The 144,179-nt window shown below is 37.7% G+C and overlaps 3 protein-coding genes and 2 pseudogenes across 4 annotated transcripts; 3 read left to right on the top strand and 2 right to left on the bottom strand.

Moving 5' to 3' along the window:
- The first annotated feature begins 9,031 nt into the window (after window positions 1-9,031).
- On the top strand, window positions 9,032-21,449 carry LOC119770368 (annotated as a pseudogene).
- A 55,277-nt stretch (window positions 21,450-76,726) lies between these two features.
- LOC6034497 lies at window positions 76,727-77,867 on the bottom strand. The gene is made up of 2 exons (XM_038265102.1): window positions 77,544-77,867; window positions 76,727-77,482 (listed from the first exon to the last, which is right to left on the bottom strand). The coding sequence occupies exons 1-2, from the start codon at window positions 77,865-77,867 to the stop codon at window positions 76,727-76,729; spliced, it is 1,080 nt and encodes a 359-aa protein (XP_038121030.1).
- Window positions 76,927-137,870, top strand: LOC6034495. The gene is given in 6 exon segments (XM_038255327.1): window positions 76,927-77,051; window positions 88,892-89,352; window positions 107,255-108,578; window positions 108,581-108,607; window positions 108,610-108,812; window positions 134,750-137,870. Coding segments are annotated over 4 exon segments (3,945 nt in total). The 5' UTR covers window positions 76,927-77,051; window positions 88,892-89,352; window positions 107,255-107,518; the 3' UTR covers window positions 137,405-137,870.
- A 2,953-nt stretch (window positions 137,871-140,823) lies between these two features.
- LOC119767221 lies at window positions 140,824-142,012 on the bottom strand. 2 transcript variants are annotated; one of them, XR_005277399.1, is made up of 4 exons: window positions 141,658-142,012; window positions 141,480-141,596; window positions 141,013-141,422; window positions 140,828-140,976 (listed from the first exon to the last, which is right to left on the bottom strand). XR_005277399.1 is itself a non-coding variant. In XM_038255316.1 (3 exons), exons 1-3 carry the CDS (start codon window positions 141,731-141,733, stop codon window positions 141,073-141,075), a joined length of 543 nt encoding a protein of 180 aa, XP_038111244.1. In that variant the 5' UTR covers window positions 141,734-142,012; the 3' UTR covers window positions 140,824-141,072. The 2 variants fall into 2 exon arrangements, 1 of the variants encoding a protein (XP_038111244.1); XM_038255316.1 differs by having other exon boundaries at window positions 140,824-141,422.
- Window positions 142,013-142,090: 78 nt separating this feature from the next.
- On the top strand, window positions 142,091-144,006 carry LOC119767218 (annotated as a pseudogene).
- The last annotated feature ends 173 nt before the right edge of the window (window positions 144,007-144,179 follow it).

Below are 144,179 nucleotides of genomic sequence, written 5' to 3'. Positions count from 1 at the left end.
TCGTGGAAATCTGGAAAAAATATACAAAATAAGTAAATATTGCTCAGCGTTTGTTCCGGATGTTGATTGAAGGGGCTGCTGTGTGTTTTTTGGAAAAAGCGTACAAGAACTTAAAAACCAACTGAGAACCGAGAATCTTCTTCTTTACCTGAGCGCCTCCGGGGCGAGGTGGCGATCGGACAAAATAACCCGACAGCACCTGTTCCGTTCCGTCCTCTTCCTTCGGAATCTTTTCCCAGCCAGGTGTTGATTGCGGCTGCTGGTGCGCTCCGCCGAATTCTACGGTCAAAAAATCGGAGGAAACGGAAGATTTATCTCCGCCAAAAGGGGAACTGTCAGCATATTCTGTAGGCGCGGTCACAGGCTCGTCGGCGTTCAATTGTTGGAAATCCTGTCATCAAAAAGAAGGAAAAATAAACGTTCTATTTTTCATGATAAATTATATGTTTTACCAAGGTCACTCAATTGTCCGCTCGTTCCGCAATCTTTGCCAATCCGTGTTGGACCAAGATTTCAAAAATTTTATCCGGATTATCGGGGTCAACCTGAGCATCTGTGGACACAGAAGACTTTTAGTAAACTGCATTTCATTGCAAACAATTTAAACTATATTTACCAAGGAGAAAATTAACAACACTCACTCAAAATCAAATCAAGTCAAAGTAACGTGCTTTACACATGAACTTCATTGTATAGGACAGTTGGGGTGAATCCAAGAGCAATTCACTTGAATCAAACATGAAAATCCAATGAAAAAAGAGTGGATAAAAATTGATGAAACGAATGCGGTTTTCACATGCATTCATTATGAAAGTCTTATCAAAACCAAAGGAAAAGCACGTGAATTTATTGTGTTGATGTTTGGAGACTCTCACGTGAAAAAACACTTGAGATTGCTATGTTGGTTTCTTTCAGTGTATATTAACCACAGGCAATCAATTGAAATAACTATTTTTGTCACTTTTCTAGCAAATTAAAATCGGGTGCATGACCTGTGGACGAAAATGTCCGGCGTCACAAAAAAAATATCACCGGCCTTTGAAGGCACAAGGCTGTTCAGTGACCAGGAATCTATGCGATTAATCCGACGGTTGGAGCGGTGCCGGAAGCGATCGCGGTGGAATTTTGAGGATTGTCAGTCAGAACTCATCGTCATTGCCGTCGAAAACCTCGGTTCAAAAAGTGTGTGATTTAAAAAAAATGTGCAAAATTCATTTTATTTTAAAGAGATTTTCTGAATAATATTTTTGACGTAGACTTACGTCTTTGTCGAAGGTACTGGGGTGTCATTCCAAAAAACCCGGGCCGAAGGCCCTGGATTACTGCGTCATCCGTCAAACGCTTATATCTTCCTTCCCTCTAATCGAATCGACACGATTTATGCTCCATTCGATTCGAAAATTATTCAGGAATTTGCTATAAAACTTTCATTGTTGGCAAAATAGTTTAACTATTGAAACAATTGAATCTTTTAAAATGTTTCCAAAATGCACAGATTTTGCAAGCAAAATGAGCGCTTCCCACTCACGGACGGGAATGTCAAGTACCTATTTTGAGGGGAAAATCATCCGAGCAACGCGACCGAGTGTCGGTCGCGAAAAAGGAGGGGAAGTAGCGGGCCGAAAGGCTATATAAGAACGCGCGCCAGAGCCCATTCTATCATTCACGTCTCAGACGTCGGACCGGCAGCAGCAGCAGCAGCAGGAAAGCTCAGCCCAGAGCAGCAGCAGCAGGAGAGAGGGACCAGAACTGGAAAAGAAGCGCGCATCGCCTTCTCGTCCTCACCGTCAGCCAGTTGCCTCTCGATGGCCGGACCATTTGGATCTTTCGTGGTAGGGGGTGAGGATTTCCCAACTCTTCAGAGTTGCCTCAACCCCCGTCCCTCGTCCCACCCGGAGCTGCCTTCTCGCCGAACAGTTGCCTCTCGTGGGTCAAGCCGTGGTTGTGAAACAACAACTAGCTCGTCGCATTCGCGGCGAGCGCTTCTGAAAGAATTGCGTCGTGTCCAATTCCAAACTGTTTGCCTAACTCCCCGTCTCTCGTCCCACCCGTGATGAGTCGGCGAAATGCCTTTCAGGAACTAGTGTTGGTCTTCGGGGGTGACGGATTGCACAGCTTTCTGAACCCCTCTCTCCCCCACATTATGGTACCAAATTTTCATTCGATTCGCGAAAAAAATCGTTTTTTGTTTTTCTCTCCTCCATTCAATGTTTCCATTGTTTAAATAAGGCTTTCTAGTCAAAGATTTACCAACACATTCAAAGTATGGTTACATGACAGTTGAGTTGACTGGAGTGTTAAGTTCTGTTTAGTCGGGGGGTCCATCTCCCATTTACGATCTTATTCCGTTAATGTATTTCAAGTATCTAGCTAATTCTTCAAAATTAAGATATGGAAAACTCAATGTCCACATCTCAAAACTTTACGTAGTCTACGCCATTCCGGTTATGTATGTGACATAACTACTTTGACTTTTTTACAGAATGAAAGAAAGAAATTCATTGAAATCATACGTGCAATCCATTTTATTCTTATGAAAAATCAACGTGATAGTCATGTGTGATGACATGTGAAGGTGCAGTGTTTTTCACTTCAGTTTGATGGGAATTTCACTTGAATTTACTACTTCGCAGATTGAACTTTTTTGATGTGATTTGCACATGATATTCGCATGCTAAGCCGTATGGGGCGGATTCATGTGTAAAACATGTGATGTTGCTATGCGCCATTCTTTCAGTGATGTGTATGATTAGGCCCTGTCATGGAAGGTGAAAAGTCAAATTTAGAAACGGCAGTTCACAGTTGTCCATCAAATGGGGAATCTCTCAAGCTGTAATAAAGACACTTTAAGTTGCAAGTGAAAGAAAAATTCCATTTGCTCGAATTGCTATCGCCACGCTATTCATCACTTCCGAAGAACTGTATGTTCCACCCCCAAATTAGACCAGCTCACTGGAACGTTTATTACTCCCGTGAGTGATCACGTGTCCATTTGTGATTCAGCACCTTGGCAGCAGCAGGCCATGAAATACCAACCATTCGAGGCCAAGTGTGTCGGCAAACGCGGGACGTGTGGGCCAAAATCACCCCCGTAAATGCTTGCCAGCTGCCCTCAATCTGGCCGAAGTAGGCAGCGATGATAGATGTGTTCCTCTATCGTGGCGCGCTCGGATGTCCACATGGCTTACTTTGTGAGGGTGGTTTTTCTTGTCTTCTTTTGGGTTTGGAATGACTTTCTTGGATTTTGGGTTGGGCGTTCTGGACTATGAGTGCGCCGATAAGAAAACGACCTCTGAGATTGGCAAATTGAAATGGTTTTCCTAGGGATGCTTCCGCTTTTCCTCGGCCCTCTCTGTCGTTTCCAATGTTTATTTTCACATCATCATCGCTGGTGTGCACGAGATTAAAGGGAGAAAATTTCCCCAAAAAAACGAAGAAGGAATGATATGTGGATGCGGGAGTCCCAGGGGCTTGACTTTTATCTGTTTAGCCCACGCTGCTGTTGCTGGTGCAGGTTCCGGCCTCGATACAACCAAGCCAAAATATTTGGCTAAGAAGAATCAGATTTATTCTGGCTGAATTTTTCCATGATGTCCTTCCTTCCGTTACATAGCGATTTTTTTTCTTTTTCGTTCTCGTGATAAACCATGATGTATGGGAACCTAAGATGAAGGAAATCATTTTTACATGATTGATCACAGGGCTCGTGTTCTATTTCCTCTAGATCCTCTATCGTTGCAATATCGGATTAAATGCCCGGTATTTGCTTACGAATCGAATCACTTGTGGCATAGAGATACATCAAAGCGGAACGATGAAAACAAACTGGAAAAGGAGGTTAAACGAGTTTCTTTCAATAATTTTGAGGGATGGAGGGGGGGCTTGAATACTACTGTTGTGTGTTAAGAACGTTACTGTTACGTTACGTTACGTGAACTGTTTTGTAAACAATTGACATAAGAGCGAGTCCACGAACAAAGCATACCCATCGCGCAACGACCTCGCCAATCTGCCTGTCCGTTTCCAAGGATACTAGATGCCACCAGAAAAAGGCAGCTTCATTTATTTTTTTAAATTATTTTTTCATAGGGTTTAAATTTGGTTTAAATGGATGAATAAACGTTTTTATGCATGTTTATATTGTGAAATTGTTTCAGGAACACGAATACTATAATAGGATCTAAGGGGACCCCCGAGCAAAAATTTTCAACCAAAAAAATCACTAAAAGTAAAATTGTCTATTTTATGTGTTAAACTGCCAAAGCGTTTTCAGTCTCAGATGGTAGCTCCAGTTTGTATCGAGTTGATATCTGGATGGAACAGTTTTTTATTTGAGTTTGAAAATTGTGTTTTTTTTTACTAAAATCCAACAACTCGCTTTAGATTTAACCAATTGGGATGCTTCACGCTGCATTTTGAATTTTGAAATTAAGTTACAGCATTTTTAAGATTTTTGACGTTTTTGAATATTCAAACTTTGTGTCCCGATTTGCCCCACTTCTCGTTGACCTATAGTGCTCATATTTTGGCCAGATGCTAGTTTTATATGTACAAACAACGCCTGAAAATTTCAGGCCGATTGGCGCCTTTGCCATATCGGCCACCACGGTCCGGTGAATAAGAGGCGGTCATTTGTCCATATAAGCCACTCCATGGAATGAACTGTTTCAATGAACGAATGAACACGATTTGTTGTTGTTGTAAACAAAATAAATATTTATTTTTGGAATTTCGTAAAAATTCAAAACGTTTTCAAACAAGCCCAAACATGCTAAATATGATTATCAATGCAGAAAAATGCATTTTAGATTGTTTTCCGTTGATTAGACTTCTATTTTCATGAAAATTTTGAAGGTTTTTGCCCTCCGATTTTTGATAATTTTTCAAAGGTTGACATAAACTTACAACGGCCTAAGTTGGAAATACAGAAACATCGAAATCCGGACACTTTTGCTTCGAATTCCGGCCACTCAATTTTGCTTATGAATCGCACAAATTTGCACAGAAATGTTCATCAAATAACACAGTTAAGACATTCATAATGCAAACTTATATCCAAATAATTGATAAAACAAGATGGGGTGTCCGGGTTTCAAAGCGTCCGGGAATTCGAATCATGACGTTACTACCTTCATCCGTTGATGATCCAGATTGGTTTTCCCTCGGATGCTGACTGAAGCCTGGAGGTGTTGTATACTCTGCAATTTTTTGCCGCTGATTCAATGGCAATGGCTGCAGAAATGGAAACACTCGAACAGATCCCCCTCCAGGTGACGCCAAAGCAGGAAAATCCACGTCTGTGAAAGTTGGTGGTGTTTTGCGACGATTTGGTTGGTGCCTCGTCGTCGCTTGCTGCCGAATTTTTACAAACTCAGCTCGTTTTGGGCAGCTTTGATTCTTGGTCGAATGGTCGCCGCCGCAATTGAAGCATTTCATTTCGATGTTCTCGTTGATTGTTTCGCAAGCTTGAGTTTTGTGCTCACCTCCGCAGATTGCACAACGACTCTTGATGCAGTTCCTTCCACCATGTCCAAACTGCAAGCAGTTCGAACATTGTGTCACGTCTCGGTGCACTGGACGATAACGTTCCCAAGTCACGATGATGTTGAAAATTGCCCGAACTGCTTTCAGCTCAAACGGCGTTGTCGATCCTTTTTCGAGATGAACCAGGTACAGTTGATCACGATTCTTGATGTCCTTGTTGTGTCTCGTCATCTTGAAGACTTCGATTACGTTTAACTTAAGAGTTTTGAGCTCTTCTTTCAGCACACTCACATCCATGTCGTACAAGCCTCAAAAAAAAATCAAACCATCCACATTAACGACCCCCGGGTCTTTTGTGGTCTCTATTGCAAGTTTCTGCTCGAACCTAGGAGTCCGAAGGCTTGAATGGGGAGAGCACCCAAACCTCTTTTTACTCCAAGGAACCTTCCACCCCAGTGTTTGAACTGACGACCTTTGGATTGCGAGTCCAACCGCCGCCAGCGATTCCACCGGAGTAGGCTTGGTTTGGTGTGTTGTTTGTACTTATGGCATGGAGACGACTCCTACACCTGGAATGACTTAACGGCCTAACAACCAAGGCCGGGACCGACATTTTACTTCCTCATCCGATGGAAGGTTGCAGCAGATGGGAATCGAACCCAGAAACATCCGCTTACAAATCGGACAGCGTAACCATTCGGCCACGCACTGTCGTACAAGCCTCGGAGGACCTGTTTCATGGGGCGTTTACCTGGATCGTCATGGCTGTAGTATTCAATCTTTGTGTTGTTCAGGAAATCCCGAACGAAGTTGTAATCCTTTCTGGTAGGTAGCAGAACTTTGAGTCCATCAGCACACAAGCGAATGGAAGCTCGTAAAGCACCAGATTTGATAAACCCGGTCAGCCACTTGCGCACCGAATCCGATGACGATGTTTTCACAAAAATGGGTGGCACCTTTTCCCGTCGTTCAAATTCTTCCTTCTCGCTCACGTCCACAGGGAGGGTAGCAAACTGGTTTCCAGACGAATTTTGAGTGTCCTTGCTCAAATTGCCTGGCTTTGCAGGTAGCGCTTCGGCATTCTTTAGCTTCTTCAAATCTGCCGATCCTGCTGGTGAGGACCGCCTCTTTTTCTTGCCGTGAGGCATTTTTTGCACTTTTAGCACTGGTGTGTGAGGGACGCACGTCTGACTCGCTTCTCTGCTAATCGCAGACTATCTACTCCTCTCGTTTCTTTTCCGAAAGACTATCCGCTTGGTCCTTAACTTTGGGTGCATACAACTTTCGTTCGATATTTTTACGTGTTCAGGATGCTAATGTTTTATGCTCTGCACTTTCTGTAAGTTTTTGAAAACTTTTTCTTACTCTTGTCTATTCCATAGTTATAAGTAATAATTTTTCGATTGAATTACGATGTAAAACACAGCTGAAAGGAAAACCAAAACTCTGTTGTGTACCTAAATGAACTCATTGTAACTTGATTATTCACAAATAAAACAGAATTGAAATTGAAATGTTTTATGCTCTATTGTAAACATACAGAGTAAAAGTTAACAATGTTAAAAGTATGTTATAGAAAAATTTAACAATTTTGGAAAAAAAATCTTCCATTGACCAAAAAGTTAATACCATGAATTTGCATTGCACAATATTACCTCAAATTTTTCCTAAGGAAGTATGGTGAGAGATGTTGCAGAAAAATACTGTGGTTTTGAAAAAAAATTAACATTATTAATGATGTAACATTCGGATTTTTTTGTAAAAAAAATACTCTTTCTTAAACTGAAAGCGGAGTTAAACAATGAATCAAAAATGATCAGTGGGAGCCAACCATCCGTTCACTGTTTAACCTCTGAAGATCCCTACTTTATTAGTCAAAACCGGCGCCCTCCCAAGAAGCCTGCAGTTCAACGAAAAGAAGGAATGTTAGTCCGATAGTTGAAGTTGCAGACTCATCAATCACAGAGTTTTTCGCTATATACTTGTTGATACCGTTTGAGACCGTTGAATCCACAGCATCTCCTTCAAGCATCACGTGATTAATATTTTTTGGGTTAGTAGGATAAGGTATTGGCTTTTCGATGCCTCCCGAGCTACGATGCTATGGGGAGGACTTTCATAACAGACCCGTCGGCGAGCCTTCCGAGCAACGAAGCTATCGGAAGGTCTTTCTGGTTAACACACAAAATCACTCACACACAATTATTTTGCTCCACTATTAACTAGACGATCCAAAATGTCAGTGCGTCTTTCGATCACTATATAGAAAAGGCTTTTTCAACATAAAAAATAAAACCATATTCGAAAAAAATAATACACAATTTATCCGACGCCGTGCCTTCCGATCAACGATGATATAGGAAGGGCTTTCAAAATCACAAACAAAGATTACTAAAGCACAAAAAACACCAATTACTCAACGAAAATGACGCTCAAGACACAAATAATTCAGTAAGGCAAGCGCGTGGCCTCGCCACCCGCAATCAACACACACAATTCACGACAAAAGGAACAAACAAAAAAATCACTTTTCACTCCGAATATTTTTATGACCACGTGCTCCCTTTACAAATTATGCACTCACCCCATACGAAAAGCGATACAAAAGCACACAAAAAATTAACCTGAATAATCACGACTTCGCGTCCCCACTTCCAGCGCACCAATCAGCGGAGTCTAGGTGCGAGTTTGGGATATAAACGGTTGAATGTTATAGGGTAGGGTAGTCATCAATGATACACTTTTGGTTGTTAACTTTCGACGATTTTTGTATTTTTTACCAACATGTTTTAATGTCGAGATAATCGAGTGACAATTTTTTTGATCAACATCCCACCACACACACAGACATTTGCTCAGAATTTGATTCTGAGTCGATAGGTATACATGAAGGTGGGTCTTGGAGGTCTAATTTAGAAGTTCATTTTTCGAGTAATTTTATAGCCTTTCCTCAGTAACGTGAGGAAGGCAAAAAATTGTAATTGGCATATAATACTGTGGCGTTATTAAGTTTTCACAATCCACGTGATAACGTTTAAGGGTAGAGATATATGTCGATAGTCATAAAGAGAAAATTGTTGATTGCTGTTAAATTTCGAGGTATACTTGAGTTCATCAAATCAAAATATCATAGTCCCTCATTTCACACTTACAATCGTCGAATCGATCGGTGTCGACACAGTCTTTAACATCATTCTGCTCTCAGTTCATTGTGTCCTCCTAGTCGCCCTAGTTCACCCACAAAACTGAACCGAACTAGCAAAGACTCCCCTTCATTTATTGACAATTCTTCCCCCTCTTCAGCATCATCACTACAGCTTCCCCCTCTGTCTACCATCGAGGTATAGCTTCCTGACCCAATTTTGTTTTGGCACGAAAAAGCAACGTAAATTTAGACATTTAAAGTGTGCGCCCAACAAATTCGACTTTCTGGATCCACCACCCTCCTCACCAGGGAAGAAGCCGGAATGACTCGGTGTTGTCGTTGTCATCGTCATGCTTTTACGATTTGCGGTTCGAGCTGTCTCCGTGATGGCCAGGATAAGCCATGTGGGGGACGACCGGTGGCAATGATGACGAGGACGGGAGAGTGCAAGGATCCGTGAAAAGATGTCATCCTAACCAAACTCCTTGTCAACGAAGGCAAACCAAAGGGGGGAAAACATTCCGTCGCTCGCCTTCAGTTTCGTTTTCGGGATCCACCCGGACGTTGCTCAACGTTGAAACGGGATTACAATTTATTCTAATTAAATAAGCACAGTTTTAATGAGCGAGATGGTAGCGTTCTGTAATCCTTTAATTTAAATTAAAATGAGTAGCTCTTCTCGAGAGTCGTACGAGTGGAATAATAATTCCGTTTGTGACTTTTAAGGGTACCTAGTTGTGCTAAACAAATTCGTCATTGTCAATCCAAATTAAGGCAAAAAAAAAACAGCGTTGAGCCCCTACCGAGAGTACGTCCTAAAAAGAAGGAACGGATCAGGTTCCATACTCATTAGAGGAGCAACAGGGCCTTAAAGCTTGAATTAAATTTTAAAATACAGCATGCCAGAGAATAATGTATGGTCCTTCTCCATAATCTCATGGGAAATAAAAAATAAACTCAAGTTCAATGAACTGTTGCCCAACAAAATACGTTCTGCAAAAAAAAAAAAAACAAAAATGGAACTAAAGTTTCAGCGCTCATATAAAAAAATCGATTTTATACTTCTTGTTTGCAAAACAAAATTCAGTACCAAACAGTGTTTTTGAGCTCAGAAAAATAAGCTCATTTGAGAACCTTAAATTAAACATCCAATTCTCTGAGACTTCGAGCAACGATATTTTTAACATTTTTTATTTGGAATACTACAAATCAATATCTTGGGAATGAGTGTTCTGATTGATTTGGTGTCTTCCGCAAAGCAGATAGAAAAATTGTTACAAATAGTTCAATAGTTAAATTCAATGTCGGGACCATTCATAAACCACGTGGACACTTTTTTGGGAATCTATTACCCCCTCCCCGCCCGTGTGGATCAATCGGACCGCGCACTGGACTCATAATCCAGAGGTCGCCGGTTCGAATCCCGCGGCGGGCGCTCTAAAATTCTTTGTGTAAATATGGGTATTCGGCGCCGTCGCTCCGTGCCATACTTTCATACACTTAGGAGCCCAGGGCGGCGAAGTCCTTGTAGATAAAAGGAAGACACTAGTGGTTGGTACTAGCAATGGTGGCCGACAGCTATAAAGTCAACTTCGTTTTTACCCCCTCCCTCGTGGACAATTGTTCATACAAAAAAAAAGTGTCCACGTGGTTTATGGATGGTCCCGTCTCGAGAAGAACCAATAATGTATTAAATGAAATTTGAAAATTTTCTTAAGGAACATGAAAATTAGGTCAGCTGTCCATACAAAAATGATGTATGAAAATTCAAAAATCTGTACAAGTACCCAGAGGTGCATCGGCACGGCACGGCACGGGTGCTGCTCTTGTTCTTCTAAGACAAAGTTTTGCCTTCCTCACTGAGGTAAGGCTATAATCCTGCTCTAAAAATGAACTTTGTATAAAAACGTCGTAGAACCACCTTCATGTATACATATCGACTCAGAATCGAAAACTGAACAAATGTCTGTGTGTGTGTATGTATGTCTGTGACCAACAAACTAGCTCACGTTTCTCGGCACTGCCTGAACCGATTTGACCCGAACTTGTTGCATTTGACTTGGTTTAGGGTTCCATAGATCGAGTTTTATACAGATTGAAGTTTCGATAAGTAGTTCAAAAGTTATGTATAAAAATGTGTTTTCACACATATCCGGATCTCACTTAAAAGTATGTAAACTATGTCCGGGTCCATCATCCGACCCATCTTTGGTTAGATTATCAAAAGACCTTTCCAACGAGTTCAAAACATTGAAGATCTGGCAACCCTGTCTCGAGATATGCCCACTTAAGTGATATTGATGTACTTTTTGGAAGCCGGATCTCACTTAAATGTATGTAAACTATGTTCGGATCCATCATCCCACCCATCGTTAGTTAGTTTATCAAAAAACCTTTCCAACGAGTTCAAAACATTGAAGATCTGGCAACTCTGTATCGAGATATGTTCACTTAAGTGACATTTATGTACTTTTTTGAAGCTGGATCTCATTTAAATGTATGTAAACTATGTCCGGATCCATCGTTGATTAGGTTATCAAAAAACCTTTTCGAGTTCAAAACATTGAAGATCTGGCAACCCTGTCTCAAGATATGCCCACTTAAGTGATATTGATGTACTTTTGACAAAGAACTTTGTCCTAAGGTTTCTATACGTGGTGTCAATCCAAAATTTTCGCGAAGCGAAAACGTTACGTGACGAATTCCCCTCTCGGCACGAATTTCCCCTCTTTTTGGTGCACGCTGGTTGGATGAACGAACGTTTCCCAATCAGTCGATCGAGAGACGTGAGATTGATGTATCTAAAATCTCCCCCACTCCACCTCATAATTTTCGGATCGTTGACGAGCCAACAAAACTCGGCTCGGTCGGTCCCGAAAATTCATTCTATTGCTGGACGACGACGAGGATACATCAGAAGCAGATGGCCTGGTGGCCCGGTAGCAGACGGCCTGGAGGTCCGGGAGCAGATGGCTTGGAGGCAAGGACCAGCTAAGACATGCCGGTCGCGTGAGTCGATCATTGGAACTGGCCACCACCTAGAGTGGCCGGAGGCCCCGCGGATGTTCCGATGGGGGGACATTTTCCGGACCGTAAGAGTTGTGGCAATATGGGTATCAAACTTTATGGTTTTTGATACTGGACATGAAATTTGACATTTCGGCAGTAGTGGTCACAATCCGGAGTGGCCGGAGTCCCCGCGGATGTTCCGATGGGGGGACATTTGCTGGACCGTAAGAGTTGGGGCAATATGGGTATCAAACTTTATGGTTTTTGATACTGGACATGAAATTTGACATTTCGGCAGTAGTGGCCACCACCTGGAGTGGCCGGAGGCTCCGGGGATGTTCCGATAAGGGGACATTTGCGGAACCATAAGAGTTGGGGCAATATGGGTATCAAACTTTAGGGATTTTGATACTGGACATGAAATTTGATGTTTCGGCAGTAGTGACCACAATCCGGAGTAGCCGGAGGCCCCGGGGATGTTCCGATGGGGGGACATTTGCCGAACCGTAAGAGTTGGGGCAATATGGGTATCAAACTTTAGGGATTTTGATACTGGACATGAAATTTGACATTTTGGCAGTAGTGGCCACCACCTGGAGTGGCCGGAGGCCCCGGGGATGTTCCGATAAGGGGACATTTGCCGGACCGTAAGAGTTGGTGTAATATGGGTACCAAACTTTATGGTTTTTGATACCGGACATGAAATTCGACATTTTGGCAGTAGTGGCCATAATCCGGAGTGGCCGGAGGCCCCGCGGATGTTCCGATGGGGGGACATTTGCCGGACCGTAAGAGTTGGGGCAATATGGGTATCAAACTTTATGGTTTTTGATACTGGATATGAAATTTGACATTTCGGCAGTAGTGGTCACAATCTGGTGGGTCTCGTGGCGCAGGGGTAGCGGCTTCGGCTGCCGATCCCGATGATGCAATGAGACGCGGGTTCGATTCCTGCCTTATCCACTGAGCTTCTATCGGATGGTGAAGTAAAACGTCGGTCCCGGTTTCTCCTGTCTCGTCAGAGGCGCTGGAGCAGAAATCCCACGTTAGAGGAAGGCCATGCCCCGGGGGGCGTAGTGCCAATAGTTTCGTTTCGTTTTTTCGGTCACAATCCGGAGTGGCCAGAGGCCCCGCGGATGTTCCGATTGGGGGACATTTGCCGGACCGTAAGAGTTGGGGCAATATGGGTATCAAACTTTATGGTTTTGATACTGGATATGAAATTTGACATTTCGGCAGTAGTGGTCACAATCCGGAGTGGCCAGAGGCCCCGCGGATGTTCCGATGGGGGGACATTTGCCGGACCGTAAGAGTTGGAGCAATATGGGTATCAAACTTTATGGTTTTTGATACTGGACATGAAATTTGACATTTTGGCAGTAGTGGCCGCCACCTGGAGTGCATATGGGTATCAAACTTTATGGTACATTTCGGCAGTAGTGGCCACAATCCGGAGTGGCCGGAGGCCCCGCGGATGTTCCGATGGGGGGACATTTGCTGGACCGTAAGAGTTGGGGCAATATGGGTATCAAACCTAATGGTTTTTGATACCGGACATGAAATTTGACATTTTGGCAGTAAGGGCCACAATCCGAAGTGGCCGGAGGCCCCGGGGATGTTCCGATGAGGGGACATTTGCCGGACCGTAAGAGTTGGGGCAATATGGGCATCAAACTTAATGATTTTTGATACTGGACATAAAAAGTTGCATTTGGCCATTATCTGAAATTAAGCAGTTAAAATATGCTAATGCTAAGCAGTTAAAATATATTGCTTATTAGGCAGGAAGTAATAAATGGACTACTGCAATGCACATTTTTTTGTGCCACTGTGAAAATCTGTTTCTGGAAATTTAGAATAACTATCTCGTAATCATTAAGAGCCCTGTAAAGGGTAGTTTTTAATGTCTGCTGTTCAAATTTCCTTTACTGCCGCCGATTGCTTGCAACAGCCTTGCAAAAACATTCCCGCATCTTGGTAACTTTCGAGTGGTGAAGGAAAGTAAATTGATTTCACTTCGATTTCTATTTCAGCTCCACTTGCAATTTCCGTCCCCTTAGTTCGATAGGACGGTTATTATAAGGGGGGAATTTGGACCGGACATTCTAATCGAAAATTTCAACAATCATCTTGCAAAGTTCTTTGTCATACTGGTCATGTGTAACATAACCACCTGCACCTTTTTTGAAGCTGGATCTCATTTAAATGTATGTAAACTATGTCTGGATCCACCATCCGACCCATCGTTTGTTAGGTTATCAAAAGACATTTCCAACGAGTCCAAAACATTGACGATCTGGCAACACTGTCTCGAGGTATGACCACTTAAGTGATATTTATGTACTTTTGTATTCCGGATCTAAAAAAATAGATGAAATTTTTGTACAATTCCATCATATCAGCCATTGTTGGTTATAGGTGAGGAAGGCTCCAACCACATGGGTGGATTGAGTTAGTTTTTAATCAAAGTACGCGCACGGGCACTGTGTCAGAATTTTGGCTGTACGTGCAAATGTCATTTTTTCTGGTTTCAATTTTGTGCAGTGAAAAAATGTGGAAAATGAGGCTTAATTAAACCGTACAGTAAAAAATTCATGAGTTATCCGTGTGTGGAACAAATATAAAATATCCGGAATAGCTGCCATGTGAGCTAAGTTAAGAAATTCGGATGTTTGAGGACCATTTTTATGGAAACCCGTTTTTTGCATAGTCTTTGGCCTTTTTAACCTGTGCTGTGGGATTTCCATATTAGGAAACAACCAATCGAAGATCTTAGATAAGCTTCAGCGCTACACCAGTTCGGGAAAAGAACCGACCTAGCTCAAAATATAAGTGAAGAATAGTAGAAAATGAAAAAAAACATGTACAATTTTTCAAAGAGTCGCTAAGAGTTCGGCACGTTTTCTCGTAAGGTGGTAAAAACACCATGTTCTGTGCCTCCTAGATGTGCATATAAGAACGGAAAGTGCAAGTACAGTTCGTTCAAATGCATGTCTGTGTACCTGATTTTTTTGATCGATTTGGTATCTTCGCAAAGTTGTAGGTATGGGTACGGACGACACTTGAAAAAATGATACACGGTAAAAAATTTTTTGGTGATTTTTTACTAAACTTTTTGTCACTGAAACCTGATTTGCAAAAACACTATTTTTAATTTCTTTCATTTTCTGATATTTTTTAGAGGACAACTTTTCAGAAATGTCCAGGTTGTGCAAAAAATCTTTGACCAAGTTGCCGAGCTACCGTGGCCGTGAGGTTACGGGTTTCGCCGTGTAAGCGGAAGGTGACGGGTTCGATTCCTGTCCGGCTCGGCAAAGTCAGATCCCTTCAAAGAGTTATTCTACTCACTGGGAATACTGACCGGTAGGTGATGGGTTTCGACAAGCGGCGTGCTGGATTTCCAATCCAGAGGTCGTGAGTTCGATTCTCGTACCGGGATGATGAAAATTTAAAAAAGTTATGATTTTTTAATCAATACTATTTTTTTCAAAAAATTGAAATATTGGTCGCAAACATTTTTCAACTTCTTTTTTCGATGTAAAATCGAATTTGCAATCAAAAAGTACTTTAGTGAAATTTTGATAAAGTGCACCGTTTTCAAGTTATAGTCATTTTTAGGTAACTTTTTCGAAAATAGTCGCAGTTTTTCATTTTTTTAAATTAGTGCACATGTTTGCACACTATTGGAAAAAATATTTTGAAAAGCTGAGAAAATTCTCCATATTTTGCTTTTTTGAACTTTGTTGATACGACCCTTAGTTGCTGAGATATTGCCATGCAAAGGTTTAGTATTGATGCAAATATGTAGTGATTAAAAAATCATAACTCGGTCAAAGATTTTTTGAACAACCTGGGAATTTCTGAAAAATTGTCATTTGATGTCCTCTAAAACATATTAGAAAATGAATTAAATTAAAAATAGTGTTTTTCTCAAATCAAGTCATTTTTGTATGGACAGCTGCCAAATTTGTATGGAAAATTATATGGACAAACTAATGATGCGATGGGCATACCGAAGGCACCAAAAAAGTTTCAGCCGGATTAAAAAATACAAAAATTAAAATTGAAGAAAAAAAAACCGATTTCGTAGCCTAAAAGTCAAATATTGGGGTGGTGTCAATGAGGAGGAACGAAAATTAAATCTTGTTTGTTCTAGTGGTATCAACGGCTCTACCAAATTTAAGCTTGATCTGAAAATGATGATTTCGAGGGATGTGTACGTTTGAGGCGGAATGACCCTAACAATAAAATAAACTAATGTAATCTGGTAACCTTGATATGAGATATCCAGTTTTGGAAACACGGTCAAATTATACCCATATATTTTTGGATGCATAAGCCCTGATATCATAGATATCTTACGCATGGATATTAAGAATTCGCTTAAGTTTCAACTTATATCATTCATTAGAATGGGTTTGAATTAGTGTCGGTGACAATCAACGTTTTAATTCCTAACTAAATAACAGAAATTTACCAGTTTGTTTGCAGCCCTCTTATTTTTTTCATAAACTTTGAAGTAAAAATATATCGAACATTTATTTTCCATTCGTTCTGCATCCATATCAAGAAATTTACCAAAGGAGAGACCCTACTAAAGCTTCTATTAAACTTGCACTACGACCGAGTCTTCCCCCATGCTGACTCCAAGAACAACGAACGGAATCTGGTCCCTGCTGGCTGGCTGGATGGGACAGGAAAGCAAAAGTTTTCCAGAGCTATGCTCTGATGCGGTTTCATCACTGATGCGAGACGGGCCACCAAGAACAGCCGGCAGTCGATATTGGCCACTCTGCGATCGGTCTAAGGAAGAAGGGAAGTAAAGCCGGGAACTGCTGCTGCTATTACTGCTGATGCTGGTCCTGAATGACATCGGTGATGGGAACGAAAGGAAAACTCCACCACCAGGCAGCTGTCCCGTGGTTGGTGGCCAAACAAAACCAAGCAGCAGGAAAGAGAATTGTGGAACGATGGCAGATTTATTTTCGGACCTGAGGTTTTTCCCAACCATGCTCCTTTCGCTCTCCCTTTAGGGAAGTGGGCGCAAAAAAGGGAAAAGCGCGCTGAAAAGCCTCCTGCCTGCCGCTGATGGAGGCAGAACTTTAACCCTAACAACGATGTTGGCTGGGGCGCTTTTGGAAAACTGGAAGCTTCAGGGGATTTTAAAAGCATTCGAACGGACACACTTCGAAGCTGGAATACGAAATGAGGGCAAACAAAAGGGGGTCGAAAGTGTGGATGTGTGTGTGTGTATGAGGATTATTGTAAACGCTTCATAATGGGATTTGTATAATTTCGTTATCGTGGTTTATGGGTCGAAAGAGGATAACTAATTTAAGGCTTTTGCTGCCGTTTTCCATTACGAAAACGGGGGAGATTGAATTGTTGTTGTGTTGCTGGTTATTTGGAACAAGACAGGCTGTGGTTGTGGAGCAGTATGCATTAGAAAAGGACTGCTGGCAGAAAAAAATAGCTGCTTAATCCAGCATTGGGTGGTTAGTGTCTTGCTCATAATTTGATCCTAAAGCCCTATGTTAATTTTAGCATACAGCCATCTCGAGCTGGTGGAATCTGGAAAAGTTCATGTTCTATTATTGTTTGAGTGGACCTTGGACTGGGCCGACGGGACTCGAGACCGGAGGAGAATTAAAGACGACCGCGTACTAAACTAAACGTGTACACGCAAAACGGACACTAGGTATAAATTCCTAATTTTTAGGTATAATCGAACCTGACTGCAATAAGTTATTTTATTACTAATCGGCTATTAGTAATAAAATTACTAGTCGCGTTTTAGTACGAGAATTCCTAAATTTTAGGTATAATTGAAGAACCAATATACCTAAATTTTAGGCATTTTCTGGAAAAGTTTGGGATCCAAAATTACTTATTTTTAGGTATAATCCAAGATGGCGGACCATGATTATTACTAAATTCTAGGCATAAAAACCTAAAATTCAGGTATTTTCTAGAAAAGTCAGGAATCCAAAATAACTTATTTTTAGGTATAATCCAAGATGGCGGACCATGATTATTACTAAATTCTAGGCATAAAAACCTAAAATTCAGGTATTTTCTAGAAAAGTCAGGGATCCAAAATAACTTATTTTTAGGTATAATCCAAGATGGCGGACCATGATTATTACTAAATTCTAGGCATAAAAACCTAAAATTCAGGTATTTTCTGGAAAAGTCAGGGATCCAAAATAACTTATTTTTAGGTATAATCCAAGATGGCGGACCATGATTATTACTAAATTCTAGGCATAAAAACCTAAAATTTAGGTATTTTCTGGAAAAGTCAGGGATCCAAAATAACTTATTTTTAGGTATAATCCAAGATGGCGGACCATGATTATTACTAAATTCTAGGCATAAAAACCTAAAATTCAGGTATTTTCTGGAAAAGTCAGGGATCCAAAATAACTTATTTTTAGGTATAATTCAAGATGGCGGACCATGATTATTACTAAATTCTAGGCATAAAAACCTAAAATTCAGGTATTTTCTGGAACAGTCAGGGATCCAAAATAACTTATTTTTAGGTATAATCCAAGATGACGGACCATGATTATTACTAAATTCTAGGCATAAAAACCTAAAATTCAGGTATTTTCTGGAAAAGTCAGGGATCCAAAATAACTTATTTTTAGGTATAATCCAAGATGGCGGACCATGATTATTACTAAATTCTAGGCATAAAAACCTAAAATTCAGGTATTTTCTGGAAAAGTCAGGGATCCAAAATAACTTATTTTTAGGTATAATCCAAGATGGCGGACCATGATTATTACTAAATTCTAGGCATAAAAACCTAAAATTCAGGTATTTTCTAGAAAAGTGAGAGATCAAAATTACTTATATTCAGGAAGAATCCAAGATGGTGGACCACGATTATTCCTAATTTCTAGGCATAAATACCTAAATTTGAAGTATTTTCTGGAAAAGTGAGGGATCCAAAATTACTGATATTAAGGTATAATCCAAGATGGCGGACCACGAATATTCCTTATTTCTAAGAATAAATACCTAAATTTGAGGTATTTTCTGGAAAAAGTAAGGGATCCAAAATTACTGATATTCAGGTATAATTCAAGATGGCGGACCATGATTATTACTAAATTCTAGGCATAAATGCCTAAATTTCAGATATTTTCTGGAAAAGTAAGGAATCCAAAATAACTTATATTTAGGAATAATCAAAGATCAAATTAGATATTATTCAAGAGATATGTAGGCAGAAGAAAACAATGGTTTAAATGATATAATAATATTTTTATTTACATAAAACTCAACTTTTTTATAAATGCTCTTATCTAAAAATAATTGTTTTAAGATTTGAATATTTTAAAATTATAATATTTAAATATTTTAATATTTAAATATTTAAATATTTAAATATTTAAATATATTAATATATTAATATTTTAATATTTTAATATTTGTATATTTAAATATTTTAATATTTAAATATTTTAATATTTAAAAATTGTATTATCTTAATATTTTAATATTTGATTATTTTATTATTTTAATATTTTAATATTTTAATATTTTAATATTTTAATATTTTAATATTTTAATATTTTAATATTTTAATATTTTAATATTTTAATATTTTAATATTTTAATATTTTAATATTTTAATATTTTAATATTTTAATATTTTAATATTTTAATATTTTAATATTTTAATATTTTAATATTTTAATATTTTAATATTTTAATATTTTAATATTTTAATATTTTAATATTTTAATATTTTAATATTTTAATATTTTAATATTTTAATATTTTAATATTTTAATATTTTAATATTTTAATATTTTAATATTTTAATATTTTAATATTTTAATATTTTAATATTTTAATATTTTAATATTTTAATATTTTAATATTTTAATATTTTAATATTTTAATATTTTAATATTTTAATATTTTAATATTTTAATATTTTAATATTTTAATATTTTAATATTTTAATATTTTAATATTTTAATATTTTAATATTTTAATATTTTAATATTTTAATATTTTAATATTTTAATATTTTAATATTTTAATATTTTAATATTTTAATATTTTAATATTTTAATATTTTAATATTTTAATATTTTAATATTTTAATATTTTAATATTTTAATATTTTAATATTTTAATATTTTAATATTTTAATATTTTAATATTTTAATATTTTAATATTTTAATATTTTAATATTTAAATATTTTAATATTTTAATATTTTAATAATTAAATATTTTAATTTTTTAATTTTTTAATATTTGAATATTTTAATATTTTAATATTTTAAAATTTTAATATTTTAATATTTTAATATTTTAATATTTTAATATTTTAATATTTTAATATTTTAATATTTTAATAGTTTAATATTTTAATATTTTAATATTTTAATATTTTAATATTTTAATATTATATATATTTCAATATTAAAATCTTTAAATATTTTTAATTTCATAATATTAGATTTTTTGGCTTGAGAATGTTTGAAATATAAGATTTTTAAAAATTCCCCCCCCCCCTTCTATCTTTCTCTCTTCCTCTTCCTCTCTTTATCTCGCTTGCTTTCTCTTCTCTTCTCTATACAACTTTTACTCTCTCGCTCACACCCTCTCTCTTCCTCTCCCCTCGCTCTTCCCTCTCTCTCTCCAGCTACCACATATTCTCTCCTTCTCTCTTCCCCCCCCCCCTCTCTTTCTCTTCTTCTATCTCTATCTATCTCTATCTATCTCTATCTCTCTCTCTCTCTCTCTCTCTCTCTCTCTCTCTCTCTCTCTCTCTCTCTCTCTCTCTCTCTTTCTTCCTCTACCCTCACCCTATCTCTCCCTCTCTCTCTCCCACATTTTCTGTCCATCTTCCCTCCCATTTTCTCTCTTCCTCTCATTCTTTCTCTCTCCTTCTCTCCCTTTCCCACTTTCTGTCTCTTTACCTCCTTTTTCTCTCCCTCTCCTCTTCTCTCTCCCATTTTCTCTGTCTTTCTCTTCCTCTACCCTACCACTCTCTCATACACACACGAGCACAAGCGCACTTTCACACACGCATACATACCCTCACGCACAGACACACACCCGCAACGCCCAACCAAACCGCCAACCTCAAACTGGATACAATTTTGGGTCGCACAATTCCCGGTTGGGGTTCCTTTATACTTCCCCTTTCCAGCTCTTCCGCAAACATCCGTCCTCTAGGGCACGAGAGGGAAAACGCGGCTTTTTTAATCCCGCCGGGAGTTGAAGGTTCCGTCCTCCTTCTCCTCTTCCACAAACACGCGAGCCACACTTCCTCTAATTAAGATGCTCCGGGTTCCGTTCTCTTTGGCACTCGAAAAGTGATTCCCTTAAACAAAAATAAAAGCTACATAACTAAATCCAGCGATGCCCCGGCGGAACCTCTGTCCCATCCTGGGAGAAATGTGCCGCGTCGGATTTTGAAGAGCCGAACCTGTTCTGCAAGGGGAGCGTCCAGTTCGGGTCCAGCACACTTCGAGGGACAGAGTGTCGCCAACACGGCCCGCGTCGATCCTCGGCGGTCCCACTTTGGAACTCCGCTCGATTTGCATCTGGCCTGCCGCGGTTCGACTTGTTTGAACTTGTTCGACAACTTTTGGCCGGTCGGGTACGGCTTTGCGTTTCTGCCGACCCAGCCGGGGCTGCACCGGATCCGGGTGGCCACGTGGAAAGTTTCGTCGGCCAACTCAAAATGCATTCCCGATCGGTTCCCAGCACAAAACTTACCTTGCCACTTCCCATAATTTGAAAATTAACAGCAGCACTATGGAACACAAACTTACAGCCGCGAAATTATTTTGACATTGACGTGTCAATTCGTGAATCACAATTCTTGAACTAAAAAAATCCTAAAGTTTAGGAATTTTGAAGAAGTACTTCAGTGTTCTAAAAAAATACTAAATTTTAGGAAGAAAAAAATACTAATTTTTAGGTATAATTTGACAAGCTAGAACATAAGTTCAAAAAATACTAAAAATTAGGAATTTATACCTAATGTCCGTTTTGCGTGTATTTGCTTCTGATCGCATCGAGTTGTGAAAGAAGAATGACAACAAAGCATGTGTTCTCTTTTGCTTGTCATCGCAAGCATGATTTGACAGTTGAGCAGGGTTGCCAATTCACCGGTGGGGAGCCACCGGAACAATTATCGTCAGAAGATCAGGATTTGTTATTGAAAGAACCAGATAAGCTGTTATAATAACAGAAAATAAAAACAGAGATTTGTTCTTAAGTACTTGTAATATTTGATAGGGTAATCAGAACTTCGATGTTTTCAATCCAACTAACGATGGGTCGCATGATGGACCCGAAAATCAGTTTCATCGAAATATCTTAGATCCGGCCTCCAAAAAGTGTACAAAAAACACTTAAGGCGTCAAGTATGTCACGCAAAAATCGGCGAAAGTTAACCTTGACCTTGTTAACCTTTGTCACACAAGGTTGAACCCCCACCATTCAAAAAGTACGTCATTTTGCCAGACCCCTCCCCTTGTTTTCGATGGGTTTTTTTTCTTTTAACTCTCATAATTTTGGTAAGTTGTCTAATTATTATTTTTTTCAGAATAAACATTGCGATATAAAAAAACAGTTTTGTATCTTTTAAAAATTAAGAGACCTGGTATAACATTCAAGTTTTCAAAAATCTTGAAAAATGTTTTTCATAGCTTTGCATCAAATAAGTTTAAACCATTTATAGCAGTTTTCTTATGAACACCCTGCTTTCAAAGCATTTATTTTTATCAAGCAAGAATTTGCGAAATATTGTAGTTCCAGCTGAAAAAAATGTGACTATATAATAAATTATAATGTGATACCGTTATCAGTGGTGACATTTGGTCTATGGAAACTGCCTCCACGAAATTTTTGACGATTTTTTTTTACACTCAAAAAAAAAGTTGGAACGATGTTTTTGATCGCAAAAAATACAGATTTGATCAAATTAAGTTCTGCAAAGTTCTAGAATCATCTAGACATCCAAACAAATCACTGAAAAGAAGAATCATCTTGATTGGTTGAGTTACCGTTCCAACTTTTTTGGAGCCTTGGGCGTTGGAATGTTAATATTATGCAATCATAAAAAACCTAGCGTGTCGTCACAGTCTCGCAAACCCCCCGCCTAAGAGCGTACGTGCTTTATGGATGACGCCTAATTGCTAATAACTTTTAATAGGGTTTCCAGATCTTCGATGTTTTATGCTCATTGGAAAGGTCTTTCAAATACCTTTCTAAAAATATATAATGTTTATTTACAAAAACCAATCTTCCGGACATTTCTCAATTCTTTTTAGCATAACTTTTGAAGTACTTTACTAAACTTCTAAATTACTAAACTACTAAACTGTGCGCTTGTTTGGACGTTTTAAATTTTTCGCGCTGTCATTTTGTGAAAATTCTAGAATTTGAAAAAAGGTGCAATGTAGTGGAATTCGAAGACAAATTACGGGATGGCCATGAATACCAGCAACAGTGCCATTGAAAATACGGTTTCCGCGATTCGTCGGGGCGATTGCTATCCCAGAAGGTGCCCGAAACTGCGAGATCTCATCATTACCAGTGAGCTGTTAGATTTGGACCAAGGACCGATTGCTGAAGAAATTCATCAAGGCTTGCAGCAGCACATCAACACCCCAGCAGTATCTGTTCAGACGAGATTTGTATCTATGCTGGAAGCTGAAAGACGCGTGGTGAATCGGTCGGAAAGGACCAACCCCTGAAGTTTTTCTTATTTGGTGAGATCTTTCCTATATAAAAATCAAAATACTCTTTCACTTATACTGACATTCATTCAGATCAATAAAGACAAACCACGCCAATTTGACTATATACGCGGTAGGGTGTCCCCTTAGTCGTTCGCTGTGAGTTGTGGATTGCCTGCTTCTCTAATGAAGGTTCGGCTGAGGGGGCATGCTTATTAATTTCTCGTCGCTTCATACCCTCAGTGACGTGATGGGAACAAGGGCGTCTATCCAAAGTGTCCCTACACCCGCTGCAAATTTCCGGCGCTTAGGGAGGGATGGGGGAAACCATTTTATTTTATGCGCCGGTATTTGTAGGACTAAAATTCGTGCAAAAAAACTTATGCACGTGGGTGTACAGATTACGGAGTAAAAGATGATCGAATTGTTCACCTAGCGCTCACATGTGTTTCGGGACCAAGTTGCCTGCGGGTATGGGGATCATACATACATACATACATACATCTAAATCCCCCTAACCCCCAAAACTATGTCTTAAGCATTAGTTTTGTTAATCTTTGCTTCAAAGTTTCGTTTGCAAAATTGTCTCATATGAATTTTCATCTCTTTTGAGTTGATTAAACACTTATACAGTTAGGTTGAAAATCATGTACACCGTGAAAACTTAACAAGTAGTCTTAGGGCCTATCTACAATCAGCCTACGTAGCTGTTAATTACAGTATGTAAAAAAGTATTTACACCCCTCGGGCACTATGCACATTTTGTGATGAATCATGTAAACAATTTTAAGTTTGAAAGAAACCTAGTACTACGTTTTGTTCAGGAACTCATGCCGAACATTTTGCTACAAAAAGCTCAAGAAAAGATGATTTCTATAAAAAGTTTTAAAACTTATACTTTACAAAAATAAAAAAAGGCGCAAAAAAAGTTTGCACAGCTTTCGAAAAATTAACAAAAATAAAGTTATTTGTTGACAAATCACTTTAAATATAGTCTTCCAACTCCAAATAGGCATACTTGACTGATTAAAAAAATAATGTGAATTGAATATAAAGTTTACTAACTACTTAGTATAAATGTTTATATAACTTTGGAAATTCTATATAAAACTTAGCTTACCTTAATTTTGCTAAATTTATGTCAATATATTACCATAAAATTGCTAAATGAACATTCTGAAGTGGGTATAACACCGTCTTGGGGGTCTTTGTATCGATAAAAAAGATTTTTCTTTGGAATTTCGTATCAACGTCGTCGGAAAATCCGTCTGCATCCGAACCGGCCACGATTCACAAGTCAACCTATGTGGCATCAGAAAGGGCTTAAAATTTCCGATCTTTTAATACCCAAACATCTAGCCTACGTTTTTAAAACTTAGGTAAAAACGTTGTTATGGTTTCGTTTGAGCAACCTACCAAAAATGTATGGACCTTTGTAATTTTTGTTCTCGTGGATCATACTTACTTTTTGCTCAGGTATTTTAAAACATGGGTTTAATAAAACACCTAGATGTTTGGGTATCAAAAGATCGGAAATTTTATGCCCTTTCCGATGCCACTCAGGTTGACTTGTGAATCGTGGACCGTTTCGGATGCCGGCGTATTTTCGATGACATAATTCCGGGTTGGTACTTTATTCCAATGAAAAACCTAATCTATCGATACAATGGGTTTTATACCCACTCCAAAATGGTTATTTTGCACTTCTATGGTAATGTATTGACATTTAGTTGAAATAAAAGTTTGCAGAATTAAGTTTAGCTAAGTTTTATATTGCATTTCGAGAGTTATATAATCTTTTACTAGGTTTCTGTCAATATTATATTTTTAAGATGTTTCATCACAATAACAGATAATATGTTGTTGTCAGAACATCGTAGCAAACTGGGTCTGATGTTTGAGTGACATCCCACAACCTTGTTGACTGCTTCCATAGAAGTCTAAGTATTTTTCAGCTTACTATTTTTGCATATGGGATATTTATGCAAACAACACATAAAAAAACACACACACAAACTATCAAAATTTTGAACAGCTTCAAACATCATGATATTGAAATGAAATCTTGAATTAATCCACGCAACTTTATTGTGTTACCTCAACCGTTTTTTTAAATCAAATAAATTGAAAAAATTTTCACACAAATCAAAATATCCAATCACAGCAACTGAGAAGAACAACATTTTTTCAAAAATTTTGGCACCAAAAATATTTCTACTGTTCTTTTTCAAAGCGAATGGAAAACAATGAAACCAATGAGCTTTCATTCAAAATTCTACCCAATAAACCCAACAAAACGCTTCCTATTAGCAAACGTTCATCAGCGCATAATTTCCTCTGATTGCTAATCGAAACTATTGAATAGCAAATTTAATTGAATCTATTTCGATGAAACTGTGCTAACCCTTCCCCTACCTTCAAACCTTGCATGTAGGACCCAAAAATGGTGGCAACTTTTCCAGCCGAGCGGAATCAATATTAGAGTTTATACTCACGTAGCAGCAGTAGCATCAGCTTTTGTGGTGCTCCGATCCGCATTTATTCGAGTTGAGAGCATAGTTTTCGGATTTAGCAAAATGTTTCCGCAGAAGGTGAGGGGTTGAAACGAATCGGGGCAACTGTTTGCACCTGTCGCTTCTAATATACGCTGGAAATCCTCGCCACCAGTCAATTTCAGCTAAACCGGTTTATCTGGCCCCGATAAATGGAGGTTTTGATTGAGTTTGGATTTTAGATGACGCTTTTTGTGTGGCCAAACCCGATGAACTAATTCGTGAGAACTCTTCTGGCTTCAGGTCCACGTGACCGACAAAAAAAACTCTTTCAGTAGATTGCAACGTCGAGTTGGATCGGCAAGTTGCATTGCATATTTTATTTCAGCAGTCGGAAACTTTCACCTCCATGAGGATGAATAGCCAGAGTATTTCGGCCAAATCGTATATTCCACAGCGAAACCACTTGGGAATCACACACATTGTGTCCTTCGTGTGTAAAAAGGACTCATCTGTTCTGTTCTCATTTAATGACTGTCACTCCCGGGGTGTGTTTGAAACAATTGGCCAGGTCAGGCCACCATCCGGCAAATGTGCTGCAGAATCAGACTGATCCGTCAAACGATGAGAATCAAAATTTGACTGCTGCACAATGAAGATGACCGAGCAGAGAAAGGTACTTTCCATGCCATCCAGAAGCTTCAGCCAGCGGCAGAGTGCACTTAACTCCAATCCCGAATGGCCGTCGTTGGACAATGCACAATGATGCAGTTCAAATATTGGCCGAAAGTTCGTTGGATTGTCTCACCACCGCGGTTGGCTGCCATGGCTGGTGGTAGACCGAGAGTCTGTCATTTTTGCCCACGTGTGTGCATCCATGCTGATGATCCAGTGGCACTGGTTCACCAGCAGTTGCAGTAGTGTGCTAGTTGTCGTAACTGGTTTCTATTCAAACGTGCCCTTATCAGCGCATCTGACATGTACACAGTTGGTAAATCGACAGGTTCAATTTAGCTTGCGGTGGGTTTACTATGGATAAAAAATTTAAAATGTATTAATAGTTTAAAAACTTACATTCTATTACGGACACCAACTAATGAATGTGACAGCTATGTCAAAAAAATAAATTTTCCTTCTAAATAAAGTTCTAAACAACGATCCAATTGATACAAACATTTTTCAAAGCGGGGCAGTTCAGTTCAGCTGAGGTACCTCACGCATGACTGGTTTTGCGTAGATTTTTTTTTAACTAGAGATGTTCATTAGGGTGGTCCAAATCCGGGCTTTCTCGGGCTACCTCCTGAAATCATAGATAGGCGCATCACTATAGTTCCTAATTCCAAATTTGAGCTCATTCTGACCACGGGAACCCCTCCTCTAATCGCTTGAAGTTTGTATGGGAAAAATTTCCAAAAGATTGGATGACTTTTGCGCCCTCCGCTGGTTAAAACTGAAACAATTACTTTTCTCCATACATTTTGACGATTTTCCCATACAAACTTCAAGCGATTAAAGGGAGGGGTTGCCGTGGTCAGAATGAGCTCAAATTTGGAATTTAGCCTAGTGATGGGATCATCTATGATTTTATAGGGTAGCCCCGAGAAAGCCCGGATTCGGATCACCCTAATGTTCATACATATGTTTAAGTGTATAATTTTCAAAGGAACAAAACCCCATTAAAATTTAAAAATGCCAACATACATTTTTCCATACATTATTTTGCCCGTTGAATTCAAAATTGAGTCAAAGTGTCAACAAATCGTTTTTACAAACTAATGAAAAAAAAACTGTAAGTCTGATATTTGGCTCTTTCCCGAAATTTTGCAGGGTATACCGAAATATTTCGTCGGGAGGTCTAGAGCAACATTTTTTTTGAAGATTATTTTTCGATTTTATGGGATATTTTTAAAAAAATCACAGAAAATCGGTGCATTCTTGTTGATATTACTTAAATTTCTTATGAATATGCCTTGGGGACTCTAACCAACTATATTTGACATATATTTGTCCTCCACTAAAAAAAAAGAAACAAATTTACCAGATTTCTAGCTTTCTTTGAAATTAGCCTAAAATCCAAGCTGGAAACTCCAATACGACCGATTTTTTTATCTTTGTACAATTTGTCATGAAAATACAGCAACACATAGCCCGGATACGAATTTGAGTATTAAAATGCAAAACATGAATTATTTAATAAATAAGCTGTTTATTACTCCATAGGTTCCAAACATTATTTTTTCTACTTCTGCCACATTACACGATCACATTATAAAACATTTTAGAATCAATCACATTGTTGAGAACAGTTTTCTGAACAAGTTCAAAAAAAAAGTTTCAGTTTTGGTTCAATATAAGCAGAGATAAGCCCAATTTCCAAAAAAAATAATAATAGTGACTTTCTCCAAAATTTCTTAATTTAATTCTCTTTCTCATGATGGGCACTGCCTACTATGTTTTTTTTTTAAATGAATGCTATAGAATATTTTTCTTGAATATCGTCAAAAAAATATGTTTCAATAAAATATTATCATCATAAAAATTATCTGAGTAGGCAGTGTTCATAATGTGAAAGAGAATTTCTAAATCAAGAAATTGTAGCGATAGTCACTATTTATTTCAGGAAATTCGGCATATCTCTGCGTATATTGAACCAAAACTGATATTTTCTATGGAACTTGTTCAGAAAACTGTGTTCGTTAATTTTTTTTTTTAAATGAGATGGTGTAATAATGTGGCAGAGGATTGAAAGTAATAATTTTCGGAGCCTATCGGATAATAAACAGCTTATTTATTAAATAATCCATGCTTTGCATTGTTTATTGCTCAAATTCGTATCCGGGCAATGTGTTGCTGTATTTTCATGACAAACTGTACAAAGAAAAGATTTATTTTCGGTCGTATCGGAGATTTCATCTTGGATTTTCGGGTAATTTAAAAGAAAGCAAGAAATCTAGAAATTTAGTTCGATTTTGTTTAATTGAAGATCAAATAGTGGTCAAATACAGTTGGTAAGAGTCCCCAAGGCATATTCTAAAGAAATTTGAGTGGTATCAACATGAATGCACCGATTATCTGTGATTTGAAGAAATATCCCATGAAATCGTATTTTATTTAAATAGTTGCCGGGAAATAGCCTTTCATTCATGGTGCCATATCAGACGTACCGAATGTTTTAACTTTAAGGTCTCGAAAAAATACACCGTGACTAATTTGATATAAGCAGTTCAGTGGGGGTTCTGCTCAAGCAACATTTATTAAGTTTATGTAAGGTTTTATGTTAAAGACCTGCATATAGCCTTATTAGAGTTTTATAACCTACTTAATACTAAGGCGGGTCCTCCAAAGAATCATGGAATGCAGATCTCAGTGTCTTCTACCAAGATTTCGGTGAAGTTTTATAATCAGTTATTTCTCTGGGACCCATTGGAATCACTTACAACTATATGGAACCTTGGAAAACTTGAGGGATGTTTTGGGACTTCCACAGCGTCCTGTAATACAGATGGAGGATTAAGAGCTTATCGGTGAGTTTTATGCAAATTTTAACAAAATTTAAAATAAAAAACTTTTATTATAATGAGAGTGATTTGCCTTCGATCGCCTCAGACTCAGATCGTTCACTGTACCATCTTCAACTTAAGAACTCTTTTCCTTCAGATGGGTGCAGCTTAAACTTCTATGTGCACCCAAACACTTGGCCCACTTGAGTTAAAAAAACCTGCAAAAACACACCGTTTAAGTCGCCAATTCACAGATATCCGATGGATGAAATTGTACTATCGAACTGCGCACTGCCTGCACCGCATCTAGAATGATTTTCCTGCTCTCCACCACATTCATACAACTATGCTGCAATTTGGTGGGCTCTGGTTAGTGTCTATCGGATGGCCACGGAAACCAGGAAGGTAGGAGTTGAGGATGGGCACTCGACAATAATGGCTTCAGCAGACATGGCCAGCACGCCAGCCATCCAGCATCAGCAGAGTCAAAACGGTAACACTTTGCATGTTGGCTTTGGGACCGACGCCACTCACAAAAACTGACGCATATGTCGGAATAAATGGATAATTCAATTTTGAATGAGCCAATATTTGATTGGTTGTGTAAGCTTATTTCAGGCACTCTGCAGAACGGTTTTGGCGAGTGCGTGAGAGTGTATGTGTGTGCCGGATTGATTGCAAAAGGTGAAAGCTAATTGGAACTAAAAAGCTTTTATTGTTGCAAGTTGTGTTGAGAGCATTCTGGTTCGTGAGGGCGATTCAAAATAGGTTTGAGTAACAAGTTGATTGTTCGCTTTGCTTGTGAATTGATTACAATTATTTTGATAGAAATTAACTAAACATCAATAATAATAAAAAAAATGAGGAGTGGCTCCATTTTACCTACAAGCATTTTTATTTTCAAACGATCCCCTAAACTGTGATACATATTTGGGACCATCCATAAACTAAGTGGAAACTTTTTTAACACTGGAAAGCCCACCGCATGTCCAACTTACACAGACGCCCAAGCCTCCTAAAAAAGATGGATCGGTAACTTCAACTCGCTGGTTCTCGGGCATTACTCAACCAATCGGGACGATTCTTGTTTCCAGTGATTTGTAAGAATGTCTAGATGATCCTAAAATTTTGCAGAACTTGATTTGAACAAATCTGTAATTTCTGCGACCGAAAACTTCGTTCCACCTTTTTTTTAAAACGACTGCCTCCGTGGAATTTTTGGCGAATTTTTTTTGCACGCAAAAAAAAAAGTTGGAACGATGTTTTTGATCGCAAAAATTACAGATTTGATCAAATTAAATTCTGCAAAGTTCTAGAATCATCTAGACATCCTAACAAATCACTGGAAAGAAGAATTATCTTGATTGGTTGAGTTATGCCCGAGAACCATTGAGTTGAAGTTACCGTTCCAACTTTTTTGGAGCCTTGGTGGGCGTTGGAATGTTAAGAAACTGTTCCCTCCCCCCTGGACAATTGTCCATACAAAAAAAACTTTTTTGTTTGTTTTTACTAAGACTAGAGGGACAGCATGCAATTCCATCGTGCACCTAATGTTGGCATATCAGCACTTTTAAATTCAATTACAGCCCCCTCTCCCCTAGGGAGGGGGAGATTTGGTAAAAAAAATTAAAATTGCTGTTCTGGTAAAAACAATAATTATTAAAAAAATAAATGAAAAAAAAAATAAAAAAAAATTAAACAAAATTTAATAAAAAAAACTTTTAAATTAATTTGTAAACACAACCTAAAATATAACATGAATGTAAGGAAGGCACTTATTCATCATTTTGAGATTTACTTCATCAACGTGGCACAAAAGCAAACGCAAATACAAATAAAGCAATGAATAATATGCATAATCTCTTATAACTAATTCATATTAATGCAAACATTATTACTAATAACAATTAAACTAGAGAAGTAAGGTTTTCCGTTGATAAAAGTAGGTCAACCAGACCTCTTGAACACAATAATTTAAACAAATATGATTAAGCAGTACAGATTTAAGGTTTCTGGAATAAAAAACGAGTCTACTTTTTTCATCCAAGTAACCCTTGAGGGGTACAACTTATTTGTAAAACTGTTTATAAAAACTGGCTTGATCTCTTCTTATTGAGCTATTTATCATTTCAGTTGAAAACGCTTGTTTGAGCTGAAGTTGAACGTCAAAGTGCTGATACGGCAACATTAGAGGCACGATGGGGTTAAATGCTGTTTCCCCAAATCGAAGCACTTTTGATTTTGAACTTCCAAATCACTTACCCCATTCAACTCTATACAGGTCAAAACTCGATGCCTAAATTTTCCACAACCGATTGCGGAACCATCGTGTTCCTTGAACCCTCTTTAACTCCAGACCAATTAATATTTCATAACCTTGCTCGGGCTGCGTGCCATAGAAACTTCTGTCAAAAGTTTGATAAAGGGGAATTGGGGAAGGTTGCATTGATTGGAAAATCCTCAGCGTTCTCTCTCTCTCTCTCTCTCATGATATGCAGATCGAACTCCCTCGACGTTGCATCATAGTAGACGTCGTCTCGTCGAAGATGATGATGATGCTGCGACGCAGCATCCCGTTGTTTGTATCCTTGCCATGTCACACGCGTGATGAGAGTGTTCTTGGGGCGCTTGGATTGCGCATGTACAGAACTCAGAATTGTGGAGAGATTGAAGAGAGATCCGGAACGCATGGTAGCCGAAGGCGCCCAGCATCCACCACAGCCGTTGAGTTTAGAGTCATCAGGATGCTCGACCTTTCGCAGCAGATCCCAGTCAACGGTTGAGTGTCAAGTCGAGCGGACGTGAAATCCTGGAGGTCGATAGGAGCTTCTCTAGTCCTCCGGACTATCTCCGGATCTGTGCTATCTTGTCGTGTGTGTGGAGATTTTCCAAGTTCTGAGAACATTGCCAGACATTTAAAGTGGTCGCCGGAGTCGGTGCCGGGCATGTTCGACGTTGGTGGAGGAAAATTATCAACGTTCCGGTCACATCTCAAGTGAGCCCTTCCGTACGTGGAGTTGCACGTGTGTGAGTATGTGCGTGGGTGGTGGGTGCTCATGATGTGCTCCAGGATTCGTGCATAAGAGGACGGAAAAAGTTCTAAACTTTAATGGATGTTTGGGAAAGTTGTTCTTCTGGTGCAGTATTTGGAGCAAACTACGGGTAGAGAGTTGGACGGTGGCAGCACTCGAGACACGGCGGCATCTAGCGCCAGGAACAAACAAAACCAAAGCCAAGTAAACAATTGTTCTTTTGCATAATCGCGGCGTACTCCCCTCGAGGGACGAACGTCAGCACAGCACGAGAAGACACAACCCGGAAGTAGTAGTTCGAAAGACGAGGACCCCACACTGGGAAATTGGCGTGTGAAAGTTGGGCCACAGAACAGGAACCTAAAGAAAAAAAAACAAGTAGAGAAAAAAGTTTGTGCGGTGCTGACCATTTTTTTGACACTCTCGGCACAATGATTGGATGTACGTGCTGAAGAGTAGTGAAGGAACATCTTTGTTGCGTCGCGTTGAGAGTGAATATAAATAGATGAAAACCGGAACGTGTCCCAAATTGGGTTGGTGCCAAATGTGAAGAGCAAATAAAGTTACCGGGAAGTTTTACATTGAATTTGTGGTGACGTAACTGGAAATAAAATATTTGAATTGAAAACTACAATGGTGATGGGGAAGAGAGAAGATTGAAGGCAATAACCGTGTTTAAAAACTTAAATAATGTGGATCAATGAGTGAAAAAAGTGACTATTAATGCAGATCAGCTGAGTTTCGAAGATGTATCAGCTATGTCAAGTTTTCAACTCATAGAAGGTAAGCAAAAATTATTGGAATTGTATTGCAGCTACTGACTTTTTTGAGTTGCAATTAAAGGACGTAGAAAGTGTCATTCACTCTTGGAGTAACGACTGTCAATGATGGTTTTGGATGCTAAGTCCAGAAAAGTTTTAATGAAAATGAATGACGAAATGTAACATGCTTCTAAAAACTAGATTTTCATTTTCAGTTTCACAAACACAAACACTAAATTGAAATAGATAATAGCATTGTAATCAATTCTACTTTTTTCTTTGTATTCAAGAAACCAAGGAACGAATAATATTTTTTAAATAGTTAAAAGCATCAAAATCAATTGTACAATTGTTGTTTCATTTATATTGAAGAAACTAAGGTTTGCGAAACACTTTTTTTCTTTTTGTGAGCAATAAACAATAATCAAATTGACCTTCTCTTTTTAAAACATTGGCCGATTTTTCAATCGTTTTCTCCATAACCTATCTTGCTCGATTCCTTTGTAACTCCAATGGTCTCTTCGATTTATTTTGTACCGGAATCACCCACTTTGTGTCGATATTTTAACATTTTAATTAATTGGCGGCCTTTACAAAAATGATTTTGTGACACGATGCCCAGTTGTGTTGATCCGAGCCGGGAATTTAAACTATTGATCTACCGCTTATGAGGCCGCAGCGTTAGGGCTAGGCTACATGGCATAGATCAGGGATGCTCGACCTACGGCCCACTGGGTGGATCCGGCCCGTCGTGCCTTTTAATTTGGCCCACGATTGTCTTAAACTATTTTCCAAGTAACGATAATGAGTAGAAGCTTGAAAATCGATCTGCGAATATCATCGATTTTTGTCTGTCCTTACTGAAATCAATTGAAAATATCCTTATTTTGTAATTTTTTTTGGATTCTTTTGATTTTTTTAATAAAATTTTATTTATAATTTCATTTTGTTTTAGTATTGTTTATGTCAATCCATTTTTTGTAAACAGCACACATATATTCTATAACTGATCTAACGATCAAATTTAAGTTTATTTCTCTGATTAAGAATCATCAAACTGTTATGAGCGTGAATTTAAATCTTAGTTGTTGTTTTGTTCTAGAATTTACGCAATCTGCACGTATTTTATATTGTTGTAAATACGTCCAAATTAAGTTAGATTGTTTATCGATAAAGTACTGATGAATCAACATTAGGTGCATGATGGAAATATATGCCGTTTCCCTATCCCTCAGTTAGTTTGTACGAGCGTTGTTCAAGTGGCAAAAATTGCATGGCAACTAGGACTGAACTTGCTAATTGGTCTAATTAGATAAGGATCTAAAAGCTTTTTTATGACGTTGTGTGGTCAAAGCACTCAACCCAAGTTGAGGGTTACACCAATTACCAGTCACCATAGTAAAACCACAAACAACCTCTATTTTTTTGGTAAATTGCCCAACTCCCCCACTTTCGCCTGAAATGCTTCGTTTCAACCTGTTAAATCTTAAATTGAATATACATTAGTTGGATTCCCCTGGCCCCTCAACGTAATCTTCTCCACGATTTCCCCCTTTTTCATCATCAAATCGATGTTATAACTTTGTACGACCAACCAACCCATCCTGAGGAGGGTGCCTTTTCTTTTGGTCCTTCATGTAAATGGCTCTTATCTGCCAGCTATCCCTCCGAAAGCTTACCTGTTTTATGGCTTGAACTGAAGGAGGGTTTCGCTTTTTTCAAGTTTGAGGACCGAACGAAACATTTCCATACCACCTTCTCCTCTTTTCACTACATCCAACCTCTCACATTCAGAGAGCTGATGGTCGTTGTCACGATTTTCTTCATTTTTTTTTTGTTGTAGTCGGTGATTTCATGATGTTTTCAAAAGGGTACACAGAATCCGATGGTGTGTATAGAAAAAGGACAGCCGAGTGCTTTAAATTTTAATGCGGTTCGGTTGTTTTTTTCTTTTTTGTGTTGGCACAGATTTTTTCAAAAGAAATCAGGTGATCGCTGAGGCTTGAGGATTTTTCTTTCCAATCGTTTGCTCCAAACATCGCCGTGCTACCTCTCCTGTGAAAGTGGAAATATCAAAATAAGATCGGTTCAACATTGTAGTAAATAATAAAAAACAAAATATCGCCAATAACTCTAAAAATGTCATTTGCAAATTGATCAAATTCCTATTAATTTATTTAAGATTAGAACCAAGCAGATATTTTCCAATTCTGTGAGATACACTCTGTTGCGGGAGGGGGGGGGAGAAGATTCCGTCTTTTGAGCAAAAAGTCACCGTGGTTCAGGTGAAAATATGTGCTAAAAGCTAATTTAATTCATTATTGTATGATTACGAGCTAATTACAGTTTGCTTACATAAGTGGTTTCTCCTAGTTCAATTTTCTCCAGACAACCAATTTCCCTTATTTGGCCTGGCGTAAGAATAACTGTCCGCAGGAGTTGCAAATGTGAGGATTGTTTAGGTTACATTTTGAGTTGTTTAAACATGAAATTGTTGAAATTTACAGTTCTTACGCCAGGCCAAATAAGAGAAATTGGTTGTCTGGAGAAAATTGAACTAGGAGAAACCACTTATGTAAGTAAACTGTAATTAGCTCGTAATCATACAATAATGAATTAAATCAGCTCTTAGCACATATTTTCACCTGAACCACGGTGTCTTTTTGCTCAAAAGATGGAATCTTCTCCCACCTCCCGCAACACACTTTCTACATAAATCAAGAAATTTGTAATGCCATTACTTTAAAATTACATCGCTTTGCAGCTATTCTCATTTCTGTCAAAGTAACGTGATTTAAACGTGAACATCAAATTATAAAAAAAATTAAGAATGTAGTGTACCAGTTTAATTACAGAACGCATGAAAATCAGAATCAAATAGTTAGGTCTCAATGAAAAAAAATACCGTCAGTGGGGGTGACTATGGGTAAAAAAACGATACACCACTCGTAATTTCTTTAAATCAAAAACAAATTGAATAAAATCTAAAATCTTTTAACGTAGAATAATTCTTAGATAGTTTACTAACTTTTACCAAAATATGGTGGAATTTGATGGACTCTAGGGACCATCCATAAACCACGTGGACACTTTTTGATAATCTCGAACCTCCCCCTCGTGGACTATTTTCCTTACAAAAAAATCTTTTTGTATGGATCGTGGACAATCGCCATAACCCCCTCCCAAAATTGTCCACGTGGTTTATGGATGGTCCCCTACCTTAAATGCCAATCGTTTGAAAATAGACCCCATCTCACCCCTTATAGTTGGTGACATTGAGTTAAATTAAAATTAAATTAAGCTCAAATGCAACGTTACTTTAAAACAAGTCATCCAACAGTGTTTCTTGTTCGAGGGTATCGAATTGATAGGCTACAATTTTTGAAATAGAGATTTTCAAACATTTAGGTACTTTTCGAGCAATCCCAGCAAAAATATTAAAAAGTTGATTTTTCGAGACGAAATGTTTGGCCAAAAACGTACCTCAACTCAACTCAACTACTCAGTTTGAAAAAATGACAGGATTTGTTTTATGAACGATTTTTTTTCAGCTAAGTTATCTTAAGATGTCCCATACACAACAATTTTAACAGAATTTAATTTCATTGAGAAGAACCAAATCCGTAAAAAATCACTTTGACCCAATCTCACCCCTCCAGACCCAATGTCATCCCCACTGACGGTTTTTTTTTAAAGGACCTATGGGATTTTTAATTTTTATATGACCTTTCCAAATTAAATTCTAGAGTTTTCTAATTAGACTCTAGAGTCTAATATAATATCAATGCCATGATAAGTTTGATTTCTGTGTGATTGAGAATACTTTTTTGAGAAATTGTAGAAATTATAGTTTTTTTTTTTTGTTATTTTCTCCTACTCGAGACTGCTTAACCAGAGCAGCCTCCAAGCAGTTGAGATGATAGGAAGATGGTGGACCAACCGGTGAGATTTTAGTGTATTTGGGAAGCGGGAGTGGAGACGAAAATCTAAAGCAAACACGCTTTGGATCCTCGCCGCGCGGACAGTCCGGATTAGGGCCTTCGGATACACCTTTCCGTTTTTATGCCACAACCTTGTTATGAAGGGATATCGCTCGGAAGATGGCATCCTTGAGTTGGGGATTGGAAAGTGCTGTACACAAAAAAAAATGTCGAAAAAGTACCCACTTGGAAAACACGGCTATCAGGCGGGGGGTTTTTCCAAATGAGTTTTTAATTGTTTGTAAAACGATAAGCGTTGGATTAGGAACCTTTGGTGGTGGGGTTCATAGTGAGTGAGTGAGACACAATTTTAAATATTCAACATATTTGGGACGCAAAATAGCCCAGCCCAAGGGGACCTTTATAAATCTTCGTAATTGAAAACTCGGTTTAGAATGTGGACGTAGCGTCCGGTTGAGGCAAAAAATAAGCACAAAACCATTGCTGAGTGGGTGGTATCTCGATGAGCACAAAAGGTTTCATCTACGTAGTGGGTGGTTCATGAAATCTATTATTCACCAGGTGTGGTAAATTGGCACGAACGGAAAGCTATACAAATTTTATGATTCTTCTTGCATGATTTATGTAGAATGTGTTTCTCACAGAATTGAAAAATAACTGCTTGGTTCTTATCTTAAATAATAGAATAAAAACGTAATCTTTCTGCCAATTTAATTTATTGTTATTTGAATTGAATTTGATCTTGCTTCACTGATTTTTTTGTTTTTATATGTGCAATAACAAAAAAATCCCATTTGCTCAAAATAATCTTCGCACCAAATTCTAGGTAGTTACCTCATATCTCACATAAAATTTACATTTCCCAGACTTTCCACCACCTGCACGTAACACCAAAGGAAGCTTTTGCGTTGTATTCGTCAAAGCAATGTTTTATTTATTCTATTTGGTGCAAATTACTCACAGAACTCGCATCGCTTTCCATAATGGTGCAATTTGTATCCAAGACGGCCAAGGTTCCCCTACTCATCACTTCATTCCAGACAGCAAAGCCACGTGCGAATGCATCTCGTGCGAAAAAGTGTCTGATTTGATCCTTTTGCCTACACGTTCAAGTTCGGGATATCGAATTGTTTCTGAGAGTGGGATTTCATTTTCTGGGAAGGTTTTTTCGGATGCTGCTAACTATAGCCTATGTTTTCTGTATATTTTGAAGAGGAAATAAAGTAGAAAGACATGATAGACATTCCGAGACCGACTGACGCCAAACTTTCGCCAGTTTTTTTCAGGCTGATTTTCTTTTAACCCTGTACTGCACATTACTCCAAAAAATCTTTATAAACATTATTAAATCTTAAGGCATAAAAATTCAAATACAGAAGTTTTCCAAAAACTTAAAAGTTTACACAATTCATGTCATAATAGTCTTGATTCTTGACGATATTATCCATAAAAAGTTGAGGGTTAATCTGTCTAGGAACGTCACCGCCGACATCTTGCCTGTCGTCTTTGGTTGGCAAAGTGAATTGAATTTAATAAAAAAAAAGTATAAATGAAAGCAGGTGTGTCAAGCTCAAGCTCATCACAAACCATTTCCCGATACCTCTTGCAGCCACCAAGCAGCCACAGTCTGTCTGTCCGTTCCTTCCCGAAAAAGAAACCTCAAGGAAGAAAAAGTGAGCGGAAAAACCCCGTCGCCGAAACGTTATCTCACGACAGAGAATTGATGGGTATTTATAGGAACAAAAATGGAATTCCGTTCGGCAAAAGCTCTCCGGTCTCCGGAGGTGGCTTCTGCTGCTGCAATTGAAAAGAAGTGAAAAAGAAAAATTGATCGAAACTTTTTTCATTATCTCGAAATTGTGTAATAAAAAGATTGTTTTGCCAACTTTTCTGCAGTTTTAGCTTTCCTCCGGCTGCCTCAGCATCTTGCCGCCTGCCGGATAATGCCATCCCGCGACGAATGTCGTTTGCAGCGCACCGAAAGAATGGAATCCGCCAATTTTTGAAGGTTGTTGAAGTTTGGTGGAGGGTGATTGAACCACCTGTGATTTTTATTCAAATAAATTGGAAAAAAATGGCACATGAAATAAAATATTTTCAAAGTTTAAAAAGACGATAGAATTTGCATAATCAATTTTCTAAAAAATGATTTTGACTTAAAACATTTTTTTTATATTGTAATTATGCTGTAAATTTTCAATTTTTAATCGAAGCACAACAGTTTTTATTCAACACATCGTCGCTGTCGTGCTAACTTGTCGTACGTGCATTTTGGGCCAAATTGAATTAAAAACGCTATTTTGTGCAGCCGCAATGCCTCACCTTTTGACCTTCACAGATCCCAAAATTCGATTTCAATCCTGAGATATTCACTAAAAAACCGACAAAACTTCGTGCATTTGGTCACTTTTCATATGAAAGAAGTTTCAATCTTGTCGTGCTATCTTGACACAACTTGAAAATTGGTGTAAGTGCGACAAAGGGCAAAGGGATTTCAGGTCAGAACGCGTTAGACACAGGAACCATCTCGACTACCGTAAACATTTTCAGTTATAACTCGGGACTCCAGCAACCAAATTCAACCAAACTTCATGACGGTGCACACAATGATCAACCACACTAAAGGTGTTTGTTATTGTTTACATTGCGTGTTCTCGTTTTTGTTTATTCAAGATCAAACATTAAAACGCGTTTTTCTCGGAACGTCAAAAGCGACGTACGACAAATTAGCACGAAGGCGTCGACATAATCAAAAAAATACAATATTAGAACGTTGCAAATTTAGTTGAGTTAATTCATCTAAAATAATGTGTAAAAAATGAAATTTAACAGAAACTGTTGAAAATGTCACCAATTCCTGATGCAAAATTTAATATTTTTAGAAACAAATTCTATCACCATTCCTAAATGAAATATTACCTATCTTTTTTAACTATGCATGTTAAGCGCTGGTTTTTTTTTAATTTGTTTGCGACATTTTTATGACAACTCTTTGTGTTGTAACATAAAAAAAAAAAAACGTTACTTAATCCACCGGAAGGTGGTTGCTGCCTTCCTCCTAAAAGCCTTGCAACCACACACTACGAAAGCTTTGGCTAACGCTTACTTAGTGAAGACACTATACATCTGAGTGCTGCCATCTAGGTATGATAAATTTAATGAACCATTTGAAAGCACTGCAGTGTTTGTGTGCGTGCACTGAGCGTAAAGTTCCGACAGCTATCCGCGGGAGCTTTCAAATTATGTAAATAATGACCCTTTTTAGTATCAACCAAAACAGTTTTTCGAACATATCTTTTAAAGTACTGCACCAAGCCGGATGAAATTTAAAAAAGACTTAAAGAACCTGAAGGCAAATCCAAAAACATAGATCCGGACAAAATCGGTCGAGCCAGTTCCGAGAAAAGTGAGTGAGAAAAAAAATTCTACGTCCATCCACACGCACAGACATTTGCTCAGAATTTGATTCTGAGTCGATATGTATACGTAAAGGTATATCTGGGAGGCTTATTTAAAAAGTTCATTTTTTGAGTGATTTTATAGCCTTGCCTCGGTGAGGTGAGGAAGGCAAAAATCAATTTAAAATGAAATTTAGAAAATAATTGTTCATTATTCAATTGCATAAAAAGGGATTGCTGATGAATTTTCAATATTCCAGTTTAGGAAAATTTCAAATATTGTCAAACTGTCCTTGGCATACATATTGATTGAGGTGCACAATAGACGACACAAAAAAGTCTACAATAGTTCTGGCACTTGACAGAGTTTAAGAAAAGTTTTACTGTTTTAACATTCATAACAAAGTTTCTCAGTTTCTTGAGTTGTATTTTGGGCAAGTGTATGAGCAGTTTATATGCCGATAGCGTTTGTGAACTGCAGAGTGTCTCTCTACAAACCTGCTTCTAAAAACTAAAAAAATTAGAGTGGTTCCGATTAAAAATTCATTAGTTTACTAAGTGATTCATGCGATTCGAACTTATTAACTATACACATCACAAAAATACATCCGGCAAACTTAACGAATTAAAAATACTCAGCCGTGGATAATTAATTGATTTTCTTTTTTTTAGAAACGCAAATTTATTTCTCAAAATTGACAAACACATTTTATTTAAATTTTCAAATATAACCAAAAAATATTATAATTGAAACATGTATTCCCAAACAAAGCCTTCAGTGCCGCAATTCTCAGCAGTGATGAACAAGACAATGTTATTTTTGTTTGATACGCCATCAGCATGTTTCGAACCCTGCCACCAACTCACGACTTTACCCAATGACAAGCAGTGTGCGGTGGGCGGCGGAGGATGTCCATGGATAAAAAAAGTTAGATTGTGTCGCATGCGAATACATCAATAGACGACATCCATCCAAGGGGACGACCCCGAAGATGGCATGGCATGCTGTTGCTACCACCATGCTCTGAAATGGATCCAACCGTTTAACGCACCGCTGGGTTCTGGCGAAAAGAATGATTTGGAGGGATAGATGACGAATAAGAAGATGAAGTTGAAGAAGAAGAAGATCCTGCTGTGGGAAAAAGTTTATCCTGGTTGCTCGGATCGCTCTCCGTGTGGCACTGATTGATTGGCTTTGCGGGAGAGGCGTGCCAGCGTCGATATTTTGATAGGTCAGGCACGTGCTGTTTCTCGTGACGCAAGTATGTTTGCTGGACGCTTGTGCTTCCAGTAATGGGCTCTTGAAATTATAATCAAATATTTTAGATTACTGTTCGTTAGTCCATGTGGCAGAAGTGATTTTGGTTTTAGATGAAAATTGAATTATATTGTTTTCGACGAACAACATAACAAAGAGACAACTCGTCACAGTCATTTTCTGCCGAAAATCACAAAATTTATATTCGAAAATTTATATTCGCTTCTTTCTTTGTTAATCAACGCTTTCCTCATAAATGAAACCTCATAATACAGGATAAAGTTTACTTAATTGCACTCAGTGTGCGTTATACAAGTGCTACGCACAGTATCAGTTTATAAAATGTTAGGCTAAGTTATCTTTTTTTTATGCATTCGGAAGTGAATGCCCCACTCAGAGCCGTACCTAGGGTCCACGGCGCCCTTGGCGAAGCATCAATTTGGCGCCCCTCCAAATTTTTCATCATTTTGATATGTTTACTTAAATTTTCAGCGATTGCTTCAAAGAGTTTTAATAATATAATGGTAATTGATTGAATAAATATAACAGCTAAAAAATCCAACCACAATTTCATTCTTTGAAGAATATTCAAATTAATGTTTTATTATTTTTAAACCATTTCAATCGATTTATATCTTTCCAATACAGATAGGTTGTAACGAAAAGGTGCTTTAGGATTGATGTTGACTGAAAATAGCAGAGTGTTGTTTTATCGTTTTGAACAGAATTTGATCTGACCTAGCTTAAATTTCATTGTATCAGCATTTTCCTGCATTCCTGAAAAAATAGTTTAACTGATTAGAAAATGGACTCCTTTTCAAACTTGTTTTTGGATGAATTCCTTTTGAAACTTTTTTTTTCAATTTATTTTTGAAAATAATATTTCTCTTCTCTGTGACTGTGTTTTTTGATTGATATAAAATTCCTAAAATTTGTTTTTTGAAAATTCATAGCTTCAAACAAAGGCAATTAGTTTTTACCTTTTTAACACATTGAAATTTTTTGTGTTTATTTTTCGACATCTAAAGTTTCGGGAATTCCCGGGAAATCGACCATTTTTGGACCTCTCGATTCCCGGGAAATTTGGTCGAAGCAAAATTATATAAACAAATAAAAAAAAAATTTAAATTCGAAATTGTTCAGAACATTGGGTGTTCAATGTAAGATGTTCAAGTTCGAATGAACCAATGCTTCTCTTATCTTCTAATTCAGAAAGTGTAAATTTTAACTTATTTAAAATTCCAATAACTATAATTGGGAAAACTTAAAATAATGTGGACCCCAAAATTAACCCTAAAGCATACTTAGCAGTTAGCCACAAGAAGAAAGTCTAATTTTTTTTATATTTTTGTTTATTATTTCTAAGAGTATAATTTTCATATCCTCTTTCAAGCATAGCAATTCTTATAATCCATTTTTTTATTCTTATTATTTTAATTTCGCTGTATCAAGGTAATTTCCTTTTTTGATGTCATGGAGTAATTTTGTGTTTCGCTTAAATCTCAATATTAAATTATATCTTAGAAAAAAAAAACTCTGGAAATCTTTGTAAAGTCCGCCAAATGTGAACATTCGGGTTTTCCGGATCACTATTTCTTCAATGCATATTTACAGTTTTAAAAAAGAAAAAAAAATATTAAAATTGTTGTTTTGAGTCGCTATTTATTATATTGTAAAAATCCCGATACTGGGAAATTATATATTAGCTATTTTGTTATTTCACAAAAATCTAATAACAAGTTCATACAACAAGTTGTATTGCAGATTCAGAAAAAAATCAAGAAGTAGATCATAGTTCCCAAAAATAATGAGGCTACTAATTAACGTTTCATTAAATAAGCATGAATAATTCGTAACTGAATTCATTGAAAAGAAACACATTTATAACTTTTCTTTAAACATTACTGGCACTATTGGCATAGTTATAAACACTACCAGGTCCCGGGAATTCCCGGGAAATTTCCAAATTCAACTCTCGATTCCCGGGAAATTGAAAATCTCGAGAATAGTCACCCTCTACACACAAAGCTTTTAGAACCGTTTGTGTAAATGTGAAAATTTAGGCGAAATTACACTGGATAGCCCAACACATGGAATCCATGAATTAAATAAAATGTATGTGAAAGATAAGCAACTTTATCCATTCTATTAAAACATAACAAAACAAAAATTTTCAAAAAAAAGGTTACTAACATTCTTCAAATTATTGACCCTAGAAGCAAAATTAAGTGGAACTTTGTGTTTTCCCAAAAAATATTGCTGTTTTTGGAGTTGGAATTTTGCTTTGGTTTAAAATCTAATGGGTCCGCGATAATGGTGTTTCTGCAAATCAAAATTATACAAGAAATTGTATAATATTTTACTTTTACGACCAAAAAGTTGGTAGGCATGCCAATCTATGCAACTTTGTCGAAGACACCCAAATTTTACTTTTTCACTCTTGCTACAAGCAATTGAATACAAGCAGCAGAATATAATATATTTAGAGCAATTTATGTGCTCTTAAAAAACCAACATTTTTATGTTGAAAAAAAAAAAATATTTTGCTAGAAATTTAACAAAAGTCAAAGCATTTTTTGTGTTAGAAATATTCAGTATTTCGAAAACGTAGGCCAATCTCAACGCAACGTTTGCATTTAAAACGATAAAAATATCTCAAATGCCATTTTCTTTAAACTTGAAATATCTTATTCTTTTTATTTCAGATTTTCAATAGAAATGTGTAAATTTCAATTAAATAGCTGATTATATAAAAAAATACTTCAAAACATAAAAAAAAAGCTTGATGGTTCCTGATGCTGGAAAAAATGGTGAAATATAAATTGAATTTTATATACTGTAGTTGAAATATAAAATCTCTAGCTATTTCAAAGAATTGTTATAAAACCCTGAAATTTTTGCCACTTGAGCGCCCCCTTTGATAAATGAATTGAGATAATTTAATTTTTAATTTAATTCTGGTACAATTATTGAAATAGTTGATTTTGGCGCCCCAAGTGTTATAAGTAATATTTGTAATATTCCGACCAAGATTATCGAGTTATTTTGTAGTCCTACTTTAAAATTTGGCGCCCCTTTTGTTCTGAATACCTTTCTAGGATTTTATAATAACATGACAAATTTGTACAATCATCGTTTTCGGCGCCCCCCAAGGGCTGGCGCCCTTGGCGGTCGCCAACTGCGCCAACCCCTAGGTACGGCGCTGGCCCCACTTCAAAACGGTATTCACTGATTCTGTAAGTTATTCAATTTTTTTATTGATGTAGATATTTTTCCAAAAAAAAGTGAGATGAGTTATAATAACAACCTTAAATATATTCAAAAGTTCTAATTCCCCAATCGCCTGCAGGAAAATTAGCATTTTCTTTCATGTTTGCGCAAGAGGCCCTAGAAAATTGCTTAGTTTTGTTTCCTCAAACACAAAGTCGTATCCGTCCCTGGTTTTTTTATTAGCCTGCAATATATTTTTCTTTTAAACAGCATGAAATTGCTTTTCTAATGATGTTGCTTTACCGTTAGAAATTTCTCGCACCCACGCCGCATTTCGCGACAAGTCGCAAATGATAAATAGTGCCAAATGGGAAGATTATGCCTCTGTTAGTCAGAAACGGAGACTGATGTTGGCGCCTTCGTCACTACAGTCACTGTGTAGGATGGTGGGAAATATATTTGTTTGACAAAAGTCTAACTAAATAAAGGTTGGGAGCACTGAAAGAATATTAGATTTTTTTTTCAGTTTCCAGTCCAGAGAATGGAGTTCTAAGTTCTGTGATGTCCACCGATGATGGCCACGCTTCAGCACTTTGCGAGAGGCTTTTAAGGGTCAACATCTCGTTGTGTCTTTGTCCCAGAACCACCCTCTTCACCCGGCTCCAAAGTCCGTTATTACCATTTTGGGCCATTCCCGCTGCTGTGTACATATTTTCCGGGGCTCATAATCCTCTTTTTGGTGCTGGCTGTCGGGGGGTCCACTTTGTGGAGAATCTGCCGACGCTTGGGTTTGGGTAAGGAACCTTTCATAATTTATCATCGTTATGTCTCTAACACTACCAGCCGGCATTCAGTGGCTGACGACCCTCCAAACTTGACTGAGCCCTTCCGCTCTGTTGGCCGTACGCAAATGCAAATAAAATGACGGTTAATATTCCGAAATTAAAATTAGACTCTTTTTCCGCTCGAACTGGGAAGCAAATCCCACAAATTATGGAGTCATGCAGAATGAGTTTGGACCAGTGCGATATAAATTATGCCGGGAAACCCTTCAAGTTTTAAGGGGAATACAGTTTTTCTGCTGGATTAGAGTCCCTGAATGTGGCTTATTTTGTTTGTGCTTCATAAATGCTGTCCCCCCTAGCAATAAATAATAAATAAAATAAAAGATTGACGAGGTTTGAATTTGAGCTCAGTGAGGCCAATATGAGGCCAGTTTTATATGTTTTTGAATGATGTTTGTTCAACCTCCCCCAAAACGGTGCATTTCAAATTCAGTCACATTTTACCCTGTTCTATTAGAGAAAATCGCCCATAATGAGGATATAGGATCATGTCCCCCGTGTAGAGCCTATTTATGAGCCTAACAGTCGCCCGAAATTGGCACTTGCTGCCAGAATTCACATTCCTACCAATTTACATCGAAATCCCAAGCTTACATTCAATATTCAAACAACATCGCGACGCTGACGCTGGCTGGTGGTCCCTATGCGTATACTTATAATTTGCACGTATTTTCGCCCGACTCGGCCCGCCCTCCCTCCCTAACAAAACTCAACAAACACAAACGTGGAAATTGTGCTATGTATGACAGTTCTATACACAATCATATGAACACACGCTTTTGGATTCAATTTGCATACATTTGATGCTTTGGAATTCTGGTTTCCTGCATTGACGGTGAGCAAGCCATTTTAAAAGACTGCTTGTGTTGGAAATGGGACTAACCTGACAAGATCAAAAAAACTTTTGAGAATTTTGATGACAATATTTGACGTACCTATTTCTAAGCAAAGTTTTGAAAGATCTCTCAAAAGTCAGTACCGAGCTACTGGGCTACGTGTTTCGGTACTGACTTATGGAGAGATCTTTAAAACTTATGCTTAGAAATAACGCTTCTGTCTCGTAACTTTTCCATTCTGGATTCGATTGCTTAGTAAAGGGGAGGTAGTGTATAGTCTGTTGGTAGAGGGTGTTAAATACTTAAAATGTGTAAAATAGGTGTAAATTCCTTTGACACCGTATTTTAAAATCCAACATAGTTTAGAGTAGAAGGTAAAAATTTCCAGGAAAATCGACTTTGTTTAGCCTCTCGATTCCCGGGAAATTCGGTCGAAACTACCGGAAATTATGATGCTGGTAAAAATTTAAGCAAAACAATACAAGGGCAATCTATGATATTATACACGTTGTATAGAATTCATAGAATAAAATATAACCTTTTCAAGTTCAAATTTACCAATGCCTCGTAAAGAGTAAATTAAAACTTGTGCCAATAACTGTTATTGATGCCACGACCACTGAGTTAGGGAGCCCACATTTTTTTCAATTCAATGCGGTCTTATTGACGAATTATCAAGATACAATAAGTTCTTTTAAGGTACATAACAGAGCTTTGGAGTTACTTTCAGCTGTGTGTTACATCATTATCCAAAAAAAAAAAAATTATAAATAGAATTTTGCCTTCCTGATTAACACCTAAACTCCCAAGCTCGAAAAATGGGGGAATTGATATGGAAGATCCCCCTTTTTCTCGAGCTTGGGAGTTTAAATGTTAAGAATATTTTCGATTCAAAATATTCTATCGGTGAAAATTGCTTTTTTCAGAAAAAAAATGTTATTCATACTAATGGAGACGCATGGTACTAAAAATAAATTAAAAAATGATTAAAAAATACTTTTTTTGCAATTCCGTCGTGAAACTACTCACTTTTCCTGTCATTCTTGAACGACGAAATAGCCTACTTTTCTGTACCAAAAATAACAGAATCGAACAGCAACACTTTTCAATATAAATGCTGAAAAGTTCTACTTTTCAGCACTTGTTTCGAAAAGTAACACTTTTCAACATTTTTTTAATTTAAACGATTTATTGACAAAATACATGAAAATTTTACTTAAAATTTCACTCAGTGTGTGTTTTTTGGAATTGCAAAAATTGTTGTATGGAACTCGTTGCAAAACTTGATTTTTTCAGCACTCTTCGTATTTATCCAACTCGGTGAACCTCGTTGGATAAATGTACGACTCGTGCTGAAAAATCCCTTTTTTGCAACTTGTTGCATAAACTACTATTTTTGAAAGTTTATGCTAATCAAAGGTAAAAGAAATGTAAAACATTTTGAAACACGATATGCAATAAGGCTTCTTAACAAATTATTAGAATTTACTTGAGCCACCATGCGCCTCCTCCCATGGCAACGTCATGATTCAAAATCCGGACACTTAGTAGCACATCATTTTGTTATAGCTGGCAAAATATCATGTTATAAGTTGGAAATGTAGAAATATCATCAGGATGTAGTATAAACAGTCAGTTTTAAAAGAATGCATGCAAAATATGTCTTTTCTAACATTTTTTCATCAGAATTTTAAATGACTTGTGCTTTGAATCCCGGACACTGATAAAAGCTGATTTGAAATTCGGACACTTTTGCTTAGAATTCCGGACACTCAATTTTGCTTATGAATCGCGCATATTTGAGCTGAGATGTTAGTGAATGGCATTCTTTAGGTCTCAAGTAAGCTGTTAACATCAAAACAATCGATATTTTATATAAAAATTTGCTAGAATTTAAGGAAATCAAACGCATAAATTTCTGCTTTCCCTTACCGGTGCTTCGGACGCCTATGCAATATTAAAGTAAAATGTTTAAATTTTTGGTAAACTTATAATTTTATTTTATTTGCTTGTTTTAGCATTAACTACAGCATTCAAAACTAAGTTGACTTTATAGCTGTCGGCCACCATTGCTAGTACCAACCACTAGTGTCTTCCTTTTTATCTACAAGGACTTCGCCGCCCTGGGCTCCTAAGTGTATGAAAGTATGGCACGGAGCGACGGCGCCGAATACCCATATTTACACAAAGAATTTTAGAGCGCCCGCCGTGGGATTCGAACCGGTGACCTCTGAATTGTGAGTCCAGTGCGCGGTCCGATTGATCCACACGGGCGGGACAGCATTCAAACAAAGTTTAAATGAAAGTTGATGTTAGAATTCATCAAATAACCTAGTTTTGAAATTCATTTTGCGAACTTATATCCAAATAATTGATAAAACATGATGAGAACAATTATTGCTAGTAAATAAAGGTGTTACCAAGAGTAAGAAAATTTAAAGAGGCCACAAAACATTAAAAACCTGAATAGTCGTCGTAAGTTATTTTGTGTTTATTTTAACAAAACTCTGGCATTCGCAAGAAAGAGTAATTTTGTTACTTTTGTGTAAAAATTTAGTTCAGCTTCCAGTAATTGTAAATATCCCTTTAATGTACATTCACAGTTTGCATAAAGATGGATACAACATTCAAATGTTACTTGAAATAATTACTGTCCATAAAGTCAAAATGTCCATTGTTGTCCTTTAGGCGTCATCCATAAAGTATGTCACGCTCTAGGGGAGGAGGGGGAGTCTGAGCAAGTGTGACATTGCATGATATTAGTATAGGAAAAGCGTGACAAAAGTAAATTTTGGCTGATTTTAGAGATTTTTTGGTTTGTATAAAATGAAAAAAAAGTCTTAGTGATTTAGCAAATTGTTTGTTATTTCATCTTGTTATCTCTAAATTTTTTTCATACATTTTTGTACATTCGAACGTTCCAATTTCTCCACAAACAGGTTTCACCCTGACACCCGGGGCAGTCTCAGCGCTATAGTTGATGTTTGTGCGAGTCGTAAATTCTGGCTCCGATGCTCAGTGAAGCGCGCACAATAATTTTTCCAATCATCTACCACAAACGAACGAACGTGAACACAATTGGTGCAAAGCTTTAAAGCTAGTGTTCACAGCTAGAGTGCGCCGTTTTGTGATCATTATTAACCTGCATTATTCATAGCCAGAACTATGGAGCTGTCAGACTCACATTGCACTGGAACTGGGGTACGGTTTAATTCGCAAAGTGCTCTAAATTTGATTTTGTCCAGGATTTGGGGTGCAAGTGTTTGTGCCGCCCCGACCGGGTCACACGGACCTAATTTGAAACTGTACTAATTGAGAAAACTTCAATGGTTTAGAACATTGAACTGAAAGTTAATTGGGGTTTTTGGGTAGACATTATATGACCCAAAATTAATATAGTTCGTCCTGGTCGAAACCGTAAACGTAACCTAAATTTACTATGGCTTAATTGTTTTAATAAAAACCAAGTTTGAAAGTTCGCATTATTTTCACTACAACTTGTCGCACAACTTCTAAAATGCTCGTTAAATTTTTGACTCAAGCAATTCCCAGACAAAAAGTTATCTCTACACCGTTCCCAGAACAGCCTTTTCCATCATTCGTGCTCCGGACGGCAGCTGATGCAATTACGCACTCTCAAGCGCAATGATAAATTCATAATCCAGCGATACAATTTCATTTCGCAATACAAATTACAAAGTATATCCCTGCCGACTGCCATCTCTTCCATCGTTTGGTTGGCAGGTTGCCTTCAATCACACAAGAGCGAGTGACATCCTTCGTCACAATACTAACGACTTTGTTCCTCCTCTTCTTGGTTGGGAAGCTGGGAGCTGAGAACCGGCAAATAAAATAAGGAAAAAGTGCTGAACCGTACAATGGTGACGACGTCTCCTTTCCATCAACTGGTCGGTAGCAGCAGTTCCATTACTGCACCATGTTTCCGTGCTGCTCAATATATAAGAGAGAGATATTTCTTGGCTCTTGCTGTCCTTAACCGTCCTGATGATCCATCCTCCAGCTTACCAACTTAGTCTCTGTGTTTTCGTTAATCTGCGTTTTGTTGTGTTTTATTTGAAAGAAATTTTGTGTAGAACACCCTAGAGGCCAATGGAACATGTAACCTCACCTTTTGACCTTCACGGATCTCCAAAAATCGATTCCGTAACCGTAACAACCCCGTGCATTGTTGTCACTCTTCACATGAAAGTAGTTCACCAAAGTGCGTCAATTTTCCCAAGGTAATTTTAGTCAGAGGCCGTTTTGTCATTCATGCATGATCGTCTTTAATTTTCACATTTTCTACTACACCAACCTTCAAAAAATTGACACTGCGACATGCTCAACTCAATGAGAAGCATAAACTTTGGGGTCCCAGAATCATGTGCCCTTCGAATTTTTCAAAAATATTTAGACAAGGCTGAATGGATTTTTTTCCAAAATTGTATGGACAATGGGGGCGGTTCATCGTTCCCACATACAGTCCAGAAATTGCAATCCATTCCAAAAAAAAAATCAAAATGCACGTGTTTCTGTGGACTTGAGGTGCTTTTCAGTCCAGACTCGATAACGCTTCGTCATTCTTGAGAATTTCTCAGTAATATGCCCCTTGGCCCGACTAGCCCGGAACTGCCTTCGTTCCTGAACTCAAGTTTGTAAGATTAGGGTAGTGTTGTTATTTTTGACGAAGAAAAAACTCGCAAGCACCCACCTAATGGCAGCTGAAAGCTGTTTGTCTTGTTACTTTTCACCAAAGAGGCTAAAGAACAATCCCCAAGTTCTAGCGAAACTCAAAAACACCCTAACCCAGAGGAGATGCAATATAAAATTGTCTCTGAATTTAGTGTCGATGCTCCGTGTGGCTCTTCCGGGCCTTTGAGTCAGTATTGCCCCCCACAAGTCTGAATAGAGAAGAATCTATAAGTCCTCAAGTTCGAGCTGGAGAGTGGCAAAGTCAAACACAAGAGAAAGAAAAAGCGAGTGCAAGGATTTAATGTATGAATAAGAAATGAAGATGATGAATAAAATAACATCAATAAAAATGGTAAGAAGACATTAATGGCGAAAGGTTTTCCATATCACTTTGCTCTTGTCGGAGCGGGGTAGAGAGAAGACCTTTGATTCTCAATAGACTTGTGTGACTTTGCTATATTCAACCCTATATGTGATACCGGTGCAGACCTTTGCCTTGGCTATAAAATAGCATTTCTCCTCGACGGCCGATTCATCTCCCGTCTTCTGCTTCTCCTTCGAGTGTGCCGCCAAAGTGAGTGTGGGCGGTGAATCCCAAAAGCGAATGCAGCAGCAAACGGCAGCCTTCCTTAGTTATGGGAATAGCATCATAGCCGTGTATAGTCGTCCCGGGCTTTAGTGTACTAAATTTGCTGTTTAGCATACAGTCTTAGTGCTACTGAGACTGTATGCTTTGATGTATGCTTGAGAGATATGGAGTAGAATTAAAAAATTTTCAGAGCTATTTATTGAATAAATACATGACACCATATCATCTAATTTTAATAAAGAATGAATGGCCTTTTCTCAGATTTCTGCAGCTCTAAATTTTTGTATCAAAACGACTTTTGATAAAGCGCGAGTTTGATGGCGTACCTGAATAAAAAATAAACGTATTTTCGCCTCAAAAAGGTTGCAAAAAGGCTTGAATCCTCTGCCATTTTTCTTTATCTTATCTAATCTAATCTAATCTAATCTAATCTAATCTAATCTAATCTAATCTAATCTAATCTAATCAGACCCTAGCGCAGCCAATCTTTCGAAGGGATCCTGGAGAGTGCCTTAGGTTAGATGACGCCTAGCACTCTTCTTGTTATTTATTAACATTTGTAGTGCACCATTGCATCGGAATGCATTGAAACATCACAAGCGTTAAAGCGACCAGGCCTACTGCGTAAAGCCGTATCGCAGAGATGACTCGTAATTGAGTTGAGTTTGAGCACTGAGTGTTCGAACAACAACACAATTCTGAATCGACAGGGGAGGAAGAAGCGTGGGGACACACCACTATACGCTCCGAGATTTGGTTGTATTCGTTGGGAGCACCATGCTAAGAAGGTTTGGTACTCCGGGACCCTCTGGGATGGGACATTGTACTTCCACGAATGCCCTGGACACTATTTGCCGTGGTTATAGCGCCACAACTCGCTCCTTGAATCCTCTGCCATTTTTCTTTATAACTTAAAATAGTAGAGGGACCTGGAAAATTTTATAATATACGTTTTGAAACTGCAATAACCGAACAATTATAGTTCATGCAACAAGTTGAAATAATTGATTGTTTTTTCAGCGCGAGTCGTACGCTTGTCTAACGAAGCTATGTCGAGTTGGATAGATAATATTGAATTTTGCAGCGAGTCTCACACATTTTTGTTTTTTGCAATTCCGAAAAACACATGGAATTTTTAGTCAACTTTCCGAGTCAAAAATCAACAAATTTTAGAAAATATAACTTTACGAAGCAATTTCTGGAAAGTTAAGCTTTAAAACACACAATATAGTTCTGAAAAGTGTAACGAGAATTAGCATTGCATAGCATTGGTGTCTACCCGTAGTTGCTACTCTGTTATTGACCAGGATCTACAAGAATTGCTCCGTGGACCACACACTCCGCAACTTTCAAATGTCCCTATCAGGCTAGTCAATCACAGCGCCAGCCACGACCAGTGATAAGACACGCGGAAGTGGATGGGAATATTAGTCCGATAGTTGAGTGATGAAGACCGCTGAATCGGCTGCGTCTTCGAAAAAGTATCACGTGAGATTTGAGGGGGTTAGTAAGATAGGTGTGAAGCCAGGATTCACCGTGGTAAGTGATGTGGCCGGTCAAAGTTATTTATAGTCCTTAATTCTTCGTATGTTCTTAGATTCATCTTGAAAGCTTTCCAATTCGGTTCAATATTCGACTAACGAGTATGCAAACGAGTAAGTTCTTGCATTCAACTTTGCATTCAATATTTTGCATTGTCCTGTTCTTAGGTTCTCAGATTCCAATCAAGTTTCTTGGATTCTTATAGCATTCTTGATCCTTCTTGTCAACTAAGCCTCGATGGTCTGGTGGTTAGCATTTTTGTATGCTGACCCAAAGGACGGGGGATCGAACCCCGCCGCGAGCTAATGATTTTTTCGTTCATATTCAAGTGTTCAGAATTCCTTCCTTCCATAATTTCTCGATATGAGCAGATGGGAATCGAGCCCAGAACCTTCCGCTTACATAGCGAACAGCGTAACCATTCAGCCACGTCTACCCCTAGTGCTAAAAAGTGTACCGAGAATTTGAAGAAAAGTAAAAATTTCACAACGGAATTGAAAAAAAAAACAATTTGCGTGTACTTCCATTTAACATACCAACGCCCAAGGCTCCAACAAAGTTGGAACGGTAACTTCAACTCAATGGTTCTCGGGCATAACTCAACCAATCAAGATGATTCTTCTTTCCTGTGACTTGTTAGGATGTCTAAATGATTCTAGAATTTTGCAGAACTTAATTTGACCAAATCTGTAATTTTTGTGATCAAAAACATCGTTCCAACTTTTTTTTCGCGTGTGAAAAAAATTCGCTGATAATTCCACGGAGGCAGTCGTTTTGAAAAAAAGGTGGAACGATGTTTTCGGTCGCAGAAATTACAGATTTGTTCAAATCAAGTTCTGCAAAATTTTAGGATCATCTAGAGATTCTTACAAATCACTGGAAACAATTGGTTGAGTAATGCCCGAGAACCAGCGAGTTGAAGTTACCGTTCCACCTTTTTTGGGAGGCTTGGGCGTCCGTGTAAGTTGGACATACGTTGGGCGTTCCAGTGTTAAACGAAAGTTCAGTCATCCCTCATATTCGTAACAGTTTACAGATCGGCCAATGTTCAAAAAATCATAGCAAATCGATAATTGAACTTAATGATTTGCTTTACCTTCATTTGAAAGCTTTTCTTGCGATCTTTCGAATGCTGTATAGAACAACTGTAAATTTTAACTTTTATATCAGGTTTTTGAAGAAAAACTTTGACCCTTGAAATTCACAAATTCGGAAGACTTTTTTTCTTACGGATGTAAACAAACTTTGGTTCTCTCCATGTGCCCAATTTCACGCACCGAAACCCACAAAATTCATGCTTAGAAAATATCAGTTAAATTCAGGTGTTCCACAATTGTAAGAGGCACAATCAACATCCCACAATTATGGAACATGTAATTTGGAGGCAGTGTTTTGCTGCTCAGGATAAAATACCGTAAACTGGGGTCAATCGGGACACATGGGGTGAATTGGGACAGCAGTTTTAACCAGGTTGGAGCACAATATTTTGATTTTCTGGTTGGTTTCGGTTAGAACAGACTCAGACCAACAAAATATGTACATCCATTTCCAAATTTTAAACCTTTAAGTGCTCCAAAAACTGCTGTCCCTATTCAGACTGAAGTCCCGATTCACCCCAGATTACGGTAGTCTTGAAATAAAGTTTTTTGTTTAAAAGTACTACTCTTAGCAACACCCAAAACTGGGCAGTGCTAGTCCGAGAGAATAATGGCCTCGAGACGAGACAATAGTGGTACCATTTACGGACACAGAAAACACAGCTCGAGATGGGCAAAAGAATAATTCTCTCGAGGTTCATTTGCAAAAAAGTTCATCCGTCAAAACAAAAAACCAAAAGTGACAACTACGGGAATCGAACCATTGACCTTTGGCATACTAACCCAATGACTTATCTGCCTCGGCCGCCTCAGCTTAGTGTCTAAGGAGTGTTCAGATGTCGATGTATGACACTTGTAGAAGATTTATTGTATCAATCCACGAATGAACCCATTTTCATGGTGGTGTGAGTTGGTAGAACTATTCTCTCGATTTTGGCGCTGAGGCCTCAATAAATTTTGAGGGAACGATTCTCTCGACTCGGAATTTTAGGTGAAGAGAATGACCAAATAAAAGTCCTAAAAATAGTAGGGTCGACAGAAAAAAAGGCATTTGGCATGCTGTTGACAAATTATCCCAAAAGCGTTCCAAATTTGTGGGTGTTCCGAATATGTGGGATGGCTGTACTTGCATATTTTACAAGTTATCATATTTGTTTTATGAATGTCAGTTTTTTGTGCTCATTGGAAGTTTGTAATGAAATTTTACTTCGTGGATTAGAGAGAAATCAAGTGCAAAGGCATTAAATTAAAAAATAATTGATTCCATTTTACTTCAAATTACATGAGTTTCCCGTAGCAATGGACTCATGTTACTCGCAATATTTTGTACAAAGTGATCATGGAAACACACACTTAGGCACGGTTTTTCCCTTCAATGATGCAATCTGTATCCATCCGGATGCTGATTCCAATGGCCCAGATAAAAATAAACTTTTTCCATTTAAATTCGAGCCTGAGCCTGAATGATGAGGGTCGTTCCAAAACCACGATATATGGGTAATAAAAACCTCCATCGCGCGAAGGAAAAAAGTGTGCTAAAAGCGCTTAATCTAATAAATTTCACCACCCATCCAGCCTGCCAGCAAGCCCAGTGGCGATCCTATATCGATGTGGTTTGCTTTTTGTGTGATTTTTGGCTGGCGAGATTAAAAAAGTTATGATAGCCTTTGATCATCATGATTCGTTGCGAGTTTTCTAGCTCGCCCCCACTGTTTAAAGGGGGGAATATCTTTCAAGGGAGTGTGGAATATTTTGATGTTAGCTTGGAAACTCAGCTCATTGCTTTCCATCGAGTGTGTGCCTTCATGAAATGATTATGATTTGAGAGGGGCCAAAGTGTGCACACAAACCATCTTCCTCAGGCAAGCACACAGTCTTAATATGGTGATGTAGAGGGTAAAAAGGTCATAGTTCGGCTGTTTGTCTGTCTGCAACAGAGTAATGATGCTATTGTAGGGGAGAGTGGGGAGACTTGATCCCCTTTTTTTGTATCGCACATAACTCTGTCAATTTCTCACAAAACTATGATCTTTTTGCATGAATTGAAAGCTTAAACATTCAACTATGTTTGGCTGATAAGGGTATTTCATCAGATAAACTCTTCCAATAATGCCAAGCGTTTTTAAAAAATATTTTTAACCGGCATTTTCAAAATGTTGGGGGTAATTTGATCCCCCTTTCAACATTTTGAAGAAATCATAAGCAAAATGATTCTTATTCATCCAAATTTTTAATTTTCTATAAGATACAGCAATTTCACATTAAACCTGTACGTTTGTGTTCAATATATAACAAGTTTAGCATGTAAAATATTTAAAAACTTAAAATTTCCTTTTTTCGACCAAAATTGAGCATGTTTACAAAAGCTGGTAATTTTTGTTTACAAAACTTTTGAAAAATGGTTCAAACTGCAGTTAGTTATGTACAACTATACTAAAGGAAACTATGTACGAAACCCCAGCCAAATTATTTAATCTTGAGGTTGATTCCAGTGACTGTAAAAATGCTGGGATCAAGTCTCCCTAAACGCACTTTTTTAAACAATTGATTGTAAAAATAGTATGACGATAAATTTAACGTCAAATGCGTAAGGGTTTTGGAGTTGATATGTTTATCAAACAATTCATGTACAAAAATATTTTTTGAATAATTTTTGAGTGTTTTCTATACTTATCAAAACAAAGAAAAAGATCTCTTGGAAGTTTTTTGCAGCACTTTTTAGAAAAATGTGTGTAACTCAATCTAAACATTTTTTAATTTTTTTCTTTGTTTTCTACAATGATTTTTAGTCAATTTCGCACAACTTTCTAGAACAAAGCTAATTGTTTTACCCACATGCTGAAGAGATACAGGCTTGGGATCAAGTCTCCCCGGGGATCAAGTCTCCCCACTCTCCCCTATATACTTTCACCCCCGATCCCCCTTACTTCTTCTCGGGATTTCAAAAGCACAAATCGGTTATGGGCAAGCCTCAGATTATTTGAAAATTCAAAGCTAGACAAAAGCACAAGTCGTGTCCACAAGCATGCCGCCGCCGCCATTGGGGTCTCGTTTTTTTCGCTTCAGTTTCTTCCTTTAGAATATTCTTCAGCATGTTGCCACTGCTGGAAAATGAAATAAATATATAATATCATGGCTCGAACAAAATATGTATGCTCAGCAGCGATGGTTCCCCCAGCCATTCTATGCGGTGCCTCGTAGAGATTCCGTCTCGAGGAGTATGTTTTAGTTTCAGCATATACACACACAGGGTTCGAGAAACTGCTGGCTGCAGTCTGCGAACGAAGCTCTACTGAGGCATAAAACACACATAATATCATAACACAAAATGGAACCGGATAACGCACCTCGCGCGTCGTCCTCGTTCTCGAGTCGTTTCGTCTGATTCAAGCCATGCGATTCTGATGCTGTGGCTCTTTCGAGTTAAGGTTTTTTGCCTTCCTCACGTTACTGAGGAAAGGCTATAAAATCACTCGAAAAATGAACGTCTCAATTAGACCTCCTAGACCCACCTTCATGTATACCTGTCGACTCAGAATCAAATTCTGAGCAAATGTCTGTGTGTGTGGTTTAGTTAAGTACTTCAAAAGTTATGCTTAAAAAACGATTTTAGCAAATGTCCGGAAGATTTAAAAAGGGTGGTTTTTGTAAGAAAACCCGTTAAAACCCCTTAAGACATTGAAGATCTGACAAATCTATCAAAAGTTATAAGCACTTAAGTGTTATTTATACGCTTTTTGGAGGCCGGATCTCAGATATCTTCATAAAAACGTTTTCCGGATCTCTCATGAGACCTATTGTTGGATAGGTATTCAAAAGAGCTTTCCAACGCGTCCAAAACATTGAAGATCTGACAACCCTCTCAAAATTTACAAGCACTTAAGTGTTATTCACGCACTTTTTGCATTTTGGATAGCACTCTTTAAATGTGAGGAAGGCGCCAACCACCTAAGGGTGGATTAAGTAACGTTTTATTATAGAAGTTTGAAATGGGAGCCACTAGTTAAGAAGTCAAAATCGCTATAGTAAAATATACACAGTAAAAAAAATCATGGTGATATTACAACTGGGAAAGTCAGAAAAATAGGTAATTTTTTATCTAAAAAATTGAGCAGAAGCATGAGAGACCACCCACAATTGCCCCTTCGTTGCTGTACAGAACCGTAATATCCTTTCAGCACTACTGATCATAGGCGACAACAATCTAGTGGTGTTTTCCTTATCAACAGCATGTATGAATGCGCTGAAAAGATACCATGATTGCTAAAACTAGATCAGTTGCTAATAAGTAAAAGTCATTGGCCACCAACGGGTCAGGAATGTTTGTAAACACAGGTTGCTGAAATCTTCAATCTAAAAAATTATTAGCTTTGTCAGTCTAAATTGAGGTAATATTACTTCATAAAAAGTTTACAGTTACGTTCAAATTTTACAAAAAATTCTTGCTTTGAATACAATAGCAGAGAATCTACGCTGAAAATGGCAATGTTTTCTTAAAGTAAATTAAATATTGAAAAATAGTTAAATAACACCTACACAAATTTACAAAAATGGGGAGCGCAGGCTCAACTCGAGGGGAAGCATGAAGTTTGAGGTCTGAGGTCACGTGCATTTTGATTTTTTCAAAAATATTTAGACAAGGTCGTATGGTTTTTCTCCAAAGATTGTATGGAGAACTAGGGCGGTTCGTCGCTGTTGCATACAATCCAAAAACTGCTTGCGAACAACACTAATTCTCCGTACAAACTTTGGAGAAAACCATTCGGTGATTTTGGATTTTGGTCCCCGATCACAAATCCGAGCTCCATACATACCATACCAATCAGCATAGCGCACCAGGTACGCGTGCTGTAGCAAGAAGACGCTTCCATCTTTCTCGGTCTTGGGCTGCTACTCGCCAATTTCCCAGGTTACAGATCTTCCGGATATCACCATTCACTTGATCTCCCCACCGTGCGCGCGGTTTCCCTGCTCTCCTGCCTGTTCCGCCAGCTGGTTCAGCGCGGTCAAAAAGCAGTCTGACAGGCTGGCTCTCGTCCATTCGGGCGACATGGCCGGCCCACCTGAGCCTCCCGATCTTCGCCTGGGTGGCGATGGTCGGTTCTTCAAGAAACGCGTGCAGTTCGTGGTTCATGCGTCTTCGCCACACTCCGTCAGACACCTGCACTCCACCGTAGATCGTTCGTAGCACCTTCCGTTCGAAAACTCCAAGGGCACGTTCGTCCTCCTGCCGCAACGTCCAGGTCTCGTGGCCGTAGAGGACTACCGGTCTAATCAGTGTTTTGTACATCGTCAGCTTCGTGCGGCGCTGCACTCGATCCGATGTGAGAGTCTTCCGTAATCCGAAGTAAGCACGATTCCCAGCAAAAATACGAGTCCGGATCTCTTTGCTGGTGTCGTTGTCGGCGGTTACCAGCGATCCCAAGTACACGAACTCGCTCACCTCCTCCAACTCATCACCATCCACAGTTAGAGGGGTGAGACTTGGGGGGGCCGACATCCTTCGAACCCCTTCCTCTCATGTACTTCGTCTTCGTCGTATTCATGCCAAGTCCTACACGCCTTGCTTGTACCTTCAGTCGGGTGTAGACATCCTTCACCGTCTCCAGGTTTCTTGCCACAATGTCGATGTCATCGGCAAAAGCAAGCAGCTGGTAGGACCTGTTCAAAATCGTGCCACTCGTTTCGATGCCCGCCCTTCGAATAATGCCCTCAAGGGCGACGTTGAATAGCGCACAGGATAAGCCATCACCTTGCCGCAGCCCTCGGCGTGATCCAAAGGGTTCCGCTAAGTCCCCCCGAAACACGCACGTGACACATCACACCGTCCAAGGTAGCCTTGATCAGCCGAGTCAGTTTATCCGGAAACCCGTTCTCGTGCATAATCTGCCATAGCTGCTCGCGGTCGACTGTATCATAGGCCGCCTTGAAATCGATGAAGATGTGATGTGTGGGCACGTTGTACTCACGACATTTCTCGAGGATCTGTCGGAGATAAAATATTTGGTCCGTGGTGGCGCGCGCGCCAGTGAAGCCCGCTTGGTAGGGCCCCACGAACCTCCTTGCATGGGGTGACAGCTGGCGGCAGAGAATCTGAGAGAGGATTTTGTAGGCCGCGTTGATAAGCGTGATGCCGCGGTAGTTGCCGCAATCCAGCTTATCGCCCTTTTTATAGATGGGGCACACGACACCATCCATCCACTCCTCCGGTAGCTTCTCCTCCTCCCAGATCTTGGAGATCACGCAGTGAAGCGCCCTCGCCAGTTTCTCTCCTCCATATTTGAAGAGCTCACCGGGTAACCGATCCTTGCTGGCAGCTCTGTTGTTCTTCAGCTTCCTGATCTCCCTCTTCACCGTCTCTAGATCAGGCGCCGGGAACTGTTCATCAGCTGCGGGCGCTCCAAGGTTGACTCCAACGCCGTCTCCGTCCGCTTCATCGCCGTTGAGGTGCTCGTTGAAGTACTGTTTCCACCTGTCCAACACCTCGCTCTTGTTTACGATCAGGTTTCCCTCGTTGTCCCTGCACACGTCGGCTCGCGGCACGAAGCCTTTACGGGACCGGTTCACCTTCTCGTAAAACTTACGCGTTTCGTTAGTTCGGAATAGCTCCATTTCTCAATATACCGTGAGTCACGATTCGTGACTGGAGGGGCGGTCAGTTTTTTTGCCTTCCTCACTGAGGTAAGGCTATAATCCTGCTCGAAAAATGAACTTTTGAAATACAGCTCGTAGACATATATTCATGTATACCTATCGACTCAGAATCGAAAACTGATCAAATGTCTGTGTGTGTGTATGTGTGTGTGTGTGTATGTATGTATGTGTTCAAAATTCTTACCAAGTTTTCTCAGCACTGGCTGGACCGATTTTGATCAAACCGGTTGCATTCGACTTGGTTTAGGGTCTCATACATCGCTATTGAATTGTTTGAAGTTTCGATAAGTGGTTCAAAAGTTATATATAAAAATGTGTTTTCACATTTATCCGGATCTCACTTATATGCATGAAAACTATGTCTGGATCCATCATCCAACCCATCGTTGGTTAGGTAATCAAAAGACCTTTCCAACGAGTCCAAAACATTGAAGATCTGGCAACCCTGTCTCGAGTTACGACCACTTAAGTGATATTTATGTACTTTTTTGAAGCCGAATCTCACTTAAATGTATGTAAACGAAGTCCGGATCCATTATCCGACCCATCGTTGGTTAGTTTATCGAAACACCTTTCCAACGAGTCCAAAACACTGAAGATCTGGCAACCCTGTCTTGAGATATGGCCACTTTAGTGATATTGATGCTCTTTTTGGAAGCCTGATCTCACTTAAATGTATGTAAACTATGTCCGGATCCACCATCCGACCCATCGTTGGTTAGGTAATCAAAAGACCTTTTCAATGAGTCCAAAACATTGAAGATCTGGCAACCATGTCTCGAGATATGTCCACTTAAGTGATATTGATGCACTTTTTTGAAGCCGGATCCCACTTAAATGTATGTAAACTATGTCCGGATTCACCATCCGACCCATCGTTGGTTAGGTAATCGAACAACCTTTCCAACGAGTCCAAAACATTGAAGGTCTGGCAACCCTGTTTCGAGATATGGCCACTTAAGTAATATTTATGTACTTTTTTGAAGCCGGATCTCACTTAAATGTATGTAAACTATTTCCGGATCCACCATCCGACCCATCGTTGGTTAGGTTATCAAAAGACCTTTTCAACGAGTCCAAAACATTGAAGATCTGGCAACCCTGTCTCGAGATATGTCCACTTAAGTGATATTGATGCACTTTTTTGAAGCCGGATCCCACTTACATGTATCTAAACTATGTCCGGATCCACCATCCGACCCATCGTTGGTTAGGTAATCGAAAAACCTTTCCAACGAGTCCAAAACACTGAAGATCTGGCAACCCTGTTTTGAGATATGGCCACTTAAGTAATATTTATGTACTTTTTGGAAGCCGGATCTCACTTAAATGTATGTAAACTATGTCCGGATCCATCATCCGACCCATCGTTGGTTAGGTAATCGAAAAACCTTTCCAACGAGTCCAAAACATTGAAGATCTGGCAACCTTGTCTCGAGTTATGATTACTTAAGTTATCAAAATCAAATTATTCGCTCTACAGCATTGCCTTGGCGTTCTCGATTGCGAGAAACCTACTAGAGCTAGGTGTCCGAAGGATTGATTGTTGAGGCAATTGCAAACCACTTTTTACGCCTAAGCTTCCATCTACTCCGGGATTCGAACTGACCACCTTTGGATTGTAAGTCCAACGGCCTACCAGCGACTCCATCGAGGCAGGACCCAGGGAGACGACTCCTACACCTGGATTGAGCTAACGACCTAACCTCTAGGTTAGACCGGGGCCAACATTTACTTCGCCGTGCGACGGAAGGCGTGATCAGATAAATCTCGTCTCGAAAAATGTCACCAGTAAATCGACAAAAAAGTCAGAGTTCGGTGTGACCACACACTTAATTTTAATTTTATTTAAAATCTGTTTTAAGGTCATTAAAATATACATTTTCATCTTTCATCAAAACCAATTTGAAGACATTTGGTTGGGTCTTTGCTGAGATATAGCTATTTGAAGTTAGCAGTTTCAAAAAACCGGTGCCACGATATCTTTACAATGCCTTGACCAAATCGGCTCAAAATATTGGTGAAGACTCATTAATCCGGTCCTGTGTGCAAGACGAAGGCCGATTTTCAAAAAAACATATTTTAAAAAAAGATAAAAATATTTTTGTGTTTTTCATATAAAAAAACGACAGTATTTGATTTTTGTATTTTTTTAAAAAAGCAAACTTTCAAAATCGTATGTCTTCACCCCAAATTTTAGCCAATTTGGTCCATCCCATCTCAAGATATCATGGTACCCGTAAATCAACTAGATGTTTCGAGAAAAACGCTCAGAAAGTTTGACAGTCCGCTTTGCGCACGGCAAAATCATCTTAATCATGTAATATCTTCATGAAACTTTCAGGAATCACTGAAAATCATCTTTTTAGTGGATTCAATCAATTTCCTGTAATAAGACATTTTGTGATTTTCTACATGTATGTAACCCCTTAATGAACGTGCCACAAACAATTTTTCCTTTTATTTTTTTCCGTGCATCAAATCAGCCTCAAACAAAAAGATTTGCCCTTCACACAAAATCTCCCTCTCTCTCCTCAAAGTCTGAGTCGATTTGCTCCCCACACGAAAAGTTCTTGTCCTGCCTGTTCAGGGGGACGGAACACTTACTGAAAAACACGCACGTCACTCACGTGAGAGGGGGAGCATGAGGTTTCCCGCATCGTTCCATCCCACCCACAAGCGAGGGAAAACGACGACCCGCAGTTTTTTTCCTCTTTATGAAAGAAGCTCTCATGTTTCACGTCTTTTGTACTCAGCAGGGGGGACGGAGCGTGGTCATGTTCCGACTTTTCACGGCGAATGAGGACGCATTCCGGAAGAAGCTGCAAAGTTTAAGTGTCTGGCTTGGCATGTGGCGGTGCCGGTATTGTACCTTTGTACCAACTCGGGTGTGCACAAAAGGCCCGTTCCGTCCCTATTCGTGTAGAGCGGTTCCCGACCCACAAGAAAAACGTGCTGCCGTGAAAATCCAGCCAGCACACACACACACGACACTTGGAAGAGGCGTGAAAAAATTTACTGCGTGCTTGTGCTCTGTGGTGCCGTTTTTATTGCGGCAATTACCAGCTAAACTATACCTACACGAGCGTTAGGAGTGGATATCTTGTGGGGACAAAAGTTCTGCAAGTTGAAATGGGTAGCTAGTAGTTTGGTCATCACGAGTGTAGTGTAATAAATGTTGCTCTTGCACATCATTCCACAAACTGGAATATTCTACTATAATCTAAGTTTCGAATATTAACGTATAATTTTTATATAGACAGCTGCCAAAATTTTAGGGAGACTTGAATGTGTTAACCAATCATACAAAATGGCTTCTATGGTCATGGGGACGGCCCCCACAGAATTTTTTTAATGATGAATAAGAACTAAAAATCAAAGTCGCTCGAGAAGCTATTCGATCCCCCGTCCTTTGGATGGGTAAGCAAAAATGCTAACTACTGGGCTATAACCACAGCAAATAGTGTCCAGGGCATTCGTGGAAATACAATGTGCCATCCCAGAGGGTCCCGGAGTAACAAAAAAAGATCTTAGCATGGTGCTCCCAAAGAATAAAAAAAAATATCGGGGGGGTGTATGGTGGTGAATCCCCACGCTTCTTCCTCCCCTGTAGATTCAGAATTGTGTTGTTGTATGAACACACCGTGCGATACATCCTTACGCAGTAGGCCTGACCGCTTTAACGTCTGTGATGTTTTAATGCCTTCCGATGCAATGGCGCACTAATGCTGTTAATAAATCTAGAATACTTTTTCAAAACAACCAATGCACCATAGGACTTTTTGAAAAAGTAAACGAGAAATGACAAGAAGAGTGCTAGGCGTAATCTAACCTAGGGCACTCTCCAGGATCCCTTGGAAAGATTGGCTGCGCTAGGGTTTGATTAGATTAGATTAAAAATTTTCGACAATTTTTCAAAATATGCCAACCAAAACATAAATGTTTTGACAGATATGTCATGCGGCAGTATTCACGGTTTATCTTGTACACACACAACTTAGTATGGCTTAGCTTCACAAATTACCTTGTAACATCACCGTGAACAACAAACCATCAAACGGAACCTCCATTCTGATGCGGGTGTGAGCACGTGCCACCTCTTTGTCCTTCTGGCAGCCCCTCAACCCGAGCAGCTTCCCCACAAAAGAGTGCCGGGTGTTTGTACATCATTGTAGTGTTCCGTGCTAGTGCGTACGTACATTTCCTCTGCCTTTGTAGCCCAGGGGAGGGTGAAATCGGATTTTATGCTCCAATTATCAATGTTTTATGGTTTTGTTTTGATTTTTGTTCTGTGCACCGTGTCTTGACTCCTGCCTTCGAAGTCTGCCGCAGCCATTATTACGGTTCATATTTTTTCTCCCACTGCTGCCGGTCGTTTGGTCTTGTTTGGCTTGGAGATCTCATAATGAAGATGGAAGTTTATTAGATTTCCTCCGTGTTCGGGTTTGCCTTTGTCTTTGAGTGTGCGTGTGCGTGTGTGTGTATAGTATACGGACCACCACCGGGTGTTCTCCGTAGAAAGTGTACTGAGGAAACCGAACTCATTCGGACCAGACAACCCGTGAAACAAATCCGATTGAGAGTTTCTTGATGTTGTGCAAATATTGAATGTTGCGAAACATTATTGAAGCTGAACGAGTCGCCCTGGTGCTGTGTGTATTATCGGGACACTACCGAGCAAACATACATACTACTGGGCATTTGGAAAAATCTACAGTCAGTTGCGTAGACAAGTCTAAATAAATTTATTCTAAATACTAATTTTCATAAAACGTAGTCAACCCAAAACTTCAGAATGGTTTACGGGTCGTCCAATGTCTAAAAAATCATATAAAATCGATAATTTAAAAGCTTCCACACAACAATGAAAAAAACAGGACTGTGAAATCATGGTATTTAATTCTACAAAAAGCTTATGAAAAAATGATTATTATGAATAGTTCTATAACAAATACTATTACAAAAATAAAAAAGGTGCAAAAAAAGTTTGTGCACCTTTCGCAAAATTAACATACACAAAGTTATGTGTTGACAAATCACCATAAATCCAGTCTCCGAACTCCAAATAGACATCCTTGGCTGATTAAAAAAAATATTTGGATTGAATTTAAAGTTTACTAAATACTTAGTAAAAAAGATAACATAACTCTGAAAATTCTATATAAAACTTAGGCCGTTGCAAATATTTTTTGAAGTTTATGTCCCTCGGCTCTGACCAAAGTCGGGGAAGGGGGGGAGCAAAAGAATAAAAAAAATAAAAATTGAAATTACAAGCCAAGGTTTCAACATTTGGATGAAAAAAGTGTTTTAAAATGCATTTTACATGTGTACAGTTGCTTTCCAATCCTTAGTTTTGAAAATATCGAGGTTTTGACGGAATTTTTTTTCGCAAAAAAAAACTTTTCGTGGGATTGCACATTGGTATTTCATGAAAATTTTAAATGTTTTCAAAGGAGTTCAAACATGCTAAATATGATTATAAACGCGGGAAAATGCATTTCAACTGGTTTTCAGTTGATTAAACTTCAAATTTTATTAAAACTTAGAAGATTCTCGAAAAAATATTTTTTTTGCCCCCTAATTATTCAGGCAAATTTTGAAGGCGCCCCCCCCCCCCCCATTTGAAAAATATTTGCAACGGCCTTATCTAAACTTAATTTTGCCAACTTTAGGTTGACATAGGTTGACTTGTGAATCGTAGACCGGTTCGGATGCCGGCGTATTTTCCGACGACCCTATTCCGAGTTGGTACGAAATTCCAACAAAAATCCATTCTATCGATACAAAGACCCCCAAAACAGTGTTTTACCCACTCCAAAATGTTTATTTTGGTAATATAATGACATTTAGTTAAATTTAAAGCTAGCAAGATTAAGTTAAGATAAGTTTTATATAGAATTTCCAGAGTTGTATTTTAATTAGTTAGTAAACTTTATATTCAATCCAAATTATTTTTTTAATCAGTCAAGGATGCCTATTTGGAGTTGGGAGACTGGGTTTATGGTGATTTGTCAACAAATAACTTTATGTATGTTAATTTTTCGAAAGGCGTACAAACATTTTTGCACCTTTTTTTATTTTTGTATTAGTATTTGTTTTAGAACTTTTTATAGAAATCATCTTATAGAAATATCAAGCACAATTGTGATGCTGCTTCCATTTCCAAAGCGCCCTTGTTATCATCATCAAAATAAGCTCGAAATGAAGGTAGCAGAACCAGAAGCCAGCCTGTATTATCTAACAATTCTTCCAAATTTTCATATCTTGTACCACATTAGACCTGAATCGAACCGATCGCTGGAAAGCCCGGAAAACGAAAATTATATTTGCCTTGAAAAACACACCCACAAAAACTCAAAACTCTGCCAAATTTGAGAGCGAATCAAATTTCTTCCTCATCATTTTTCTTTATCCTGCCATACATACGATAATCAAATTCCGATCAACCTTCAATCTTGGCTGGGAGCCATGTAGATAACCACACACGCACACAAACGTAATCGAACGCACCCAAGCAGAAACGTTCATTTCATCATGTTGGCTTCCGACCTTCCCGGCACCGGATATGCCTATCGGTTCCATCGGGAGGAAGCCAAGTCAGCAGTCATTATTGCATGAAAGCAATCTCTCGAACTCGGTTTTGCCTTCCGCTTTTTAATCAGAGAACGAAAAAATGCAAACAGATTTGAGATTAAACCAGGTCGGGGAATATTAATTTGGGTGTTCGAAACAGAATGAATCATTGAATACTATAAAGGAACAGATATTTCAGAAATTAGAATATTTTCACTGTTATAAATGGGTAATTCTCCGCCAACTCACACAGCAGTTGCCCCGACCCCTCTTCGATTTGCGTGAAACTTTGTCCTAAGGGGTAACTTTTGTCCCTGATCACGAATCCGAGGTCCGTTTTTTGATATCTCGTGACGGAGGGGCGGTACGACCCCTTCCATTTTTGCACATGCGAAAAAGAGGTGTTTTTCAATAATTTGCAGCCTGAAACGGTGATGAGATAGAAATTTGGTGTCAAAGGGACTTTTATGTAAATTAGACGCCCGATTTGATGGCGTACTCAGCGAAAAACGTATTTTCATCGAAAAAACACTAAAAAGTTTTAAAATTCTCCCATTTTCCGTTACTCGACTGTAAAAATTTTGGAACATGTCATTTTATGGGAAATTTAATGTACTTTTCGAATCTACATTGTCCCAGAAGGGTCATTTTTTCATTTAGAACAAAATTTTTCATTTTAAAATTTCGTGTTTTTTCTAACTTTGCAGGGTTATTTTTTAGAGTGTAACAGTGTTCTACAAAGTTGTAGAGCATACAATTACAAAAATTTTGATATATATACATAAGGGGTTTGCTTATAAACATCACAAGTTATCACGATTTTACGAAAAAAAGTTTTGAAAAAGTTGGTCGTCATCGATCATGGCCGTTCATGGTCACCCGCGACAGACACGGACGACGAAACAAAGAGAAACGCAAAAAGTAACTTTTTCAAAACTTTTTTCGTAAAATCGCGATAACTTGTGATGTTTATAAGCAAACCCCTTATGTCTATATATCAAAATTTTTGTAATTGTCTGTTCTACAACTTTGTAGAACATTGTTACACTCTAAAAATAACCCTGCAAAGTTAGAAAAAACACGAAATTTAAAAATGAAAATTTTTGTTCTAAATGAAAAAATGACCCTTCTGGGACAATGTAGATTCGAAAAGTAAATTAAATTTCCCATAAAATGACATGTTCCAAAATTTTTTACAGTCGAGTAACGGAAAATGGGAGAATTTTTAAAACTTTTTTAGTGTTTTTTTCGATGAAAAATACGTTTTTTCGGAATTCTGAGTACGCCATCAAATCGGGCGTCTAATTTTACATAAAAGTCGCTTTGACACCAAATTTCTATCTCATCACCGTTTCAGGCTGCAAATTATTGAAAAACACCTCTTTTTCGCATGTGCAAAATGGAAGGGGTCGTACCGCCCTCCGTCACGAGATATCAAAAAACGGACCTCGGATTCGTGATCAGGGACAAAAGTTACCCCTTAGGACAAAGTTTCACGCAAATCGAAGAGGGGTCGGGGCAACTTTTCCCGATTTCGTGTGAGTTGGTAGAGAATTACCCAAATAATATTCTATTAATTTCATAACACACGAAATCTTAAAAACTGTCATTTTCAAGGAACAAATTTACTTGAAACTTGAAACTTGAAGTCCAATAAGATTCAGTCTATAATTTTTTTAAATGCTAATTGTTAAGATTTTAAGAAATATACTGTTGCTAATAGCTAATTGGGGTACAGTCTGAATAACTTAAGTAGTTATTTGAACACTTAAAGCTAAATATGTAAAAAATCGATAAACAAATGTTGTTGCTCTGTTTTGTTTTCAGTATGTTTGTGTTGAACTTTAAGTTACAGATAAGTTGGTTTATTACATTTCTTCGATTGTGCGCTGTCTTGTGATACGACTGCTGTAAAAAGATAGGACGTGGTGCAAGGGTGCACAGAGGCAGCGATTTAATTATATTGTACATTATAAATACATGTATTTTCCATTCACGGATTTATCAATCGATTTCCAAAAGTTATTTGATGTTTATTGAGTATGTTTTTGGGATAGATGGCGCCACTCGATAATACAATAAAATTCACATAAATCAGCAGGAACCCAAACGGAAATGAAAATTCCAACCATAACTCTGTCCTCATGCTGCTGTTACCAGTTTTTCCTGCTGTCGGCCCCCGGAAGGGCTTTCAAAAATTCGCATGACTTTTTTCTCGGGGAGGAATGTTGTGAAAATAAATATTGTTTTACGTATTTGAAAACAATCAACTCGCATTTCACGCGCGGTAAACAATACAAGGAATTACGGAATTTTTGTCGATACACAAATTTCGCACGAACTTTATACCGCGCCCAAATACCGTGTTATTTCGCGCAATTTTCTCCCGAGCAATACGGTTGTGTGTGAGCTGAAAAGTACGCGCGTAAAATGAGAAAAAGCCATATGGTGCTTTTTGGAGGTTGCGTAATCCATATTTTCGCACTTGTTTTTCCTTGGCACCACCGCAGAGACCTCCCTGTCCCTTCCTCCAAATTGCCCCTGAGGATGGCTATAAAAAAAAGCACATGCACTTGTGTGTTTGCTCATTCGGATGGCATTTTTTCGTTTTTTTTTTTTTTTTGCAATTTCGATAATATTAAAAAAGGCTCCATGTTTTTCGTACCCGTGAACACACGCCGGGTTGGTGAACAGTAAAACTTGGATGGTTTGACAACTTTTAGATCGTTTTTATCTGTACTCATGGCTTGTCCCATTTTAAGATTATGTAGAGAGAGCCAGAAACTTTTAAGAAAAAAAAAAAATTTCTGTCAAATTTTTAAAGTGCATCTTGATCTTAAGACAAAAACTACCATTCAATGACAAAATGAGTTTTTTGCAATTCCGTCGTGAAACTATTTACTTTTCCTGTCATTCTTGAACGACGAAATAGCCTACTTTTCTGTACCAAAAATAACAGAATCGAATAGCAACACTTTTCAAAATAAATGCTGAAAAGTTCTTCTTTTCAGCACTCAAATGGGTGCTGAAAAGTTGAACTTTTCAGCACTTGTTTCGAAAAGTAACACTTTTCAACATTTTTTTGATTTAAACGATTTATTGACAAAATACATGAAAATCTGTCCTAAAATTCCACTCAATGGGTGTTTTTCGGAATTGCAAAAATGTTGTATGGAACTCGTTGCAAAAAGATGATTTTTTCAGCACTCTTTGTATTTATCCAACTCGGTGAACCTCGTTGTACGACTCGTGCTGAAAAAATCCTCTTTTTGCAACTTGTTACATAAACTACTATTATTGAATCATTCTGTACATTGATTTCAATTGATTTTTCGAAAATTTAACAAAAGTTACTTTTCAGTAAAATAAAGAGGAGGCACCTGTTGTTTTTTTTTTTCAAATTGTCAAAGAAAAAAATGTTTCCAACATCATAATCTATCACCTAAAACCACTTATAATTCCATGACATGCCCTCAAAACGGGACAGGTTGGTGTAGATTTTTGTTGATTTTCACTCCTCTTTTTTTTTCTTTGGGGGATAAAGTTAAGACCACAGAAGGCCCAACTCGTCCTATTCTTTTTTTTATTTATTAGGCAGTGGCAAATTAAAAAAAAATCATTGAAAAACTTTAGCAATCGATGATTGTAAACTAGAGAACTTTCCAGCTAAAAAAAAAGGAATATTTTTTACTGGTTCAAGTGTTCAACCATCGTGGTTTTACTGTGCAAGCTTTATGAGAATGGAAAAAAAGCTTGTTGTTTTACTCGAGCTTCTGGCCAGGAAAACAAAAACAATGAACACGTCAACAGTTGCAACACAGTGCTGCTGCAGTTGGAAACATATGGCAACATTTTTATGCAAACACGCATTCGCACTAGCTTTTTTAAGGTAAAGAAAAAAATTGAAAAATTAATGGAATAAAATATAGCAAAATGCATGCAGGCACCGAATAAATCGAGCATCGTGGCTATTAAAATGATCCGTGCTGATTTATTAACGAACGATTGGCTGACTATTGCGTTTTTGGCGATGAATTACACTACTCGACAAAACAAAACTTGTGTCAACGGATTCACGATATCTCATCCGTTCCTGAGAGAAAAGGCATCCCCGAATCCGATGCAATCGACAGAATTTGATTTTATGTCCACGCGGACTGACGAAAAGTTGGTACATTTTTTAACATAAAAAATCGAACAATTTAAAAAAAACCATGCGTCTCCTCCCAATTATATGAGCCATCTACAAGAATATGGAAGCGCCTGGTGCATAGCCATTTCCTTTAAGCACAACGGAAACAACCAATACAAATGTATAAAAAAAGTTGTCAAACGATTATAAAAAATAAATATTAAAAGTTTAAAATTAATTTATTTAAAAAAATATTTTTTGATTTATTTGTTTACTAAAATTTTATGTATCTCAAAGGTCTATGGGTACTTCGGGATGTCCATGGTCATCCAAGGACTGCCTGGAGTTAAGATCTACGAGTCTACCGCCGTAACAAGCAAGAGGTCGTCGGATTTTGACCCCGAATCTTGTGTGTATAGCATCAGTGCATATGGTAGACTACTGTATGAATGTGTTGGGATGTTCATGGTCATCCAAGGATGAAGATCTACGAGTCTACCGCCGTAACAAGCAAGAGGTCGTCGGATTTTGACCCCGGATCATATGCGTATAGCATCAGTGCATATGGTAGACTACTATATGAATGTGTTGGGATGTCCATGGTCATCCAAGGACTCCCAGTTAAGATCTACGAGTCTACCGCCGTAACAAGCAAGAGGTCGTCGGATTTTGACCCCGAATCTTGTGTGTATAGCATCAGTGCATATGGTAGACTACATGGTCATCCAAGGACTCCCTGGAGTGAAGATCTACGAGTCTACCGCCGTAACAAGCAAGAGGTCGTCGGATTTTGACCCCGGATCATGTGCGTATAGCATCAGTGCATATGGTAGACTACTATATGAATGTGTTGGGATGTTCATGGTCACCCAAGGACTCCCTGGAGTTAAGATCTACGAGTCTACCGCCGTAACAAGCAAGAGGTCGTCGGATTTTGACCCCGGATCATGTGCGTATAGCATCAGTGCATATGGTAGACTACTATATGAATGTGTTGGGATGTTCATGGTCATCCAAGGACTCCCTGGAGTTAAGATCTACGAGTCTACCGCCGTAACAAGCAAGAGGTCGTCGGATTTTGAGATCGAATCGTATAGCATCAGTGCATATGGTAGACTACTATATGAATGTGTTGGGATGTTCATGGTCATCCAAGGACTCCCTGGAGTTAAGATCTACGAGTCTACCGCCGTAACAAGCAAGAGGTCGTCGGATTTTGACATCCCAACATTGAACATCCCAACACATTCATATAGAAGTCTACCATATGCACTGATGCTATACGCACATGATCCGGGGTCAAAATCCGACGACCTCTTGCTTGTTACGGCGGTAGACTCGTAGATCTTAACTCCAGGGAGTCCTTGGATGACCATGAACATCCCAACACATTCATATAGTAGTCTACCATATGCACTGATGCTATACGCACATGATCCGGGGTCAAAATCCGACGACCTCTTCCTTGTTACGGCGGTAGACTCGTAGATCTTAACTCCAGGGAGTCCTTGGGTGACCATGAACATCCCAACACATTCATATAGTAGTCTACCATATGCACTGATGCTATACGCACATGATCCGGGGTCAAAATCCGACGACCTCTTGCTTGTTACGGCGGTAGACTCGTAGATCTTCACTCCAGGGAGTCCTTGGATGACCATGAACATCCCAACACATTCATACAGTAGTCTACCATATGCACTGATGCTATACACACAAGATTCGGGGTCAAAATCCGACGACCTCTTGCTTGTTACGGCGGTAGACTCGTAGATCTTAACTCCAGGGAGTCCTTGGATGACCATGGACATCCCAACACATTCATATAGTAGTCTACCATATGCACTGATGCTAAACACACAAGATTCGGGGTCAAATCCGACGACCTCTTGCTTGTTACGGCGGTAGACTCGTAGATCTTAACTCCAGGGAGTCCTTGGATGACCATGAACATCCCAACACATTCATATAGTAGTCTACCATATGCACTGATGCTATACGCATATGATCCGGTGTCAAAATCCGACGACCTCTTGCTTGTTACGGCGGTAGACTCGTAGATCTTAACTCCAGGGAGTCCTTGGATGACCATGAACATCCCAACACATTCATACAGTAGTCTACCATATCCACTGATGATATACGCACATGATCCGGGGTCAAAATCCGACGACCTCTTGCTTGTTACGGCGGTAGACTCGTAGATCTTCACTCCAGGGAGTCCTTGGATGACCATGAACATCCCAACACATTCATACAGTAGTCTACCATATGCACTGATGCTATACACACAAGATTCGGGGTCAAAATCCGACGACCTCTTCCTTGTTACGGCGGTAGACTCGTAGATCTTAACTCCAGGGAGTCCTTGGGTGACCATGAACATCCCAACACATTCATATAGTAGTCTACCATATGCACTGATGCTATACGCACATGATTCGGGGTCAAAATCCGACGACCTCTTGCTTGTTACGGCGGTAGACTCGTAGATCTTAACTCCAGGGAGTCCTTGGATGACCATGAACATCCCAACACATTCATATAGTAGTCTACCATATGCACTGATGCTATACGCATATGATCCGGGGTCAAAATCCGACGACCTCTTGCTTGTTACGGCGGTAGACTCGTAGATCTTAACTCCAGGGAGTCCTTGGATGACCATGAACATCCCAACACATTCATATAGTAGTCTACCATATGCACTGATGCTATACGCACATGATTCGGGGTCAAAATCCGACGACCTCTTGCTTGTTACGGCGGTAGACTCGTAGATCTTAACTCCAGGCAGTCCTTGGATGACCATGGACATCCCGAAGTACCCATAGACCTTTGAGATACATAAAATTTTAGTAAACAAATAAATCAAAAATATTTTTTAAATAAATTAATTTTAAACTTTTAATATTTATTTTTATAATCGTACAAAAATGCTAGCTGTGGACCCCCGAGAACTTGACAACTTTTTTATACATTTGTATTGGTTGTTTCCGTTGTGCTTAAAGGAAATGGCTATGCACCAGGCGCTTCCATATTCTTGTAGATGGCTCATATAATTGGGAGGAGACGCATGGTTTTTAAATTGTTCGATTTTTATGTTAAAAATGTACCAACTTTTCGTCAGTCCGCGTGGACATAAAATCAAATTCTGTCGATTGCATCGGATTCGGGGATGCCTTTTCTCTCAGGAACGGATGAGATATCGTGAATCCGTTGACACAAGTTTTGTTTTGTCGAGTAGTGTTATTAATGCCACACGCAGATATCGATTCCGGGCCAGCATCAGTGTATCAACTGATGAAGTGTAATTAAAATGGTTGATCTACCCCTCCCGGGCGCTTTTCCCCCTCCGAAAAGGGAACGGAAATTGATATTATTAATGAATCCTGGAAAAACAAACGAGATAAGCACGTAGCTTTAGTTGCAGAATATAGCTTCTAATTGTCTGCTACTTGAGAGCTATTTAATTTAATTTATTTAAAAAGCAAAAACGCCGACTGACACTTTTTTTCTGCGCATTCTTTATTTCGAGAGAAGCATAAACTAGAAGGCTCACCTATTTATTTGTTTTTAAGAGACATAGCGAAATTTGGAAGGCACATGAAATATCGGCTCGAAGTCATAATGGATGAAGTATCTCAACAGGTTAATCCTCAAGGAACTTCTCTGCATTTTAATGAAAAAATAATAATTTTAATATTCAAATAAAAACATGTTCTTTCGACACATCAACTCGATTTAGCTTGGGGATAAAAAATAACATTTTTATGATTGTTTCTATACTTGTTGTAGTTTTTTTAATATGTAAAATTAGCTTAGCCCAAAATGAGTGCGGTGCTTGTGGGGACGCGCAGTCCTGTTTTTTAGTGTTATTTTTTATCTCTTTTGTGTCGCTGTTCGAGTGTAGGGGTGATTGGTCATTATAATTAAACAATGGCATCAGTAGTGCGGTGCTTGTGGGGACGCGCAGTCCTGTTTTTTTCGTGTTATTTTCCGTCTCTTTTGTGTCGCTATTTGTGAACATGGTGGGGTGATTGGATTTCTTCTTCTTCTTTTTTCATTTATTTTTTGTTCGTGCGTTCGTTGGCCGATGAATTTTATTTCTGTTCTCTTTATATAAAAAAACGAAACGATCCGATTTTTGTTTTTTGAGACAAGCAAGTCGTATTGCTGGATTAAGTCCTTTCCATATCATCGAGGATCGGAAGGCACGTCGACGGAGAAATTCTGGAGAATCGCGGTCGAATTAATACTATATTTAAATAGATAGGTATCTTTCCGCAGCTGGCTGCCTAAGATTTTTAAAATTTCAACCGATAAACAAATTGCTCATGGTCGCATCACCTACCACAGTGAATCCTGACCTCATACCCATCTTTCTAACCCCTCAAAACTCATGTGATACTTTGTCGGAGACGCAGCTGATTTAGCGGTCCCATCACTCAAGTATCGGCTAACATTCCCATCCACTTCCCCGTGTCTTACCACTGGTCGTGGCCGGCGTCGGTATTGATCAGCACGATAGGGACCTTTGAAAATTGCGAAGGGGTGATGATTGGTTCCTACTTTTCATCTGTGGTCCACGGAACAATGTTTGGGGGTCCTGGTCAATAACGAAGTAGCAGCTACGGGTAGACACCAATGCTAATGCTATGCTATGTAAAATTAGCTTAGCCCAAAATACCCTGCGACTCAAATATACTCCAAATATTAAAAAAAACAGATTTATAAAAATATTCAACAAGATCAGTTAAGTTTTATTTAATCACAAGCAATTTAGCAATCCCAATGTTTTATCCACCCTACACCTTCTTTTTACCCTTTCCTTTGCCCTTCTTTCCCTTCTTCTTCTTTTTGGCTGCCTTTTTCACCAGCACTTGGCGCCAAGCTCGTTGCAGCACCCTGGCGGCGTGCGCAATCCGGAACTTTTCAACCTGCTCCTCGATCAGCTCTGCCTCAAGGACTTCTACGTTGAACGTCAGCTGCTCCAGTTGTTCCTGCTGCGGATCATACACCGTTTCTTTCCATTCCGGAAACTGAGCGACATCGTTCTCAAGCGCTTCGAGTTCCTTCATTGGTTCTCCGACAAATTTGTCGTACTGCTTGATCCACAGCTGCAGTTGGACGGTAAGTTTGGTGATTTTGCGCCGTTTTTGGTTGTGCTCGTCAACCAGAGCTCGATATTCTTTGCTATTTTCCAAATCGAGCACCTTTCGCGAAACTTCCTCTTGAAGATGTGCAAAGCTACGATCTCCACTTTGGCGTAGTGCAATCAGTTCCAACTCGGACTCATCGACGATGTCCTGAATCTCACGTGGGCTTCTCTCTTTCAGCAAAAATATTTCCATTTTCATCTCGTCAATCGCTTTTTGAGTTGCTTGAACTTTCCTTCTCAAATTGTTTATTTTACCTTTGCTAACTAAAATTCCGGTTATGTATTGAAGTTTTGACTTTTCTGATTGTTTGTAAATGTATGGTTGCAAAACCTCTTCCTTTATAGGGAGCATGTTTCGAAGCGTTCGAATGGATTCCAATATGTGATAGCAATTGTCTGGAGCCTAAATTAAATTTAAAATACGTTTTCATTACATTGCTTTAATTTCAAACAACCAAACAAACCTCTACATTTTCGAAGCTACAGGTTACTAAAATTTCTTCCAGCTTCTGTACAAAATCCTCAACACCAGCATCACTTTTCAGCAACTCTTCAATTTTTATTTTCAAATTATTCCGCAACTCTGAATTGTGCAATCTCTTGATGCCAGAGTAAACTCGAAAAAAGAGAACCAGCTGATCTTCCAGCTCATCCACAATCGAATCAATCCACTGTTTTTGCAGGTGGAAATCAAAGTACTTCCTGTACTCGGGGTCGTCTTTCCCGATAACATCTTGCTCCAGGCTGGTGGCGGAAGGGGCGATGTCTTTTTTTGCAAACTCCTTCATTTTTAGCACAGTCGTGGAATGTTGTGTATCAAGTTGTTTTGAGTGTCATCAGGAAACGGCATGCTGAGCACAACTTTAAAAAATCAACATGTTGAATTTATTTACTCAACCAGGAAAAGTCATAAAAAGTAAATCTTTCCCAGTTTCCCAAAGGGAAACACGGGTCCCCCACAGACCGTTATTATGAAAAAAAAATCCACCCAAACCAATGATTGGACATGGTTCCTGGGACCATTCTGCACCTCTAGGCCGAGTTTCAAAATATTTGCCGGCAGAAGTTTCGAATACGGTCAGTTTTAGAGTTTCAAGTAGAAATTAAGGAGAAATCGCATGTAAAATGCGTAGGAAAAGATCAAAGACCCAATGTTTTGACTCCAAAACATTACTGGTAATGGTTTTAAATTGTACTTACATATAGTAGAATCATATAAAAACGATTTACAGCATTGACTTAGGCTTAATCAGGCTAAGTCAGGTGACTTAAGTATATTATTTACAAGTTTATAAATACCTTAATATTAAAAAAATCATTCATCAGGGAATTTTAAGTAAAAAAAACTTTGACTTTGAGCCAAGGCGTGACATTGTACCAGACAGCTTAACAACAAGCTCGATAAGCTTGAATTGCAAAGTATAAACCTTGCAAATATTGTTCTTAGATTATGCTGTCCTCTGCCATAACAAGTTATATCAGTACGAAAAACTACAAAAATAGATAAATCTTTGGTTTCATAAGCCTTATCGTTTGACCCCGACACAAGTCACATTAAAACTTACATCGCCTGTACATATTTGACTATACCGGGTTCGGTGGTGGAGTGTTAAACGTGGTTGCCTCTCACCCTAGTTGGGTTGGTAATGTTGTTTAGCGAACAATTTGATTTGATTTGATATGTAACTGTACTATTTTCATGTTTTCATAAGATATGCCAAGCTTGTTCAAAGATTGATTGTGCTTTCACATTGGACAGAATGTAAACAATAACAAACACGTTTCGTTTGGTTGACCATTCTGTGTATTTTCTTGAAGTTTTGTTAAATTTGGCTGCCGGAGTCCCGAGATATTATTGAAAATATTTACGGTAGTCGAGCTCGCACCTGTGTCAGGCTGTGTCAAGATAGCACGACAAGATTGAATCTTCTTTCATATGAAAAGTGACAACAATGCACGGAGTTTTTCGGTTTTTATTGAATATCTCAGGATTTGAAATCGAATTTCGGGGATCTGTGAAGGTGTGGCATTAACTCAATTTGGCCCAAAATGCACGTGCGACAAGTAAGCACCACAAAAGACCCGGAGGTCATTCAAGTGGATTGCTTTGCTTTGCTACAAATTCGACAGATATTGGAGCTTATTCACAAACAATTTAAAAAAATGACGTGATCCATCATGACTTTTATTGAAAACGCAATATTTTTTTTAATTGAAATATTTTCCCTTGTAGTCTCATTTTATGTGTACAAGGCCTTTCAAGGCCATAAGTCAGAATCGAGGAGACGGGCCTAACAAATAAAACAAAATCTGATTTAAGGCTAAACTAATAAGGCTTGGCAAAAGACGTGCGGAGGTCACCAATCTGAAATCTGACATTTTCAGGAGTTGTTTGGACATATATAACTAGCATCTAGGGAAATATGATCACTTTAGCTCAATGGGAAGTGAGGTAAATCGGAACACAAAGTTTGAACGAAGACTTGTATGGGTGAACCAATCACACAAAATAGTTTATTTGGTCATAGGGAAGGCCCCCACAAAGTTTGAGCCAAATAAAAAAATACAAATAAAATCCATTTCCGGTTTTGGTAGAGAACTGCTCAACCCAAGTAACAATTTTAGTTTTGTTGAAGTTTTGAAGAGGTTGTACAGAATACTTCCGAAAATGTATGAGAGATGCTTTTTAGTGCTGAGTTAAATACGAGTTAAATAAGCAATAAAGCCAAAATGGACTATTTTAGGAGGTTAGCCAGAGCAAAATTGAAGAGTTTCATAAAACAAAATAATTTTATTGTATGCTTTATTGATGCTTTAAAGAGCTCTACAAGATACGAATAATGCTGTCTAGCTGAACAAATTGCATTTTCATTTACTCTGATAGGAAACCTAAAGCCTGTATCGCGGACTGAAAGCATGCATAAATGTGTTATTGAAGGCAATGATTCTTCTTCTAGATGGAATCAGAAAATACTTTTGGTCGACAACAATTCACAAGTCAATAATATTATAGACATAAATATCAGTGATCAAATCTCTCATGATAGTTCGAAAAAATGGTACGCGCCTTCTCAAATTATTAGAAAAAGTTTGTAATTTTACCTACAAAAATAATTTGAGCACGGTCATTGCTCAAGAATTCAACATGGCTACGCTTTTCAGTAACATTTCTCTCTAGGCAATATGGCGAAATTTATTAAATGTAATTATTCTTGCTTGAGACTGTTTTAAATTCATTTCTTCTTTAAATGGTCTTGCTCAAAACTGACTAGGAATAACTCGTTTTAAGAGAGATTTATTACGGTTTCAGTCAGGATAATGTAGCTTTTTGATGGTTTTATTGAAGTTTAAATCGCCTAAGCTGACACCGTAGCGCATGCCTGTCATTGATTACTGCAAGAAGATCCGACTAGAGAAATCGCCAAAATTTCACCACAATTCAATAAAAAAAACCAACAGCGTTTGTTCGTAGTAATGGTAATTTTATTGCATAATATACACTAACCAATCCACTTTATACTCAACTCATTGTAAACACTATTACCATCACAGGTTGATAAGCGCTGCACTGTCCTGAAGAAATGCATATTTTCACCTTTCCATCTTGTAGTTGAGTATACCTTTGACCCCAACTGTGCAACTTATTTTACTTTTTAGACGTTTAAATTATCTGCAACACAAAAATCGTAAGTGAAATTAAAAAAGAACTCAGCTTAACTCGCTCAAACAGCACCAGCAAATTGCTAATGACAGCGCGTAGCAATACACGTTACAAAATCTGGATGGTTTTGTACAAGAAAACTTGCAGAATACACAGTTTTATCAATTTCTTTTTGAAAACCATTAGCACTATAAACTGTACTGATCAAGCCTTAAAGGTTTTCATTAAAAAGTCTGCGAGAAACAATCCACAAACAAAATGTGTGTAACGCCATGTTACGATATTATAAATTGCAAAAAAAAAAAAAAAACAATTATCTAAATAACAAGGTATCGTTGCCAATTAAATTAGTATTACTATTAATTTTCAGCACAGGCGCCATTTCTGAAATAAGCTAATTGTTCCCAGTAATAAATTCTGGAAATAAATCGGTAATCTTTTCGCAAAAAAAAAAACACAACCAAAACCACCAATTTATTCTTTTTATTATTCTCAGCACACTTTTGTAAACTTTTCATTAAGAGATCACTTGTAATTGCACTTAAAAGCTGGCTCAAAACAATTCGTCTCCTTGCACTGTGTTTCTCGATCTACAACTGAATAAGTTTAAGTGACAGTTCAAATCCAACAAGGTTGGTCAAATTCCTCATGAAGACGAAAAAGGTTTATTGCAGATTTCGTCAAGATATTCAAGCTCCGCCATATATTCTTCAGAAAATCTCGAAGTGTAACTTAACACTGAATAAAAACTTCTAAGTAGAATTTCTAATCAAGTCTTCAAGAAACCTTGAAAATATGTTGAAGGTTATGCTAGATGAAAACCTGTTGGTTTTGATAAAAGTTTGTATAAAACATTATTGCATTCAATAAAACTGTTTTAAAACCATATTAGAATATACAGCATTTGAATTGCTACTTGGGAAGTATAGAGCAGTTCTCTAGGATTTCGGTCATTTGATTTTTTTTTTGTATTTTTTAATCCGACTGAAACTTTTTTGGTGCCTTCGGTATGCCCAAAGAAGCCATTTTGCATCATTAGTTTGTCCATATAATTTTCCATACAAATTCGGCAGCTGTCCATACAAAAATGATGTATGAAAATTCAAAATCTGTATCTTTTGAAGGAATTTTTGATCGATTTGGTGTCTTCGGCAAAGTTGTAGGTATGGATACGGACTACACTGGAAAAATAATACACGGTAAAAATTTGGTGATTTTTTATTTAACTTTTATCACTAAAACTTGATTTACAAAAAACACTATTTTTAATTTTTTTTTGATATGTTTTAGAAGGCATAAAATGCCAACTTTTCAGAAATTTCAGGTTGTGCAAAAATCACTGACCGAGTTATGAATTTTAATCAATACTGATTTTTCAAAAATCGAAATTTTGGTCGTAAAATTTTCAACTTCATTTTTCGATGTAAAATCAAATTTGCAATCAAAAGTACTTTACTGAAATTTTGATAAAGTGCACCGTTTTCAAGTTATAGCCATATTTAAGTGACTTTTTGAAAATAGTCGCAGTTTTCATTTTTAAATTAGTGCACATGTTTGCCCAGTTTTGAAAAAATATTTTGAAAAGCTGAGAAAATTCTCTATATTTTGCTTATTTGGACTTTGTTGATACGACCTTTAGTTGCTGAGATATTGCAATGCAAAGGTTTAAAAACAGGAAAATTGATGTTTTCTAAGTTTCACCCAAACAACCCACCATTTTCTATCGTCAATATCTCAGCAACTAATGGTCCGATTTTCAATGTTAATATATGAAACATTTGTGAAATTTTCCGATCTCTTCGAAAAAAATATTTTTGGAATTTTCAAGTCAAGACTAACATTTCACAAAGGCCAAACATTCAATATTACGCCCTTTTAAAATGTTTGTCTTGATTTGAAAATTCCAAAAATATTTTTTTCGAAAAGATCGGAAAATTTCACAATTGTTTCATATATTAACATTGAAAATCGGACCATTAGTTGCTGAGATATTGACGATAGAAAATGGTGGGTTGTTTGGGTGAAACTTAGAAAACATCAATTTTCCTGTTTTTAAACCTTTGCATTGCAATATCTCAGCAACTAAAGGTCGTATCAACATAGTCCGAATAAGCAAAATATAGAGAATTTTCTCAGCTTTTCAAAAATATTTTTTTCAAAACTGGGCAAACATGTGCACTAATTTAAAAAAATGAAAAACTGCGACTATTTTCAAAAAGTCACTTAAATATGGCTATAACTTGAAAACGGTGCACTTTATCAAAATTTTAGTAAAGTACTTTTGATTGCAAATTTGATTTTACATCGAAAAATGAAGTTGAAAAATTTTACGACCAAAATTTCGATTTTTGAAAAATCAGTATTGATTAAAAATTCATAACTCGGTCAGTGATTTTTGCACAACCTGGAAATTTCTGAAAAGTTGGCATTTTATGTCTTCTAAAACATATCAAAAATAAAAAATTAAAAATAGTGTTTTTTTGTAAATCAAGTTTTAGTGATAAAAGTTAAATAAAAAATCACCAAATTTTTTTACCGTGTATTATTTTTCCAGTGTAGTCCGTATCCATACCTACAACTTTGCCGAAGACACCAAATCGATCAAAAATTCCTTCAAAAGATACAGATTTTTGAATTTTCATACATCATTTTTGTATGGACAGCTGCCGAATTTGTATGGAAAATTATATGGACAAACTAATGATGCAAAATGGCTTCTTTGGGCATACCGAAGGCACCAAAAAAGTTTCAGCCGGATTAAAAAATACAAAAATTAAAATTGAAGAAAAAAGACCGATTTCGTAGAGAATTGCTCTATATGTTTAGAATAGAGTGAATTTGCTGAAGGATAAAAGTAACAAAATAACCTTAGAAATAGCTCATAGATGGGGGATAGCTAGAGGAAAAAATACAAAAATCTAAAATCTCAGAAGATATTATAATCTTGGATCAAATTAACTAAAATCAAACCCACTCTTAATTATATTTTGCCGGTTTTGGATGCTTTTCAAAACGCATCAGTTACAAAAAATAATTCTCGAACTCTCTAAAATATTGCATGCCCCATTGAAACCCCAGAATTGCTTCGTAACAATGTATAATCAAATAATAACAACAACTCTGTAGGGACCATCCATAAACCACGTGGACACTTTAGGGGGTATGGCGATTGTCCATGCTCCATACAAAAAGATTTTTGTTGTATGGACAATTGTCCACGAGGGGGGGGGGGGGTTCGAGATTACCAAAAAAGTGTCCACGTGGTTTATGAATGGTCCCGTAATTGGGTGATTTCGAATCCTCTCCCTACCCTTACATGAAGGAAGGATAAACTCTGCCGCTGCTGGTACATCGGAGTGATGTCATCGTTAGACATGATGATCCTGAGAGCACTACATCGTGCTCGATGACATGTCCCCCCCACCCCCACCCTCTCCATTTCATTGCCCCGATCCAAAACGCAGCGGTACTGAAAAGAGTGAGGAAAAGTTTTGATATTGTATGTATTTAGACGTATTATCCCCCTTGAAATATGATTCCTTAAGGAGCGTATTAAAGCCACACTCGACACGTGGGAGTAGAGGTGTGTATGTGTGTGTACTTTGTCTGAAGTAAACAGCAGCAGCGGCAGACTCTTGGTCTTTCACCTACGCACCATTTGTACCCTGCCGTGTATGTTGTTTGTTCCGCCATGTGATGGAAAACAACACGTGTGGCAGGGCAGGGGGTTGAAAAGTGCTCCGGGCCAGGCAAAGGAAAAGGAAGGAGTTTTGTGGTGTAAAAAGTATTAAAGTTCACTCGACCCCAAACCTCAGCCCCAATCCTCCTCCTCTTCATCGTGCTGCTTGACTTGTTTGAGTAACAGCATAGAATTGGGGGCAAAAACTTGTACATTTGCTTGGACGGACTCGGTAAATCCCACCGCCGTGGGTGGTGGCGGCAGTGCGTGTATTGTGTCAAGCACCGACAATAAAGTTATTATTATGGGATTTGCGGTTGTACATATTAGCGACGGATTAACTTGGGGGGTGGACGGGGTGGATTCGTTTATGGTGAGTTTTGTATTACATTTGAGCATAATGGTTTGTGGTTGATGCATAAAAATTGAACTGATGAATGCAATCATCCTTTTAATGTAAGAAGTTTGTCATTTTAAGCAGGGCTGTGTAGTCGAAGTTGGAGTTGGGTCTTTTTGGAGAGCTGTCGCTAAATTTTCTAGTAGCTGGGGTCGAAAACGCTTCAAAGGCTACCCGATTCCGCAGCCTTGATTTCTGGCACGTGTAGTAGACTAACGATAACGTTTGCCACCCTTGTGAATGTGTAGTGAAATTTAAACTATGTTAAACAATTTAGTAAACACTTAGTTACATCTTTTGAGTTTGTCAGCATTCTGCAAAAGACAGAATAACCACATAGTAACTCATTAGCAAACATCATTTTATTTTATTAACGTTTAATAACGAGTCTCAATTGGAAAAAAAACCTTCTATATAAACAGCGAAGAAAGCGGATATTTTTATTTAAAATCAGTTGGAAGCTCAGTTGAGTTAATTGGCGACATAATCTTCCAATCAAGAAGAATAAATGCTAACGATTTACCTTCCATGGAAACGCGAAGAAACTTCCATAATAGGAAACCCGTCATGTAATCCCCAGAACTCCCTACTCACATCATAACCTTTATCGATTGCGTTGCTGACTGGCAACATTCCAAAGCCGCAGTCTCTCGGCTTCGTAGCTAGGCCATTTAAGTTGACCCATGACCGGCGACCAGCCTACCAGCCTTCGTCGTTTCGTTTCAAAGCCCCCGGGATCAGCACAGCCTCATCGACTTTGTCCGCAGGATCTCCAAGGAGTTCCGCCGGCGTCCTTGGCCGGGACTTTGTTCTCTTCTTTCATCATCATGTGCATACACGCACTTTTAGCCATACTGCTCGAATCATCTATTCATGAGGCGTATTTCTTGGCCCCTGCTTTCTCGGAAACTAGCCAGTCCTCCTCCAAGATTTGACAAAAGGGAAATTTCAATAAGCTTCGGTTTGAGCGGCGTAATGCCGTTATTATTCGATACACAATGAACGGAAAAAAGTCTTTTTGCTTCCGTTTTTATGCTCGTACCTGGGAGGGAAACGACTTGACAGGTTTCTCCGCAAATCTCGAAAACGGAGTGAAAGTCGAGAAATTCGTCTAGAAAGGTTAGGTTGCGTTTTTGTGTTCATCTCTCCAAGGTGAGCCAAATTTATTCAATTTGAAAGCTGGAGAATTCTCCGACAGCGAAGGGCACGACAAAAATGATGATGATGGTGATGCGTTGGCTTTGTGAAAGAAGTTTTCCCCATCATTTCCCACCGGGTTTATCGTCGCATTCCTCCGGCATCAAGGTTCAAGTTGAATGAAAGAATTGTGAGTGCGACGATCGAGAAGAAGCCATAACCTCGCTCCCCCGCACCGCAGCTCAGGGTGATAAACGTCTATTAGGGATTACAAATAATGCGTGAAAACTTCTCTTTCCTGGGTGATTCTGGTCCCGGTTGCGAAAGGGACCTAAATCCGGAAGGCTTACGAGGCAGACCCCGCCACTTGTCAAAGAAATTCACAAAATACGCATTTTATGTTTCCATAGCTGGGCGTCTATAAATATTTCCAGCAATGTTTTCCCAAAGCGGATGGTAAACATTAAGGGGGGACATCCCAGAGTATCGCCATCATGCATTAGGATTTATTTTTTTATTTCCTGTCCTGTAGCTTTGCCCATCTATTACGGGGCCCCATTTATTGTAATAATTTCTCGGCAGCTTCACTTGACTGGAAATTTATGGACGCGTGGGTGGAAAAATGGCCCCATCGAGTGATATGGGAAAGAAGAAATATATTTTCTCGCATTAGCATAGGATACTCTCCCAGGGAAGACCATTTTTGAACGTGGCTCCAGAGAGATGAGCCTCCCTCTTCATAGTTTTCCACTTCGACATCGTTTACACTGTGAGTTGAATGCTTAGAGTCATATTTTTCCATGGTATAGGAAAAGGACACAGAAAAAAGTCACACAAGGAAAAAAGGGAATGGTTTCGTAAATACGTCTTCTAGTTTTTGCTTACAATAGCAATAACTCATGTGATTCCACTATCGTTCCACCCATACTTAGATGGCAGAATTTCTTTTGTTTTAAACTGTCGGAAAACTGCACAAAAACAATGTAAATTTCTCTACAACTACATAATTTATTTGATTTTCTAGACAGGAAGGGGGATGTGAGGTCTCAATTGGCACAAAGTTTGAGCAAAGCCGTACAAATTCGGGTATCACAGTCTTGTGCAATTATGGCGTTAAAACAAATAATTTTTACATTACTTAGAATTTTTTTCAGCACAACCACTTGTGCCATTTAATTTTTTAAATATGACCACCCCCTCATTTTTGACCCCACCCCAAAGTTTTGGCTTTTTCGCAAAAAAAAATAAAAACCTCCATTTTCAAACTGCGATATCTCTGGAACCGTGCAATGTCAAGCCAGAACTCATTTGAAAGAAAGTTTTTGACGTGGATTGATTAAATTTTTCAATTATTTTTGTTTTTGTGTGTTTCGTTTGTTGCGAAAATGAAAATGTGTTGCTAAATTTTCACATTGAGTACATTGAGTTTAGACCTCACTATCGTGTTTCTGAGAAAACTTCAGGTTTAGGTTATTCAATTTCGATCTATGTTTTATTTTTCAGTTTACGAGATATTGTATTTTCATTGTTAAGGTTTAATTACTACCGATTTAGGCGACGGTGGAATAATCCATATTTGTTTTGCAACTCTGTAGAAGAAAGGTGATAGAAAATTGGTTGTTTTTCGAATATTGAAGGGCTCATTTTACGCATTTTATTTACTTTTGAGTTAATGATGCCGTTCGGTTCAAAACCACGAACACTTTCAGAAAAAAAAACTTGTATTATGCAGTACTGTGTAGTGCAGCCGTAGCCATCTATATGGGACAAAATTGCCTTGCGTTTTTCTCAGCTTGCTGTTTGCCTTATGGGACAATTATGCGAATATGGGTGTGTGATCTTGAGCTGACGTAAGGCATTATTGAAAAAAATACTGCTATTGAAAATTATTTGCTGAAAATTTAATGAATTTTAATATATATATTTTTTAAATCAAATATAAACGTTTTAAAAACTGTTGCATGTCATTCAATGCCTCTGTTCTGCTCTGCCATGCTTCTTAAATTATATCACGTAAGAAATGTAAATATCAACTCAAGTACAAAATATTTATTCCTCTGCCAATTTGCAATTCCTTTACGCCAAACCGACAAAAAAAAATATGATGGAAAGGGAGTTAAAATCATTTTCCTTTACAGCTCACAAACTCACATTTTTTTATCTTGTTTGCCATTTTTCAACCAAAAGCTTCTGTGAGTATATTTTTTTCTGCATTCCTCTTAGAATGTTATTCGTTGCCTTTCCTTTCCTAGAACTCATCTGCTGGGGCAGATATTTATGCTGCTGGTGCTGTTTTGCCACTGATGCTGCTCGGTAAAGTGGTACTTGATCACATTTCCTGGCTGGCGCATTTTTCTCCGTCGCTTTGCTTGCGTGAGAAATTTTATTTTTCACTTCTTCCAGACGATGCTTTCCTACCAATTCGTGAGTGCCTTTAAGAGGCTGCCCAGAAGTAAAACATTTTGGAGCAGGACGAACATTTAGTTGTAGAAAATGCTAAACATATCAGGTGTAATATTTTTTTATGAGTAATCTTTTTTTTAACTACGTGCAAATTTCAATAATTTATGACCTCCATCAAAAGCATTCATAAAAATAATCCAGGAAGCTACCAATTGATTTTTGATTTTTTTTTATCGTCAAGTAAAAGCACAGAAACTCAAATCAAGAGGCTTTTGGTTTCTTGCTGAAGATTTTGTTAATTAAACTAAAAGAGATTTGATCATAATTCGCCATAAGCCTGTCCTGTCTCTTCTTCATTGATAGAAAACACAATGAAACACAAAAGCTTTCCATGAAGTAAAATCCCCCACTTAAACCATTCATCCCCGCCTGAAAACGATTCCTAAGCCAATGAAAAAATAAAATTCTTCCGCACTCACACACACAACGCTCATACTTAATCGCCTTTCCATTTCTACTTACTTTCAATTTCCAGAGAAATCTTCCAAGAAAAGATCCAAAATCCACCGCGTCAACGGAACAAAAGAAGCCGGCCAAGCCGCCCAGGAAGCCAAGAGAGCGAAGGTATCTTGCACCGGAAAATGGCTTCATTAAGGTCCCCAATCCCCGGCAGACGAATCGTGCTCAAGGCCTTGCCGAGGCAACCGTAGCTCGTGGGCCTCATTGCGAGTTCCTTGGAAATTCGTTGCCGTTGGAAGAGCATTAGACGAAGAAAAGCTCGAAGGAGCAGCGGCAGCATAGAATACCTTCGGCGCTGCCTACAAAAAGTGACATCAAAGTGAGATCTATAAATAACCAGCAGCAGCATCAACATCAGAACATCCTGGCCACAGTGTTATTTTTGTGGTTCCAGCCCAGAGTCTCGAGCAAGGAAAAGTCACAATCATAACGTCTTGAGGAATTCGTGCCAAACTTTGGTATGCGTGAACGCTTGAAGTGAGTAAATTTAATGCTTTTACGATATTTCTGATTTTTTTTCTCACCCTGTGCCAGTGATCGAACGATATCTTGGAATAGTGAAAAAAAAACAAACAAGCAAACAAAACTATCAAGACGACGATTGTAATTACAATTGTGAAAATTGCTGCTAAAATACATACTAACCCGCAGAACCCGTCGTATATGTCCAAATCGGCAAGCTACGTTGGATAATACTACGTTTTGTTCCCATTTTTGTATTGCATATTACATTCTAAATTGACTTTCAAGTGTGGATTGTTCTGGTTCCTTAGACAAAAAGGTTGAAAAACAATTGTGCAAATTTTATGCAAATAAAAATTACGCTATAGAAATTTGTTGTGGCTCGTGCATTGCTAGAATGAGAGCATTGTTTTTATACAAATGTGCCTTCCTCTCATTTATAGAGTGATTACAATCCCCTAAAGTGTCCACATGGTTTATGGATCTCCCCTAACGTGATCGCAGGACCTAGGAGGTCCTAATAAAAATAAGTGACGAGTAAAAAAAAATAGACTTCCTACAGACTTTTTGTCAAGATTATACAGACACCGCCTTTCGAGTAGTGCGGTGTCTGTGTGGACGCTTAGTCCTGTTTTTTCGTGTTATTTTCCGTCTCTTTTGTGTCGCTGTTCGAGTGCGAGTAGTGCGGTGCCTGTGTGGACACGCAGTCCTGTTTTTTTTTTCGGGTTATTTTCCGTCTCTTTTGTGTCGCTGTTCGAGTGCATGGGGTGATTGGTCATTATAAATAAATAATGGCATCAGTAGTGCGGTGCCTGTGTGGACGCTCAGTCCTGCTTTTTCGTGTTATTTTCCGTCTCTTTTGTGTCGCTGTTCGAGTGCATGGGGTGATTGGTCATTATAATTAAATAATGGCATCAGTAGTGCGGTGCCTGTGTGGACGCGCAGTCCTGTTTTTTCGTGTTATTTTCCGTCTCTTTTATGTCGCTGTTCGAGTGCATGGGGTGATTGGTCATTATAATTAAATAATGGCATCAGTAGTGCGGTGCCTGTGTGGACGCTTAGTCCTGTTTTTTCGTGTTATTTTTCGTCTCTTTTGTGTCGCTGTTCGAGTGCGAGTAGTGCGGTGCCTGTGTGGACGCGCAGTCCTGTTTTTTTTTCGGGTTATTTTCCGTCTCTTTTGTGTAGCTGTTCGAGTGCATGGGGTGATTGGTCATTATAAATAAATAATGGCATCAGTAGTGCGGTGCCTGTGTGGACGCGCAGTCCTGTTTTTTCGTGTTATTTTCCATCTCTTTTGTGTCGCTATTTGTGTACATGGGGTGATTGGATTTCTTCTGATTCGTGTTGTTTTCATCTTTTTTGTGTCGTTGTTTGTGTGCATGGGGTGATTGGTCTTCTTCTTCTTCTTCTTCTTTTTTCTTTATTTTTAGTTCGCGCGTTCGTTGGCCAATGAGTTTATTTTTGTTCTCTTTACATAGTTTTCGATAGAAACGATCCGAATTCTTTTTTTTTCGAGACAAGCAAGTCGTATTGCTGGATTAAGTCCTTTCTATATCATCGATGATCGGAAGGCACGCCGACGAATATGTTTTAAGGCTTATGATATAAAATCATTTTAATGAATAAAGCCCTTCTTACATCACCGTTGATCAGAAGGCACGCCGACGAAGAATTTCTGGAGGATCGCGGTCGAATTAATACTATATTTAAAATTCTAGATAGCTATTTTTCGGATTCGATTGTGAGTAGCGGGACTTCGCGGTTACTATGCAACGTATTTTTTGGAGTCTTTTTATATTTTAAATTTATAAGTCCTTCTTTTATCATCGTTGATAGGAAGGCACGCCGCCGGTTAAGTTCGTTTAAGTTATTGTTTTAATTTCATTACAATCGGTTACGTGGTGTCCTGTTTTCTTTTCGTTTATATTCGTTGATCGTAATAATTTATTCCAACTGGCAGCTTTAGTATTAACTCATCTACTATTTTTGACATTTGCTCGCGTTATCTTAATTGTACCAACAGTAAAAATATACTGATAAGTCCAGCCCATAGCACTACCGCTCGGTTGGCACGCGTTCGATTAAAACAAACTTTTTAAATAATCAATTATTTATCTTTCCGCAGCCGGCTGCCTAAGATTTAAAATTTCAACCGATAAACAAAATGCTCATGGTCACATCACTGCCACTCGTGAATCCTGATCTCATACCCATCTACTAACCCCCTCAAAACTCATGTGATACTTTGTCGGAGAAGCAGTCGATTGGGCGGTCTCTATCACTCAAGTATCGGACTAACATTCCCATCCACTTCCCCGTGACCCTACCACTGGTCGTAGCCGGCGCCGGTATTGATCAGCATGATAGGGGCCTTTGAGAAGTTGCGAAGCGAGGAAAGATAGCACCCACTTATCTTCCACGGCTCGTGGATGTAACTTCTGGAGGTCCTGGTCAATAACGGAGTAGCAACTGCGGGTGGGCACCTATGCTTATGCTTATGCTTAGATTATACAGACACCGCCTTTCAGGAAAATGGCATCCCTCTACAAGGCTTTTTACGTGACGATCAGACGGGACCATTTGAGGTTATGTAAATTCAGACCATTTTTAAACTGCTTGTAATTTTAGATAGGGAAGTCAGATCTTGAAAATTCTTAATCCAAAAAAAGGTCTTCTCATATGCTTTCTAAAAATATATAACATGTGAAGGTTTCATGAAAAAACCACCCTTTTTACCATAATGAATGAAACATATGAAACAGTGTTTTGAACATAACTTTTTAAATACAAGATAAAACTGCATGAATTTAAATAGCAACTTAGGGGACGTTAAGACGGATCGATTAAAACCATTCCGGCCAAAATCAGTTGAGCCTGTGACAAGATATTCCAGTGACATTGATTTGGTACACATGTCTACATACAGCCAAACACACAGACATTTGCTCAGCTGGTGATTCTGAGTCGATATGTACAAATGAAGGTAGGTCTAGGAAGTCTAACTAAAATGTTCGTTTTTCGAGTGATTTTATAGCCTTTCCTCAGTAAAGTGAGGAAGGCAAAAATATGTTCATGTTGAACGACAGTATCTTTTTTGTTTATTTTTGTTAGAAATATTCTGTAATCAAGATTTTGACAAGCCACAACAAGTGCCCAAAAAGTTATTTTTATGCAAAATTTGTTAAACTTAAAAAAATACTTTTCAAAGCACACGATTGAGTTTCAGTGGTGAACACTTTGAACTGATCTATGAGACCGGCCCTTGGCTTAATGGCTACGGCTCCCGCCTCATAAGCGGAAGGTTTAGGGTTCGTTTCCCGACCGGTCTCCTTGAAATTTTTGGACAGTAAATGAGTTTTAAGAACAAAAAAATGCATAGAATCAGGTGGGATTCGAACTCACACCTTTGGATTGGAAGTCGGATGCTCTAGCGATTCGGCCACCAAGGGATTACTACTCCTTCAGTGAATTAATCCGTAGTGGTGAAATAATGTCACAAGGTCATTTACTATATAATACAACAATCCCTTCCCCAACGATTCCCCTACACACCACACACCAATATAATCTATAAATAACTCGAACCGGTTGGTACGGTATGTCCCCGGCTTCTTCTTTTTCCCCTGATGGTTCTATGAAATGTGGGATCCGTTCATAGAATCTGTCTCATGCGGTTAATGCAACGCAGTAGGCCGGGCCGCTTTAATGAGTGTAATACACTTCGGGGGTTCTCGAAAGTATTGCAATCATAAATAATGACAAGAAGGAACTTGAGGCGTAATCTAACCATAAGTTCTTCCCGGATGCTTTCTTCGGACTGGCTGCGCTTGTGTTCGATTAGATTAGATTAGATTAGACGAACACTTTGAACTGATCTAAAATGGGTAAAATCATCACTTAAAAAACATTTTTTTTTTGTAAAATTCTGATAACTCGTGAAGAATACATGGAAAACTGTTATGTTTACCCACCAAATGTTTGTAATTGTCTACTCTACAACTTTGTAGAACATTGATACAATCTTAAAGTATCCCCTCCCGTATTTTCTCTCGACATAACCCCCCTGCTCCGACTAACTCCGAGCAAGCCGCAGGAATCGGCTCCTTCACCAACATTAAACCCTAAAAATCATCTGTAATCACTTTTAGCAATAAAAAAATATATTTACATTTGCCGACTCGGTGCTAACCAGGCACCGAAAAGGATCTAATAAAAATAATTTTATGAAAATAAAATAACCCTGCAAAATTAAAAAAAAAACGTAACTTTTGACGGTTGAGTAATAGCAAATGGATGTTAAAACTATTTCATAACATTTTTTCGGAATTTGTGTACGCCAGTAAATCGGGCGTGCAATTTCACACAAAAATACTTTTTTTACCAAAATACTATCGCTTCACAATTTCGAGCTACAAATCATTGAAAAACGTGTCTTAGTAAAAAACCAGAAAAATGAATGTGGTGAAATTTTACTGCCTCATAGTCACGAGATAATAAAAAAAAACTCGGACTAGGACTAAAATTATTCTGTATTTAGAGTAAAATTTCACAGAAATCAAAGAGGGGTAGAGGAAACAGCTGTGTGTGTTGTCGGAGAATGTACCCATATATATTTTTGTGCAAAAAACTTCACGATCAATAAAGGTAAATGCAATTTTATTTGAAGCACCAGAGTACCATATTTAGATAAATTTGGCTAGTTCATTGCGGGTCGCCTGATATCTTTTTTGTCTAAGTTTTTCTATGCAGCCGTCATCTTGAATATCTTGCTTTTCTTTTCAATTACGGCTAGACAAATTCATAGTTATTTGATTCACTTTGCTTGACAAAAAAAACTAAAATCACAATGTTTTGCCTGCTTTTTATAGTAGACATACCAGATTAGGCCCTTTGGCCACGTTGGCTCTAAAATGACAATAAATTTTTAGGGTCAAATCGGATTGTCGTGCACTATTATACAGCAATTCCATTTGAAAAGAGCCTAAACCGAAAAAAAAGTTCTCCGATCGGGCTCAACATTTTTCTGGGGGGTTCCTTGGTCGTAATAATAAGACCCGTATTTTTTGTTTGTTGTTCGAAAAATGGCAATTTTCGTCATTATTCGCAAAAACCACTTTTTCACATCATTCATCGTCATATCTCCGCGTCATTTCATCCGATTTTAGCTAAATATCTAAGACGAAAAAGAAAGGTGATTAAATTGGCTATTTGAGAAAAATAGTAAGAAGTTTCAAAAATCTAGCTTAATATTTGAAAAAGTCGTATGAAAACTTGAAATGGCGTTTTGACCGTGTTTGGACCAAAGAGCCTATGTCTGAAAATATTTTTATCGGATTCCTCGAAAAATTTCACACAATATATTTCAAAATTGGCGATGTCGAACCGTACGTTTCTGAGGTATGATTTTTTGCAGGCTTCACTGAACACCAAGATCTGGTGCACCTTGGTGCGGTTTTCGTGTCACTCTAAAAACCAAACCGAGCTGTTTATTGTCACACCATAGCAACTGTACCGAAAGCACCTTGGTACACCACCGGTGCACCCAAACTGTATACCAAGGATGCAACTCAACATATGGTTGATCCAAGTAAACCGGAGGCGACATTGTTTTGATTGAGGTTTGTCAGCCATCATTCAAAACTTCGGGATGGCCTGGCGATTGTTTTTTTTTTTTAATTTATATTTATTCAATTTTCTTTTCCATGTACATTCATTCAGTTAAAATATTATTGAGTGTCCAATCACAAACGATGACTTTTCACCTCAATTTTAAATACTAGCAACTTTCATTTATTCATGAAATATTGTAGCTTTCGCTATTCAGTGATTTCAAATGTAGGAGGTCCTACATGTACAAAAGGGAAAAGGGATACCTTAAAACTAACTTATAAACTATATAAAGAGCGGATCAATGCAGCTGAAGACTGCAATGATTTTTGTCGAAATGCATCAATTATCTTATTGGACATAACATCCAAAGTGTCAACTTCGGCTAATTGATGAAGTTCACTGGTGCTGAACCAGGGAGGAAGTTTCAGAATCATTTTCAGAATTTTGTTCTGAATCCTCTGAAGTTTTTTCTTCCTGGTTAAGCAACAGCTTGTCCAGATCGGCACAGCATAAAGCATGGCAGGTCTGAAAATTTGTTTATAAATTAACAGTTTATTCTTGAGACAAAGTCTAGAATTCCTGTTTATAAGTGGATACAAACATTTAATATATTTGTTACATTTAACCTGGATACTTTCAATGTGATCCTTGTAAGTAAGGTTTTGTCAAAACCAAGTCCAAGATATTTCACTTGATCCTCCCACTTTAAATTTACCTCATTCATCTTTATAATGTGATGACTTTTTGGTTTAAGAAAATCAGCCCTTGGTTTGTGAGGGAAAATAATAAGTTGAGTTTTGCAGCATTTGGAGTAATTTTCCATTCTTTCAAATAAGAATTGAAAATATCCAAGCTTTTGTAATCTTCTTGTGATGACACGAAGGCTTCTGCCTTTGGCGGAGATGCTTGTGTCATCAGCAAAAAGTGATTTCTGACATCCTGGGGGCAAATCAGGCAAGTCAGAAGTAAAAATATTGTATAAAATTGGACCCAAAATGCTTCCTTGAGGGACGCCAGCACGTACAGGTAGTTGATCAGATTTGCTATTCTGATAACATACCTGCAGAGTACGATCCGTCAAATAATTTTGAATAATTTTCACGATATAAATCGGAAAATTAAACCTTTTCAATTTCGCAATCAAACCTTTATGCCAAACACTGTCAAATGCTTTTTCTATGTCTAGAAGAGCAGCGCCAGTAGAATAACCCTCAGATTTGTTGCTTCGAATTAAATTTGAAACTCTCAACAACTGATGAGAAGTTGAATGCCCAAGGCGAAATCCAAACTGCTCATCAGCGTCATCATTCTATTAAGAATTATTCTTTCGAATAATTTACTAATAGATGAAAGCAAACTAATGGGCCGATAGCTTGAGGCTTCAGCAGGATTTTTATCCGGTTTCAAAATCGGAATTACTTTGGCATTTTTCCAACTACTGGGAAAATATGCCAAATCAAAACATTTGTTGAAAATTTTGACCAAGCAACTTAAAGTTGCTTCTGGTAATTTTTAATTAAAATGTAAAAATGCCATCCTCACCAGGGGCTTTCATATTTTTAAATTTTTGATAATAGATTTTATTTCATTCAGATCCGTATTAAAAACTTCATCTGATGAAAATTCTTGTTCAACAATATTCTGAAATTCTATTGAAATTTGATTTTCAATAGGACTCAAAACATTCAAGTTGAAATTATGAGCACTCTCAAACTGCTGAGCAAGTTTTTGAGCTTTTTCCCCATTAGTTAATAGAATATTATCACCATCTTTTAAAGAAGGGATGGGTTTTGAGGTTTCTTAAGAACCTTTGAAAGTTTCCAAAAGGTTTGGAATAAGGTTTAATTTGTTCGACATCTCTTGCGAACTTTTCATTTCGCAGGAGAGTGAATCTGTGGTCAATAACCTTTTGCAAATCTTTTGAATTCGCTTCAGTGCAGGATCACGAGAACGTTGATACTGTCTTCGGCGAACATTTTCAGACGAATCAGAAGCTGAAGATCGTCATCAATAATGGGAGAATCAAATTTGACTTGGACTTTAGGAATAGCAATATTCCTAGCATCCAAAATTGCATTAGTTAAAGATTCCAAGGCTGAATCAATATCAGCTTTGGTTTCTAAAACAAAATCATGATTTAAATTATTCTCAATATGATGCTGATACCTGTCCCAATTAGCTTTGTGGTAATTAAACACAGAACTATTGGGTCTGGTAACTGCTTCATGAGAAAGTGAAAAAGTTACTGGAAGATGATCAGAATCAAAATCAGCATGAGTCACTAAAGGACCACAATACTGACTTTGATTTGTCAACACCAAATCAATTGTTGATGGATTTCTAACAGAAGAAAAGCAAGTTGGCCCATTCGGGTATAAAACCGAATAAAGACCAGAAGTGCAATCTCTGAACAGAATTTTACCATTGGAATTTACTTTTGAATTATTCCAAGATTGGTGTTTGGCATTAAAATCACCGATGATCAAAAATCGAGATCTATGCCGAGTAAGTTTATTCAAATCCCCTTTGAAATAATTTTTATTTTCCCAGTGCATTGGAATGGCAAATATGCAGCTGCAATCATAATTTTCCCAAAAGAAGTTTCAAGTTCAATGCCCAAACTTTCAATAACTTTTAACTTAAAGTCACGTAACGTGCTATAAGTCATACTACGGTGGATAACTATTGCAACTCCACCGCCATTTCGATTCATTCGGTTATTAGTTATAACTTTATAATCTGGATCACTTTTCAAATAAGTGCCAGTTTTTAAAAATGTTTCGGTTATAACAGCAACATGCACGTTATGAACTCGTAAAAGTTGAAAAATTCATTTTCTTTCGCTTTTAAAGAGCGAGCATTAAAATTCATAATATTGATGGAATTACTTAGATCCATGATTAAACTTCAGGGTAAGAACAACATCATTCGCAAATTTTAATCCAATCTGGATTGCTTCCATCATGGATGTAGCATTACTCATTGTTTGAATCAAACCAAACAGTGAGTTTTGCAAAAAGTCATTTTTTCAAACGTAACATCGCCGAGATCAGAAGATCCCAAAGCGTTGCCAGCAGAAAAATTTTCAAATGAGATTTGAGGTACCTGCCCAATTTCAGAAAGATTGGTAGAGGATTTAAAATTCGTGGATGAACCCGAACCCGAAACGACGTTAGCATAAGAAATGCCATTGTTGTTACCTAACTTTTCCACGGTAGGGGTATTTCTAGAATTGTTCGAGTGAGACAGCACGAACGTTTGATTTAAAGATGCAGGTACAACCTGACTTTGAGAAAATTTCGGTTTGGATTTCGGCTGATGCTTAGCACGAGAATCCAAAACCTTTTTCTGATGGGGCAATCCCAGAAATTTGATTTGTGATTTCCACCACAATTTGCACATTTAAATTGGGTGACTTCTTTCACGGGACAATTGTCCTTGTCGTGAGAAGAATCCCCGCAAACCATGCATTTTGGAACCATGGCGCAATGATCAGTACCGTGACCGAATGCCTGGCAACGCCGGCACTGGGTCAGATTCTGGCCATTACCGCCATGTTTCTTAAAATGCTCCCACTTTACCCGTACATGGAACAAAAACTGTACTTTGTCCAAAAGTTTCAAATTGTTGATTTCATTTCTGTTGAAATGAATCAGATAAAATTGTGAAGTCAAACCAAAGCGAGAAATATTCCCGTTTGATTTTTTCTTCATTGGTATTACTTGGGATGGGGCAAAGCCAAGCAACACCTTAAGTTCGTTTTTGATCTCATCCACCGACAAGTCGTTGGAGAGACCTTTCAAGACCGCCTTGAATGGCCGAGCATTCTTGGTCTCATACGTGTAGAAATTGTGTTTGTGGTTTTTCAAATAACCAACAAAAGTTTGGTGATCTTGTAAAGATTCCGTCAACAAGCGACATTCTCCTCTTCGACCAAGCTGGAACGAAACCTTCAAATTGCAAGTTTCCTTGCAATTCTTCAGTTGCGTTCGAAAGCTGGCCAAATCGGAGACGGAAGTCACAACAATTGGCGGAGCCTTTACTCGTTTCTCGACGGCAGAAGGCTCAGTACGAGGAGAAGGTTCCTTGTCATCAGTTTCGGATAAAACACCGAAACTGTTTGTCAATGGAATTGGAGGATTGACCTCACATTCAGAATCAGAATCAGACCTCAGAAGAGGCTGTTTTCTTTTTCTGTTTCCGTTAGCCGGTTTAGCGTTCAAACGCTTCACCGACGTAACGACCAAATCTTCAGAAGATTTGCGTTTACCTTTGTTTTGACGCATTTTGCAAGCAAAGTTCTCTTAAAAAGATGGCTTCGTTTGTAAAATACAACAAAATTTTAGGCGGGGTTTGTCTTGAAAAGACTGATTAGAATTTTGGAAAATAACTCAGGTAGTCTTTAAAAAGACTGTGAATTTTGTTTTGAAATAACTCTGGGCTTAGGTAGTAAAAAATACCGCAGCTCTAGTGTCCGTTCACCACGAAGGTTCGCAAGACACTGCGTGTCTGGCGATTGTTGTCTCCGTCTTTGAACCACGAGGTTTCTGGTTCAATCCTGACTGAAATATTTTTATTTATTTTTTTCAATATTTATTGTCAAAATTAGTAATTATAAACATTAAAAAAAACCTTCTTCGAACCTGCGACGCTATAGTCAAAGGGTTAAAAAATTGAATGGATTTTTGTAGTGGAATAGAGAAAACGTTCCATATTATGCAGGCAGGTTTAAAAGAAAATGCCTATTTCAGGATTATCTGCACGAGAAGTTAAAGTTTATATTTCATGACACTACGAAATTCTTTTCCTTAAGAATTATTCTTAACAAAAACAATCATTTAAAAAAATAATAAAATTCGAGACTCGAACCAAGAACCTTTAGCTTAATATTGCTCTGCCTTTGACAACCACACCATTAAGAACTGTTGGGTTGGATTGGCTTGCTAGGCATAAAGTATTCCTAACTGCTCCCGTGTGGTGGGCGCAGAAACCATGTCAGTTTTGTGTACCCGATCCACACCGCCGTCACACCAAACTTCGGTTTCGGTGCACCGATCAAGCTACCGAGCTGTGTCGGGTTTGGGTCGTGACGAGAAATGGTGCGCATAGAAAAACCGGTATCATAGCAAACCGTTGTCGCACCCGTCAAAAGGTAAGTCTGATTTTTTGAATATAAAAACTGAGTTTTTCGACGCGCCACGCGCAAAAACAGGAAAATGTCGAAATCGGCAAAAAATCAACTTTTTTCACTAAAACTGCGATAATTTAAAAATTTCAGCGATGACCTATACATGTTAGAGTACCAGTTGTGTATTTTATTAACGAAAATTTTAATAAAATATCTACTATTGCGCAATTCTCACTAACTTGGACTTCGCACTAAATTATTGCTATCGATCGCACTATTGCGACTTGTCAAACTGGCTTGGGAAATTTTAATTTTCTCAAAAAAATTATCAAAGCGAGCCGAAGTTGCTCATCTGTCAATCGCAATTTAAAAGTGCGAATGTCCAGTTTGGTGAAAACTGCGACTGGAAATGTAAATAAACAACTGCTGGTTGCCTAGTTTTTGAAAATATTGTTGTCAAAAGTGCGAGAGAAAAGTGCTGACCAAATCCAAGTTACAGTGCAAGGATCAATAATACAAAATATAACTATTTTGGTTGAAATATCAAGTTTCAAATGTGAAGAAAAATGCTGTTTAAAAATTTTATATTATGGCTCAGTGAATTTCATATTATTGCGATCAAATTTCAAGAAAAACTGTGAATTTCTACTACAAAACAAACACAATTTGATGCACAATAATTAGTTTGAGTATTTCGATTAGAATATGTAAATCAAAATTATGTAAACAATTTTAAATAAGCGTTTTTGACGAAGAACTTCGTCTTAGGGCTCTATATGGGGTAGCAATACAAAATTTCGCGAAGCGAAATGAAACCGAAAAGTGAAACGACTTCCCCTAGCAGAGGGGAAAATCACACGAAGAAGCGCGGCCGACGGTTTTGGTATAAATATTAGGGTGTTTCATCCAAAACCAAAAGTTCTCAGAATCAGGCAAACCGAGGTTCCCCTAGTAGAGGATACCCATAGGGACTCTCATGCCAAATATCAGTGCTTTTCGTTCAATCGTTCCTACAGGTCTGGGTACAACATGGATTCACTCGGAATAAAGACAGGTGTGTAGGGGATGGTCCAATGAACAAATTCCAGAAGGAATTAGGGTTGTCCATTCTGTCCCCAAGGTGCGCATTGGATCGACGTCCGGTGTCTCCAAAACCAACGATTCATCCTTCAAAAGCATCGCATTTCCTTAGTATGCTATGACGGCTAGGTGAAAACCACGACGCCCCATATGAGACGGTGAACACGTGGAGAGGCATCGATTGCATTATTAACACAAAATCATCATTTTACTTTATTTAGAATAGTTGAAATTCTTTCAGGAACATCAATAATTATAATTTTAGTACTTTAAAGAATGTTTCTGAGCCAAAACTCGAGTAGATGCTCTGCCACGTGTTCACCGTCTGACAAGGAGCGTCGTAATTTTCTCCTAGCCGTCATAGCATACTAAGGACAATGCGTACTTTTGAAGGGTGAATCGATGATTCTGGAGACACCGGACGTCGATCCAATGCGCACCTTGGGGACAGAATGGACAACCCTAATTCCTTCTGGAATGTGTTCATTGGACCATCCCCTACACACCTGTCTTTATTCCGAGCTAATCCATGTTGTCCCCAGACCTGTAGGAACGATTGAACGAAAAGCACAAAAATCCCATAGAGCAATTCTCTACGAAATCGGTCTTTTTTCTTCAATTTTAATTTTTGTATTTTTTAATCCGACTGAAACTTTTTTGGTGCCTTCGGTATGCCCAAAGAAGCCATTTTGCATCATTAGTTTGTCCATATAATTTTCCATACAAATTTGGCAGCTGTCCATACAAAAATGATGTATGAAAATTCAAAAATCTGTATCTTTTGAAGGAATTTTTGATCGATTTGGTGTCTTCGGCAAAGTTGTAGGTATGGATACGGACTACACTGGAAAAAATAATACACGGTAAAAAAATTTGGTGATTTTTTATTTAACTTTATCACTAAAACTTGATTTACAAAAAAACACTATTTTTATTTTTTTTTATTTTTTGATATGTTTTAGAGGACATAAAATGCCAACTTTTCAGAAATTTCCAGGTTGTGCAAAAAATCATTGACCGAGTTATGAATTTTTTAATCAATACTGATTTTTTCAAAAAATCGAAATTTTGGTCGTAAAATTCAATCAAAAAGTACTTTAGTGAAATTTTGATAAAGTGCACCGTTTTCAAGTTATAGCCATATTTAAGTGACTTTTTTGAAAATAGTCGCAGTTTTTTATTTTTTAAAATTAGTGCACATGTTTGCCCAGTTTAAAAGGGCGTAATATTGAATGTTTGGCCTTTTTGAAATGTTAGTCTTGATTTGAAAATTTTGAAAATATTTTTTTCGAAAAGATCGGAAAATTTCACAAATGTTTCATATATTAACATTGAAAATCGGACCATTAGTTGCTAAGATATTGACGATAGAAAATGGTGGGTTGTTTGGGTGAGACTTAGAAATCATCAATTTTCCTGTTTTTAAACCTTTGCATTGCAATATCTCAGCAACTAAAGGTCGTATCAACAAAGTCCGAATAAGCAAAATATAGAGAATTTTCTCAGCTTTTCAAAAATATTTTTTTCAAAACTGGGCAAACATGTGCACTAATTTTAAAAAATGAAAAACTGCGACTATTTTCAAAAAAGTCACTTAAATATGGCTATAACTTGAAAACGGTGCACTTTATCAAAATTTCACTAAAGTACTTTTTGATTGCAAATTTAATTTTACATCGAAAAATGAAGTTGAAAAATTTTTACGACCAAAATTTCGATTTTTTGAAAAAATCAGTATTGATTAAAAAATTCATAACTCGGTCAATAATTTTTTGCACAACCTGGAAATTTCTGAAAAGTTGGCATTTTATGTCCTCTAAAACATATCAAAAAATAAAAAAAATTAAAAATAGTGTTTTTTTGTAAATCAAGTTTTAGTGACAAAAAGTTAAATAAAAAAATCACCAAATTTTTTTTACCGTGTATTATTTTTTTCTAGTGTAGTCCGTATCCATACCTACAACTTTGCCGAAGACACCAAATCGATCAAAAAATTCCTTCAAAAGATACAGATTTTTGAATTTTCATACATAATTTTTGTATGGACAGCTGCCAAATTTGTATGGAAAATTATATGGACAAACTAATGATGCAAAATGGCTTCTTTGGGCATACCGAAGGCACCAAAAAAGTTTCAGTCGGATTAAAAAATACAAAAAAAATCGAATGACCGAAATCCTAGAGAACTGCTCCATAGTAATTTCCATGTAAACTTTAAAACGCTGGGGACAGGCCAATTCTCAACCAAATGGGCCGATATTTGGCATGAGAGTCCCTATGGGTATCCTCTACTAGGGGAACCTCGGTTTGCCTGATTCTGAGAACTTTTTTGTTTGGCTGAAACACCCTAATAAATATAAACGCCACTCCCTCCTCAGCATTAGTTTAGTCGGTGATCTACCACCGAAGCGAGAGAAGCTCAGCACCTATCGCAAGCGCCACTAGGTGGCGTCTTCAGGAACTGGCCTTCTCGCTCCCCTACAAAACTATTCGCGATTAAAAGCTCCATAATTCCGACGGATGCAAAGCTTCGGAGAGTGACGATTCAAATTTTCACTGTTCGGTTATGTAGGAATGCAAACCTAAAATTGAATTTACAGCTCCTAGAACAACTTTTGAGCAAAAATTCAAGTAGTACGATTGTAAACTTTTTGCCCTCTATAAACTCACGTAATAAAAAAGATTTAAAAAAAAATAATTTTGAAAAAAAATTGTTTAAAATGATAGAGCATCAAAAGTTAACAAAGCATCAGCTCGAATTTTTGCTCAAAAGTTGTTTTGAACGCTGGAATTTAACAAAACAGAATTCGCATACATAACCTCAAAGGGCAAAATTTCAATCGACATCCTTCGCTCTGTTCTGCTACTCAACACTAGATGTCGCATGTCGTTTAGCTTATGAATGCCAAAGGGAAATATAAAGACTGGCAAGCGCTACAAGGTGATGCCTTCTCTAAATACCACCTAGCCTTCCTCACATAATGTTAAAAAAAACCAAGATTTTAACTAAATGTTTCTTTATTCGTTCTTCGTCATTTTGGTTATGCCTGTTACATTACCAATGCACATACTATTCAATGAGTTTTGCTATATCACAGTAAAGAATGTTGTCGAAACGGTAGTTATCAGCATTTTGATTGAAAATGGATAGTTTTATTTAAAATGCTTTTGCTTATCTACAAATATGTCTTAACAGTCAAAAACCGTCAAAAATATAACCTATCAAATAGAATTTACAAATTACGGATGGCCGTCTTACCCCCGGAGGAGGTGGCCGTCTTGCCCCCAAAAAAAATATTTTTTAAAACATTTTCTGCTAATAGCTCATCGCACTTTTTAAAATTTTCCGAAAGACATAATCTAGAAAAAAAAACTTCAATTTAACATGAAAAAATATTTGAGCTTCATACCCGAATATCAATGGGTAAGTGTTGACCCATATCACTCAAACACATAGAGGCTTTGAGTACCACAGAGAACAATTTTAGGCTTGTGGAGCTAGGGTTCTTTTTCTGGGCACCCATTGGATTAGCACCATTTCTATATTTGTAAATATATCAAAATCTTCATTAAATAATTAACTTAATTTAAATATTTGTGATACTTTTGCTATTAAATTTTAGAATCAAACTGAATTGGAAGAAATACCGAATTTGATATACTTTTGTCACTTCCCGCTGTTAGGGGTTCCTTAGAGTCGGGGTGCTTTTTTAACACCCCGATTCCTCCCAACCTAGCTTGCCCAGAGAAGGTTTAGAGACCTGAGGAATCAATTAAAAGGGAAAAGTAGGAAAACGAAACAAATTACTTGGTGGCAGACGGTCACGGACGGTTGAACGGACGGACGGCGGTATCCCAGAAGATAATGGGAACGAGGGGCGCGCGGGTGAATAGGACACTCTGGCAACAACAGCAGCAACACGAGCAACAGAAGTGGGGTGGCAAATTCAACGAAATTAATTGCCAACGCAACTGTTTTCACAAACCGTGGTTGTGGACGCGTGTTCTAGCGCCAACTGCCAGGACGTTTCCTCCCACCACGGACGAATTGGGGACCGGGGGGACACGGAACGTGGTCGCTTGATTGAAGTGAAAATGAAAGCAACAGCAAATGGCTGTGCATCGAACTGTAATAAAGTGGCTAACGATGTGTTATAATTAAATCACGGCGGATGCGTGCCACTCACTCGCGCTGGATGACTTTAACGGAAACTCCAACCAAAGCCAGAACCTGATTGTAGTACCCGAGCAGCGACGGTCAGTTGTGCATTTGGAGGGGATATCGTGGTGAAACAAATTCCGGAACATAATCGTAAATTGCGCCACTTGCTGCTGTGGTGGCACAGACTCATTGCTCATTTTGGCGCGGCACTCGCGAAAGGTAAGCGAAATCTGTTCGATTGCGATTGTGGCGAACCGCTTTGGCGTCAACTGTGAGTTTGTGCCACGTGAGTGACGGATTATTGAACCGAAAACAAAATGGAAAGCGGAAATTAGTGACGGAAAACGGAACTGGCAGTTCCGTTTGTTCAATTTTTTATTGTTTGTTTTCAATCAAAGACGAGTCATGTAGATGCAGGACCCTAGAATCGCCTCGTTCTGGTATTGAAAACAATGGACAAAGGGGCAAAGTGCGGCCAAGACTCTCAACATATAGGGCCCATTTTATGGCTCTATGTAGAGCAGCGATTTTCAACGGGGGTACCGGCCTAGTAGAAGGTTGAGAATCGCTGATGTAGAGGGTCCAAAACATCCAAGTTCTCAAGACGAATTAAACCCCGCGTGCTCTCACATTGTTGCACGGTGTTATTAGGCCGTTGCAAATATTTTTCAAAGTTTATCTCACATGGTGCCCATATCGTATTTTGTTACATTGCAGCATAACATTATATTTATTTTTGCAATAAATTACTTTGATCCCTAATATGATGTTGAAACACAATTTTGATATTGTATATGTGTGTTTTCTTGTGACACGTTCGCAGTAAAAACATAGGCTGTGTCACAAGAGAGCACACAAGCGACAATATAACGTAATATAAATTTTGAAAAATCGCATTCGGGAATGTTGTAAACCGACTTACTCCGTAGAGATCTGATAATCTGATCATTATAAAACAATCTATTGGTAAATCCGGGACCATGGTGTAGGGGTAAGCGTGGTTGCCTCTCACCCAGTCGGCTTGGGTTCGATCCCAGACGGTCCCGGTGGCATTTTTCGAGACGAGATTTGTCTGATCACGCCTTCCTTCGGATGGGGAAGTAAATGTTGGCCCCGGTCTAACCTAGAGGTTAGGTCGTTAGCTCAGTCCAAGTGTAGGAGTCGTCTCTCTGGGTCCTGTCTCGGTGGAGTCGCTGGTAGGCAGTTGGACTCACAATCCAAAGGTCGTCAGTTCGAATCCCGGGGTGGAAGGGAAACTTAGGTGTAAAAAGAGGTTTGCAATTTCCTCAACAATCAAGCCTTCGTACACCTAGTTTCGAGCAGGAATCTCGCAATCGAGAACGCCAAGGCAATGCTGTAGAGCGAATAATTTGATTTGATTTCTATTGGAATAAGTTGACGTTTTCATAAGTACCGAGTTGTTCACATACTAATGGAGACGCATCGTAATTTATTACATTACTAAGTTACCGTGAGCACGCAATATCTTAAATCCAGTAATTTCTCAACAAACAAAAAATTAACCACAGTTATTTCCGTTATCTAGAATTCCAAAAAAAGCTTTCTATAACTGCAGTACAACTAGTTTGTAACTATTGTCCCTATTTTCTAAACTTTGCTAATCTAACTGTCTTATTTTTTTTAATTCTTATTTATTCAGATTTTCTTTTCCATGTACATTCATTCAGTTAAAGTATTATTGAGTGTCCAATCACAATCGATGACTTTTCACCTCAATTATAAATACTAGCAATTTCATTTATTCATGAAATATTGTAGCTTTCGCTATTCAGTGATTTCAAATGTAGGAGATCCTACATGTACAAAAGGGACAGGGATTACCTTAAAACTAACTTATAAACTTTATAAAGAGCGGATCTAACTGTCTTATGGTATCTTATAAAAACCACCAACTTTTTCTCTATCTCTCCTTTCAGAAATCATCTTCAAAAGTATCCCATGCGACAGGGGCGTAATTTGCGGCACAACACAAGCACACAAGCCCTTCCCACATGCTTCAAGTGTCCACGTGGCCATAACGAAGTATATTGCAGTAGTTTTATCGTCCCATCAGCCCCTGTACCAGCAGCAGCGGTACCAGAGGCCACTTTAGTGCCAATTGCGGGCCGAAGCTGCTCATTTTAGTGTGATAAGAGTAATAACAATAACTATAATAATAATAATCACTTTTGTTTAAAACAATGAACAAGAGTCGAAAGTCGTGTCCGTCGTCGGCAGCATCCGCCCGTCGCCAGTTGATGAAACATGTAATCATAAATGTGTCATGTTTGTTAATTATATGCACAGCTGCCAACGGTGTCACCGCAACGCCTACAGCCACCACAACGGAAACGAGAGTGGTGGCAGATGGCCATGGGAAGTGTGATGACAACAGTGCCAAAGTTCAATCGATTCTTGGCGCCGGAAACAGACCAGACAATAAGCAGCACCAGCCACCACCCTTTGTACATAGAAATTTGATGCTCGAGCGAGGATTTCATGAGAATAGCCACGATAAAACTTTATCTCCCGTAAAGTCTGATTACAATGTTAAGGATTTCCAGAGCAAACGTGAGTCTCGGTTCAGCACGATCCGGTGGAAACGGAGTTCTGCTGGAAACATTAGTACAAATAGCAATTTTAATATTCTAAACTTGTCCAACAAAAACCTAAGTAATGCGAATCACTTAGCAGCGGAGTTGGCCAACTACAGCCTTAGGCGGAGTAATTACGAGATTAGCCACTACTACAATCTCAGTGACATCAGTGCACTGGACCTGTCGAGGAACAATCTGTCGGAGGGTCTGCCGGACCAGCTGCAGACAAAGTTTTCCATACTTTTGTGGTTGGACATGTCGGAGAATAAGCTCACCACAACAGAATGGCTGCGGAACATACCCACTCTCAAGTACTTGAATTTGTCGTGCAATCATTTAACGACCTTCTCCAGCACCCATCTGGCCCAACTGACTCGGCTTGACCTGTCGAGCAATGCCATCGCTAATAGTTCGGCCCTCACCCCACTGGCACTCCGTAATCTGACCGACCTGGACCTGAGTTGCAACCAGCTGGAGACGATAGACAAAGGTCTCTTCTTTCACACCCGCGCGCTCCAACGGTTGGACATTTCCGGCAACGCAATCAAGCGGCTGAATCGTTCCATTTTCTACAATCTTATCAACCTCGAGCATCTGAACCTCGCCGGAAATAGGATCGACGTTATTGAAAATGACACGTTCTCCTATCTGCTGAATCTGCAATTTTGGACCTGTCGCAGAACGAAATCGGTCCGACTCCATCCGGGCGCTGCAGGGCATTCCGGCACTGATTGGACTATCGTTGGCACACAACGCCCGGCTCGGCACCGTTATGCACGAGTTTGTGGCATCCTGGAGTCTAAAAGAGCTGGACGCCAGTGGAACCGGGCTGTGCCGCATCCCGACGGCACTGGCCCAGTCAGTGAAATCGCTGAAGCTGGCCAACAATTTGCTAAATGTGAGTATAGAGATATATTTTCCATTATATTGCATTTTAATCAAAACGATTGCAATCTTGATCCGAACCAGGTGATTGCTGTGCCCTCGAATATAAATGTTAAATTCAGCTGACAATCGCAATTTTAATTACCACTCATTTGTTATTCATCTTTGCATTTAAGGCGAAACGGGAGCTAGAACCAAATTTTGTCGTGATTTGGCGCATCTCACTTTTTGATTTTTTAAAAATCGATTTCAACGAATTTCAAAAAACCATGAGCATCACGATGTTGCCCATGTTCTAACGGATCACTGTAAAAAAAATCAAGTCTCTAAGTCAAAATATGAACAACTAGTTTAGTTTTTCAGTTAAACTCACGATTTTTATACTTCTCCATACGATTCCCATGGACTTTGCCGAAAATCAGAGGAGCGCAATTCCACCCAAGTTTTTGGTAATATATTCCATTATTCAGCTATATTTTTATATACCGTTAGATTCGTTAGAATGTAACGAACACGGTGGTATATATAAATCAATAGTTCACTAACTTTTATAACACACTTTTTTGATTACCAAAAAAAATAATCAAATATTTGCTTCTCGCGCAACGCAACGGGCAACGAATCAAAGGAGAAACCTCAGAGACAAAAAAAACTCCCGTGTGCCGTGGCGAGGCGCGTGGATTGTGCTGGCCGCACGCACACATTCTCATGGCGCGCAAGCACTTATTTTGAATTCATTCCTTGATGTGTTTGATTTTGAAATTATATATTTTTTTATTTGGGGATATTGCGAGGTTCGGATATTTTTAATTACTACTTTTAGTTATTACTAATTTCATTTACTAATTTATTATTGCTTCATTCCTTTGTATCTAAACAGAGTATAATTAACAAATACAAATCAGGACTGAAAATATCAACATTCAAATGAATAAAATGTGATTATTATTTTAGTTAGACCAACTAAAGAATTGAAATTGGTCTTTGTCAAAGTCTTTGTTATTTTGAATAAAAAAAACAGTTGACAATTTTCTTGGCTAAAAAGGCTAGTATGAATTTCAATGAATGAATTTGTTTTGTAAATTCTCAAATTTTCATAGAATATTGTATATAATATCTAAAGTTAAAATGCATACAAAATATCGCTTCGATAAAAAACGATGTTTTGAGAAAATTTTAATATTTTATAAAATGAAACAATAATAAAGTGAAAATGCTCACAAAATTTAACAAAACTCATAATTCAGATTTTAAAAATTAGAATATTTTCAAAAAAATACGGCATTTTGAGAAAAAATTTGTATTTTTCGAAAAACTAACTCTAATAAAGTGAAATTGCATACAAAGTTTTGCTACATTTAAAAAATACAATATTCTGTGAAAATTTGAGCATTGTTCAAAACTGCCCCAATAAAGTGAAAACGCTTACACAATTTTGCTTCCTTCAAAAAATACAATAATTTCAGTATTTCTAAAAAAAAACTCTAATAAAGTTAAAATGCATACAAAATTTCGTTCATTGAAAAATACAATATAAATATTGCCTCGTTAAAAAAAATGTGAATGGGCAAATTTGGTCCAAGGATGTACACAAAAATAAATACTAAAATACTCAAATTTTCACAGAATAATGTAATTTTTCAACGAAGCACATTTTTTTTTTGCTTTTTTTAGAGTTTTATTCTGTAAAATACTCAACTTTTCACAATTTTTGTAGTGGGTCTCGTGGCGCAGGGGTAGCGGCTTCGGCTGCCGATCCCGATGATGCTATGAGACGCGGGTTCGATTCCCGCCTTATCCACTGAGCTTCTATCGGATGGTGAAGTAAAACGTCGGTCCCGGTTTCTCCTGTCTCGTCAGAGGCGCTGGAGCAGAAATCCCACGTTAGAGGAAGGCCATGCCCCGGGGGGCGTAGTGCCAATAGTTTCGTTTTTTTCGTATGCATTTTCACTTTATAAGCGTTTATTGTTTTGTTAGTACTCTAATTCTCATAGAATATTGTATGTTTTTAAATGAAGCGAATTTTTGTATACATTTTCTATTTATAAGAGATTTTTTTGGAAAACACTCAAATTTTCAAAAAATATTGTATTTCTTTGAACGATGCGAAATTTTGTACAAATGTTCACAAAATATTGTATTTTTGTAAGAACGAAATTTTGTATGCATTTTAACTTTATTAGAGTTTTTTTAGAAATATTCGAATAATTGTATTTGTTTTATGCATTTTCAATTCTGAGTATTTTGTATGCATTTTCACTTCATTAGAGTTTTTTTTTTTGTAAAATACTTATATTGTATTTTATGAACGAAGCAAAATTGTGTATGCATTTTCACTTCATTGGTTTTTTTGTGAAATACTAAAATTTTCTCGAAATACTGTATATTTTTTAACCTAGCGAAACTTTTTATGAATTTTTAATTTATTAGAGTTTTTTTAAACTCAATTTTTCACAAAATACCGTATTTTTTTTAAATATTCTTATTTTCATAATTTGCAATATGAGTTTAAACAAAGCGAAATTTTATTTGCATAAAAAAATTCGCTTCCTTAAAAAAAAATACAATATTCAGTGAAAATTGGTTATTTTACGTGGGTCTCGTGGCGCAGGGGTAGCGGCTTCGGCTGCCGATCCCGATGATGCTATGAGACGCGGGTTCGATTCCCGCCTTATCCACTGAGCTTCTATCGGATGGTGAAGTAAAACGTCGGTCCCGGTTTCTCCTGTCTCGTCAGAGGCGCTGGAGCAGAAATCCCACGTTAGAGGAAGGCCATGCCCCGGGGGGCGTAGTGCCAATAGTTTCGTTTTTTTGGTTATTTTACAAAAAAAAAAAACTCTCAAGTGAAAATGCATACAAAATATCGCTTCGGTAAAAAAAGCAATATTTTGCGAAAATTTAAATATTTTACAAAATGAAACTATAATAAAGTGAAAATGCTCACGAAATTTCGCTGCTTTTGAACTCATATTTCAAATTATGAAAATTAGAATATTTTCAAAAATAAGGTATTTTGTGAAACAAATTGTATTATACGAAAAAAATAACTCTTATAAAGTGAAAATGCATACAAAGTTTCGCTACATTTCAAAAATACAATTTTCTGTGAAAATTTGAGTATTGTTCAAAAATGCCCCAATAAAGTGAAAATGCATACATAATTTTGCTTCCTTCAAAAACAAATAATTTGAGTTTTTCTGAAAAAAAACTGTAATAAAGTTAAAATGCATACAAAATTTCATTTACTGAAAGATAAATTGTCTAATTTTCACAGAATATTGTATTTTTTAATTGTAGCAAAACTTTGTATGCATATTCATTTTATAAGAGTTATTTTTTCGTAAAAAAAAATTCTCAAAATATCGTATTTTTTGAAAATATTCTAATTTTCATAATTTGAAATATGAATTCAAACGCAGTGAAATTTTGTGAGCATTTTCACTTTATCATAGTTTCATTTTGTAAAATATTCAAATTTTGATATTGTGTTTCTTTACCAAAGTGATATTTTTTATGCATTTTCACTTCAGAGTTTTTTAAAAATATTGTTTTTTAATGAAGCGAAATTTTGTATGCATTTTCTCTTTAAAAAACCAATGAAATAAAAATGCATAAAAAAATTTGCTTCGATCTTAAAATACAATATGAGTATTTTACTTAAAAAAATCTCTAATGAAGTGAAAATCCATACAAAATATTCAGAACTGAAAATTCATACAAAATAAAGCTTCGGTAAAAAAAGGCAATATTTTGTGAAATTTTTTATATTTTACAAAATGAATCTATACATATTAGGATGTAACAAAAATTACTTTTTGGCGGGCATTCAAGGGTTTGTTCCGGTGGGCATACTATGCCCAAATCCAAAATATGAGCTTGTTGGCCCGATCCTTGCGCATTTTTTGGTATATCAAATCAAAAATCAAATTATTCGCTCTACAGCATTGCCTTGGCGTTCTCGATTGCAAGATTCCTACTCGAAACTAGGTGTCCGAAGGCTTGATTGTTGAGGCAATTGCCACCCCGGGATTCGAACTGACGACTTTTGGATTGTGAGTCCAACTGCCTACCAGCGACTCCACCGAGGCAGGACCCAGGGAGACGACTCCTACACCTGGACTGAGCTAACGACCTAACCTCTAGGTTAGACCGGGGCCAACATTTACTTCCCCGTCCAACGGAAGGCGTGATCAGACAAATCTCGTCTCAAAATTTGCCACCGGGACCTTCTGGGATCGAACCCAGGCCGACTGGGTGAGACACAAACACGCTTACCCCTACATCACGGTCCCGGCTAATAATACATATATAACTTTATTATATAATAAAGCGAAAATGCTCACATAATTTCGCTGCGTTTGAACTCATATTTCAAATTATGAAAATTTGAATATTTTCAAAAAATACGGGTATTTTTAACGGGTAAATTTTGGTATTTTACGAAACAATAACTCTAATAAAGTGAAAATGCATACAAAGTTTCGCTACATTTAAAAAATACAATATTCTGTGAAAATTTTAGTATTTTTCTAAAAAGGCCCAATAAAGTGAAAATGCATACAAAATTTTGCTCTCTTCAAAAAATACAATAATTTGAGTATTTCTTTAAAAAAAAACTCCAATAAAGTTAAAATGCATACAAAATTTCGTTCATTATAAAATACAATATTTCGTGAACATCCATACAAAATTTCGGTTCGTTCGAAAAAATATAATATTTTGCGAAAATTTGAGTATTTTCCAAAAAAAAATCTCTAATAAAGAGAAAATGCATACAAAATTTCGCTTTGTTTAAAAACATACAATATTCTATAAAAATTTGAGTTTTTACAAAACAATAAACGCTTATAAAGTGAAAATGCAGTAGTATTTTTTTGTGTACATCCTTGGACCAAATTCGACCATTCACATTTTTTTAACGAAGTGATATTCATATTGTATTTTTCAAGGATTGAAATGTTGTATGCATTTTTACTTTATAAGAGTTTTTTTAAGAAAAACTTAAAATTTTTGTTTTGAGGGAATCAAAATTATGTATGCATTTTCACTTTATTGAGGCATTTTTGAACAATACTCAAATTTTCACAGAATATTGCATTTTTTAAATGTAGTGAAACTTTGTATGCATTTTCTTTATAAGAGTTTTTTTCGTATAATACAATTTGTTTCACAAAATACCATATTTTTAAAAAATATTAAAATTTTCATAATTTGAAATATGAGTTCAAACGCAGCGAAATTTCGTGAGCATTTTCACTTTATTATAGTTTCATTTTGTAAAATATAAAAAATTTCGCAAAATATTGCTTTTTTACCGAAGCGATATTTTGTATACATTTTCACATGAGAGTTTTTTTTTGTAAAATACTAAAATTTTCACAAAATATTGTTTTTTTTTTAACGAAGCGGAATTTTGCATGCATTTTCTCTTCATTAGGGTACTTTATTTTGTAAAATAATCAAATTTTCACTAAATATTGTATTTTTTAAAGGAAACGAAATTTTTTATGCAAATAAAATTTCGCTTTGTTTAAATTCATATTGTAAATTATGAAAATAAGAATATTTAAAAAAAATACGGTATTTTGTGAAAAATTGAGTTTAATAAAACTCTAATAAATTAAAAATTCATAAAAAGTTTCGCTACGTTTAAAAATATACAATATTTCGAGAAAATTTGAGTATTTTACAACAAAAAAACCAATGAAGTGAAAATGCATACACAATTTTGCTTCGTTCATAAAATACAATATGAGTATTTCACAAAAAAACTCTAATGAAGTGAAAATGCATACAAATCACTCAGAATTGAAAATGCATTAAAAAATACAATAATTCGAATATTTCTCAAAAAAATTCTAATAAAGTTAAAATGCATACAAAATTTCGTTCTTACAAAAATACAATATTTTGTGAACATTCGTGCAAAATTTCGCATCGTTCAAAGAAATACAATATTTTTTGAAAATTTGAGTATTTTCCAAAAAAAACCTAAAATAAATAGAAAATGTATACAAAAATTCTCTTCGTTTCAAAACATAAAATATTCTATGAGAATTTAAGTACTGTAAACCAGGGTGATTTTGATAGGATTTCAATTTGTTTTTAAAATATTTTTCAACAGGTAAGGTTTTTCTCAAGATTATTATTTTTAAAACATGTACTGGGGTAGGCCACATACACTATTTTGGAAAAAAAAGTTTTTTCAATAGTGTTTAGAAAAATAGTTACGTTATAGTTACGTTAAAAACTCTTAGTTTAAATTCCGGGGTGACTTTGATAGTCAAAGTTTTTCTTGTTAAAATCATATTTAAGATGTTCAAACTATATTTGTACGTTAAATGTACCATCAATAAAGTAGCTGATAAAGTTCTTAAGAAAAAAAAATCAATGTTTATATTTAGTTAACTAACTTTATAAGCTTTTTATCAAAGTACTAATAAATTTTACATAAAATTGTTGAAAAGTAGGAATTTTGCCTGAAATTTGTTAAAACTAATTTTGTTCATAAAATTATCGATTTATATTGCATTTTAAACTGAATACAAAGCACGAATCACAAGTTTTCACATTTTACATGAAATTTGTTCAACTGAAATTGCATATAAATTTGGAGATTTTTTTTAATTGTGTTTCAAGGACACATAATTTTCATTATTTATAAACTTATTTAACATTCTCCTAGTGGAAAATTGTCCAAAGAACCCGAAAATGCATTCCGTTTTCCGATTCAAAATCATGTTAATTGAGAAAGTCATGACACTTTGAGAAGTTTTAAATAATGACTTTCATCAATATTTTCTTAATTATAGTTAACTTACTTTTTAAACATTTCAAAATTTTATGCAAAGTTCTTCTTGAGGTACTTTGAACACTTCTCTACCACGGTCAGTATGATTCTGAACCATTCCGTACGTATTTTAATTGTACTCTTCATTTTCTCTACATTGCAAACCTATCAAAGTCACCCCGGCTATCAAAGTCACCCCGTTTTACGGTATTAACAAAACAATAAACGCTTATAAAGTGAAAATGCATACAAAAATAGTGAAAAATTGAGTGAGTATTTTACAGAATTAAACTCTAAAAAAATGAAAAATTACATTATTCTGTGAAAATTTGAGTATTTTAGTATTTATTTTTGTGTACATCCTTGGACCAAATTCGCCCATTCACATTTTTTTAACAAAGCAATATTTATATTGTATTTTTCAATGAACGAAATTTTGTATGCATTTTAACTTTATTAGAGTTTTTTTGTTGAAAAATAATGAAATTATTGTTTTTTTTGAAGGAAGCAAAATTGTGTATGCATTTTCACTTTATTGGGCATTTTGAACAATACTCAAATTTTCACAGAATATTGTATTTTTAAATGTAGCGAAACTGTTTATGCAATTTCACTTTATTAGAGTTCAAACGCAGCAAAATTTTGTGAGCATTTTCACTTTATTATTGTTTCATTTTGTAAAATATTCAAATTTTCTCAGAATATCGTTTTTTTTACCGAAGCGATTTTTTGTATGCATTTCCACTTTAGATTTTTTTTTGTAATACATTAAAATTTTCAAAAAATATTGTTTATTTTAATGAAGCGGAATTTTGTATGCATTTTCTCTTTAAAAAAACCAATGAAGTGAACATGCATACAAAATTTTGGTTCGTTCAAAAACATACAATATTCTATGAAAATTTGAGAATTTACAAAACAAATTCATTCATTGAAATTCATACTAGCCTTTTTAGCCAAGAAAATTGTCAACTGTTTTTTTTATTCAAAATAACAAAGACTTTGACAAAGACCAATTTCAATTCTTTAGTTGGTCTAACTAAAATAATAATCACATTTTATTCATTTGAATGTTGATATTTTCAGTCCTGATTTGTATTTGTTAATTATACTCTGTTTAGATACAAAGGAATGAAGCAATAATAAATTAGTAAATGAAATTAGTAATAACTAAAAGTAGTAATTAAAAATATCCGAACCTCGCAATATCCCCAAATAAAAAATATATAATTTCAAAATCAAACACATCAAGGAATGAATTCAAAATAAGTGCTTGCGCGCCATGAGAATGTGTGCGTGCGGCCAGCACAATCCACGCGCCTCGCCACGGCACACGGGAGTTTTTTTTGTCTCTGAGGTTTCTCCTTTGATTCGTTGCCCGTTGCGTTGCGCGAGAAGCAAATATTTGATTATTTTTTTGGTAATCAAAAAAGTGTGTTATAAAAGTTAGTGAACTATTGATTTATATATACCACCGTGTTCGTTACATTCTAACGAATCTAACGGTATATAAAAATATAGCTGAATAATGGAATATATTACCAAAAACTTGGGTGGAATTGCGCTCCTCTGATTTTCGGCAAAGTCCATGGGAATCGTATGGAGAAGTATAAAAATCGTGAGTTTAACTGAAAAACTAAACTAGTTGTTCATATTTTGACTTAGAGACTTGATTTTTTTTACAGTGATCCGTTAGAACATGGGCAACATCGTGATGCTCATGGTTTTTTGAAATTCGTTGAAATCGATTTTTAAAAAATCAAAAAGTGAGATGCGCCAAATCACGACAAAATTTGGTTCTAGCTCCCGTTTCGCCTTAAATGGAACCGCAAGTATTTTGTCCACAGCAGCTAAAAATGTAATTTAAATTGTTAATGATGGACGAGTATTGGAATTCCATCACTATTAAAGCTCAATCAGCACGCATTTCACCTGTTACGAAGTGGCTGGGTGTTGTAAAAATAAATGTATCTCGACTGTATCTCTCTGGTCTATATTCAAGTATATATTTGTTTATTTGGCTACATAATTGAACCCAAATTATTTGCTTAGTGATTGAGTGGTTTTAACTAAGTCAGAACCAAAAGATCAACAATCAACTTAGAAAACTTGCTTAGATGATATACGTTGCTTTGCAGTTGTTTGTTTACCTTCGATATGGAAATGTCAAATTATCGTAGATTTTGAAATTTTCCAAACCATACATACGTCATGTTTAAAACTTCATTACATTTCACTATGGTACACTGCCGCTCTAATCAAGTCCGTCCCATATGTAAAAACAGCAAGCCGAGAAAAACGCATGTCAAATTTGTCCCACCCATAAGGCTACGTGTAAGAATTTTTCGAAAAAGTGGAATTTCTCCTGTTTTCTAGAACAAAGTATTAAATTTTATTGGTCTTTTGATAGTTTACATGATTTCGAACCAAACTGCATCATTACCTCAAAATTGAAGAAATTACATATGGGACGGACTTTACAGAAGAAATTACATATGGGACGGACTAGCTTCGAGCGGCAGTACATTGGGTGGCCAAGTTTCAAAAAGTTACCTTCTCCAAACATTTTTGGTATTTTTTTCTCGAATGTAAACATTCTAACTAAGAAAATCCATATTTTCAAAGCTCTAAGTTTGTTCATTACGGAGATACGCAAGCTGAAAGTCAAATGGAGTAAAAACTAGCGTTTTTCGTAAAAAGGCTGATTGTTTAATTTTAACATAGCTCAGCCATTTTAAATATTTTATTAGGACAATTATACATCGTTGGAAAGGTAATGAGATAAGCTTTGAAACTATTAATAGATAAAATGTTGTTTTCAAACCAAAAACTGAAGTTTTCATCGAATAACTGAAGCATTTTTTTGACAAAACTTATGTTCTTGTGTTTGTTAATCGAGTACTTTTTTTGCTAACCGATGCTTAACATGAAACTAAGATCACTTGAAAGATTGGATCATAATCTAACTATGCTGAAATTTCCAGCCTGCAATTTTTTACGTTTTCGGAGATATGCCATTTTGAACATTTACGTTTTATCAAAATTTGCTGCAATCTACATATGCGCCCGTTTATTTCACTTGCTTTGCTACCACTTCGTGGCCATCGTCGCTACAAAAATCAATACCTGGTTTCAAGAAGTTCGAAATGACTTTATTGGAATTTTCTGTTGCCTACATTTAAAATTGAGTACCTTAGTCAAAATAAGGTATTCGTGCCGAAATTTCTCAAGCGAAGCAGGAGAATCTCAGTTTGATACCGAAAAAAGTATTCAGCAAAATATTGACTTAGCATGATGAATTTCTGCGATCAATCCATGAAACTGATCCACATTTAAGTTCTATGTTGGTTAGTACAAAACATCATAAAAAGTACCTTTAACATATCATGAAGCCGTCAGAAACTCTATAATCAAATGAATTTTCATGAACAAGAACATTAGGATTAGTAAGAATATATGTAAAAAATATTATTGATGAAATTTTAAATTTTCATTTAACAAAAACTCGTGCAATTGATTTAACGTAGTACAACGTTTATTTTTGCTTTAATTATCAAAATGGGCTTTTAAGGATACAACAAATTTTGAATTAATAGCCACAAAAAATTAATAACCTTGGTTAAGTATAAAAAATCTCCGATTTTTTGTTATTTTACTGCATTTCATATCTCAATATAAATCCATAATATAAAATAAAAACACATAAAATTTTCACAAAAGAAATTTGAACGATCAATTCTAAAAATTTTAACAAATTAGCAATATTTCATAAACTTGAAAATGAAAATTCATGAAAACACTCCCATTTGTACACGCAGGACGGTATGAATGTAGTAGTTCAGGGGTATTTTACTCTCTCCATGCTCGCGTCTCGGCTCGCGCGCTTTTATGTCGACTGTCCAAAAGCTTTCATGCACACCTGAACTACAGTCATCCCACATATTTGGAACGGTTTCCAGATCGGCCAATGTTCAAAAAATCATAGCAAATCGATAATTGAACTTAATGATTCGCTTTTACCTTCATTTGAAAGCTTTTCTTGCGATCTTTCGAATGCTGTATCGAACATCTGCAAATTTTAACCTTTATATGAAGTTTTTGAAGAATTATTTTGACCCTTGAAATCCACAAATTTGGAACACTTTTTCTTACGAATGTAAACAAACTTTGGATCTCTCCAGGAGTACATATTTATTACCAAATAATAACATTGATACCAATAAAACTCAAGCTTAGTGATGTTTTATACATGTTTTGATAACTTTTTTTGTGAAAATATCAGTTTAATTCAGGTGTTCCACAATTGTGGGAGGCACAATAACATCCCACAATTATAAAACAGGCCATTTAGAGGCAGTGTTTTGCTGCTCTGGACAAAATAGTCTTGGAATGAAGTTTTAGTTCAAAAAGTACTATTTTTACTAGTGAAATAGCAAGATAATATCCAAATGAAGGTTCTAAAAATAGTAAGGTCGACAGAAAAGGTACTTTTGGCATGCTACTGACAAATTATCATAAAAGTGTTCCGAATTTGTGGGTATTCCGAATATGTTGGATGACTGTACCACATTCATTCCGTCCAGCGTGTACAAATGGGAGTGTTTTCAGTGTATTTTTTGGAGGCCTTGCATGGGAACCCGTTCATGGAGAAATCCGAACAGGTTCGCGGTTGTTTGGTAGAACTTTCAGTGCGCGTTAGATTTTCAATGAGCGCTTTATGGTACGAATGCTCTTGGCTGTTTAACGATTCCAAGACGAGCTGGCGTGTTCGTTCAATTATTTTAATGAACATAATTTAATTCTTACTTCATATTAAAAATCAAAATGATCACCTGTCCTATGAACAGGTTGAACAGGTGGACGCGACGCCTCTATCTTCAATCTTTTGAGCTCGTTGAAAAAGTTTTTTTAGATACCTTTCTAAATTTGACGTCTGATATCTAAATATCGTTACAAAAATCACCCTTTTACAATCTTCCGGACTTTTGCTTGTTAGTGACTTAATTGACCAAAAGACGGATCGAAAGTAGGAATTTTGCCTGAAATTTGTTAAAACTAATTTTGTTCATAAAATTATCGATTTATATTGCATTTTAAACTGAATACAAAGCACGAATCACAAGTTTTCACATTTTACATGAAATTTGTTCAACTGAAATTGCATATAAATTTGGAGATTTTTTTTAATTGTGTTTCAAGGACACATAATTTTCATTATTTATAAACTTATTTAACATTCTCCTAGTGGAAAATTGTCCAAAGAACCCGAAAATGCATTCCGTTTTCCGATTCAAAATCATGTTAATTGAGAAAGTCATGACACTTTGAGAAGTTTTAAATAATGACTTTCATCAATATTTTCTTAATTATAGTTAACTTACTTTTTAAACATTTCAAAATTTTATGCAAAGTTCTTCTTGAGGTACTTTGAACACTTCTCTACCACGGTCAGTATGATTCTGAACCATTCCGTACGTATTTTAATTGTACTCTTCATTTTCTCTACATTGCAAACCTATCAAAGTCACCCCGGCTATCAAAGTCACCCCGTTTTACGGTATTAACAAAACAATAAACGCTTATAAAGTGAAAATGCATACAAAAATAGTGAAAAATTGAGTGAGTATTTTACAGAATTAAACTCTAAAAAAATGAAAAATTACATTATTCTGTGAAAATTTGAGTATTTTAGTATTTATTTTTGTGTACATCCTTGGACCAAATTCGCCCATTCACATTTTTTTAACAAAGCAATATTTATATTGTATTTTTCAATGAACGAAATTTTGTATGCATTTTAACTTTATTAGAGTTTTTTTTGTTGAAAAATAATGAAATTATTGTTTTTTTTTGAAGGAAGCAAAATTGTGTATGCATTTTCACTTTATTGGGCATTTTTGAACAATACTCAAATTTTCACAGAATATTGTATTTTTTAAATGTAGCGAAACTGTTTATGCAATTTCACTTTATTAGAGTTCAAACGCAGCAAAATTTTGTGAGCATTTTCACTTTATTATTGTTTCATTTTGTAAAATATTCAAATTTTCTCAGAATATCGTTTTTTTTACCGAAGCGATTTTTTGTATGCATTTCCACTTTAGATTTTTTTTTGTAATACATTAAAATTTTCAAAAAATATTGTTTATTTTAATGAAGCGGAATTTTGTATGCATTTTCTCTTTAAAAAAACCAATGAAGTGAACATGCATACAAAATTTTGGTTCGTTCAAAAACATACAATATTCTATGAAAATTTGAGAATTTACAAAACAAATTCATTCATTGAAATTCATACTAGCCTTTTAGCCAAGAAAATTGTCAACTGTTTTTTTTATTCAAAATAACAAAGACTTTGACAAAGACCAATTTCAATTCTTTAGTTGGTCTAACTAAAATAATAATCACATTTTATTCATTTGAATGTTGATATTTTCAGTCCTGATTTGTATTTGTTAATTATACTCTGTTTAGATACAAAGGAATGAAGCAATAATAAATTAGTAAATGAAATTAGTAATAACTAAAAGTAGTAATTAAAAATATCCGAACCTCGCAATATCCCCAAATAAAAAATATATAATTTCAAAATCAAACACATCAAGGAATGAATTCAAAATAAGTGCTTGCGCGCCATGAGAATGTGTGCGTGCGGCCAGCACAATCCACGCGCCTCGCCACGGCACACGGGAGTTTTTTTTGTCTCTGAGGTTTCTCCTTTGATTCGTTGCCCGTTGCGTTGCGCGAGAAGCAAATATTTGATTATTTTTTTGGTAATCAAAAAAGTGTGTTATAAAAGTTAGTGAACTATTGATTTATATATACCACCGTGTTCGTTACATTCTAACGAATCTAACGGTATATAAAAATATAGCTGAATAATGGAATATATTACCAAAAACTTGGGTGGAATTGCGCTCCTCTGATTTTCGGCAAAGTCCATGGGAATCGTATGGAGAAGTATAAAAATCGTGAGTTTAACTGAAAAACTAAACTAGTTGTTCATATTTTGACTTAGAGACTTGATTTTTTTTACAGTGATCCGTTAGAACATGGGCAACATCGTGATGCTCATGGTTTTTGAAATTCGTTGAAATCGATTTTAAAAATCAAAAAGTGAGATGCGCCAAATCACGACAAAATTTGGTTCTAGCTCCCGTTTCGCCTTAAATGGAACCGCAAGTATTTTGTCCACAGCAGCTAAAAATGTAATTTAAATTGTTAATGATGGACGAGTATTGGAATTCCATCACTATTAAAGCTCAATCAGCACGCATTTCACCTGTTACGAAGTGGCTGGGTGTTGTAAAAATAAATGTATCTCGACTGTATCTCTCTGGTCTATATTCAAGTATATATTTGTTTATTTGGCTACATAATTGAACCCAAATTATTTGCTTAGTGATTGAGTGGTTTTAACTAAGTCAGAACCAAAAGATCAACAATCAACTTAGAAAACTTGCTTAGATGATATACGTTGCTTTGCAGTTGTTTGTTTACCTTCGATATGGAAATGTCAAATTATCGTAGATTTTGAAATTTTCCAAACCATACATACGTCATGTTTAAAACTTCATTACATTTCACTATGGTACACTGCCGCTCTAATCAAGTCCGTCCCATATGTAAAAACAGCAAGCCGAGAAAAACGCATGTCAAATTTGTCCCACCCATAAGGCTACGTGTAAGAATTTTTCGAAAAAGTGGAATTTCTCCTGTTTTCTAGAACAAAGTATTAAATTTTATTGGTCTTTTTGATAGTTTACATGATTTCGAACCAAACTGCATCATTACCTCAAAATTGAAGAAATTACATATGGGACGGACTTTACAGAAGAAATTACATATGGGACGGACTAGCTTCGAGCGGCAGTACATTGGGTGGCCAAGTTTCAAAAAAGTTACCTTCTCCAAACATTTTTGGTATTTTTTTTTCTCGAATGTAAACATTCTAACTAAGAAAAATCCATATTTTCAAAGCTCTAAGTTTGTTCATTACGGAGATACGCAAGCTGAAAGTCAAAAAATGGAGTAAAAAACTAGCGTTTTTCGTAAAAAGGCTGATTGTTTAATTTTAACATAGCTCAGCCATTTTAAATATTTTATTAGGACAATTATACATCGTTGGAAAGGTAATGAGATAAGCTTTGAAACTATTAATAGATAAAATGTTGTTTTCAAACCAAAAACTGAAGTTTTCATCGAATAACTGAAGCATTTTTTTGACAAAACTTATGTTCTTGTGTTTGTTAATCGAGTACTTTTTTTGCTAACCGATGCTTAACATGAAACTAAGATCACTTGAAAGATTGGATCATAATCTAACTATGCTGAAATTTCCAGCCTGCAATTTTTTACGTTTTCGGAGATATGCCATTTTGAACATTTACGTTTTATCAAAATTTGCTGCAATCTACATATGCGCCCGTTTATTTCACTTGCTTTGCTACCCACTTCGTGGCCATCGTCGCTACAAAAATCAATACCTGGTTTCAAGAAGTTCGAAATGACTTTATTGGAATTTTCTGTTGCCTACATTTAAAATTGAGTACCTTAGTCAAAATAAGGTATTCGTGCCGAAATTTCTCAAGCGAAGCAGGAGAATCTCAGTTTGATACCGAAAAAAGTATTCAGCAAAATATTGACTTAGCATGATGAATTTCTGCGATCAATCCATGAAACTGATCCACATTTAAGTTCTATGTTGGTTAGTACAAAACATCATAAAAAGTACCTTTAACATATCATGAAGCCGTCAGAAACTCTATAATCAAATGAATTTTCATGAACAAGAACATTAGGATTAGTAAGAATATATGTAAAAAATATTATTGATGAAATTTTAAATTTTCATTTAACAAAAACTCGTGCAATTGATTTAACGTAGTACAACGTTTATTTTGCTTTAATTATCAAAATGGGCTTTTAAGGATACAACAAATTTTGAATTAATAGCCACAAAAAATTAATAACCTTGGTTAAGTATAAAAAATCTCCGATTTTTTGTTATTTTACTGCATTTCATATCTCAATATAAATCCATAATATAAAATAAAAACACATAAAATTTTCACAAAAGAAATTTGAACGATCAATTCTAAAAATTTTAACAAATTAGCAATATTTCATAAACTTGAAAATGAAAATTCATGAAAACACTCCCATTTGTACACGCAGGACGGTATGAATGTAGTAGTTCAGGGGTATTTTACTCTCTCCATGCTCGCGTCTCGGCTCGCGCGCTTTTATGTCGACTGTCCAAAAGCTTTCATGCACACCTGAACTACAGTCATCCCACATATTTGGAACGGTTTCCAGATCGGCCAATGTTCAAAAAATCATAGCAAATCGATAATTGAACTTAATGATTCGCTTTTACCTTCATTTGAAAGCTTTTCTTGCGATCTTTCGAATGCTGTATCGAACATCTGCAAATTTTAACCTTTATATGAAGTTTTTGAAGAATTATTTTGACCCTTGAAATCCACAAATTTGGAACACTTTTTTCTTACGAATGTAAACAAACTTTGGATCTCTCCAGGAGTACATATTTATTACCAAATAATAACATTGATACCAATAAAACTCAAGCTTAGTGATGTTTTATACATGTTTTGATAACTTTTTTTGTGAAAATATCAGTTTAATTCAGGTGTTCCACAATTGTGGGAGGCACAATAACATCCCACAATTATAAAACAGGCCATTTAGAGGCAGTGTTTTGCTGCTCTGGACAAAATAGTCTTGGAATGAAGTTTTAGTTCAAAAGTACTATTTTTACTAGTGAAATAGCAAGATAATATCCAAATGAAGGTTCTAAAAATAGTAAGGTCGACAGAAAAGGTACTTTTGGCATGCTACTGACAAATTATCATAAAAGTGTTCCGAATTTGTGGGTATTCCGAATATGTTGGATGACTGTACCACATTCATTCCGTCCAGCGTGTACAAATGGGAGTGTTTTCAGTGTATTTTTTGGAGGCCTTGCATGGGAACCCGTTCATGGAGAAATCCGAACAGGTTCGCGGTTGTTTGGTAGAACTTTCAGTGCGCGTTAGATTTTCAATGAGCGCTTTATGGTACGAATGCTCTTGGCTGTTTAACGATTCCAAGACGAGCTGGCGTGTTCGTTCAATTATTTTAATGAACATAATTTAATTCTTACTTCATATTAAAAATCAAAATGATCACCTGTCCTATGAACAGGTTGAACAGGTGGACGCGACGCCTCTATCTTCAATCTTTTGAGCTCGTTGAAAAAGTTTTTTTAGATACCTTTCTAAATTTGACGTCTGATATCTAAATATCGTTACAAAAATCACCCTTTTACAATCTTCCGGACTTTTGCTTGTTAGTGACTTAATTGACCAAAAGACGGATCGAATTACCAAAACGATAAAAATTGGTTCAGCCAGTGCTGAGATAATCAAGTGCAACTATTTTTATCAATATCTCTTTTCCGAGTGATTTTATAGCCTTTCCTCATTGAGTCGAGGAAGGCAAAAATCAAACATAAAGCGAATTTAGAGCACCATGTGGCAACAGCAAATTTTAAAAGAAAATAACTTTAGTGGAGGCGCATGGTGCTCTTAGAATGAATGATGTTCCAAAAAATGTTGAATTGATTTCCATAAAATCATATCTCTGAATCCTGGTTAAATTCTTTAGTTTTTTAAAGGTCTTATAAGCTATTGTGTTTCATTGTTTTTAGGACTGCAATTGTTAACAGTAAAATTCCAAAACATTTGTAGACAAATCGGACCTCCTTTTGTTTGGATACTGCCTGTATGCTTATAATTAAAGTTCTCGGGTTAGATTACAATAGATCTTTAGTGCCTTTGGTAATCCAAGACTAATTTCGATCGGTAGTCGATCAATTTACGAATTATTATATTTAAAAAAGCTTTGAATTATACATCTGCATGACCTTAAAATGCTCTCAACTCAAAAACCATGAAAGTTCAGTTTGGTTTAGAGAAAAAATGTGCTGGAGATCGTGATGGCTTATAGGACTTGCAAATTAACCCGATAGTTAAGGAATCAGTGTTCTAATCTAATATGATCTCTGATTGGAATCTTTACTGTTTCAATCGGAAGAAGTCTTAGAAACTTTGTATTATCAACTTTATAAAAAACTTTCGTTAAATCTCGGGTTAGTTTTCAAAAGGTCCTAAGCGAAAATTGTTATCGATCAATTTGCGAATTATCAAACTCAAAATACTTTCAGCTGTTCATCATCAATATTTAATTTTAATCCTGACATGAACGAATCTCCTCGCACTCTTTGACAACGTTGTTTATTTCATGAAGTTGTTGAAAAATCCAAAATATGTTAAGAGAGATATTGCAAATACCGAAAACACCGATTTCACGAGTAATAATCCATTTAAACTTCAAAGCCAGAACGCCGGGTCCTGTTGCAACCAGTCAAGCTCATATTTGGGATTCAAGTTTAGTACTAATTCCATCCGAATAAATATGTTACTGTTAATGTAAGAACCAAAAGAAACCCCAATTTTTAAACTCGAAAAACAGCACAAAAGCATAAAATTATCGCATCATTCATGGCTGAACCAGCGAAAACGTGTTTGCTCAGTGGCCAGCAATTTTCTATCCGACAATTTTCCTGTTCCTGCACACGATTTAATCCAATCAGAAAACAAAGTTGTGGTGGTCTTGCTAGATTCGGAAGCTGGAAACTTTAAAGCCGCAAAAATAATCCAAAGTATTTTTCCGTCTTCATTAATATTCTTCCTTATTGCCCGTACAGCTCTCCCAATTACGAGTTTTGTATCGTTCCATGGGGTTTCTGCATTTCGGAGAGAGGAGCTGGTTGGGGAGTTCTGTTTCGGACAAAGTTTTCCCAAGCAATGTTGCTGGCTGGCTGGCTGCTGCTGCCCAGTTCGCACACTGATGAAGATGTAAAACTTTTCCCTCATTCTCGGTCAATTGTGTGTGTGTGTTTTGCGGAGACCAGACTTTTTGGTCGAAAACTTTTTCCTTGAATAATTATTGCAAACACGTATATTTAACATGCATCGCAACTTATTGGGTCAATTACACCAATGGATACGTACGTGTTCTTTGGTCTGAAGCTGAAAGGAAGACACATTAATTGCTCTACCATGACCTGACCACTCTTCCCGGGCATGTTGGGGGGACCCGGAAATGTCACCACATGCGAATGAAACACAATTTCGGATATTCTGCCCTGATTCGCCGTCGCACTAATGGACTCTGCTGTCCTACGCCGTGTCGGGTTTCAATTGGGCTAATTGGACGTTACTCGGAAAATCGGTGTCTTTCGTAAAAAGGTAAACTTCGCAGTAAATTCGATTTGCTATTTTCATCACGCTTAGGAGAAGTAACAAAACTATCCTGATATGTGGGTATTCAGGTAGTGTTCATAAAATATTCACATTAGGGCTCCAGAACAAGGATTGTTAAATCTTAATCGAACGATATATACCTTCGGAGACGATTCAGTCACAAAAAGGTCAAGAGTATCCGAAGAGAATCGCAAATAGGATCTACAAATTATTCTCTTTAAGGGAAGAAACACAAGATAAACTAAATATCCTAGATGCTACTAAGGTTTATAATGAAAAAATGCATTAAGGTTTGTGAAAATTCTAGGGCAGTTTTAAAGTTCACCTTGTAAAAAAAATCAGTTGAAAAAAATTTGAACACCCATTTTTTTTTAATTCCAACTGAATCGACATCAATAGAACTTCAATTGATTTTTTTGGTTTGCTATAAGGGTGGTTGTAACCAACTTAGATGGCATTTGTTTGTCACTAAAAATATATATTTTAGCAAAAAATATTTCTCTGTAACAACTTTGCTAATTTAGTTGTGTTTCTAACTTACCGTCATCTGGGGTGAATCGTGACACATGGGGCGAATTGGGAGCGCAGTTTTAGCAATGTTGGAGTCTGATATTTTGATATTTTTGAATGGTTTCGGTTAGACCGGATTCAGATCAACAACATGTATGCATTCATTTCCAAATTTGAAGCTTTTAAGTGCCCTTAAACTATTCAGACTGTAGTCCCGATTCACCCCAGATGACGGTATTAAAAAACAAATTTTCAAGGAATGCAACTTAGAGGTTCTTTTTTCGCAAAATATGACTCTATTTAAATTTATTTTACTGTTTTTAAAGTTATATTATTTAGGTTTATCAGAATGATTCTCATAAATATCAAAAATCGGTAAAAAGTCATGAATGTTTTTTAAATTCACCTTCAAATTTAAATTATATAGTCAAAACATAAGAAATGGTTGTTGTTAATGGTTGTTGTTGTTGTTAATGGTTAACACGGTGAACCTCGTTAGATAAATGTACGACTCGTGCTGAAAAAATCCTCTTTTTGCAACTTGTTGTACTTTTTTTTTCTCAACAAACAATACTTAGATATTTTGGAAACTAGTGATTGCAAAACAACTGTGCAATTTAAAACACTTTTTTCACTCAAATGTTGCAATCAAGGTTTGTTATTTATATATTATATTATATATTTTTTTACACCTAACATCCCCCCTTCCCTTTCTTCTCCCCTGGACTTTGACCAGAGTCGAAGGACATAAACATTAAAAAATGTTTGCAACGGCTCAGTTGGAACTTTAAAAATACTCTAAATTTGCTTATTAGACCATATAAAAAGTCAATAATGATTGCATACAATTAAGAATTGACATTGGAAACACTTGTACAATGGATTGTGAATATTAAGAATACATTGTATAATTGTACAAATTTTGGATTTTTTATTAATGTTTTTCAAGCTTTGAATATAGAAGCACATTTACAGCCATGTTGCAAGGTTCCTTCTACATAGAAATGCAATCAAGTAAAAAAAATAGGTTGAAAATCTCTGTAATTTTATTCAAAATCACAAAAAGTTGTGTTTGATTGCTTCAACATTTTTTAATACATTTCCATTCTCCTTGTTTCGCGCTGCGAGATCTCCCTTCACGGTCGGACAAATAAACTGAATTACGTATTCAAGCGTTTTACGACATTATCAAACAGCGGAAAACCCCCTGCTTGGGACACCTTTTCTCCGCGCTGCCCAACGCCACACCTTCCACCGAGTTTCCCACCGAATCCGTCGCGGAGTGTCATTCATTTACGGTACACAGGAGACAACAACAGGACCGTCGACGACATACATACCCATTTGCACGGAGACATTTACAGTAGGAGGACAGGTAGCAAAGTGGCAGAAGACACAAGACACGGATAATTCAATGAATGTGAGGCAGCTCCTCGGGGGAAAACAAGGTCCTGGACGCCCCGCGCGAGGATTTAGCAGGTTTCATTGAGTGAAATACAGCGAGTGGGCGGCTTGTTGAGCCTGAGCTCAAGTGTTGCTTTTCTTGATGTTTGCATTAAGCGAGCAACGGAAGCTTACTAATTGCAGCAGCCGTATCGAGGGTGACGACCGGTCCACGGGAGCTGAATAAAGACCGCTGCCAAGGGGTGAAAAGATTTGTCCTAGCAAAATCGTGACAACGTTCTCTTTGATGAGATGTGGTTTAGAGTATGCGGAGTTGAGGATCTCATGAGTGTTTTACAAATGGCCTTTGTGGATCGTAGGACCCTTGACTTGAATGGTGATTGTCGTTTTGTGTTAATTGTCCAAATTATTCGTTTAAAAGATATAGTTAGCATTTCTTCAAACCAGAGAACAGAACAGAGAACATAGACTTTTGAAAATAAAAGCCAAACTTTCACTTAAAGAAATCTTTTCAAAAGACTAAGCTATTTTTCGCTTCACTTCACCTCATTCACTTAATATGCAACAAATTTAGCTGACAACAAATTTATTTTATAAATGCTCTCCTCAGACCCTGACGCGAGTCTTTTCACCCAGCGTCAAAGGAGAAAAATTCCACCAAATAAAGTTGGCCTTCTCATGCATGACTTCCACTCTTGCTCTTGGGGTCAACACGAATTAAGCTTTTTATCGACTAATCTGAAGTCCTTTGTCCACGTTCTTGCGTTGAACCCTGCTCACATTCTTCGGGCGGGCAGTAGTCGTTCACGGCCACTCGCACAGCAAAACCGAGCTCTCATATCGTCGCCATCGTGCTAACTTGTCGTACGTGCATTTTGGGCCAAATTGAGTTAAGAACGCCATTTTGTGCAGCTCACAATGCCTCATCTTTTGACCTTCACAGATCCTCAAAATTCGATTTCAATCCTGAGATATTCAATGAAAACCAAAAAAGCTCCGAAAATTTTTGTCACTCTACATATAAAAGAAGTTTCAATCCTGTCGTGCTATCTTGTCACTCCCTGAAAATTGATGTAAGTGCGACAAAGGGCAAAGGATTTCAGGTCAGGATGCGTTTGACGCACGTACAAGTTAGACTACCGTAAACATTTTTAATTATAACTCGGGACTCCAGCAACCAACTTCAACCAAACATCGGGACAATGCACAGAATGGTCAGCCAAACAAAACGTGTTTGTTATTGTTTACATTGCGTGCTTTCGTTTTTGTTTATTCAAGGTCAAACATTTAAACGCGTTTTTCTCGGAACGTCAAAATGGCGGGTGCGACATGATAGCACGACGACGTCGATATTATAATGAAATTTTCTTTCACTTTTTGCTGCTGATATGTAGTTTTTTTTTTTGTTCCTTCTCACGAGAACTAGTGAGTGACACGCCGTCAACCGGACAAAAGGGATGCCTCAGAAATGCCTCTAACCTGGCCAAATTTTCTTTGCTTGATCTCAACCTTGCTCAACCAACCTTGGGAGGAGGGATGTGGTTGTCTCTCTCCTTTCGTAAGTGGATTTTTATTATGTATCACAGCAAGGGGGAGTCGAAGAATGGCCCTAACTCTTCCTCGAAAAGAATGGAAAAATGAGAAGCGAAAAAAAATTGCTATGGCATTGTCTTCTTTTTTGCACTTAAAGTGCCAAAGTTGAACGTCATAGTAGATTCTTCCAGGAAATTCCATCTAAAAAAGCAAAGCAATCCACCCGGGTCTTTTGTGGTCTCTGTTGCAAGTTTCTGCTCATGTCTAGGCGTCCGAAGGTTATGTGTGGTGAGTCACCCAAAAGCTCTTCTAACCTAACCTAACCTAACCTAACCCTAGCGCAGCCAGTCTTTCGAGGGCATCCTGGAAAATGCCTTAGGTTGATTAACGCCTAGCATCCTCTTGTCATTATTAACAATTGCACTGCCGCTCCAATCTAGTCCGTCCCATATGTAAAAAGTGAGTGCTGAGATATCGTCGTGAGAAGCTCAAAAAATGTTTCACCTTTTTTTTCATTTCTAATCACCAATTTTTACAAACTTTTTTCTACAATTATTTCAATATTGGTTCAAAAAGTACCCCTATCCAAAAATTTACTCAAAAAAGTTAAAATTTATTGGTTAATTTGGTAAATTTTCGTGCTGGGACTGACCTGACTTTATTTATCCATAAATAAAGGCAAGTCTGTCAGGTTATCAAGGTAGGCTTGAACATTTATAACCGAAATTTGCCTGTCATTTGTTGGTGTGTTTTGGTAATTTTTCAAATTGTTTTTATCAATGATCTAAAATTTTGTTTGTTTCAGGTTAATTTAATTTGGCGGATGATTCTATAAAATTTACCAGCTACGAATATTTAACCAGCAATGTTGAATTATTTCTATTTATTTTGCTGCAGAACAAATAGATATTCATATTTGATTGCATGTATCAACATCCGGACCCTTAAATTGAGTAATCCAGAATCGTTTAACGGAAGGGGATCCTAAATCTAAAACCAGACCATGGCTATTCATACAAGAAGGAATAGTACTGATTTAAATGAATATTAGCTCAATGGTATGTTGTTTATTTTATTACTGTGGTTATCCTATGCATGAGGAAAAAAAGGCAGAATAGGGTTTCGACTATTACGCTTCCAAATTTAAAATATACCGTCAATTTGAACAATTTTATGTGTTTTTAAGTTCTGCGAGTACTTAGGTACATAGTCTGTGTAAATATAGTAATTACACATTTTTTTCTATTAATTTGTGAGACATTTCTATACGAGGAACTGACTTGCCTTTATTTTGCATATGGGACAGCACCAAAGTGATTTTTATTTTGAAATATTTAGAACAAACATACATTTTTTATTAAATAGGGTTAAAGTAGATGTTCAAACAAGACAACTACTGGATTTATCCCAAAATCGACAAAAATACATATGGGACGGACTTGCTTTGAGCGGCAGTGCAGTGCCTCAATGCAATAAATTGCTTTGAAACATCACAAACGTTAAAGCGGCCAGGCCAACTGCGTAAAGTTAACCGAAAGATGATTCGTTGAAGTGGATTCAGTTTGAGCACGAGTGTTCAAACCACAATACATTTCTGAATCTACAGGGGAGGAAGAAACGTGGGGATCCCCGCTCACGTTCCTATTTATAAAAGCAATGAATCGTTGGGAGCACCATGCTAAGAAGTTTTGGTGCTCCAGGACCCTCGGGGATGGGACATTGTATTTCCACAAATGCCCTGGACACTATTTGCCGTGGTTATAGCGCCACAACTCGCTCACCCAAAACCTCTTTTACGCAAATGGACTGACGTTTTACTTCCCCATCCGATAGAAGGCCAGGAGGATAAGGCGGGAATCGAACCCGCGCCCCATATCAACTAAGGGATCGGCAGCCGAAGCCGCTAACCACTGCGCCACGAGCCCCTACTAGCTTCGATCTAAAAAAAGCGGCGAGCAAGTTTGAGTTTTTTTTTCCAACATTAAACATTCTTGGTTAACCAAACGTATTTTAATCATTTTTACACTTGAACACATTTCAAAACTGTGAGAAGATTGCCAATCCCAATCCACAATGCAGCATTGTAGAGATCATATTCGAGTTCAGTGACTCAAAATCAGACCGAACATTTTTCTTAGTGTCGATTTTCAAAGTGATTTTTTTAGAAAGGGCTCGGATAATCCTATCTGAAATGCATTCACAGACAAGAAAACGTGAAACAGTGTTTTTTTACTTTTCAATTAATGATTAGGCCGTTGCATATACTTTTTGAAGTTAATGTCCCTCGACTCTGACCAAAGTCGAGGGTGGGAATAATTAAATAAAAAGTTAAAAATTGAAATTACAGGCCACGATTTCAACATTTGAATGGAAAAAGTGTTTTAAAATGCATTAAACACCTGTCCAGTTGTTTTGCAATCAAAAATTTCTAAGCATTGACAAAAATTTATTTTTGTAAAAAAAGTTTTGAGGTGCTGAACTTTGTAATTTCATAAAAATTCAAAATATTTTTAAACGATCCCAAACATGCAAAATAGTGATTATCAATGAAGGAAAAGGGATTTCAGTCTCTCAGTTGACTTCTATTCTGCCGTTCTACGCATAATTGTCCCATGTCAGTTTTGGACGATTTTGACTTTATGACATTTTTAAATTTAGTCTAATGTGTACTTTAAGAAAAACACATAAAATCTGATACTTTGTTCGAAAACTTATTAAAAACAACACCAAGTCTGTTTGTCCCATCGTTGCACTTCTACGCATAATTGTCCCACCAAGTATTTAGTTCTACTAAGCATTATGTCTTGTTTACCTGTTTTATAGCAAGAATATCACAAATAAGGGTGATAAACTGCTAACTGGGACGATTAGGGACACATAGGGCGAATATGAACCCACGGGACAATTATGCGTAAAAACACAGAAATCGGACGAAAAATTTCAATCGCGTTTTTCTCAGTTGCACTTTTTTGAACATGGGGCAATTATACGTAGAACGGCAGTATTTACATTGAAATTTTGATGTTTTTTGAAAAAAAAGTTTTGCCCTCCGGCCTTACATTAAATTGAAATTACAAAAACAGTTTTTTTCAAGGGTCAAAATCATGGGGCTACCATAATTGCTATTGCCATTTGAGTTCTCACTGATTTCATCAACAATGTTTTAGCAACAAAAAACGACTGTTTTGGCAACAGGGAAGCAAACTGAGCTAATCTGAGTTTTATCAATTGTTTCTGTTAAATTAGGATATGAATCAGCAATTACTCTTTAATAGTTAACCATAATTTAAAACAATAATGCAATCTGAATCGTGGCCAGCATCACCCAAAAAAATGTTTTCCTTACTAATCGCCGTCATGTTTTCTCATCTCGTCCATTTCTAGGTAATTCGAAGCGGCGATCTGGACAGCTACCCCCTGCTCCAGCAGCTCATTCTTTCAGACAATCTGATTTCGGACATCGAGGACGATGCGCTCGGCCGGCTAGAACTGCTCTCGACCCTCTTCCTTGACCGTAACCAGCTGGTGCGCGTCCCGGTCAGTCTCCCCTCCAATCTGAACCATCTCCACCTGCAGAACAACGCGATCTACGAGTTGCAGCCGGGAGTGTTCAGGAATCTGAAGAATCTAAGGACGCTCAATTTAGCGGGAAATAGAATCGCTTACTTGCCGGAACTGCCCCTGCCCGGGCTTGTTCTGCTAAACGTTCAACGCAATGACCTGAAAGGGTTAAGCCAATCGGTGGTGAAAACGTCGCCCAATTTGAGCGAGTTTTTGCTGGAAAATAATCCGGTCCGGTGTGCCGATTTGCTCGGAATCGCTGAGTGGGCCAAACCGTGCCGGGACGAGATGCTGTTTGAGGACAGCAAAGATAGTGACGGCGATGACAGCGGAGATGAGTTTGAAATTTTCGGTAGATTTACGACCGGCGGTCGTCGGAGCAGGTGTACCCGGGAATCGGGCAGGACTCCGGCAAAAATGGCGACGAAAATTGCGCTGCTCAAATCACAGTGCCGGAATGAAAATTTAATTAACCCGAACGCACCAAATCGCCTTAAAAGCGATCAAACAACCGTGAAGCATCCATTAGAGGGCGATAAAATCGACCCAACCGCGGCCGCGGCCCCTGCTCCGAAAATTGGCATGATGAATGATAAGCCGCGGAGTAGAGAGGGCGCTAAGAACGGTTTATTAAAGAATTTTACGATGATTACCGATGGTGCTGCCGCGGTGGCTAACGACCGAAACAAAGTAAACGTCAACGGGACGAAGAAGGCGGTGAATTTGGATGTAAATTTGAGCGCGAAAAGTTTTGGGAACGCTACAACAGGAGAAGGGATGCCAGTACTGCAGCGCAATTTTCATAATAACACGATTAGCGATGCGAATCGAGATAAAGCGGTGAACGGAGCGAAGAAAGTCACCATTTCGACACCGAAGAAGAAAGTTCCGCAAAAGAAGAAGATTCCACTCAAGACCGCCACTCCGGCAGCGGACCCTAATCCGATGGCAAACAATGATAAATTAGGGAATAGTTCAAGTGTAAACAAAGTCGTCAATTTAACAGCAATAACGGCGATTGTTAACGTAACTGGAAACGAACGTGACGAAGCGAGTGATAAGAGTGATACGGAGGAGAAAAAAGCCAACAGAAATAGCTTAATTCAAACTGATTCGATGGCACGGACGAGTCCCGCCAGCTTGGAGCAACCGGCAACGGCAAGGACGAGTGACAAATTGGTAGAAATAACAGTGACGACGACGACGGTGCTGCCATCCTCCTCGACGTTGACCTCGAAGTTGATGCTGGAAAAATACGACCAGACCTCGACGACGACGATGGGGACACAAACGACAACAAACGAGTCCGGGCGTCACTCCTCCTTCATCAGCAATAAAAACAACTCTGTCGGTGACGACAACGACCACGTTGAGCAAACAGACACCGCCGAAGGCAATTTGGAACGGAACATCCCACCCAGTACAACGCCACTGCCGCCAGTGTCTACGAGCACAACCCGCAGAAAGGTCCCGCGAAAGAGTTACAATGTAACGGGCAAGACCCGCAAAAATGTAAATCATATGAAGATGAAATTAAAATTTAACCGCGATCAACTGCACGACGACGAGTTCCGGGATGATTTTGACATTGACAGCATGGGTCCACTCGGCGGGTATGACCACGGAGGAACGTCCCACGGCAGAAAGGGCGCTAGTAAATTCTCCATCTACGACAGCATCTATCTGGCATCACTGAAAAATGCCAACTTCAAGCCATTCCATCATGCCGTGCACGTACTAAACTCGTCCCGGACGGCGACTCCTTCCGCTGAAGCTAGTAACACCGATCCACTACGTATTCCGGCCACGTCCGTGGAAACGTCGTCAAAAATTCTACCACAAGAATGGAATGATGTACGGCCGGTGTCAAGTGGTGGCTCTCATTACGGACTATTCATTGTGGTCGGGGCCACCCTCGGTATGCTAATCTCGTTCGGATTGTTCCATCTCTATTATTGTCGTGTACGGGGCCGAGGCCGGGGTCAACATCTGCACGGACATCACCCCCATTACCGGCCAGCCCACGCCAGTGGAATGGGATCATGCAGCAGCAATCATAATTCTACTCATCATCGCTATTCATACGCATTCGAACAGGATGACAGTGACGAACGGCTAACCTACACGATATCGACCTCGGTGCTGGACACTCCGGACGATGCAGGCTCTACGGTCCATCACCAGCAGCAGCAAGACGTCCTCCATATGGACGTCCTAAATCCACTCAAATCAAAACCATTGTTGGGGAATTTAAGCAGTGGTAGCAGCAGTCGGAGTAGTAGCACCGGCGGCAGTGCTGCCAGTAGCTGCTTCGACGGCCACAGTCCGACGGCATCCGGTGGAGGTGGTGAGCTGCGGCTTAGTCCGCGGTCGACGAATCCAAATGACAACAGCAGCAGAAATCATCCCAATACTTCCAATAAACATAATGACCTAGCGCGAGTATCGCACCGGGACGGTACCATCGATAGGTGGTGACGGCGATGACAAAGACGGCGACAGCTTCATTATTCTACAATTAACGATGCGTCGTACAGTGTGTTTGAGTGAGAGGGTTCAGATTTTTCATTAACTCCCCTAGCACTGTATGTGGATTGGATTCTAACCCCATCCGAGGATCAATCAGAAGCGGGAGGGAGAGTAAAAAAGGGAAATTTATTTCAATCAAACAAATGCTTCCGATTCGTTTTCACCACAATACCGCTCTTGAAAGGAAGTGAGGTTTTGACTGGATCCGATTCCATTATTTTTGAAGGAGGGAAGAGTATATTTCGAGCACAAAACATATTAAATCTAAACTTCTGGTCGTTTTAAGTTTTCTTACAGGACAAACAGACAAGCCCTTTATTAAAAAAATCACAAATCTGGAGTTTTTATTTTGAAAAGGTCCAATAAACCAAATTTTCAGTTTTTGCTTTTTGGGTGTTTTTTTAAATACCCCTGACTCAAGGCGGTTTCAAAAACACCCAAAAAGCAAAAACTGGAAATTTGGTTTATTGGACCTTTTCAAAAAAAAAACTCTAGAAATCATCTTCTGACAAACATATTTTTTTAATTACACCCGAGATTACACCAGACTCTATTAACACCATTTAGACCATGACTTGTATTTTAAAAATAACAATACAAATCCTAACGCTGTATGTTGATATTTATGTACAGCGATTTAAAACACGCCTAAAATCTAACTTAAAACCATATGTGATCACCAGTGTTGTAAATGATAGCGACCGTCACTATAGCTTGTGAGTTCTCTTCTTTTATCTCGTAATTGCCAGCAGAGCAATCCCTTTCTATCACTCCTTCTCTTTTCTTCGTTCATTGACACCTCGTCGAAGATTCTTCTGTATTCTCAGAAAATCACAATGAAAGCACGCAAGAGGGGACTTTGAAACCGATCACGCACTACATCCCGTTAAACAGCGTTGGCAAATTTTGTTTTGTGGCTACGCTCAGTTGAGGGAGAATGATTGTGCAGGAATGAGTGAGAAAAAGATATCAAGCAATTCTTGGTGCTGAAAATTTCGCGATTGAAAGAGGGACAGTGAAAGTTGACAGATTAGATTTGGGACATGATCAGGGCCCCGTCGATGGGCTATTAAACGCGACTGAACAACATCAGCGATATAGCGTCATTTGTTACCATCATGAAAGTTTTGCAGAAGTTTTTGAAAAATAACTTGTTTGTTGAAATATCGCTAATTATAGCGTCTTTTTAATAGATTTGACGAAATACGAAAATTTTGTAAAACCATCATGTAGAAAAAAGTTTCAATTCAAAACATTTATTATTTTTCCATAACTACCAGATGTTTTGCAAGATTATAGATAACAGAAATAACAACGTATCTAAATTTTATCATTTATTTTCCACCAATTTTGTCACCGAAGTTTGGCAAAAAGTATAAAAATTAGCAAAAAGTATAGTGAACTATACCACAAATAATATTCACTATATGGGAAATTAGTTGTTAGGCACACCGATTTTATAAGGGTTGGCTGTCCATGCTCCATACAAAAAATAGGTGTGGTACAGTTGTCAAAACTGCTATTTTTGACTCAGTTTGTCCCACCCATCAGATAGGATAGGAATTTGTGAAAAAGTGGGGTGTCATCGAATTTTCTAGAACAAAGTACTAACTTTCTGGAGTTTTCTAAAATTTCGCGTGCTACAGAACCAGAATGCATAATAAACGCATATGGGACTTTTATTGCGAATAGGGTTTAAGGTTTCTGATGATTTGGCAGTTGAATTATTGAAAAGCAAAGCTATCCACTTTTACGTCACCCGGGTCTTTTGTGGTCTCTGTTGCAAGTTTCTGCTCATTTCGGTCATCGTACACAGAAAAAAAAAATGTAAATTTACCCAACACTGAAACCATGTTTCAGATGTAAACATGCTGAATGTAAATTTGAAAACTCATGTAAAGAGTTGAATAGCACATAAACAACCTCCATGTAAATTGAGATTCAATGTAACACTTGAATCTCATGTAAACGAAACTTTTATTTGGGCAAATCCTAAATTTGAAAGTATGAAAAACATGTAAACGAAAGTTCGATGTAATTTTTTTTCAAAATGTAAATACTGAAAGAATGAAAATTTAAAATTGCTGGTATGTTTTGCGAGTGACAGCAAAAGCGAAACACAAAATCAAATCGATTCAATATTATGTTTGGTGTACAGCGAAGCGGAAGTGTTTATGTTTATAAATTTGACGCTTTAACGATTTATTGTCAAGCTGCGATTGAGTCAAAACAAATCATGTTGTTTGTTTTGGTAATCAGTGAAAATTTAATGTTGTTTGGTTGCCTCCTTATTGGCTGATGTTCTTAGTGATTTGTTTTGATTGTTTTGGTGCCGGATCTATTTCGGAAGATATCCGTAGCAAGTTTGTACTGATTTGACGTTTGCTGGGGGAAGTCGAAACATTTGGTTACTACTTGTAAAAGACGATTAAGTTGATTCCAGAAACCCGTTGTCGACATAATTTTGATCAGTTTCTGCCTTCTGGAACTTTTTATACAAATGAAGCAAGATTTTAGCCGGTAGCGGACCATCCAGCAAATTCAAAATCTCAACTCACAATATTACAACTTGCCGGGATTTCTTGGTGAGTAAACAACACAACCACATCAACTATTTTACAGCATTGATCTGCTGGAGCAGCTTGACACAAAGGAAGACACAATTAAACCACTGTGCCAGGGCCTGGTGAAAGTTACCTTACTCAGGTTGCAGGCCGGAAATGAAAAATCTATATCGTTGTGTCCCCTGAAGCCTATCAACCAGAACTCGTCGAGCATCAGCTGGAAGATTGAGACTGATTCCTCCGACGAGCTGAACCAATGCACTCCGAGGGCTTCTTGGTGAACATCCGCACTGGGAATAGTTTTAAAAACATCTCGCGATGGTAAGGATTGTTCCGGCTCTACACATCTGAATCCATTACGAATTTTCGTAATTGTTGACTGGAAGTCAAGCTGTAAGGTAATATTTTTTACAATAACAATCAAATTCCAAAAACAGTGGAATAATCTAAAATTGTCTAAAAATATTTCTCTCACTAAATTGTTACTATTACGAGATCCACGACAACGTATAATTTTAGCACTTTTCTCTTTGACAGAGAGAATTAGACGCCCTTCGGCCCCCCTTCGGCTAAATGAACCAAAGCCGAAGTGTAAACAAAGAGTCTGTCCCGCTCGTTCCTAGTGTAAACATCCACTGACGTAAGCAGAACAGACTATTTGTTTACACTTCGGCTTTGGTCCCTTTACATAGTTTTGCTTGAAATGTAAATCATTTCATTTTCAATAAATTTGAATCGCGAAATGTTGATTTTTTGAAGATTTAAATTATTGTCGTTTTAAATTTTGTGTCCCGATTTCAGATGCTAGTTTTATATATCCAAACAATTGTAATAAAGAAATCTTTCGGTCCAACTCTGATCTCTCTGGCGAAGTAAAATGGCGTTATCTTGAGCAAGAACATCTATTAAATCCCAAAATTTCTACCCACAACTCCTCTTCTTCTTGTTGCGCTCTTCTCTGCGCTCTTCTTTCCGCTCTTCTTAGCGCTCTTCCTTGCGCTTTTCTAAGCGCTGTTCTTTGAGCTTTTCTTCCTCTCACCCCTCGCTCCTTCGCTACTCACGCTCGCCCGCTACAGCATCCTCCACGTGCGCCGCTCTGCGGCTGCTTCCACGTCCTCTTATTCTTTCTCCGCCGGCGACCAGGTTCCCACGATCTCCGTACGTGCCACGCGGCAGCCGGCAGCCTTTGATGGCTCTGGCAGGTTGGGCCGGATTGAGGTTCCAGTCCGAATCGTTCCCTGAATGCCACGCGATACAACTCCGAGCGCTTGTGATGACTCTCGCGCCGATGTTCTGAATGGCCGATCCCCACCAGCCTTGACGTGCAGAATCCAGCTCCAGAACCTTGCGGAGGACGAGCTTCGATGAGCCAAGAGCGGATTCGAAATTTTCACAATAAGTCCCTGAAATTCAACCGGTTTAATCACTTGCCACACTCCAAGCCTTTTTCTTCTTCTTACCTTCAAGGGAGGGTCTTTTGATGGCTGATTTGTGGATGTGTTCTGCTCGGGCTTGTCCTGCTGCGCGGTGTGGTCCCTTATTTCGTCGCCTTCTCCGATCGTGCGATTTGATCGTTTCTGTGCTTTGAGGATAAGTTTTAGTTTTTTCGCACGACGCCATCTTGTTGTTTAGTCTTACCCGCTGATTCCTGGCTCCCTTCTGGCCAAATTCGTCGTCGCTTCCCGTTCGGGGTGTTTCGCGTGTCCCGGCCCATGGGGGCGGGGTGTTCCGCGGCAAATCCCGCGTCCGATCCGTCACGTTCCGGCCTCTCTAACCAGAACTATCACTTGCCCGGATTTTGCTCGGACGTCCAGCTGGCGAAAGGGTTCGGCCGTCGTCGTGACGAGGAACCTTGCCGACCATGCACCCGCCACTTTCGCTTTTCCGTCGGTGACGCGAATCACTGATCAAACGATCGACACGTTTTTAACGGCCACCTTGTGCACGTCGGCACGACGAAGTGCACCCTTCACGCCGGGCCAAATCAGACTACCCTCTCCTGCTCGCTTGTGGTTTGCTGTAGCCGTCGTGGACGCGAAATTTCTCCGTCGCGCTCTCTTTTTCTCTCGCTCTCGCAGGCTTGCCTCGTCTGTGGTGATGACAGGTGATGACGTTTCCCGGTGCGACCAAGTTGACATCAGCTCGGGGCAAATTTGCGCGATACAAACATTTTTCAAGCGACCGAGGGGTGATTGCACCGATTTACTTGCAGACTTTTCACAAAATTATGCAGACTTAGACTAAACATTACACAATCCCTAAAAAAATCAGGCGTCCCGGGACCCGACCCGTTATCAGGGATGACATTGGGTCCGAGGGGTGAGATTGGGTCATACAAATTTCCTCATTTTTGTATGACCCAATCTCACCCCCAGACCTAATGTCACCCCTGATGATGGTCATAACGACGTCCTTAACAAATAGTTTTGCCTTGTTTGTGGACTATAGCTCTTAAAATGGTACTGAAAACTCAATGCAGATTTTTCGTCTAATCATACAGATTTTATTTACACAATCCAATTTTGCAATCGTAAAAAGCATTTTCAGTCGCGGTTAATTGACATTTTTCTGCGCGAACTGTCACCACCATGACCCAGAAAAAAAATTGTTTTTGTTGTTGCGCCATCATTTCCGCCTGCTGTGACTAATTTTTTTTATATGCAAGTTTGTTTGGTTTTATTTTTGTGATAATTCACAATAATTATTATTCGCTTTTTTTCAGCTAGCATTTCACGAACCTTGCCGTGGAGAACGAAAGTGCTTTTCTCCGCGAATCGTAGGACAGTGCGGGCACGCATCCTTTGGAAAAAATGTGAAGTGCTCTAATAAACAATGATAGAGACGCTGCTGCTCCGCTGCCAGCTCTCCGGCTGGGTCACCTTGATCGCGACCAACCCAAAGTACCCGGACATGATCCTGTCCTCGTCGCGCGACGTGACCCTGATCGTGTGGAAGCTGACCTAGGACGACGCCAGCTACGGCATCCCGCAGAAGCGCCTGTACGGCCACTTGCACTTCAGCAGCGGCGTCGTGTTGTCCTCGGACGGTAACTACGCCCTGTCCTTCTCCTGAGACAAGACCCTCCGTCTGTGGGACTTGGCCGCCGGCAAGTCGATCCGCCGCTTCGAAGATCATACCAAGAACGTCCTGTCGTTTGCGTTTTCCGTGGACAACCGTCAGATCGTATCCGGCTCGCGCGACAAGACCATCAAGCTGTGGAACACGCTCGCCGAGTGCAAGTAGCACCAGGAGGACGGTCACTTGGACTGGTTGTTCTGTGTGCGCTTCTCGCCGGACCACTCCAACCCGATCATCGTGACCGCCTTTTGGGATCGCACCGTAGGTATGGAATCTGGCCAATTGAATGCTGAAGATTGACCATCTGGGCTGTGGCTACCTCAACTCGGTGTCCGTGTCGCCCGACGGTTTCCTGCACACGTCCGGCGGTAAGGATTGCAAGGCGTTCCTTTGGGGTCTGAACGAGGGCAAGCATCTGCACACGCTGGAGCATCAACGCGATCTGATTCTCGCCGGACCAATACAGTCTGTGCGTCGCCTACGTCTCGTCGATCAAGATCTGGATTCTTGCTTGCAAGACCATGCTCGAGGAGCTGAAGCCGTCGAAGGCCAACCCGCCGCAGTGCCTGTCGCTGGCCTTGTCCACCGACGGACCTTGACGCCGGCTACATCAACAACATCATCAATGTCTGGTAGGTGTCCGTATCGGCTCGCTAAAAGTGTGCGCTAACTCAATCCAGGGGCACCAGTCGTTGCCAGGAGAAGAATAAGAACGGCGTGGCCGATTACTCGTAGAAGCGAGGACACTAGACGCCGTCGTCACAGCGAAACATCATCCGGAAATCACTGGTGCACAGTGGTCCAGATCGCAAAATTAAGTGGAAAATGGATTTTCCGAAAAATGGTGACGTTTTGGAGCTTTGGTGTCTTCAGAAGAGTTGTTGCAAATGGAAAAAGGCAACTTTTGGTTTGGTTCAAAATTAGGGTGGTTCACGATTAGGGTGATTTTGAAAACCTAACTTTTCAGGAATATTTTTGGGAATTTTTTTGTCTTCTAGAAAGTTGATGGGCTTGCCAATCCAAGCAACTTTGTCGAAGACACCAAAATTTTATCTCGTAATCTACGCCTTCTATGACCAAAT

The sequence above is a fragment of the Culex quinquefasciatus genome, chromosome 1, assembly GCF_015732765.1.
Source record: "Culex quinquefasciatus strain JHB chromosome 1, VPISU_Cqui_1.0_pri_paternal, whole genome shotgun sequence".
NCBI lineage: Eukaryota > Metazoa > Arthropoda > Insecta > Diptera > Culicidae > Culex > Culex quinquefasciatus.
Note: the sequence above shows the minus strand (reverse complement) of the source record. Positions and strands in the feature narration are given on the sequence as shown.

Coding starts and splice junctions, on each gene's coding strand:
- LOC119767221 (XM_038255316.1), bottom strand. CDS start 141,733: ATGGGCCGGGACACGCGAAACACCCCGAACGGGAAGCGACGACGAATT. Junction 141,597..141,657: donor AGGGAGCCAGGAATCAGCGG/GTAAGACTAAAC, acceptor CTCAAAGCACAG/AAACGATCAAATCGCACGAT. Junction 141,423..141,479: donor CAAAAGACCCTCCCTTGAAG/GTAAGAAGAAGA, acceptor GTTGAATTTCAG/GGACTTATTGTGAAAATTTC.
- LOC6034497 (XM_038265102.1), bottom strand. CDS start 77,867: ATGAAGGAGTTTGCAAAAAAAGACATCGCCCCTTCCGCCACCAGCCTG. Junction 77,483..77,543: donor GTAGCTTCGAAAATGTAGAG/GTTTGTTTGGTT, acceptor AATTTAATTTAG/GCTCCAGACAATTGCTATCA.